Source organism: Erythranthe guttata, chromosome 9, assembly GCF_056151865.1.
Source record: "Erythranthe guttata isolate IM_541 chromosome 9, IM_541, whole genome shotgun sequence".
NCBI lineage: Eukaryota > Viridiplantae > Streptophyta > Magnoliopsida > Lamiales > Phrymaceae > Erythranthe > Erythranthe guttata.
Window position 1 is genome coordinate 12,562,161 of NC_142541.1, and position 141,153 is coordinate 12,703,313.

Here is a 141,153-nt window from a genome sequence, read left to right on the forward strand (position 1 = left end):
ATATAATAATAATAATAATAATAATAATAATAATAATAATAATAATAATAATAATAATAATAATAATAATAATAATAATAATAATAATAATAATAATAATAATAATAATAATAATAATAATAATAATAATAATATTATTATTATTATTATTATTATTATTATTATTATTATTATTATTATTATTATTATTATTATAATAGTAAAATTGATTTGATTAGAATTTACAAACCTAAAGATTCGAAACACAATAGTTAGATTTGATTTAATTACAAAGCGCGTAGTTCTCTACAAGGAAAGGTAACAACGTTAATTAATTAACTCAAGTTCAAAAACTTTCTTCCCTTTCGTAAATCATTGTTCTTTGTATATAAACCCTAATCAATCGGCTCATTGCAAACGACGTAACACAGATTTAGATTTGATTTTCAGAGAGAGAGAGATTTAGAGAGAGAAAGTTTCCATGGCCGCCGAAGTGGTGGCCGCGCCGCCGAAAAGAAAGAATCTGTATGCTTCTATCTATGGTTCCAGAAAACGAGCTGCTTTCAAATCTAAACCGCCTCAAAATATTACTGTCAAGAAACCCAAACTTGACTGCGCTTTTATTCAAACTGACGACGACGACGATGATGAAGACGATGTATCCTCCAAGATTATCGGAAGAAAATATTCCTCCGGTATGCTTAATAATACAGGTTATCAAAGTATTGATATAATCGGATCTGGAACTTACGGCGTCGTACACAAAGCTCGCCACTTGAAAACCGGAGAAATCGTCGCCATCAAACTACAGTTCAACGGAACTTCTATATCTTCCTTCCGAGAAACCGACGTACTCGAGTCCCTTCTTCCTCACCCTTCCATCGTACAATTAAAGGAAGTTCTCGTCGGTAATGATTTTGACGAGGACGAAGAAGAAGACCCCGTTTATGTAGTCATGGAGTATTTCGAACGCGATTTGAATAAGTACATCAAATCCAAGAAGAAAGACGACGAGCCCTTTATTATTGATCCGAGCGAAGTAAAGTGTTTGATGAAGCAATTATTGGAGGGGGTCGAGTTTCTTCATTCGAATAAACTGATGCATAGGGATTTGAAGCCGGGGAATATTCTCGTGAACAAGGACGAAAAAGGGATATTAAATTTGAAGATATGCGATTTTGGGATGTGCCGTTCGTTTGGAAGCAGGTCGGGATTATATACACCGAGTGTAGGCACTAGTTGGTACAAATCTCCAGAAATTCTACTCGGAGCGAAAAAATATTCGAGTGCGGTGGATATGTGGTCGGTTGGTTGTATAATGGCGGAGTTGTTTACGGGAAAAGCGCTTTTTAGAGGGGAATCTGAGTTGGATCAGATTAAGTGTGTGTATAGGGTTTTGGGGACTCCGAACGAGGATATCTGGCCTGGATTTGCGAGTTTGCCGGGGAGTGCAGCTAATTTTGGTCAACTGCCTTGTACTTTGACTCGAGACGAGTTTCCGATGCTTACACGAGTTGGATTCGATCTGCTAAGCAAGCTTTTGAGTTACGATCCGGAGAATAGGATAACGGCTGAAGTTGCGCTTCGTCATGCTTGGTTCGAGGAGGATTAATTAATTAATTAATTCAATTAGTTTGATCATGAATATTGTGAATTGATCATGAATATTTTGGATTAATGTAATTATGAATATTGAATTATGGTTTTGAGGAATTTTGTTTGTAGTTCTGTTTCTACTGTAGAATTAAATATATTATGTTCTTTCAATACAAAATTATGTCTAATGTTGTTTCTTCTTCTGACAAAGGTTTGAGGAAGAAAAATCATAAGCTAATTTCCTTGTCAGTAAAAATAATTAGTGATATTTGTCATGCTGGAATTGTGAAACACACTAGAATCTGAGATTTTATTTCTTAGTTTCTGCCCAGAAAAAAATAAAAAAATCAAATTCAAGGTTTTATGACTGCTTAAGCATACTAGAATCTTGAAATTTGGTAAATTAACTGTTATATTGGGTGAATAATAATAATAATAATCAATCTAAAGAATAATTCACATTATATACTCATAGAACAGATTTTATAGAAAATGAAACTAGTCTACAAAATTGATTCTTTTTACACAATATATTTTGTGTCCAAAGTACACAAATTACAATAATTCAAAACCTTGAGCTTATCTTATAATTCTTGATAAAAATTAAACTTGTTCCGGCTACCTATCATATCAATCCCGGTCGTCGGGTGTGATTTAATCCAGCTCCTCGATTTTCTTTCTCAGCGTCCGGTAAAGCAAGCTGTTTTTTTCCACCCGCCGTAAGATTTTTGCTTTCTTAAGAAAAAGCAGCAAATTGCATTTAGAAATCATTTGGAGGCATTAGATTCTAAATTCAATAGAATATTGTTTACATCCTCGAAATACGGCCAGCTCTTTTGGGTTTTCGTGTCGCCCTTACATTCCTGTTCAAGAAAGCAAATCACGTAAGAATACGGTCATATATAAATAGATATACGTATACATATACACCTTTCACTTATTTTCGATACACACACACACACATACATGCATACACACGAACACGACTCGGTTGATGTGCTACGGGGGTGTTTGCAAAAGCTTATGTAAAAGCACAAGTTAGTATTATGAAGTTGAAAATATATCAACTTTACGCAGTTAACTTATAAGTTGATGTGTTTGCAAAATAAACTTTTAAGTTGCAGCTTATTATGGTGAATTGTCTTGAATGTCCTTCATTTTGAGATATGAATAATAAAAAAAACCTAGTGCTTTTGAAATTACGGCTTAAAGCACTTATTCCGAGCGGGCAAAAAAAGCTCATAATCACTTTTTCATAAGCTTTTGCAAAAGCTACCTACATAAAGCTTATTATAGCAAAGTACACCCGATAAGTATAATGCATGATTTTATCAAAAGAAACATAAATAGAACACGAAAACAAAAAACGAACCTCGTATTTCTGAAGAAGGGAAGTCCAAAGAGATTTACACTGCGCAGGGCTTCTCGTAATTCCGTCCAACAACAAAGTGGACGATATCTCTTCCCAAAGAGCCATTCGCCCTTTGAGAACTTGGAATCTGCTGTGGAGCTCCCCACGCAGCTTAATGAGTTTCTGCACCTCTTCGGGTTTCCATTTGTTCGGCTTTGCAGCCTTGGAAGGTTTTACTTGAGATTTTGCCACCTCAGCAATGACCTCATCGCCGATTTCTTCTTTGGCCTCTTCTTTCTGTTCTTCCGGAAGCAAATCAATGTTGCTGTCTAATTGAATGGGCACCGAAGAGGATGTGAACGGCTTCCAAAAATCGTCGGACTCGTTGATAGCTACTTCCTTAACTTGAACTTTCTCATCGGTTTCTTGAACTGCATCAACAAATAAAAAAATAAAATAATATAAAGTTGTTGGTTGGTAAAACTGAAATGATAAATACACGTCGATTGTTACCAAACACAGAACATTTTTCAAATTTTAACAATCGACCTATAATTCCGCCTCTTTCATTTAAATTTTTACATGTAGTTTGGTTGAAATTCGAAATTTAAATTACGGTTTTAAAGCTTTTAGAATTCAATTAGAGAAAAATCATTTAAATTCGAAATTTGTGCATCGATTTGTCTTGAAATTGAAAAAATGGAGGCTTCTACAAAAAAAAACTACATCACTTTAAACCATATCATGCTCCAAATCCGATAAATTCGTTTTCTTGATGATTAATGACGCGATATTCTCACAAAATAATATCCTCGAGAAACCTAGAGGAAAAAGATTTTTAAATAAAGCATCCTGCATTTAGTAAAAGGTGTCCTGCATTTATCAAGTCCCTCCGTAAAATTAGGCAGTAAAAGAAAAACCATAAAAAAAATCAGTTTGAAAACTAATTATACTGTGTGAACAGAATGCAATTAAATTTAACCTTGTAACTCTGGTTCGGGGGTACTCGTTGCAAGTGGAAGACCATTGCCATCTTCGTCAACTACAGCGACAGGCTGTCTCTTCTTTTCATGCCCGCCAACTGCTCGTCTCAATGCTGCAATCTCGGATCCCGGACGCGATTTCCCGGATAATTTTCCGTTGATTTCATCGGCAAGAACGCCAGCTGGATTCTCGATAGCAATAGCTATCACTTCTGGTCTTTTGCTACTGTACTTCCTCACCATTTTTCTCAGAACTTCAGACACGGTTCTTTCCATGTGGGCCAGGGGGCAACTCACGGGACAGCTGGACAGTGATGCGTGTGCGGCTTTGTGAAGCGCGTCCAATAGTTTACCTTTATCGAGCCATAAGCATCGTGTTGTGATTCTTATTTTCCCTTTCAAGACCTTCTCGACCGAATTATCTGTTGCTTGTGGCCGCATAATTTCCATACTGTTGTTGATGGATACGAAGTTGCAATCGTGTAAGAACCGAAGCGTTTGGTAAGTTTTTTTTCAAAAAGATCTTAAAATCAGAAAAAACAACTTTCAAGATTATTTACCAAACACTTCAAAAATTAATTTCGCAAATACGTAACAGCTTATCATCTCTTAAAACAGCTTATCGGATGTAAGAGCATATCAGTTGTTTAAAATAAACTTAGCCAAACGGGCTCTAAGTGAAGAAAAAGCAAAAGAAAAGAAGAAAAAAAAATAGATTTTCTTGATGGAGTACTTACCTAATGACTATAATACCGTCGGATGCTATTCTCACCCTTTCATCGAGACATAGTTCGGTTGATGTACCGAATGCTTTGTCACCGTCACTATACATCAGCTGAGATATGTTCAAAAATCCCACTCAGGAAAAGAACAAGAAAATACAATATTGTTTTTAGTTGAAACAATGGTAAAAAGGAAGATTGAGTTTCGATTGTAACCTGCAGATTCTCTTTACCGAGGGAAATGAAGCCGTTTGATAGAACTCTTCGATTCCTCAAATGGGACACTCCTAACATTTCCCCATTCTTTATGACCTGTAATCAAAAGGCGCAATAAATGCCGGATACTAAGATCATATACGAAGAATGGGGAATTTAGAACTGAAGCTATCAACTTACTGTAGTATGTCGAATGCCGGTTGACTTTCCAAGCAACTCGTGCTCTTTCAAGAATAAGAGTTCTCCATGAATGGGTAGGAAGTGTTGGGGTTTTACGATTTTCAGCACTTCGTCCTTCAAAAAAGATATATTATAATAATAATAACAATGTGAAATTCCATTCGTAAAGTTCAAACATGAAATCATTTATAAAATGTTGAGAGCAATTAAAAAATATCTTACGAGTTCTTCACGATGGGCATGACCAGATGAATGCAGAAGCTCGTTCTTCCCCATCACTACTGTCGATCCGATTTCCGATATTCGATTCAGCATTTTCATCACTCGAGTCTCGTTACCTGGTATTACCTGTAATTTATTTTGATATAATAAACCCATGGTAAAACAAAATGACCAAATTTAAAGAAAAGGCGAAAATGTGATCTGTTACCTTTGCAGAGTACAAAATCACGTCTTCTTTATTCAACTTGAGGGAATGACTTGTTCCATACGATGCAAGATTCAACGCAGCACGTGGCTCTGCCTGAAAACATTAGCAAATTAAACAACGTGTTAGTCTTTATTAGAAATAATTAATCATTAGCAGAGATGGGTCGATTTACTTACTTGAGAACCAGTTGTGACGATTAGTAAGTCCTTTGGTGCATAAGCTTCAATATCTTCTACTTTCACCTGTACACTAAAAGCTATATATCAGGGAGCGTTAAAAAAAGGTCGATAAAATGGGAATAAAGTGCACAAGAATTCAAATTAACTACATTTGATACACTAAATTACAACAGCATAATATCATTTGCAGATTACGTAAACAGATATTCAAGTAACATGTTACAACAAAATTTAATTAAAGAAAAAAAAATTAAAACCAGCAAAAAAAAAGAGAATATACGCACTACGAATAACAAGAAAGCAACATAAATTTTCAAACATTTAATATTGGCATATGATAAAATAACTATTGCGTCTTCCATTACAAAATAAAAAGTAAAAAATAAAAAAATCTGATACTAAGGGCGTGTTTAGCTCGATTAATTTTCAAATAAAGAAAACAAATAGAAGAATATTCACCTCCTAAACGCATGTTCATGCTCATGCAATATCTGATACTCTCGAGAAAAAATTACGGTCGAGTGTTCTACTAAATTACGGTTGAGTGATCAATGTGATTACCAGCGTTGAAGGATCAATAGGGGCCTTTCCGTCTTTCCACGCGGCTTCTAAGTAAGTCCTTAACGACATACCAACAAATACCTAGAAATGTGGATAGCCATGTTACGTTTACCCATGTCTAAAAAAAATAATTCAATTTTGAAAATCCCGAAATTTCAATTTATGATGTATAGAAAGCATACCAATTTGCGTCCAGTCAAATCAGCGGCAGCTTTTACGCTACCGAGCCGATGAATGTTTGAAGCAAATTGAGTGGTGATAACTCTTCCTTGGATAGCTGAGATATGTCTTAATAACGAATCTGCCACTACAGACTCGCTTAGTGTCCTTCCCGGTGAGAGTACGTTTGTCGAATCGCTCATCATCTACAAAGCAAGATAGAAAAATTCAACGGTAATTAGCATCCATATCGTGTAGTATGATCTAATTCGACATCCGATCGAATTAGATAATGGTTTCATTTCATTAAAAATACATCCGTATTTTCATCGCCCTAAAATAGTGTTTTTACAATTTTCTTAAACAATTACGAAAAACGTGTCCGGTTAAACGCTCACCAAAGTCACTCCTTCTTTTGAAAGTTCTTCTAGAGCCTCACGGTCAAAAACTTTCCCATCCAATGGTGACTCGTCTATCTGTCGGATTGCTCGTAAACGTTAAACGGGGAAAATAAAATAAATAAGTAAATAAGCACAAAAGCGAAAACAGTAAAAAATAAATAAAAAAAGAAAGAAAGATAAGCACGTAAGTACCTTCCAATCTCCTGTGTGAAGAATAGTTCCATCAGAACATCGGAAAACCAACCCGGAACAATCTGGAATAGAGTGCGTAACCCTAATCGGTTCAACGTCAAATGGCCCGGCAACGAATCTCCGCTTAGTCTTAAATATCTTAAGTCTAGACGGAACAAATATCCCAAACTCCTTTAACCGCTTTTTGATAAGCTGTATAAAAGATTAGAAAAAAAAACAATAATAAAAAAAAAAAACCTGCCTCGTGAACTAATCATATGCAAGAACGATGATTGGTAAAGAGAGATGTATGTATATATATATATATATATATATATATATATATATATATATATATATATATATATATATATATATATATACACACACAATAATCACAAACCTCCATTGTGAAGGACGAAGCAAATATTGGTGTGTGAGGATCGAGAGCAGGAATGACCTGTTCAAATGGGGTGAACCAATGAAACTATTAATGCCTGATTCGCCATAAAACGAACATAGTTATGAAATTATTGCAAGAATTGTGAAAAACTAACACTCCGTATATCTCGGATTACTACACATAAACATGGGCAAACGAATATATCTCGGCTTATTTCAACTGCATATATACTTCTCCAGTTATTTTTCCACAAATGAACTAGATACAAATTTCCCACTGCGTCGTGCGTATTCTCGTCTGTTACTAATTAATTTTGTTCGGAGAGAGGAATTAGAAACTTTACCCAAGGCAACGCACCGATGTGGTCTTCATGCCCGTGAGTAATAATAACAGCTTCGATTTTGTGGCTCCATTTCTTTATAAAAGTCGTATCGGGAATAATCTTCTGAACACCAAGATCCTCACAGCTGAAATACATACGTAAAATAATAATCCAACAATCAACCCAAAAAACAAAGATGAAAAAAAAAATCATTAAAAATTAAAACTTACTCTGGGAACATTATACCAGCATCGATTAGAATATATCGATCGTAATTTCCCACAAGCATGCAATTCATCCCGATTTCTCCTAAACCACCGATGGGTAGTATACGTAGAGGAGGTCCGTCGGACCCTTCGTAAAATTGCTCCATCTTGCGCTTAACCGAATCCTCCATACTCTTTCCAGGTCCTTCTGATCTTCCAGACCTTCTATTGGGTATTTTCGAGCTTTGTGTACCTAAACAATAATACGGTTAGGCCTCGTTTGGTCGTCAAGATAAGATCAAATAATCCAATGAAAACTCAATTGTTTTATTGGACAATTCGGGTCGACCCCGAAAATTATTGGGTTTACCAAACATCAAATAACATCCAACTATTTAGTTAATCGTGGCTAATTGCCTCAACCAAACGAGATGTTCACAAATTACCACATATTTGGGATTCAGTAATGAAAAATACAAGTAGAAAGTTATTTGAGAAAGAAATGTAAATAAAGTTTAGCGGTTCGTCAAGTCACCACTAAAACACGAAATTAATCTCGGAACAAATCCCCACTATCTTAATAAGCAACCATAAAATTAGATTAGATAGCAACAAACGGCACAGCCAAGAACACGAACAAGATACCGAACCAATTATATTCTCGAAAAAAGAATTTTACCCGAAGTTCACATTAACAAAAAGGGCACGAAAGTATTCGACTCTCGACGCTGACATATTCATTAATACACCATCCCCATTTTACCTTATAAACTACTACACGGCGAGACGAGCACAAAACACGAGATTTTTTAACTACAAAACAGCATTACATTCCAAATGAAATTTCTTTTACAATGTCTTGTTGATTATCCTTAGCAAGTAAAAAATGGGTCCGTAGAATAAAATAAAAGGCTTGAGTGTGTGTATACACACACACACACACACACACACACACACACACACTGCATACCCTTAACTACTGAAGGGATAGATACACAGCAGGAAACGAAGTTTTTTCTGGGCTTGGGTTGTTGGCACCATAGAAGCTTGTGCGGACACACTGAAATTGCACTTGAAGCAGCCATGTTTGTAACAGTAAATACTAAATTGCGCTAGTTATACATACATATACATATATATGTATGTATGTATAAATATGTGTGTGTGCTGGAAATTGGATTGTTGAAGAAAGATAAATGGGAGATAAAATTGAAAAACCCCTGAATGGAAAATGTGTGCTTTACAGGGTTTAAGAGAGAGAGAGAGAGAGCAGAGGGAAGAGGGGTAAAATATCCTCCGCTTATCAACAAAAATGGAAGAGATTAGATTTTATCAGGGAGGTGTCGTGCTTTACTACAACACGACTCTTCACTGTAATATATAAAATGGTCCAGAAACGCGACTCTTACTATATGTTTATGTGAACTTTTTAAATAGAATGGGTGCCTAATATATTTATTCTTATTCTTTCAAACTCTTTTTTATAAGTCTCCATTAATCACCAAGAACATGGATTTATTGGTTTTGGGGATGGATGATAAGGCTGAACATGAGGTAAACAATTTCATTTCGGTGCGAATTTTTTTTTTTTCCTGTTTTCTGTGCCAAATTTCCCGTTTTCTATTTTATGTGCCAGATTTTATAATATATATTAATTTTGTTACTACTTTGGATCAGCATCATCTCGAGAGGTTTAAATAAGTCGATTATAGTAAATATTTTCCATCGAACAAAATATTTTGTAGTATAAACGAATTTAAAGAGTTTCTTCAGATGTGTTGACACTGGAAATTGTAGATAATAACATAGTTTTATAGACAGTTAATGATAAATATTTGATAGAATTAATTTTTATATTAAAATGTCTATAGCTACTAAAATACATTCTAAAATAAGTATAAAAATTAAAATAAAATAAAATATTCTACATTTACTAAAAGGCGTTTGTACTCGTCATTTCCTTATTTATTTGGGTTTTTTGGATGTAGGAATTTCAAATTTGTATTACACGCTTTTTATTTTTTGCCCCTAAAATTTATTTGGCCTGGTTTTTGACATAATTAAATCTAAAGATTTTTTATACTTTTGAACTATGGTGGGGAAATTACAGTTTTCCTCAAGTTTGCATTGATTTTATATTTGATCCCCGTGTTCATAAAAAAATATATTTGGTCATTTATGTTCCAATAATTTAACAATTTCAGTCATTTCCGTCAATATACTATTAGTCTGTTAGTTAAGGCAGTGATGGGCACACATTTGATTCCGTTAGTTTTTAATGGACATTTGACGGAAATGATTAAAAGTGTTGAATTTGTACAACATAATTGACCAAATGTGTTTTTTGTGAATATGGGGAGCAAATGTGGAATCGGTGCAAACTTGAGAAACAAAAAACTGTATTTTTCTTGAACTATTTTATTAGGCTTATTTGATGCTACACCCGGTGTTTATTTCACCAGGTGATTTTAAAACGTTGATTTGTACATAATTACATACACACACATGTGTATCAGTGTATGTATGTTTAGTGAAAAGTCATTTCACACATCAACAGTGAAAAATCACCCAGAGTACTTCATCGGATGCAGCATCTCAATGACCTATGAGGTTTATTTGATGCTATTATACCTGGTGAAATACACACCATCTCAATGAACCAATGTACAATCTCTCGCATTTTGAAGTATTGTAATATAAGTTTGTTTTCGTGCTAAAAGAATGGTTAAAATCAATCTCGCATTTCAAAAATGTAATTTCGTTTGATAAATTATTTTCGCTATGTGATTAATTAAACCACTTAAGACACCGGATTCTTTGACTTTGAGTAGTGCAGTTCTATTCAGTCAGTGATAAAATAATTATTTCACTTTTTCGAATTCAACAAATACAACTCTACTCTGCACACAATACCAAACATTAGAATATCAAAGATGGACACTACATAAATATGTACATTAAATGAATAAGGATTGACATAGTAGTTTCCAAATAACAATGAGGGGTAATATGCTAGGAGCCCCTTAAAGGAAACTTAATTTAAACTAAATAACAAGTTCAAATCCAATTTTTTAATTAAGTTCTTTATTTGAATTAATATATGAGCCACATCCCTAATTTTATTTATTCTTATATTACCCTTATACCCTAAATTATATAACCTATACATTCACGTTCTTCAATTTCAGATTTATTTCTCTTTGTTTTTATTTCTCTCCCACGTTCTCTAACTCTTCATCTCTCTCCTTCAAGTTTTCTCCCTGTCTCTCTTTCTCTCGCTTTTTTTTCTCTTTCTCTCTCAACCATCTATATCTTCCTCGTTTTCTCCAGTAACAACGAAGGCCGTCGAAGGGTTTCCGAAAGGTAGTAGGTGAGTATAGCTGCGGCGGCTGCGACTAGGGTTTGGCGGCGGCCGCATTGCCTGTAAGGGTTGGCGACGGCTGGGAGTTATTGGCGGTAGGGTTCAGAATAGTACACCATAGTAAATCGTAGTACATCATAGGACACCATAATATACCATAGTATAACCATAAATCTGATGTATTATTTGATAAAAACAAAAATATTTTTCTTTCATAATTTTCAAGAAAATGTTAAAAATAAGAAAAAAAAATATAAGTTGTTTATAATAATTAAAATTTTAGAGTGAAAAATAAAAAAAACAAAGATGACAAAGTGTGCAAAAATAAAATAAAATATGTTAAATGAAAAAATGAAGATATTAAATGCATAATAAAAAATGATAAATGTAGTTTGAATTTTACGTAATGCAAATTTCGAATTTATGAGTGGAGGAGCACTTTTGGAATGAATTCTATAAATGATGTGAAGCAAATGTTTAGTTGGACTTGTCTTTTAAGTTTAATTAGTTTTGTCACTAGGGACCTATATCTTAAGACACCTAACAATTAATAATGCAGTTTCATTTTCTTAGTGATGTGAAACATATATTTTACTTTAACTAATTCAATAGATAAAAAATATGCTAGTACAGTAAATTAAAACAATAACTAATAATTAATTATTTAATTTACTATTGTCAAAATGAAATAATTAAAATTGTGATACGAACTTTTCGAATGGTTAATGAATTTCATCTACACGGTGAACAAATAAACTTATATAATAGTGTTACGTCGATAGATGATATACTCTCCAATATTACTTCCTTTAAAGATCGGTATTTAAAACGGGAAAGACGCTAAAAAGATATTCCTCATTAAGTGCGAGAAAAAAATTCTATGTCGATACGATTCATTCGTTTGTAGAAACTTGAAAAAAATACAAACTCTCGAGCTACTCTATTGGGATTGTATCATACCAAAGTGCCGGGGGTTGTTTTCCAGTAGCAGCTTCTTTTTCCTGGCTGAGTAGTTCTTCAAATTCCGACAAGGGTGGTGGATGGTAATAGATAAGTAAGCATGCGACGAAGTACATTGTTTCAGATGCCGAAAAAATGATATTACCCACCAAAGATGCATACGAATAATCCGATGAATCATTTATTGTCCGGGTCGGAAGCGCCAATTCAAAACATGTAAAAGAATGACTACAATGTTTAAACACATATATATGGGGACTGAACTGTAAATGTATTATTGTCATAGGCATTTAGTTGCAAAAAAAAAAAACATATTCTTTATTTGATTTTTTCAATTGGAAACTATATAATATAAGTATTATGCTAAAGAATATTTTTATTTATTTTAATATTGCCAAGTAAGTATTGTTTAAATATAAAAAATGTACCTCAAAGATCCCAAGCCTTGCATTGATTTTGTGCATGTGTCTTCTCCCTATGTACTTTTCAATGTAGAAACTGAAATCTCTAGTCCTGAAAATGTGGCACATTAAATAAATTCTATTTTGCGACAAGAATAAAAAAACCCGACTAATTAAACACACGGAATTTTCGTAAGACTTACAAGCAAAGACGCGATTTCTTCCATCCGCTCTACATTAATTGAAATCAGACAAAGGAGTCAAGTTTACAAAAGATCCCACCGTCAAGATTTCGACTCAAGTTTCGATGCAACATTTGTTAAACACGCCATCGATCTCACAATACACATAATGGAAATTGAAGGCAGCAAGCATGCGAAACGGGATTTTGTATTAGAAACTACATAACAAGTATATGCCAACCGATATAATATATATCCTCATAAAGGAAAACGATACACAAAAGGTATAACCAAAAAAAACGGACAATAAAACCTAGCTCAAAAGGAATGTACAAGTTCTGCAACTCCGTCATCATTTTCCCCAAATTCACATAGATATATTCTCAATCTTAATCCATCAACGAGCATAATCACTTTCAAGCCAGTCGTATTTTACACCTTGACATACTTGTCGACGTATCCCTGGAACGAGAGCATAAATCAAGAATCAGAAACGAGAAATAATATCATAAAAGACACACAATGTTGTTTTTGAAACAAAGGCATACATGCATACATACCATAACGAGCTTAGTCAACTTTCCTCTTGACGAATCAATGTAGTGATTTATCTTTGTCTGTGATTTAGGTATGTGGTGGCTCCTCATAGCTCCAGATACTTTATCGACAGTTTTCTTGACTATGGTCTTAAACGCCTCCTTGCTCATATTACCCTCGCGCCACGATGGCTTTAGAACCTCCTTCACAAAAGCAGCAATTGAAATCTTAAAACTATTTATCGATCTCGAATCCTTGACCACCTTCTTCTTCTTCCCAGAAACCTTAACCTGATCAATCTCAGTTTCATCTGTATTTAAGACAGCGCCCACCTCTGCATCTGCTGTCTCCCCGTATTCTTCGTTTTCTAGTGAATCACTGACTGATAAAGCTGCTCTTTGATCACCGGTATTTTCGTGTTGTTTATTATGCTCAGGTCTAGTGGACGAATTCGAAGTCGGCTCGATGCTATCAAAGAGCGGATCGTACTGGCCGCCACCTGGCCTTGGTAACAAGGATGAGGAAACCATAGTTTCGGAGCCAACACTTGCAACCTTGTGCTCGGGGACTGAACTAAATTCAACTGGTGCATTGTATTCACTATTCGAACTGAATTTGGTGTTCAGTGGTAGATTGAAGGTAGACGAAGATGCATAAGGATTGAAATGATTCAAAATTTTAGATCCCACAAAGTCGTGCGCATAAGAAGGGCGATTCCCGTCGAGAAAATCTGGCTTACTCACATTTGCAGGCTGGGCAAGTTGTGCAGGTATGAAAGTCTGTTGGTAGTACGGAAGCCCGTGAGAAGAATTACTGTCTGGAGGAAGACCTCCAACTAGAGAACTATGCACTCTCTTCGATGGTGACTGTGACAGTAAAGAATAAGGTTTGACCTGAGCAAATGATTGTGAAGGACCCATACCCTGTACTGTATAGCCAGTTAACTGTTCTCCTCCAATCATATGTCGATTGGTTAGATTGCTCACATGCAAATTACTTGCTCCAAAATTATCTGTGGTATGGACCATTTGATTAGGCGCCCACGTCAAAGGGTACGCCTGATACTGACCATTCTGAGATCGATTAGCCATTTCAGCTGCCTGCAGTAAAGGCTGCTGTATATGCTGCGAAAGAACGCTATGTTCTCTAGTGGTTACCTCATCACCCAAATGACTGTGTGGTGGTGGTGGTGGTGGTGGCAGATGTGGTGGTGGCGGCAGATGTGGTGGTGGTGGTAGTTGTGGTGGTGGTGGTGGTGGAAGAAAAGAGTTTGACGGCACAGAAAATTGGGAATGTTGATAAAATACTGGTGGTTGATGAAGTGAAAAAGTTTCAGAAGCCGATTGGAACCTTGAAAAAGGTAGCATCGTGTTGTAATCTTGTGTAATTGTTTGAGGAAACGGGGCACTTGTCACCTGAGAGACTGGAGGCAAAGGAAGGGCCAACTCCGAAGGATGATTAGCAACTGACGGGGGAAACTCCTTCAAAGACTGGGATGGAACTTGTTCAGTGGCAGAATCAGTGATTAAAGAATCATCTATCCTTGTACCTTGTTGATCAATGATTTGAGGGGTATTATCGTCAGAGTACTGTGATGGAGGTTCTAGAACTACAGAATCTTGTTTTACTGAGGGCGTGTCATGAAAATCACTAACTGCACAATTGGCAAGTAGAGAACCAGGTTTCAGACTACTTGATTTATCAGGAGAATAGGCCGTAGAATCGACTGTAGGTTCCTTCGCATCTTCCACTTCCTTTAAACCGTGAGGAAGTTTTGACCATTTATTTTTCAGTTCATTGTCGGAGAAAACCTTACTCTCCTCGTGAAAATCCGAACTGGATAAAGTATGCTGTTTGCCCCTGTTGTGCCTCGATCTCTCACCCTTGTCAGACTCATGGTGTGAATACCGACACGCAGCTCCACGATGACACTTGCCTCGGAAAAAGTCTAAACATTCTGGAACAAGTTGACCCTTCTCCAGTCTCCGCTTATCTCCACTGAACTCACTATCACGCCTCGAAACAGGTGACCTACTCCTACTTCTTCGTCTCACTGGAGACGAGCTGAAAAAGAATCATCAAAGGTGTGAATAAAATTACAGAAAAAAAAAAAAAATGTATATATATATATATATATATATATATATATATATATATATATATAGAGAGAGAGATATACATAGATATAAATTTGCAACTGTAACCTGCGAGATCGACGGCGCCTCTCTTTTCTCCTCAATGGACTTCTTCTCCTCCTATGAGGAGATCGAGATCGGCTTCTGCTTTGACGGGTATTCCTTTTTATGGCTCTTCGTTCATGTTTCCTTGTATAATGAGGTGAATTACTTGTGTCGCTGTCACTAGCATGTTCTTTAACCAATCTTCCAAACTCGTCTAAATTCGGTTTAGTGGAATTACTCTTCGTATCTGGCTTATGGAAATTAGCACCATCAAGACCAATATTAGCATCACAATTCCTTGACAAACCCTTTGATTGAAATGCCACAAGAGAACCGTCACTGACAGAATCTTTACCTCTATGTCTCTTATCAGAAAATTCGTCAACTATCCTCGTTGATTTCTCAGCTTCCCTCACATTCTTTGGATATTCAGCTGCAGGTTTGGAGAGCCTATGCTTATTTATAGATTCATCATTTATAGATGGAGGGATAACATCTCCGAGAATATTATCAGCATCATTTTTTTCTGAAGTACTGTTGGAAGCAAAGCCCTGAGCAGATTCCTTTACGCTGACATGGAAGGGGTGTTCGTGTCGTCCAGTTTCTCTCATGCCCGAGTCATCAGCTTCAAAAGAAGATTGTCAAAAGACTCAAAACTAAATAACTTTATATATTCTCAATGGTTACTTATGTATTCTATCATCAAGGCGACATACAGCATGGTTAGTTTTATACCTCCTCTTTGGTATTGAAACGCGCTCGCCCTAAAAGGTGCTTGAGGTATTGAAACGCGCTCAACATTTGTATTATTAGATAAGCAACTCTTTCCCGCTTCATCAGGGTGAGTGATATCATCTAGAATACCACCAGAAGCAAAAAATTAAAAATAAATAAATTAAATTAACAAGAAGCAAGACAATATGAAAATGCTTTCAACCCTGTAATTTATGAAATGAACAGCCCTCCAACAAGAATATTTTCAAGTTTATAAAAAGGAAATAAGTACATCAGTATAGAGAGAATGGAGCAATTATCGGATCAAGGGTAGAAACAAAAAAGTAAGTGAATTGAGATGGTTAGATATCTGCATGTAATAAGAAGAGTCTCTTAGTAACAAATTAATCTAACCTTCCATATCAATGTCGGAATCTGCACCAGTTGAGTTCAATTCAGGTTCACTCTTTTCTTTGTGCACTTGAGTTTGAAGAATACTCGTATATTCATCAGATGAATATGTATACTGAAATGAAGGATTATTGGTGTAATTCACTCTCCCAAGCATCTTGAAGCCAGACTAAACTAGCAAAACTCAACAGGCGTGTGCTTCCAAGAAACTCTCTGAAACGAAAAAACAGAAGAGACTAAGTAAAACGGAGCCGAAATATGCTGATAAAATACACGAAGAAATAAATAGAATAAGAGTGATGCAATGTAGCCCTTTTTCAAGCAAAAGAATTGCTCTTGCAAGAGCTGTAAATACCGACTAATCTAAAGCTCGAACCCAACGTCTACAGAGTTAATTACTGCGCAGATAATATCCAATTAGTTCTTCAACATCACATGAACTCTACTCTAATATGCACAAAGATTAAAACACACACATTTATGCCGTTGTCTGCATAGTGGGAAATTAAGAAACAGAATCAAAATCAAATAAACAGTAATTCCATTAAACCCTAAATTGAAAATCCCTAAAAACAAACCTCTCCACCAAAACCCGCGCAATAAGAATCTAAAATCGAAAAGCAAAACCACAAAAAATTCTATCGTCTCTCTCCAAATTAAACAAAACCCCACAAATTGAACGCGGAAAAGGAACGGGATAAGAGAGGTGCAGCATAAAACTCACTTGAATTAGAAAATCAAACGCGAAAACCGATCGCTAGGTCTTCGAAAATTCGATACAGAGAGAGAGGAAAACCCTAACATAAAGAAGTAGCTTGTGTGTATTACAGTTGTGCTGTGCTGTGCTGTGTTTTTTGAGGTTAATTACATTTTTAGCCACACATGTTGTCTTAGTTCTCACTTTCAATCCCCCTTATTTAACACCGTCAACAAATAACAGATTAACGTTACCAACTTTTGACATATTTGAAAGGACAAAAGAAACGGTCAACGATCGAATTAAGACTGAAATTGAAGTTTTCTTTTGAGTAAATTTTGCAGTAAGACCCTTGTATTGTTTCAAATTGTTAAGGAAAATCCTTATATTATAAAGAATTGGCTAAAACCCTTAATAAATATTTGGGTAAATTACATATTCACCTCTAAGGTATGCTAAAATAATTTTAAGGTCCGTGTGGTATTGGTAATTATATCCACACCCATGGAACAATTACTGGAGCCAAGATTTCATGTCCTGGGAACCGTTATAATCTATATTTGTTTCTTGCGGAGCCATTAATGCTACCATGGACGAAAATTTATAAATTTTATATAAAATAATAAAGATTTAAGAAATGTTAAGAGAGTCGTGTCACCCCTAATGCAATGAAAATATAAAATCTTTAATCCCATAAGACTTAACGTAATTTAGATGATGTATTATGCTTCATTTTTTTTCCTACTTTCTATCGCATTATTAAAATCATGAACTCAAGCAAAAATTTAATTACTAAATAAATAAAACACAACGTCTCAATTTATTAACAAATGCTTAGAATGAGACAAGTAATAGAAAGATAGAAAATAAAAATTAGGGTAAAATAATACATATATTATATAAAATGAAGTCATTTTATAATTTCGGTTCGGTTCGTTTTTTCGATTAGGTTATTTGCCTTCCCACCATACCGAACCGAATAATTCGGTATTTCAAAAACAAAAAACCGTACATGCGGTTTGCTATTCGGTACGGTTTGAAACGGCTCGGTTTTTCGGTTTTTTGCATCTCACCCCTAGTCAGTTAAGGTTTCTAACAATATTTCAGGGTTGATTGTAATTACCAATGTTACAAGGGCCTTAAATTTAATTTAACATACATTAGGGATGTATGTGTAATTACAGTTTGGTACTAAATTAGATTACTTATCAAAGCAATTGGGCTTGTAATTAATTATAGAAAAATATAAATAGTTATTAAAAAATAAAATTGAGATAAAAATTCAAAACTATATAATCTAATCAATTATAGATTTTTCTAAAAAAAATGCAAAACATAGATAAAATTATACTAAATAAATTTAAAACTATTATGTTATGAAATATTGCATATAAATTATTCAATATATACAAAAATTATAGGGTAATTATTAAAAAAAAAAAACATTACAAAAGCCACTTGTGTTTTTCTAATTAACATATTTGCTCAGAAAGACATAATCTACATTCAACGAGGAGTCAAAAAACGCGATTTTAGACGGATGAAGAAAACACGACTCTACGAAGATGATGATAAAATTAGAACAGTCCGAATCACATTTCACACATATATATACATACACTAATACATAGAGAGATATAAAGAAGAGACAACAAGTCTACATATATCTATACTTGTATCTATATCTATGGAGATACTAGTGTTTTCCCACTTTTGTTATCGACGTCGTCCGACGTTGCTTGAACTTGAGCGGCGTACTGCAAATTCCAAAGAACATCCTCGAAAGAAGGACGAGTCGAAGACTCGGGTGAGATGCAATTGATCGTTAGCGACACCACTATTGATAGTGATTCTTGCGAGCTTGATGCCAGCACCGTGGGGTCCACTATTCGCCTCTGCCCTTCTGTATTCCCTAAAGAGACCTGTAGTAGTAAATATACAGTTAAACCTCTATAAATTATCAATCAAAATTCTACTGATTTAACGGAATATTAAATTAAAGGGTAAATTATAAACACCCCCCGATGTATGGTCAATTTACAAAAAACCCCTCTTGTTGGATAATTACATCTGCCCCCCTCAACTATGTTTTATTTATTACACCTCCACCCTTATGGTGTCAAATTCAACATAATCATCTAGATTTCGTGGAATGTGCTCTAGTTTGTACTCGTTTTGTGTAAAAATACAGTTTCTGATGCACCACAATCTGATATATATACAAGGCAAAAAACACATATTATGATCATCTTGCTTCAAAATGTAGAGTTCAAATGGGATAAAACGGGTACAAAAGTGATAATATTCCATATAATCTCGAAAATTCCACTAAATTTGAGGAGTTGAGGGGGTGGTTGTAATTATCCAAACAAGAGGGGGATTTTCGTAATTTGACCATACCTCAGGGGTGGTTGTAATTTACCCTAAATTAAACGATAAATTAATAATTTGATATAATTTATGAAATTATTATTATTATATAAATTCATTGGACGGGAGCTCTTAAACAACAAATGGTACCCAATATTGTTTTGACAAAACTACACCGGAAGTTCTTACCATGTTAAACAAGATTGAGGCGTATTTCGTTAAGTCTATTGATGATGCTAGAGTATAGCTCACCTAGGATAGTATATAAAACGAGCTGGGAGAGCAAAGCTGATCTGTAGCTAGTCAACTCGATGTTCCTGAGGTCCCTACAAAATGAGCGCACGTGAACTAAGCCGGGGGTTGATCCGGCGGAAACCCCTCCGACGCTCAAGTCAGATGTACGGATCGTAGAGAAAAGTCGAGAGAATAAACTTGTGGTTGATTATTAATAAAATGAGCACGTACCTTTTCAAATGAATAAAACTTCTATTTATATGTCGTTGATTAAGTTGGGCTTATTTTGTTGGGCCCAAGCCTTACTTTGAAGGTGCTTAGGCTTTCGTGTAATGGGCCCGAATATTCTCGTGTATTGGGCCTAATTATTAAATAAATTGGGGTCCATTGGGTCGGCCCAATTAGGTATATCATTAAGCCCCCCAACTCTCGATTCGAGACGGGGCTTGTGTATAGGGACCCGGGTCGTGTCGAGAGTTAATTGCGTCGTGGAGTGAATTGTTTCCGTTGGTGGTGAATTAATTCCTTAATTTAAATAAGGAATAATTGTATTTATTTGGCAGCGAGGTATATATTTAAGGGTTTTAAATAATATACCAGGGGCCAAATAAATATACTCCTTTTGTGGTGGAAAGAATTAAACTTCAACTCTTGCGTGATAGATATGGGTATGTATCTTTAACCTTAGGTCTTCTTCTGCTTTCGCTTATTTTATTTTATATCGGTAGAGTAGAAATTTTTTGTTTCTTGATTATTTCTTCGGGGAGAAAATCTTCACATGTCGAACTCGGGTAATTCAAAATCTTTGCGAATTAAACTTCGAGATCCGGTTGAAGGGGGCAAGAAAACTTTTGGTATGGTGGGCTTGGACCGCGGGAATCTTGTGGTGTCGAGTGCGAAAAACGGATCTACATCCGGAGGTGTGCGAAATTCCGTGCAGATGGGAGATAGGTCTGCGGCTGAGAAGGAGGGGACCAGCGCACGTGGTCCAATAAGGGGAAGCCACGTGCGCACGGCGGATACCGAGGTAGAGGCACGCGCGCGCGCGTCGGGCGCTGGAGTTGAGAGACGCGCGCGCGCGGTAATTGATGTTCAGCAGGTGGGCGCGCATCCCCAGCGACGCGCGCGCGCGTCGGATAGGCGGATAGATGCGGACGCGCGGGATCCGGCGGTTGGGGAGGCGCCACGTGGGCGGGGAGAGGTTGATGACGCGCGCGCGCGTCGGTAGTGGGGATTGATGCTGACGCGCGGGGTCCGGCGATTGGGGAGGCGCCACGTGGGCGGGGAGAGGTTGATGACGCGCGCGCGCGCGCGATTCAGCCTCTAAGCGACGCGCGCGCGCGTCGGTAGTGGGGATTGATGCTGACGCGCGGGGTCCGGCGATTGGGGAGGCGCCACGTGGCTCTGGGCAGGCAGTTGGTGTGTGCGCGCGTGGATCCGCCCCTTTTGGGGCCACGCGCGCGCGTGAGGGCGCGTGTGATGCCGGTTTTGAGCCCGGTTCGGGCGAAATTAACGGGCAAATTTCCGAGGGTGCTGATTCGCGTGATTGTTTCAATGGGGGAAGTGTTGGTCGGCGAGAAATTATTGAATCGTGGAGTGACGATGTAGAAGTGCGTAACAATATTAATATTTGCCCTACTGTTGATGAAGCGAATTCCAGTGGACGTCGCTATGGGCGTCGAGTCGTGGATTTTGGGAGCGATAGTGATGATTCGAATCAAGCTCCTTTGGCGAGTGATGAAGCGGTGTTAAGTAGTGAAGTTGAGGTGACGGATGAAGAGGAGGAGGAAGATGATATTCCGTCAGGTGATATTGAGATTGATAAGAGGAAGCAAAAGAAAAAGAAGTTAATTAATTTGGACTTAGTTGATTTTGATAGTGTGTTGACGGAAGAGCATCTGCACTCTATTCGTCGTTTATCTGGAGCGCCAAGTAATGTTGAGTTGTTGTTGCCTCAGAAGGGCGATCGCTTGTATTCGCCACCCGATGGGTTTCATACGGTATTTTTGGGGTACTTGACGTGCACATCTCAGATTACACCGCATCCTACCTTGTTGAAGGTTTGCGAGGAATTCAAGATTGGGTACAGTCAGCTAACGCCCACTGCTGTTCTGATGTTCCAGGCCTTTCATTTTAGGGTGGTTCGAGTAGGTCTGCCTGTGTCCGTGAGTTTGTTCAAGGCGTTATTTACGTTACATCGTCCCAATATGACGCCTTTCTTTTGTTTTCATCCTCGCGTTCCTTATCGATTCGTGAAGAGTGTGAAGTTATCTTTGGGGAAATGGAAGACCCATTTTTTTTATGTGAGGGCTCCCACTTTTGAAGTTCCTGTTGTTTGGAATCCTTCGTGCGAGAGTTTCACGATAACTGCGAATATGGCGAAAAGGATTGAAGAGTCGGGATTGTGTGACGTGGAATTTGACCCGAGGGTTTTAATACCAAAGCCGAAGGGTCAGCGCTGTATATCCTTTTGTTGCCTTGACTTGTGTTTTTTTTTTTTTTTTTTTTTTTTTTTTTTTTTTTTTGTAATTCCGTGGTAGTATATACCTCATGTCTCTTATGTGTTTGTTATCTTTTGTAGATGGGGGTATCACCTTTGCGGCGCTTCAAGCTAAGGCGAATGGGACGTCGAAGAAGGCATCGAAGAAGGCATCGAAGAAGGTACCCTCTACCTTGGGAGGTTCTTCAAATGGTTTGCCTCGTGGGGAGGTCCATGTAGAAGCTCCTCGAGTAGTCGCAGATGATCGTAGCAGTGCTGGTGAAGTGGAGGGGCGTCCACCGACGAGGGACCGTGCCAAGGGGAAGAGGGTGGATACCGAGTATGTGGCTGTGCCTAAGCGTCCACGGGTAGATCCAGAGGAGACTTATGCTTTCCATGGCGGAGGAGGTAAACAGCTGTTTACTTATGGAGTAAACCGCGATGGTAAGGAGTCGTACTGGGATGTGTCGGACTATGATTTGCCGATGTTGAGTACCGAGGGTTTCGTTCGAGAGTATGATCGTGCTCGGATGTCTGGTAAGGGTCCTTCTCATATGTTAGAGTTAGCTGGTGGCGACATATGTCGGGTGAGTACTTGCCTATGTAAAAAAAGATTTTATGTTAAATTCTCTCTTGGCTTGCGAATAATATTGTTATTATTATTATATTTTTTTTTTTATAGTTGGTAGCGACTTGGAGATATCTCATGGAGCATGGTAGGAATGTGGAAGCTATGAAGGAAGAGGAGAGGGCTCGAGGTCAAGCGCGTGAGGATGAGCTTGTAAGCCAATTGGAGATAGCGCGGTTCGATCTTGCTCAACGGTCGGAAGAGTTGGCTCGGAGGACAGCGGAGCTTGCCGAGAAGACAGAGGAGCTCGAGGTCATCCGAGGTGATGTGCAGGCGTATAAGGATGATGTTCACAAGTTGAACGAATGCTACGACCAGCTCAAGGAGAAATACGATGTCGAGAAGACGACGGGGAAAAGGTTCCTCACGACACCGGGTGGTGCCGCTTACAAAGAGTCCATTGTGGAGGAGACCAAGGTTAATTTCCGAGGTAGCGATGAGTGTGCTGCTATGGTTGAGGAGCATGCATTGGCCGTGGTTTATAAGCCATTAGTGCGTTCTTGTCGCCAATATCTGCGTGATGCGGGTGGGATCAGCGAGGAAGTGATTCGTGGGATGGAGGCTGGTATATCCGATGAAGAGGAGGATGAGGTAGATGTCGATGTGACGGGCACAGAGCTCGTGGATGACATGGTTGCGGATGACTCCACTGTGGGCACGTCTTCCGCTCGCGGTAGGGGAGTTTAGATTTATTTGCTAGAGTAGTTAACTTTCCCCCCCTTTTTTTTTATTTTTGCTATGGATTTCTTAGTTTGTTTTTATCGCTGATGTAGTTGGGTATGTCCACTACTATGTTATTTGAATTTCTTCCTCGTTTGACTTTGAAGTTTTATATTTCGATTTATTTATCTTGACATTGTCAAGAATTAATGCGTTGCTTCTATGTGTTTACATTAGCATTATACGCGATGTACTTGAGGAGGGGATCAATCTCCCAAGGTTTTTGTTAGGGGTCGTGCCCTTTGTTTGGACCGCTTGGGTCTTAATTATATTTGTCCGTGGCCACGTTTTAAAATTAACACCTCGTGAAACAAGTAAAGGGACTTAGATAATCCAGCTGGCCAGGCTATATGGATCATCTAAATCTCTCTAAGTGTTTATAGGGTGGTATTGAATTAGACTCCTGATGAGAAGTAGTTTATATCGATGTAAAGGCATAGATAGTAAAACGAAAATTGTGATATATTCGATGATAGCAAAGGAGAGTTGTTACAAGCCGATATGAGGCGAATTTAAATAAATCGCTAATGCGATGGGCCTACATGAGGCGGGGGTAACTAACTACCGCTAAAGCAATAAATTGTCTAAAAAATAAAAATGCTTCTGAGTGATTGTGCTACACTTGTTCTTCTTCCACGTCTTCCTTATACTCGTTCGTTTTACTGTGCTGATGGTAGATTGACTTCTTTTGACGTCTTTATGCCTGTCGAGTAGAATTGAGAAAAAAGAGAATTTATTCAATCCCTTGTATTGATGATTTAGTAATTGAAGCTATGGTGATGTGTATTGCTCTTTCACGTACCCTACAACGGGAGTTGATTTTTCTTTCTCGCCCTCCGAGATATGAAATGAACTCGTGAATTGCCGCGGGTTGCTATGCGATCACGCCTGCTAGTGGAATTACTTTTTCATGTTAGTAAAAGTAAATAAGATCATCCGTATGTTAAATTCTAGTGGATGTATAATTATTACCCTTGACGATGTGGTATAGAGTATCTTCGCTCTTTGGGGCATTGATTGAGTAAAGTGCATCCTCCCGTAATAGATTCTCAACCTGTGAGAGGATGATGGGATGTAATTATGAGTCGCTGATGTACGTAAAAATTACTAGCCCCCCAGTTTAGGTGGGACGTTCACGTACCTCGTTATGTGGTGTCAAATTTCCCACCGTGTAAAAGCAGCTTTACAAAACAAGTGACGTGGAAGGTCGTGGAGCCTGCATGGGTGGCAATTCGTAAGTAACTTTCATATAGAAGAAATATGGGTGATGTCTTCAACTTAACTGAAGTAAGGTAGGTGTATACCTCAGGCGTAGAACCGTTTGAGGTTCCCTATATTCCATGTTCTGGGTATAGGGTGTCCGTCAGTGTTCTCGAGGCGGTATGCTCCCGTGTTGACCACTTTGGTGATTTTATACGGTCCTTCCCACTTTGGGTCGAGCTTACCGATGGGGTGAGAGGCTTCAGCTTTCCGGAGGACTAAATCTCCAACTTGAAAAGAGCGGGGACGGACCTTTGAGTTATATGCCTTGGCCATGCGCGATTTGTACATCTGTTGCCGGATGTAGGCGATCTCTCGTAGCTCATCTACAAGGTCTAGGCTTCCTCGCATAGCTTCTTCATTAGCTGTTGGATCGTAGTTGGTGATTCTCCAAGATGGTTCACCTATTTCAACGGGTGCTATAGCTTCTGTTCCGAAAGCTAGGTTGAAAGGTGACTCTCCGGTTGCTGCTCGTGGGGTTGTGCGATAAGCCCATAGTGCGTTAGGCAACTCGTCCACCCACTTTCCTTTGGCACTCCCAAGCCTTGTCTTAAGGTGTTGGAGTATAGTGCGATTCGTGACCTCCGTCTGGCCGTTAGCTTGTGGATTTGCTACGGATGTGAAGAACTGCTTGATGTCTAGGCCGAGGCACCAAGTTTTTACTTTGTCACCGCAGAATTGGGTCCCATTATCCGAGATGATGGAACGTGGGATTCCGAAGCGGCAGACGATGTTCTTCCATAGGAATTGGATGACTTCTTCTTCTCGGATACGTGCTAAGGGTTCCGCCTCCACCCATTTGGTGAAGTAGTCCACTGCTACAATGAGGTACTTACGTCCTCCTGTGGCGGGTGGGAATGGTCCAACTAAGTCCATCCCCCATTGGGCGAAAGGGATGGGACTGTCAATTGGTTGCATTAATGCCGCTGGTAGGTGAGTGATATTTGCGTGCTCTTGGCAGGGTTTACACTTCCGGACTAACTTCTTCGCGTCTTCATGCATCGTTGGCCAATAGTAGCCTTGCCTCAGTAGTTTGAGAGCTAAAGTTCTCCCGCTTAAGTGATTTCCGCAGATGCCTTCGTGTACTTCTCTAAGTACGTAATCCGCTGTGGTCGGGTCGAGGCACTTGAGGTAAGGGAATGAGAACCCTCGTTTGTATAATTCTTCTCCCAGTATGACGAAGCGAGCGGCTCTCGTTTTTAACTTTCGTGCTTCGGTGGATTCCGCTGGAAGTTCTCCCTTCTTGAGATATTTCAGGATTGGAGTGAACCAGCATGGTTCATCCTCCTCGGTGTACTGTACTTCTGTGGGTGAAGTTATCTCTGGCTGAGGTGAGGTGAGGAGCGTCACCTTCCGACTTCCGATGCTGGCCATGGAGCTTCCAAGCCTAGCTAATTTGTCAGCATGGATATTATTGGAGCGAGGTACCTGTCTTATCTCGTAGCTCTCGAATTTAGATAAGAGAGTGTGCGCGAGAGCTAAGTATTTGGCCATGGTGTCTTCTTTAGCCTCGTAAGCTCCAAGTACTTGGTTGACGACGAGCTGAGAGTCGCTTTGGATTAGGAGCTTGCGCGCTCCGGCTGCTAGGGCGAGGCGGATTCCTGCTATCAGCGCTTCATACTCAGCGACGTTGTTCGAGGCTGTGAATTCGAAGCGTTGAGCATACTCGAATTCGTCTCCGTCAGGGTTTGTTAGTACGATGCCCGCTCCACCTCCTGTTGTAGTAGAAGATCCATCGACGCTGACGGACCAAGTAGGTAGAGAGGTGCTTTCTTCTACTGTGGTCATTTCGACTAGAAAGTCAGCCAGTATTTGCGCTTTGATAGCTGGGCGGGGTTTGAATTCTACTCCGTATTCACTTAGCTCTATAGCCCATTTTGCTAATCGTCCGGACGTTTCAGGACTCCTTAGTATTTGCTTCAGTGGATAATTGGTGAGAACCACTACTTGATGTGACTGGAAGTAAGGTCGAAGCTTCCGGGCTGCGTTGATGAGGGCGAGAGCGAGCTTCTCCATATTGGTATAGCGTTGCTCGGCCCCTTGAAGAGCGCGACTTATGTAGTATATGGGTTGGTGACCTCTTCCTCCATCTCGGATGAGGACCGCGCTGATGGCATCAGCCGAGGTAGCTAAGTACAGCATGAGTGTGTCTCCCGGCTGAGGTTTTGTGAGCAAGGGTGGTGAAGCGAGGTATGACTTTAGCTCAGTGAAGGCTTTTTGACATGCCTCATCCCACTCGAACTTTTTTCCTCCCCTTAGAATCTTGAAAAATGGGAGAGCCTTGTCCGCTGATCTTGAAATGAATCTATTCAGGGATGCTAAACAGCCGTTGAGTTGTTGAACTTTCTTGATCGATGTTGGCGGAGCCATGGAGGTGATTGCTTCGATTTTAGCGGGATTAGCTTCGATTCCTCGCTGCGAAATCATATAACCCAAAAATTTGCCTCCCTTAACTCCGAATGAACATTTGAGGGGGTTGAGCTTCATCTTATATTTTCGCAGGGTGGCGAAACACTGATCCAGATCAATTAGGTGGTCCGAGACCTTGACACTTTTGACGAGCATGTCGTCGATATACACCTCCATATTTTTACCGATCTGATCTGCGAACATTTTGTTCACTAGACGCTGGTAGGTGGCTCCTGCGTTTTTTAACCCGAAGGGCATGACTCGATAGCAGTAGATGCCTTGGTCAGTGATGAAACTAGCCTTCTCTTGATCTTCTGGTGCAAGTAAGATCTGGTTATATCCTTGGTATGCATCGAGGAAGCTGAGGAGTTCGCACCCCGAGGTTGAATCGATGAGCTGATCGATTCTGGGTAGAGGAAATGGGTCCTTAGGACAGGCTTTGTTGAGGTCAGTGAAGTCTACGCATAATCTCCATTTTCCTCCGGGTTTAGGAACGAGCACTACGTTCGACAACCATTCAGGATACTGAACTGGTCGTATATGACCTGCCTCTAGAAGTTTAGCCACTTCTGCTTTGATATGCTTGTTGCGTTCGGGTCCAAATGTTCGTTTCCTCTGTTTGACTGGCTTCATCCTCTTGTCGACGTTAAGTCGATGTAGGGCTACCTGAGGGGGAATGCCCGACAAATCTTGGGCTTTCCATGCGAACACATCTCCATTGTGTCGTAGGAAGTTGATTAGTTGCTGCTCCGTCTCAGGATCTAAATCAGATCCGATGCGTAGGAGTTTGGAATTATCTCCAGGTGTGAGCTCTATGAGCTTAAGCTCTTCGACAGCCGCTAGCTTGATGCTATCGTCTGGTACACTGATGAGGATTTCTTTATTGTCCTCAATGATTGCATTGACCCACTTCCGTTTGTCGGATTTTTGGGTATCGTCTCCCTTTCCGGGCGGTTTAGGCTTCTTTGAGGGTTCTCGTAGGGCCCTTGCATAGCATTCTCGAGCGAGACGTCTATCTCCAAGCACTTCTCCCATTCCATAGGGAGTAGGGAACTTCCATTTCTGATGGTAGGAGGAAGGTACTGACTTGAATGTGTGGATGGCTGGCCTCCCCAGAATGATGTTGTAGGGTGATGGCCGGTCGACGACGAGGAACTTGATTAGTTTCGTGATTCGACAGGGGTCTTCCCCTAATGAAACAGGCAGCTCCACTTCTCCCATTGACAAAATGCCTTCTCCTGTGAATCCTTTCAGGGGTGTGGAGATGGGACTAAAACGGGCATTATCTATGCCTAGCTGCTTAAAAGCATGGAGGTACATGATGTCAGCTGAGCTCCCACCATCCACTAATATTTTTTTGACCAAGAAGTTGGCCACCGTTGTTGTTACCACTAATGCGTCGACATGGTCTTCCTCTGGACCTTCAAGGTCGGAGGAGTTGAAGACTATGCTGTGATCAGGTCTTCGTATCTGATATACGCGTTCGGATGGAGAAGCGCGTTCTTGATTCATGCGCGCTGATCGAGCGAGTGTGCGTCTTGCATTATGTGAATCGCCTCCCGCCGGTCCTCCGGAGATGAAGGAGATGATTCCTCGGGTAGGTTGGTTATCATTGTTATCTAGGTCACGTCGATGACCTCCATCCTCTCGTCTTTGCTGCTGCTCTCGATTGTTATCTCGCCGTGGAGGATCATCACGGCGCTTATTTCGCGGCTTATCAATGTATTCGCCTAAATGGCCTTGTTTGATCAGCCTTTCAATCGCCATTTTGAGTTGTGCACATTCTTCCGTAGTATGCCCTCTGTCCTTATGAAATCGGCAATACCGATCCGATTTCTCTCGCTTTGCGTTTGGCTGCATAGGACGTGGAGGTTCTGTTAAACCTTTCTGCTCTATCACGTGAAGGATTTCTGTGAGGCGAGCGTTTAGCGGAGTGAACCTATTGTAGGAGGAAGAGGGTTGGGTTTGAGGTGGAAATGGTGGACGTCGGTCGTCACGTCTCCTATTGTCTTGACGGTCATCTTCTCTTTTCCTTTTAGGAGGAGCGTGGGTAGAGGCTTCCTCTATCCTGACGTATTTTTCGGCTCGATTCAGCAACTCCTCTAAGTTGCCTGGGGGTCTTCCGGCGATAGATTCTTTGAATCTACCAGGTTTCAAGTTCTGCTGCATAATCCCGGAAAGCATGTCTTGCCCCACACTGGGGACTTCGTGGACGGCCTCTACGAAACGCTTAATGTAGTTGCGGAGCGTTTCGTTATCTCTCTGTACTACAGAGAAAAGATGAGCTGGGGTCTTGGCGTATTGTTTGTTGATGGCGAATTGGTTGGTGAATCGGGTCGACAACCGAGCGAAGGTGTCAATGGACCCTATGGGCAGGGAGTTGAACCAATTCATTGCCCTCTTGGAGAGAGTGGTGCGGAACATCTTGCACATCGCCGCATCCGTCGGGCCGTATAAATCCGCCATGGCACTGAATTTCTCAATATGTTCCTGTGGGTCGGTGGTCCCTTCAAATTGAGGTAACCCCGAGATCTTTACCCCTTGAGGTAATACCTCGTTGAGGATCTCTATGGTGAAGGGACTGCGTCTTGCTGGGAGAGGCATCCTCTCACCCATTTGATTATTTGGTTGGGAGAAAAGGTTTTGGCGAGACACTCGGCTGTTTACCTCGCCTTCTCCCTCATTAAAGAGAGGGATTCTTGGTGGCGATGCATTCCCCCGTAGGGGTGAGCGCCGACGTTGTTGTCTAGGTTGTGCTCCTCTGTGATTAGTAGATAGCTGCACTCGGGACCGTGGGTCCGACGTAGAGGAAGAGACGCTTATTTGATTCTGGATCGGCGGTGGGACCACTGGTGGTGCTATAGGTGGAGCTTGTGCTGGTATCGCATTGGGAGCGTTTGCTCCCATCGTGGCGATATATTGAGTTACGGCCTCCGTGGCGGCGCGAGTAGAAGCTTCCGCTATCATACGTTGGAGTGCGTCCTCGGTTATCTGAACCGTTCGAGGAGCAGGGAGTGGTGGATCGGCGAGTGGTGGGTCCCGAGGGGGGATCACCTGAACCTCGCGAGGTGGATCTGCAGTACGTGGGGGAGCTGGCTCCGCGGCACGTGGAGGAAGTTGCTCCGCGGCGCGTGGAGGAGGTGGGATGCCAGATCCTCCACGGGCGGGGAGGTTATTAGCTGTGTCGTTTTCTCTCCGAGCTGATGCCTCAGGAGGATCTTGTTGGCTACGTGATCTGGTTTGCATCGTTCCCACAGACGGCGCCAAAATGATGATGCTAGAGTATAGCTCACCTAGGATAGTATATAAAACGAGCTGGGAGAGCAAAGCTGATCTGTAGCTAGTCAACTCGATGTTCCTGAGGTCCCTACAAAATGAGCGCACGTGAACTAAGCCGGGGGTTGATCCGGCGGAAACCCCTCCGACGCTCAAGTCAGATGTACGGATCGTAGAGAAAAGTCGAGAGAATAAACTTGTGGTTGATTATTAATAAAATGAGCACGTACCTTTTCAAATGAATAAAACTTCTATTTATATGTCGTTGATTAAGTTGGGCTTATTTTGTTGGGCCCAAGCCTTACTTTGAAGGTGCTTGGGCTTTCGTGTAATGGGCCCGAATATTCTCGTGTATTGGGCCTAATTATTAAATAAATTGGGGTCCATTGGGTCGGCCCAATTAGGTATATCATCTATATAGATTAATAGCAAATGTATTGTACTATTATGTATATGTATTTCTATGCATATAAGTTTACATACCATTTCATTGAGAAGAAACGACTCCTTTCTTGAACAAACCGACGGTCCGATAAGCGACTCTAGCAATATGCACCCGAAGCTATAAATATCATCATCTAAGCTCTTCATTTGCCTGCAAATATCGACGAGCAATAAGTTAATTAGTTGCAGATAGCCAAAAAAAAAAAAAAAAGAACAATTCGTACCACAAAAGGAAAGATTCTTTAAATTATTATTTGGGAATATTTCAGTTTACATTCCCTCAAGTTTGCACCAGTTTCACACTTGGTCTCCCAAGTTCACGAAAACTTACATTTGGTCCCTCCAATTTGAAAAAATTCAACACTTTTGGTTTTTTCCATCGATTTACTGGTAGTCTTAAAAATAGTGATGGGCAAGTGCTTGATTTTGTTAGTACTAACGGAAAATTGACGGAAAGGACCAAAAGTGTTAAATTGTTCAAGCATGAGGGACTAAATCTGTTTTTTTTATGAACAAGGGGGACCAAATATGAAATTGAGGTCAACTTGAGGGACGGAAACTGTAATTTTCCCATTATTATTTGTTAGGCCGATTTTCTAAACAAGAGGGCATTCTTACCATGATTTAAGTCCATCTTCTTCCTAGCAGGAAAAAACAAATTTAATTAGTATCATACAATAATGTAATATGTTATATATATATAAAAAAAAAAAATAGACAACGTGTGAAGAAACATGCATACCTTGTCCTTTTCGATTTCTTGAGCAACAACAGACAATCCATAATCGCTCAGCTTTCCCATTCGATGCTCGTTCAACAAGATATTATTCGCCTTCAACCGATTGCTATTAAAACCCGGAATAATCCCGGTGTGTAGAAAATGAACAGCTTTAGCAATACCGATCAGAATCGAGAGTCGATCGGACCATCTCAGCACCTTCTCCGGATTAGTCTCTAAAAAAATCGATGCAAGCAAAATTAAATTAATAAATTGAAATAATCCAAAGTTTCGACTATGGATTAATATTATAATTTTATTTTTTAATTTTTTTTTACGTGACCCTCACCCGAAAGATGAGCTCGATAGTTGCCATTCGGAACGTATTCGTAAACAAGATACACATTGTTAGCACCAACTTCGTCATTTCCTTCATTATCGATGCAGTGCCCTAATAGGCAGGCCAAATGAGGATGCCTAATTCTAGCCAACAAATCGAGCCTCAGTTTCAGATTTCGTATCGTGTATTTTCTTGAAACTGCTAGGCACCGTATCGCTACGTGGGCCCCACTTTCGAGTCTTCCTTTGTATATCTGATGAGTAAATAAACAATGCAAAAAAGTTCGATCATTTACAAGGTAGCCATGCGAAAGCAAAAACTGGATAACGAATTTTTCGATTCGCCAAAGTTTGTACCTTTCCGTTTGAACCTTCGCCCATCGACGCGGATTTGTCGAAGCTGTTGGTAGCTACCTTTAGCTCATCTAGTACAAATAGTCGATAAGGTGGCGAACCCTGCAAACCCAACTTTGATGCCTCGGAAATAAACCCTAGATAGTAAAGAACAAAGCTTTAGACTTAAAAGAAAAATCGTACGAAATTTGATTTTGAATTAATTTATTAAAAAAAAAAAGGATTGTCATTTACGGGCATTTGTTAGAATTTCGGCGGTGAACCCTCCGGCGACAGAGTTATCTTGCACCGACTTGTGAAGTAAGTGCTGCTCGGATGAACCTTGAGAACAAAATTTCCGACATAAAACGAGAAATCCAAATCCAAGAATCAAAATTACGACACCTATTCCACTAATAACACCGATCAATATTCCCAAATTATTCTTCCCACGAGACGATTTCTCGTTGTCCGAATGCTTCTCCGAGCAGTACGTTTCGGAATGCTGATGCTCGATATCGATCGAAAGGCAATTCCCGCCAATCTTGACAACCCTTTTCTTCGTACTAGACCTCAAACAAGACGGCAAATTTCCCGTCAGCCGATTATTAGATATATCAACAAATTCCAACTCATCGCCGCACCTCAAATCCATCGGAACCGATCCACTCAACAAATTCGACCCCAAACTCAACGAACTAATATTCGGCAGCGCGAAAATCCCAGCGGGACCCATCTCCGTAAGCGCATTGAAAGAAAGATCGAGCTGTTGAAGGCGACTCAGTCGACCGTATTGCTCGGGAATCCCCCCCGAGAAAGTGTTGTTCTTAAGCAGAACCACCGTTACAAATTCCGGCATACTAGCAAGCAACGAATCCAATCTATTGTTGCTCAAATCGAGCCAACGCAAGCTCGACAACCGGCCGAGATCGAGCAATTCACCCGAGATTCCATTGCCGGAGAGATTAATATCGACCAACGAGTTAACTCTCTGCAATGAAGACGGCAACGGACCAGTAAACAGATTGTTGCTCAAACTCAAACTAGCGAGTTTCGAAAACGAGTCGAACGAGTCGGGCAGAGTCCCGTTCAAGAAGTTCCCATCAAGCTTAAGGGTTTCGAGATTCGCAATTCTTGAAATAGAACTAGGAATAGATCCGTACATGAAATTCCAGCTCAAATCCAAGTAAACAAGCGACTGTAATCTATGTATTTTATCAGGAAATTTACCCCAAATGCCTAAAGAAACGAGGCTGAGTGATTTCAAACTGTTCAGCCTCGACAAAGTTGCGATCAGTGAATCCATGGAGAAGTTTTCGGACAGGGTTTTGTAAGAGACTGGGAAGCCATTGAAGCTGGTTGGCCTTGTCTGCAAGCTGTCGCCGAAGATTGTGATCTCGGTGACGGAGTTGTCTCGGCACGTGATGTTCACGCGCGGGGAAGAGGAGAAGCAGAGATCGATGGTGGGCCCCCAAATTTGGAGTTGGTTTGGGTACTCGAGTTGTTTTCTTAGCTGTAAGAGGACTTGGGTTTGGGAGGGTTGAAGCTGGTGTGTGTACAAGATCAAGAAACAACACCATTGTAGAGAGAGAAACAAACACATTCTTGAAATTTTCATTTTTGATTTTTTTTTTTTTTTTTATGATGATGATGATTGGTGGTGTTGTTATTACATCGGAGGTTTGTGTGAAAAGAATGAAACTTGGATCAAAAGCCGCCAAAAGGAAATTACTGAATATGAAAATCAAACACTGTTGAAGTGATTGCTTGGTTTAGGAAGAACAGGAAAGAATGTAGTGAATCACACTATACAACGTTAAATAAAAGAAAGTAAATTACGAGCGGAGCAGAGATATTTATATTAAATGATACATTTCACTAACACCTTAATTATTTGGTTGATGTGCTCGTACAGTATGGTACCAAAGTCAGATTCAATGAAAATGTCGTGAAGTCGAATTTTACAGACAATTATTTCAAATATTTCAAGTGCAAGGCTTCAGATGTAAATTTTAAATAATACATTTCACTTGCAATTTAAGCTTTACAATTATCCATCAACTCTGAATATTCTTACATGTTAAATTCAACAAAAAATTCTAGATTAATATTTCCTTGTTTGTATCTTTTTTTTGCAAAAGTGCAAATTTCTAGTGTACCACTGTCAGTCTGATATTTATAAGCTAAGAGACACATTTTATAATCATCTTATTTCAAAATGTAGAGTCCGAATAAAATAAAATAAGTACAAATTGGAGAATATTACCAATAATTTAGATGATTACACTAAATTTAACCGCTCGAAGGCATTAAGAAATTGATTGTAATTAAATAAAAAAAAAAAACACCACAAAAAATACGAAGTGAAGTTTGAGAAGTGAAGAAGAGATAGATGGAGGAATAAAAAAATGGAGGAATATTGTTGGGAATGTGAAAGGGGGGTGAGTAGCACGTGGTGTTTTTTCTTGAAAATTGCAAGGCATTGATAGGCGGTGACGGGGGTGGGGGGGTAGGGGTAGGGGTAGGGGTAGGGGGGGATTTTTCAGTCCGGCAACTAGTTGGAGGAATTGATTCTGATGTAGTAATTTATTGTTGGAGCCATGTTCTTGTCTGAAAGTTTGAGCAGTGTGAGAGAGTGAATGAGTGATCATATATGAATGAGAATCAACTAGTCAGTAGGCAATTATTATTTAAATCCAAACTTTTTTGAATTGTTCAATGCTTTTGGGGTCCTTGGAAATGGGGCTATGACCCTATTTATGACCTCACTATTGGGTAATTTGATTTGTTTTTTTTTTTTGTCAAAAGTCGAAGCGCGTATTTTGTAGTTCTTTGCGTTAGCTTTCTGATGCAATTTGAATCGTCAAGATTGGATATCGAGTATGCATGAATCAGTGAATAATGTCTATAACTCGGATGTTTTGAGGTATCTAAAGTTCAAAATGTAACTAATTCATGCAAAACTTTATTCACTAACATCCAGTATGTCTGATTGAAGTGGACTAGAGCACTAACTCAAGGGACTAGGATTTTCGTGTTTTGAATTTTGCCAAAACACTGAAACATGATTAAAATAGAGGTCAAAATCACGCAGAAGTCAAAACAAGAGTAGTAAAACTGAGACAACATTTAACATTTTAGCAACTGAATCTAAGTTTTATGAAAAATTGACTTTGATATATGAAGTATATTTAAATTTAGACCATCAAGCTAAAGTCAATAGTCAAATTCGTTCAAGATATGAGTATATAATACTCTCTTTGTTCATAATTAATTGTCATTTTTCAACTTCCACAAGTATTAAAATATCAATAAACGTGTCCTAATTTTATGAAAAAATAAATTAAAAAAATTAAAATAACCTTAATTATTTAATGATGTGATAGGATTACTACTTAAAACAGAAAAAAAAAATTGAATTTACTGCAATATTAAAAATCCAAAATAACAAATAATATTAAATAAAAATATATTAAAAAATAAACGATTATTATAAAACAGAGGGAATAATAATTAGCAATTTTAACTTATTATGTATTTTCAACATAAAAAAAAACCTATTAAAATGTAATAATATAAGATATTTAATCACAAACCTTTTTACTTTAATAATTGCATGGTGAGAAAAGGGGGGAGTATGCAGTGACATTGGAAGATGTAAAAGCTTCTTTACAAGAGGAAAGTAAGCTTTATACTATTTCTTGCCAATGCCCATACTCTTTGTTTTTTAGTTGATTAATTAATTTTCTGGTTGGGAATACATATTTTGGATAGGCATATTTAGCCCATAAAAGCTCCAATTTTCGATATAAATGGGTAATTTTCAGTTATTCAATTACATGATATTTTATATATTTGGTCTTATTTGGATGTTATATTATTGAATGGACCATGTGATTTAATTTTTAAATTTAGTGGGGTGAATCATTTGATATTTATATCTTTAATATTTGATTTGAAATTGTTCGATAAAAGCTTGTTTTGTTAGCAAAACAAAATCAAACTTGAACGTGTATTTTTGTTAGATAATTTATGAAGATGACCTCGAACTCGACTATATATATATTGGGTCGATCAAAACTCAGTCGAGCTTGACTTGATTGCTTAACAAATTAAATGTAAAAAAATCATTGGCCACATGAGTTAATTGGTAGTTTATATCAAACTTCAAAGGATGTGTGCATAATTTTATAAATTTGAGGGATCTAGCTATAAATATACCAAACATCAAAGAAGTGTATGTAATTTAACCTTGATTAAATGATCAATCAATTGTGATTGGAAAGTACATGGTCTTCATCAATGAAATGTGATTGGAGTTATCATGAAGTTGAGGAATTTCACCAAACTAAAATTATTACCAATGTGGAAATTTGGAATGTCAATCATATGAATGCAATTTTAGCCCCATGGGACAAGCAATAAAATGATAATTGAGTAGTTAAACAATTATTGCATAGTGCATATATAATTATTCGAAATCGATACCATGGTACATTCATTGTGCAATATAAGTTAACAAACATGATCTAGATATAGTACGAAGGTAGTGTCGTGTTGATTATACTCTATTCGTTTCTTTTTAAGTGTCTCTTCAGTTAAATTTTTTTTTTCTCATATTTAGTGTCACTTTGGAATTTCAACGTAGGGCAATTTTTTCCTCCAATTTTACCTTAGCATTAGTGACAGATTAATGAAGTAATAAAGAGAAGTTAAAAAGCACAAGGGGTAGTTTTGTCAAATAAGAGCTTTTCTGCTAAAATAAAGGCTATTTAATAACTTTCTTAATTGATGTACGTGAAAAATTACAGTTTTGCTCCTTATACTATACACCGAAATCAATTTTAGTTTTTATATAATTGGTGAACTTTGATGCAAATAACAATATATTTCCTCTTGCATATGCCATACTTGAGAGTGAAAGCAAAGACACTTGGATGCGGTTTCTGAAGATGCGGCTTTGAGAATCAACACCAATCGACTTTTCATGTTCGAGAAGCAAAAGGGGAAAAAGAAACGAAACCCCGTTCAACCCTTTTTTTATTATTACCAAACTGCCCTCAACCTGTTTAACCGGTCAAACTAGTCCTTTCGATCCAATTGTGACAACATTGAATTGAAACATACTTTATTCAACATAACAAATTTAACATAGATATAAATTATAATACAGCAAATGCATTGATTGTGCCTGCAGTGATGACTGCGTTGACTAGGAGGACTCAAATATTGTTCACCCAAAACTACATGGACACAATTCAAAAGCTTTGTACCACAATGTTGGCTTCTTAGTAGCAATTGCATTAAAGAATATAGGTGAGCTTCAAGGAAGTACAAGTACTTAATGCATGATGACTTTCATCCTCTTGATTTAAGTGTTTTGTCGAAGAAAACGACAAAAATAGAATTGTGAAATGCGGAGAATCAATTGAGTCATGCTGAAACATTTCTCTTAAGACTATATTTCAGGATGCCGATGGTGCAGTAGTTTCTTTCCAGCAGTCTTCCAACATACAATCAATTATAGAATAGTTGCACTAATTTCCGACCCTCGGCGAACTCTAACAACGAGGAATTTTGATTGAAATTACGGAAGAAGAACACATTGTTTAATACTTTGAAAAATTATCAAGTGAAGAATTAGCCAAACTTTTCAATTTTTTATAGGCAATGAATTATTAGTTTGTGAGGAGTCACGTTTATTAGGAAAAATAACAAATAAAATATGTTTGTCCATTAATGATGATAATTGGTCTTGGCCCAATTATTTTATTTATCTAGATTGGGCCAACTATTTATTTATTTGAATTGGGTAACATAATAAAAATATCAAAAGCCCAAAATCAAATATAAATAATATTTCATTGTCTAAAAAGATTATCTTATATATAAAAAGAAGATATTTTGACATATAACCTAGACCTAAACCTAGGGGTACTTTCGACTATTTCTATTATGTCAATTTTTTTTCTTCTCTTTTTTCGTTCATGCCAGTTTTCCTTTTGTTCCTGATTTTTCGATACACGGTTAACAATTGCAAACACAATCCTATTTTCTGTTTAAAAAAAAAACCACGATCCTATTTCATTGGTAGGTTTTTTTTATAACGTGGAAACGATTTAAAACTTCTGGTCATTCTTCTTTTTTTAATGTTTTAGGCCGTTTTTCTACAATACTTATCTCTGATTCAATTCTCCACGATATCATGCTCCTCTCCACTTCTATTTATATTTAATGATTTTTAATTAGTGAAAGAAGTTAATTAGTGAGTTAGTGGGTGATTTAATTTTAATTAGTCATCACATAGGCGGTTAGTGAAGAAAGTGCACGTTATGCATGTTTTTTGTAGTGGTTTAATTTAGTGGGGTAGTTTATATATTGCTATTAGTTGTAAATTCTATAAATTGAGTATTGCGTAGTTGAAAATGGGGAACAAGTTTTACAGAATCAGTTAATCTTCCTAGCCTCTCTATTTATTCTTTTACATTCCTTATTTCTTATTCTCAAATCTTCTTGCTTAGATTATTTATTCTACTCAAATTACCAGGTAACACAAATCAGATTTCATTGTTCCCTATACAGGTATCTTAAAAATTTCTGAAACTCTCATCTTTACTTTCATCTCTAGGACTTGAAGAACTAAGAAGCGGCCGGGAAAATTCAAGAACTTGAAGCCTCCTTGAAAATGTGCCGCCGAAAGAATAGGACGCAACATGTCTCAAAAGGTTTTTTCTCTATTTTTCTATCAATTATCTTCTTTTTATATATAAGATTTTCGTTATTCATTGTATTGTAATAGAATAACTTAGACGAATTATGGATTTTAACAGGTGGTGATAAAACTAAGAGAGATATGATTGATGAAGCGAAATTATATTTTGTAAACTGGCCGGCGATTTCTATGGCAACGGAACCAGCTCTCAAGTCAATTAAATCATATTCTGGAGAAATGTGCGATGGAAAATATTTTCAAGCTTATAAAATTTGTAACCATTCTCAGATCAGTTTATGAGCTGAAGAATATTTTGAGGTTGGCACATGGAAAACACAAAACGAGTGGATGGAGCTTATTTCCGAGGAAAATGTCATTCAGTTTTTTGGAAGACACTTTTCATTGGCGTAACTTTTTATTTTATCGTACAATATTTCATACACTTTACTTTTTGAGTCACGCAGGTATTAAGTTGCTATAGTTAGTCACTAACTATGTTGAGGATATCGGTGAATGGCTTGACATTCAATTCAAAAGTATGGCACATGAGAGACGTCAATACACCACGTTCTATCAGATTGATTTCCATATCATCGCAGTTTTGTCTCCACTCACACACGTTTTATAAGTTTCCACTCACCATTTCTCGCTTCTTTTCTGTAAAAATTCGAATGGAGAGGAGAAAAGGTAAACAGACAAAAGAGAGTGGAAGACAAGCTGTATCTCTCTTGAGAAGTAAGCCCTCGATGTTTCTCCATATTGTAATTTCTGTATTATCATCATTTTCTTTCTCCATTTAAAATCTTATGTGAAACTAAAACCGTTATTTAAGCCCTCGAAACATATTTGTATTAGGTTGTTAGAAGGCGAGTGAATCTCCGGAAAAAAATGTCAGCAGTCGGCGCCGGCAGGCAATCGCAGAAAGAACCATTGATTGGAAATTGACGGTACAATTCCTAAATTATATCAGGGTCCATGAATGGCCAACGAGAATATTCCTTTGAAGGACTTCGTGTTTCTTCCTGTTCTTGCCACTTCGTCGGCGCATTTCAAACGAACCATTACTTCTTTGAATATATATATATATATATATATATATATATATATATTGTCCATTTTGGTTCTATAAGCTTTCTGACTCAAAATATTTGGGAGATTTGAAATTGCAACTCAAATAATTGTAAATTTCTCTTCTATTTTTTTGTCCTGCATTAGTTGAATCTTTTGGTATTTTCGATTTGTTACTTAATATGTAAATTGCATTTGGGAAAATTGAAATTGGGGATTGGAATATTGCGAGCACAATTTCTCCTCATTTTATTATTGTAGATATATAGAATTATTGATCTGTCTTTGTTGCTGAAATACATTTGATGATTTTGGGTATATCCATATCATTTGATCTTATTTATAAATGTAATGTTTTAATAATGTTAAATTCATTTACCGCTTGCAGCATGGTGCCGAATTCACTTATCTCAACCCATTAGATTGGATGATAAAAGTTCGTGTTTTGCATCTACGAAAATATTCTCAGAAAGTGGAGACTATGGGTACAACATTTTATTGCCCAAATTGAGACATTTAGGACCTTACTGGGATTTCGCAAAAGCATTTCATTGAAGAGAGTATGCAGGTTTTTCAAAGTGTGTTGGGTTAGACACTGAGGAAAAAATTTGTATCTTCAATCATGGCTTTTGTAGACATCCCTTTATTATTCTTGCAACTTTCTTCTGAATAGATATTGTAAAATTCCTTGATGGATGTTTTATATCTTTGGTGACTAAACAATTGAATTTCTGAATTCTCTATGATTTCGATCCAAATTTTACCTATTTTAGAACATATTTTTTATTTCGACTTTTGAAATGCGCTTTTTAAATTTTGTTGAATGAATTTTAAAAAACTATGATTTTAAGAATAATTCAAAAGAGATGTATATTAAAAAATAATATAAAGATATACTTATTTATAAATATTTTATTTATTTAAAACTTTGTATTCACCCGTGCTACTCGAGTCAAAATACACTAAAATACTACCCCGTGCAACGCACGGGTACAAATACTAGTTCTATTTTAAATACAAGCTCTAGTTAAAGGGTAAATTATAACCACCCATGAGGTATGATTCAATTACAAAAACCCCTTTTGTTTGGGTAATTACAACCACCCCTCAACTATAAATCTTGTTACACGTCCACTTTTGTGGTTTCAAATTTAGTGGAATCTTCGACATTATATGGAATATTATCACTTTTATACTCGTTTTATCCCATTCGAACTCCACATTTTGAAGCATCATGATCATAATGTGTTTTTTGGCTTGTATATATTAGATTGTGGTGCATCAGAAACTGTATTTTTACAAAACGAGTACAAACTAGAGCACACCCACAAAATCTAGATAATTATGTTGAATTTGACACCATAAGAGTGGGAATGTAAGAAAAAATAATAGTTGAGGAATAGATGTAATTATCCAAACAAGAGGAGTTTTTTTCATAATAAAAATATCGAAAGCCCAAAATCAAATATAAATAATATTTCATTGTCTAAAAAGATAATTCTATTTTAAATACAAGCTCTAATTCAATTGACCGACCCATATGCGCCGTGTGCAATTTTTCGAACTATGGCATAAACAATTATATTCACTTCATTCATATGGTTTAATCGAAAGTTCCAACGATACATAAGAAGAACGAGCCTGTGAAAATAGTATAGTTGATAGAGTAAGGAGAGTGCAATGTTTAATGACCTGAGTTCGATTGCAATTGTCAATACATTGTAGTCATCAAAAGCAAACCACGGCATATATATAGGTTTCGTCAATACATTTCATAATTATCGACATACTTAGCACGAATTACTTTTGAAGTAAAATTACAAAATAATAACTCCATAAAATAGAATTGCATATCAAAAGACTATAATTAGTTCAACTATTAGTAATAATAATTGATTTTTGTACTTGTAACATGCATACTATCTCTTCTCTTTTATGTAGAAAATAATTATAAAATGATAATCTTATTTATTAGGGAAATTTATCTACTAGATGTGAACAAATAGTACAACAAATGATATTTTTATTTTTTATTTCGATTACACTCAGTATTAAATTTTTATTTGCTAAAAGTCCCTAAAACGCATGTTATTCGACGACCGAAAAATGTTGACTTTTTTAAATCGGGAGTTGCAAATGAAATTATGTTAGGGATTTTTAACAGATTCCTCCTATTTATTATTACTAACATTTCAATTAATATTTCAGAATCGATAAAATTAAAAAGAAAAGAAATAGAAAAGAAAAAGAAAAGAAAATAAAAGAAAATAAAAGAAAAGAAGAAGACTCAGAGAAATTTATTATAGTTTAGTTTTACTTTTTTTTTTTTTTGGAAAAAAAGACACTGGTTCAATTTTTTTAGGGCAAAAAATATGTGCTAGAATTAATAGAGTTGAAAAGTGAAAGGACTAAAATGAAAATATAAAATCCTTTTATTTATCATTTTGGGGGCTGAACAGAGGTACCGAGTTTAAAAACCCTAAACCCTAACTTCACAGCGGAGAACCCCAACCCAGCACCCAACAAAAAAAAATGGCGTTGTACGTGCTATACGAATCGGCGTCGGGATACGGTTTGTTCTTGGCGCACGGGATCGATGAAATCGGGCAGAACACGGAGGCGGTTCGGAGCTCCGTTTCCGATTTGAACCGGTTCGGGAAAGTGGTGAAGCTCGCCGCTTTTACCCCTTACGAGTCTGCTCTTGACGCTCTCAACCAGTGCAACGCCGTCTCCGAAGGTATAAAATGAAGTTTAGTTACCTTTCGTTGTTTTTTTTTTTTTAGTTTTTATGTGGAGTTGTTATTTATTGAAGTTTATGCCGTTCTTCTATATATACATATATATATATATATATAATTTTTTTCTGTTTGAAGAAATTTTTAAGCTTGGCTTGTTGATTTTGTTTAGAAAGAGATGTTCTTTGTGCATTACGAATTGTACCGTCAGTCTGGTGACGTAAAGAATGGGTTTTTAGGGTCTGGTGGGTTCTTCTTCAGTTAATTATGAAGTTGGAATACTTGGAACTAATCAAAATTAATGGTTAAACGAATGAGAAAATGTGGGGCAAATAGATATTATATTTTCTTTAGTCATTGAAACGAATTTAGCTTTGCAGAAGCACTCTAATGTGAATAATACGAGCCGTGGTTTACATTCGATGTAGAAAGTGGTACTTTCTTTGCTCGGAGTTTGAAAGTTCCGGCACATTGTCAAGGATTTTATTAAAAAATGATGGTACGAAAAGATAGAAAAAAATTGCTTTGGATATTCGTCCTGTTTCTTTGGGGGTCGACTAGATGTTCGGGCTAGTATGGTAGAAAATAATGTGGAAAACGTTTGCACGTTTGTCTTGCATTCGTTAATTATTAGAAAGTGAAATTTTGCAAGTTGTTTACCATGTATTTTGTCCATCTTTTTTGCCTGTGGTCTTCATATATATATATATATATATATATATATATATACATATATATATATTTATCGGTGTATATAGATATCTACTTATGACTTCTCTGTGAATGTTTGTGTGTTTATGTATGTATTTTTATTACCATATCGATGCAACTATCGCTCATGGTATATGTAATGACATCGATTGCCTAATGGTGAATTTTGGATTAAGGTCAAATGACTGATGAGCTGAGGAACTTCTTGGAGCTCAGCCTACCAAAGGTCAAAGAAGGCAAGAAGCCAAAGTTCAGTTTAGGACTGGCGGAGCCGAAGCTGGGATCACACATTTTTGAAGTGACTAAAATACCCTGCCAAAGCAATGAGTTTATCCTTGAGCTTCTTCGTGGCGTGCGCTTGCATTTTGATCGGTTCATCGAAAACCTCAAGGTTGGTCGCATTTCAGACTTGTTTAATTCTTAGTGAATCGTACTTGTTTTGTCTGAAGTTGATTAAATGATAAATTTTGTCGACAGCCCGGTGATTTGGAGAAAGCACAACTCGGTCTGGGTCACAGTTACAGCAGAGCGAAAGTGAAGTTCAATGTGAACCGTGTAGACAATATGGTTATTCAAGCTATCTATATTCTCGATACTCTCGACAAAGATGTCAATTCCTTTTCCATGAGAGTGAGGTTAGTGTATACCGTCAACCTCCGTTTGTGATTCTTTATGCACATATTTATGTAACTTAATTTGTTTAAATTGTTTTGCTCAACCCATGTTTCGTGCAGAGAATGGTACTCGTGGCATTTCCCCGAGCTAGCGAAGATTGTTAACGACAACTATCTGTATGCCAAAGTTGCTAAGTATGTGGATGACAAATCCCAGTTGTCTGAGGATAATTTATCAGGCTTGACAGAGATAGTAGGCGATGAAGATAAAGCAAAGGAGATTCTAGAGGCTGCCAAAGCTTCCATGGGTATAAATTACGATTTCCTCACTTCTTGGAATGTGATTATTCTTGTATTAATATGCTGTCCTTTGTGTTTTCAGGACAAGATTTGTCACCAATTGACATGATTAACATTAAACAATTCGCACAAAGAGTGACCGAACTTGCTGAGTATAGGAAGAATGTTTACGATTATCTGGTCTCCAAAATGAGTGACATAGCCCCTAACTTGGCTGCTTTGATCGGTGAAGTTGTTGGTGCACGTTTAATTTCTCATGCTGGTAGTCTCACAAACTTGGCAAAGTGTCCATCTTCGACACTTCAGATTCTTGGCGCCGAGAAGGCTCTCTTTAGGTATATTTTGCTTCAGTCAGTACATATGTTGATATTTCCGATTTATTTGTTAATTGAATTTCTCCTAGTTAGCTGTGTGTGTTTTTGTTCCTCAAATTTATTGCACTTTACTTTTAGGGCACTGAAAACCCGTGGGAACACTCCAAAGTATGGTCTTATTTTCCATTCCTCCTTCATTGGCCGTGCATCTGCTAAGAACAAAGGGCGGATGGCTCGTTATCTTGCAAACAAGTGCTCTATTGCCTCTCGGCTTGACTGTTTCTTAGGTTAGTATGTTTTTTTTTTCAGGTATCAATTGATCTGCATTTGAAAAGTTTTTTGATTTATTATAATTTGTTTTTTTTTTGGCAGACAAAAGTACCACTACTTATGGAGAAAAACTTCGAGAACAAGTTGAGGAGCGTCTAGACTTTTATGATAAAGGGGTTGCTCCACGTAAGAACATTGACGTGATGAAATCTGCTATTGAAACCGCGGACAACAAAGGTAAGCCAAGTCCGCAATCCATTGCATTCTTTTAAAGATTATTTCCAAAAAAGGTTTAGAAAAATCAATTCACTATGAATCGTCCTTTGAATCGACGCACCGCAACAACAGAGATAGACGTCCAGTTACCAATTTTTTTCATTTTTTTCTTGTTGAAAGAGTACGTATATAGATATACATTTATATAATATGCGTTTGCATAAGCACATATATGTATATACATATTGACCTATGGATGACCGTAATATCTCACTTAACATTTGTTTATATACTCACTTCTTCTTATCAAACCATTTATAGAAGACGAGACTATGGTTATTGTGAATGGAGATTCAACTGAGGAGCCGAAAACCGAAAAGAAAAAGAAAAAGGAGAAGAGAAAACATGAGGTCGAAGAAGAAAAACAGGAAAAGATTGATGTGAATGGATCGAACGTGGATGATGGAACTGCTAAAAAGAAGAAGAAGAAGAAGAAGAGCAAAGACGACGAGATTGTCGTTGATGCTCCAGCTCCCACCACTGAAGGCAAAAAGAAGAAGAAAAGCAAAGTCACGGGCTGAGGGCAATTGAGTAAATTTTGTAAGTTGTTCGGTCGAGGAAATTAGTAGTTTAAGATGTCTAGGAAAAACATTTTATTATGTTGGTTGTAATATGAATGCTCGTTCGTTCTAGTGTGGTGTGGCTGAATGTGTGTATGCATCAAGTTTTGCACATTTTTCATTATTAGATACATTTGCTTACATGTTCTATATTATGTTTCACTTGATCCTCTAATATATTGTTTTAATACGTTTTGTTGGTTTTTAAAATATTTACGATCTTTTTACGTTTTAGTGAATGATAGAACGTCTCCGTTTTTTTTTATTAATTATATTGACGATCTTTTTTTTTTTGTTTATGTTTTATTCATTAATTATATCATTGAATATAATCTTTTGAAATAATTTATAATAATTTTATACGAGAGTGATCTTTCGAGTGTCAATTGTTGTTTTTTACAAACTGCATGAGCAAAAATACTCTTGAAAACACAAGCTACAATCGTAGTTGTTGAATATTGGTTAAGAGAGGTTAGATGTGAAACTAGTTTCTTGGTGGAGAGAGTTAATCAATCATTACATAAGATGTGAACCTGAAGTTTAATTACACATGTATATTAAGAAAACTAAAATTAGAAAAAGATATGTAATATAAATTAATGACACTTCCAACTAATTATCTTTTTTTGTTAATTACCCACTCCACTTGTGATAATTAATATTCGATAGAACTTTAAAAAGAATAAAGGAAAAAATGAAAAAAAAAAAATAATGTAACATTGATAGGGCTGAAAGTCGGAAGGATCGGATCGGAATTAGCCTTTTCGGAATATTTCCAAAAAAATTCGGAAGTACAAAATCAATTTCAATTCCAATTCCAAAATTTTCGGAATCTAAAAATTCATTCCAATTCCAAAAGGCCCGGATATTTCGGAATTTCGGAAAATTTTCGGAAATGACATAAGTATTAAAATTTCGAAACTTCGCTGAAAATTTCATAATTCGATAAAAATAAAAATTATGAGTTGTGGATTGTGATTTTTGACTTATGGCAGAAATTATGACTCTTTGACTTTGCACAAGAAATAATAAACGTAAAACTAGGGTTTTACATAAAATAAACTAGGGCTTTTTTAGGTGACATGGCCCATAAAGAATAAATACAACTAAATAATTTAAAATAAGTATAATATATATATATATATATATATATATATATATATATATATATATATATATATATATATATATATATATATACTCAAAGATGTATTTTTTGGAAAAAAATCGGAATTTTTTCGGAATTAATTTCGGAAATAATCGGATCGGAAATCGGAAATTCCAATTTTTTTTATATAATTCCAATTCCAATCCAAAAAAATCGGAAAAAATCGGAAATCGGAATTTCGGAAATCGGAATGAAAAAAGTTGTTCCAAAATCGGAACTTTTCGGATCGGAACCGGCGGAAATCGGAATTTCCGTTCCAACTTGCACCCCTAAACATTGATATTCTTAAGTGACTTGTGAAAAAAGCAACAATTAATTTAAATGGAAATACATTAGAACCTCGATAAATTAATAATCGATAAATTAATAACCTCGCTTAAATAATAAATTTTCCCGGTCCCGACTCGGGGACAACGTGCTAAATTAATAATTCGCTAAATTTATAAGATAATACACATTCGGAAATTTTAAGAAGCCCCATATAATATATAAATTAATAATGCATAAAAAAAAATCTTAAATTACATGGTACAGTGCATATTTTATAGATCTATGAAGACTTAATAAAATATAATTTAATTCTCGCTTGTTTCTTGTAGAAGTTCACATTACCATCAATCTCGTCCCTCACTTTTCTTAACATGGTTAGAACTTTCGGTATAGTTTTCTATAACTCAACATAAATCGTTTTATACCATTAATGTTTTAAGAGCTTCCATTCGTGAAACAGGCTCTATAGTTGTTGGGTGCTAAATACCAACACGCAAGTGTACGTATCGCAAACAAGTAGTAAAGTAGACTCGTGAGAGTCGGATGTCGATCCCACAGGGAATACGCAAATTATTTAATCCTAAGTACCAAATCCTAACAATTGTGATTTTTATCCAGCCTACGCAGGGTTGTCAAATTAATTAACTAAATAAATTAAACTAATTAAGAAAGCAATTAAACACGAGAAAAATATCAATATAAAACGGATTTAGGATTTTATCTTCCCCTATGCGATAATTCTTCACCCAATTAATCTCCTATCATGCAAGTTACGATTTCCGATTATTAACCCAAGACACGAAATTACTCATAACCAGCTGTCGCTGCGTTATAAGCCTATTATTCATAAAAGATTCACTATATGTCTATGCAAACCTAGTATAAATAAAGCATTAAATAACAAGTCTCGTAAACGGCTACCTAAGGTATTATCTGTATGTCTACGATAATACATGCAATTAACACACTCATCCGGTGAGAACTACTCGAAGGCTCTTCTATCCCTGTTCTAATTATTAAAACGATCTGTCAATCAATTCTAACAATAACAAATAGCAACATAAATTAGCTACGTTCATGCGCTAAATAAAATCAAGATAGAAGAAATAATCGAAGAATTAAACTTGCATAAAAGTCGAAAAAGAGGTTCGAATTACCACATAGGGTTCCAATAAAATCCTAGAATAAAAACTTAGCTACTCATGTTCTCTACGAAAAGCATAATAAAAATACGAAGAAACATAAAAACCATGAATAAAAATCAAAGAGTAGAACTATGATGAAGATTCGTCAAGTCTTCGTCTTCGTTTTTGTGCTTCTTGATTCCGTGTAGAAAGATGAAAGATAAAAACTAAAAATAAAGATAAAAGGTCAAAAGATAGATCTAATTGTGTGCTCTTGGCCTTTAAATAGGGTGCAAAAATATAATAGGGCGGGTTTCCTTGTGTAATTAAACTTCCTTCACTGCGCCAACTCGTACACCCGGACGGCCGTGTGAAATATAAGCTTAAAACCCGCACGGCCGCGCGGTCTTCAGTTCTTCAGAATTCTGATTATTTCACTTTTGGCCCACTTTTTCTCCGAATTTGTAGTTTTCACCCCAAAAGTTGACAATTCTTCAATTTGCACCTAAAATACAAATAATAACCATTTTAAGCACCAATTATCATTAAAACACACCAAAAGCTCCAATTAAAAGGTACCATTAAGTGTAAAAATATACACTTAACACACCCCCAAACTTGAACTTTTGCTTGTCCTCAAGTAAAATCAATTTACAAGCACAAACCACGATTATACATCTCATTACATAGATCGATTGGTCAACTTCGCGTTTTCAGAACTTGCAATTATGATGATAATTCCTAGGTATTCGCAAGCTTAACATTCAACGGTACTTAGTCACTCACTATTACCAAAAACCACAAATCATACAATTGCTTCAAGTATCCAATATTTGCAAGTTAAAGATAGAAATAATTTATACTTACATGCATATATTTGACTCCAAATACTCACCAAATTATTCTACTCAACTAATATTGAACAATAAGCTATTGGGATCATTGGGACTTTGTGGCTTTCAATTGTTAGGCTCTTTGGTCCGAGGTAGGTAATATGGGAATGTGTGGCTAATTTTCTTGAATCGAGGTGATTACGCCAAAATTTGAAAGATAGGCGTTTGAAACAATGAATTCACCTCTAGGGACTTAAATAAACTCGATTCTCCAAAATTCACACGTCAACACTTTTGCCTTTTAGGCAATGGCTCGAGTTTTCAACCCAATTTACAACTAGTCCCTATTTCTCCCTTCTAATCTATTCTTCTTCTTCTTCTTTTTTTTTTTTTTTTTTTTTTTTTTTTTTTTAATCGAAGAATTTATATATATATATATATATATATATATATATATATATATATATATATATGAAGATGCACATATATATCTATTATTTTTTTTTATTTTTTTTTATTTTTTATTTTTTTATTTTTTTATCGAAGAAGAAGAAAGATCTTATAAGAATTTTTCGACCGACCTCCAAGGGATAATTATTCAAAAATCTCCACTTTTCTACCTTCTACGTATTGGCTAAAAGAAAGAACACCTTTTCTCCGAGGCTCAAATCAAGGTTCTAAGGATAATTTGACAAAAAGGGTAGGCTTGAAAGGCTCAAACGGTTCAAAGAAGGCCCAAATCATATCCCAAATCACTTACTACCCAACACTTCGTATCATAAATGTTCTAAGGTGAGATTTAAAACCGAACAAAGCATGATTTAGCACAAATAAATTCCAAATTTAAAATGCAAAACATTCAACCAAAGCAATGCACAAGGTGTGATTCCTAGCAATAATTCACTTCTACGTTCCGTTGAATCGAAAGCTAAACAAATATCTACTCCTTAAAAGCATAAAACAAGTAATCTCATCATCAAACATTGACCATCTCTCATCATCATAATTCATCGATGCATCAAACAATTTTTTTTTGTTTTTTTTTTTTTAATAAAAACGGAAATAATAAAACGGCAACTAAAACAAAAACTAAAGCATGCGAAATAAAAAAAAATTAAAACACAAATAAAGCGCACATAAAATAAAGCAAGTAGTTAACCACCCCCAAACTAAAAATTCACATTGCCCTCAATGTGATTCGCCCGGAGTTTAAGGATAGAAAACACCTGTTTAAGCGTTGGGACCATCGTCGAGTTCCTCACCCACCATTGTGAAGATTGGGGTGTGGAATTCCCCTATTTAATCTGCCCGATTTTCCTCTCGGACGGCTGTGCGGGATTTTGGCCTAAAATCCGCACGGCCGCGCCGAATTGCCAAATTGGACAGTAGCTTATTTTAATTTCGGACGGCCGTGCGGGATTTTGTGAAGAAATCCGCACGGCCGCACCGTTTTGCAAATTTGGGCAGTAGCTCCTTTACATTTCGGACGGCCGTGCGGGATTTTAGGCATAAATCCGCACGGCCGCACCAATGTGCGTTTTTGTCCAGTAGCTGCTCCAAAATCTCACACGGCCGTGTGAGATTCTTGTCTTTTTCTTGCACGGCCGTGTGAATAATTGCAATTAGGTCCCTGCAAACTAAAAACTTCTTATTAGTGCCCCTGAAACTTTTTTTTTTTTTTTTTTTTTAAAGCTGAAATAAAATAAGAACGAGCACTAACAAGCTAAATAAATAAAAACAAAAATAATAAAAAAAAATAAAATAAAAGAAAGAAAAACGAAAGCTCGGGTTGCCTCCCGAGAAGCGCTAAGTTTACAGTCTTCAGCCGGACTTTGTCTGCTTCTTTGTTTAAGCTAACGTGACCGAAGTCACTTGGCAATTGGATTCCTCTCCCCGATGACGCTCGTTTGATTTTTTAGGTGGCCACATCCTCCTTGCACGTTCATCACCGTTAGCTCCCCAACTCTTTTGACTATCTCTCGAAGGAGTTGAAATTGAGTTCGCACAATAAAATTGCTCCGTTCGACTACCGTTTCCGCCACCATCTCCTGCACTCAAAGATCCTTTCCCATGGTCTAAGATCAAAACGTCAAAATCGTCATGATTTGTAAAATCCACAAGATCAATAGCATAACAATCATTATCATCACATGGATTTTTATTAGCGCTAAAAACGTTAAATTTGATCGTTTGATCGTGCACCGTCATTGTAAGATCACCACTAGCGCAATCAATTAGAGTTTTCGACGTGGCAAAAAACGGCCTTCCTAGAATAAGAGGTATCTCCCTATCCTCATCTATATCAAGTATAACGAAATCCACAGGGAAAATAAATTTATTCACTTTCACTAGCACGTTCTCTAAAATACCTTTTGGCAATGTTTTGAAAACCGGACCGGACATAGAACCGGATAGCTAACTGGGTCGCGGTTGGACCGGTCCAACCGGGGTCCAACCGGGTTTTGTAATATTTTCTATTTTTAATTATTTGTGAATATTTATAATATATTCTCTTTTAGAAATGTACTTTTAATATTCATCATTAATCTTCTATTCACAGTTATTCATAATTAATTAAACATCTACAATACAACACACCGTAAATAATTTAATTTATATTTAATATTAATATATTATTTTATACTTACTCTTAGATTTTCCATTTTGTATTTTTTTATTTCTCTCTCTACTACTAAATAACAAAAAAAAAAAAAAAAAAAAAAATCAAAAAGAAAAAAGAAAAAAGAAAAAAAACCTTATCCGTCAAATTGAAACATATTGGCCCAACCACCCACCTCACACATCAAACCCTTAATTTTTTTATGTTTCCTACCGTCGTCTGCTGCTTTTTTTCTTCCCCAATCACCACGACCTATCAAGCCACCATTGGAGACCAACCCAACATCTCAAGAGTCATGACTTAGCCTGAAAACTAGCGCTACCCAAGCTGTGTGCCTGATTCAGCGGCAATTTTGACCGAGTTTTCTTCTATTTTCGCCTTTTTTCTTCTTCCTCCTCTATATTACTCAGATCTATTATTGTTTCTCAAAAAACCGGTTTTTAGCCGGGTTCCGGGTCTACGGTTCGATCGGCCAAAAATCCGGGTTTTACCATTTAAACCGGTTTTTTGCAACTTTTGGGTTTATAGTGCCAACCGGACCGGAAAAGGCAGCGGTTCGCGGTTAAACCGGTCGAACCGGCCGGTCCGGTCCGGGTTTCAAAACATTGCCTTTTGGGTAAACTAAAGACCTATCGGCTAATTGAAGGGTTATAGCCGTTGGTTCAATCTCACCTAACCCAAGATTTTTGTAAATGGAATAAGGCATAAGATTAATGCTAGCACCTAAATCAATGAGTGACCTAAAATTTCTATCTCTAATAGTGCAAGGGATAGTCAACTTATCTGGATCGCCGAGTTTTTGTGTAAGGGGTCGTACAAGAATTTCACTGCATTGCTCCGTGAGTTGGATGATCTCGTTCCCTTGCAATTTATTCCTCTTTGTCACGAGCTCCTTGAGGAATTTCACCCACTTTGGCATCTTTTGAATGGCTTCGATAAACGGAATGTTGATGTGGATTTCCTTCAACTTGTCCAAGAATCCTTGGTGCTCGGCATCGAGCTTCTTCTTTTTAAGCTTTTGAGGATATGGGACTTGAGGGATTTGCGAGTTCACTGTGGGTGATGGTGGTTCTTTGCGAGTTGTTTCTTTTTCCCAAATCACATTCGGCTCCTCGATTACCGTATTTTGCTTCTCCTTTCGTGGGGCCTCCTCCAATTGTCTCCCGTTCCTTAAACTTACAGCGTTGCACTGCTCGATGTTGTTCTTCCGAGGATCTTCCGTGTTTGATGGCAGTGCTCCCGATGGCCTCGATGTTAGTTGGGTTGCAAGTTGACCCATCTGTGTTTCCAAATTTCTGATGGAGGCTTGGGTGGTTGTCATGAACTGCGCCAAGATATTTGCGAGATCTCCACCTTGAGGTTGGGCTTGAGGCGGATTTTAAAATCCGGGAGCTGGTCGTGAATAATTAGGCGGTTGACCTTGAGGTGGTGCTTGCCTTTGTCCTTGCTGATTTCCTCCCCACCCAAAGTTAGGGTGATCCTTCCATCCCGGATTATATGTGTTGGAGTACGGGTTCCTCTGTTGTCGGTTGGTGTCATGCACATAATTCAGAGACTCCGTTTCTTCTATGCGTTGGTCGGGAACTTGGACTGCATGGACTTGCTGAGTCTGCAAAGCCGCTACTTGCTTCGATAGCTTCTCCAATTGGGCCGTGATTGCAGTGACTCCGTCTAACTCCAAAATTCCTCCCGTCTTGACTGCTCCGCTATTCGACCGGTCCGATGCTCGCATGTATTTATTTCTAGCGATTCGTTCCAAGAGCTCGTATGCTTCGTCGTAGGTCAAACTCATGAACATACCTCCAGCTGCAGAGTCGAGCACTGTCCTTGAGTTGTCTTGCAGTCCATCGTAAAATATTTGCAGTTGGCGCCACTCTTGTAGTCCGTGATTCGGGCACCTCCTTACTAACTGTTTGAACCGCTCCCACGTCTCGAATAATGCTTCACCGGCTTCTTGTATGAAGTTTTGAATTTCTCGCCGGATTCTCTCAGTTTTTGTTGGGGAGTTGTATGTGTTCATGAAAAGTTGAGCTAGCTGGGCCCACGACGAGATGGAGTGCGGTGCACGAGTTTGCAACCATTCTCGGGCTGCTCCTTGTAGGGAGTGCTTGAACAGGCGGAGTTGCAGTGCTTTGGGTGTTACTCCGTTCATCTTGTGCGAGTCACACGTTTCGAGAAAGTTGACCAAGTGAAGATGTGGATCTTCATGAGCCAATCCGCTGAATAGACCATTGTTTTGGAGCATCGTGAGGAGTCCCGCTCGAATTTCGAAATTGTTGGCTGCAATGGGGGGCTGCTGGATGCTTGATTGGAACCCATTGAGTGTCGGGACGGTGTACTCATGCAGTGCTCGTTGACGAGGCGGTGGATTGATTAGCTGGCGTTGCTCTTGCTCGATAACGACTTCCCCTGCCGCATTCGGTAGGCGCCCTTGGTCACCTCCCCCACGATTATTCTCTTCTTCCATCGTTGCCGGAGTGTTTTGGGCTAACCGTGGATTTCTCCTGGCTTGCCTAAACGTTCGCTCAATTTCGGGATCAAGAGGTAGCAAGTTCGTGTCGTGTCCTTTTCGCATAAAAAGTACCTAAAACAAAATAAAAAAATAATTAAATAAAATAAAAAAAAATTGGCTGAAGTAAGAAAAATTGCTCAAATTTAATATTAGGATAAATAAATAATTTAGCCGTATTCCCCGGCAACGGCGCCAAAAACTTGTTGGGTGCTAAATACCAACACGCAAGTGTACGTATCGCAAACAAGTAGTAAAGTAGACTCGTGAGAGTCGGATGTCGATCCCACAGGGAATACGCAAATTATTTAATCCTAAGTACCAAATCCTAACAATTGTGATTTTTATCCAGCCTACGCAGGGTTGTCAAATTAATTAACTAAATAAATTAAACTAATTAAGAAAGCAATTAAACACGAGAAAAATATCAATATAAAACGGATTTAGGATTTTATCTTCCCCTATGCGATAATTCTTCACCCAATTAATCTCCTATCATGCAAGTTACGATTTCCGATTATTAACCCAAGACACGAAATTACTCATAACCAGCTGTCGCTGCGTTATAAGCCTATTATTCATAAAAGATTCACTATATGTCTATGCAAACCTAGTATAAATAAAGCATTAAATAACAAGTCTCGTAAACGGCTACCTAAGGTATTATCTGTATGTCTACGATAATACATGCAATTAACACACTCATCCGGTGAGAACTACTCGAAGGCTCTTCTATCCCTGTTCTAATTATTAAAACGATCTGTCAATCAATTCTAACAATAACAAATAGCAACATAAATTAGCTACGTTCATGCGCTAAATAAAATCAAGATAGAAGAAATAATCGAAGAATTAAACTTGCATAAAAGTCGAAAAAGAGGTTCGAATTACCACACAGGGTTCCAATAAAATCCTAGAATAAAAACTTAGCTACTCATGTTCTCTACGAAAAGCATAATAAAAATACGAAGAAACATAAAAACTATGAATAAAAATCAAAGAGTAGAACTATGATGAAGATTCGTCAAGTCTTCGTCTTCGTTTTTGTGCTTCTTGATTCCGTGTAGAAAGATGAAAGATAAAAACTAAAAATAAAGATAAAAGGTCAAAAGATAGATCTAATTGTGTGCTCTTGGCCTTTAAATAGGGTGCAAAAATATAATAGGGCGGGTTTCCTTGTGTAATTAAACTTCCTTCACTGCGCCAACTCGTACACCCGGACGGCCGTGTGAAATATAAGCTTAAAACCCGCACGGCCGCGCGGTCTTCAGTTCTTCAGAATTCTGATTATTTCACTTTTGGCCCACTTTTTCTCCGAATTTGTAGTTTTCACCCCAAAAGTTGACAATTCTTCAATTTGCACCTAAAATACAAATAATAACCATTTTAAGCACCAATTATCATTAAAACACACCAAAAGCTCCAATTAAAAGGTACCATTAAGTGTAAAAATATACACTTAACACACCCCCAAACTTGAACTTTTGCTTGTCCTCAAGTAAAATCAATTTACAAGCACAAACCACGATTATACATCTCATTACATAGATCGATTGGTCAACTTCGCGTTTTCAGAACTTGCAATTATGATGATAATTCCTAGGTATTCGCAAGCTTAACATTCAACGGTACTTAGTCACTCACTATTACCAAAAACCACAAATCATACAATTGCTTCAAGTATCCAATATTTGCAAGTTAAAGATAGAAATAATTTATACTTACATGCATATATTTGACTCCAAATACTCACCAAATTATTCTACTCAACTAATATTGAACAATAAGCTATTGGGATCATTGGGACTTTGTGGCTTTCAATTGTTAGGCTCTTTGGTCCGAGGTAGGTAATATGGGAATGTGTGGCTAATTTTCTTGAATCGAGGTGATTACGCCAAAATTTGAAAGATAGGCGTTTGAAACAATGAATTCACCTCTAGGGACTTAAATAAACTCGATTCTCCAAAATTCACACGTCAACACTTTTGCCTTTTAGGCAATGGCTCGAGTTTTCAACCCAATTTACAACTAGTCCCTATTTCTCCCTTCTAATCTATTCTTCTTCTTCTTCTTTTTTTTTTTTTTTTTTTTTTTTTTTTTTTTTTTTTTTTTTTTTTAATCGAAGAATTTAGATATATATATATATATATATATATATATATATATATATATATATATATATATATATATATATATGAAGATGCACATATATATCTATTATTTTTTTTTATTTTTTTTTATTTTTTATTTTTTTATTTTTTTATCGAAGAAGAAGAAAGATCTTATAAGAATTTTTCGACCGACCTCCAAGGGATAATTATTCAAAAATCTCCACTTTTCTACCTTCTACGTATTGGCTAAAAGAAAGAACACCTTTTCTCCGAGGCTCAAATCAAGGTTCTAAGGATAATTTGACAAAAAGGGTAGGCTTGAAAGGCTCAAACGGTTCAAAGAAGGCCCAAATCATATCCCAAATCACTTACTACCCAAATCTTATCCCCACCTTTCGTCCTGATTTTGTTCCAAACTACCCCAGATTTGATCCTTTATCACACCGGCCTGAAGATGAGGATTACCAGGACAGTTTCTTTTTCGATGAAAATGACGAGAACCTACTTCGATTTTTGGAGGAAGAAGAAGGTGGTGGTGGTGGTGATGGTACCATGACTTTCGACAACAACTTATTCGATTATGGTGGGGGTAGTAGTAGTAGTAGTAGTAATAATAATAGTAATAATAATAATAATAATAATAATAATAATAATAATAATAATAATAATAATAATAATAATAATAATAATAATAATAATAATAATAATAATAATAATAATAATAATAATAATAATAATAATAATAATAATAATAATAATGTAAAATAATGAATGAAAAAATAAATAAAATAAAATGAGGGGCAAAAATGTCTTTGGCCAACGAAACCTCAGCCTGCGCCTGCTTAAGTTTGAAGCATTGAAAGGTCCGAATTTCGAAACTCCGAAACACAAGCAAAGAATTTTCACACACTCTCTCACCTTCTTCACACTCACCAAACCGCACCATACGTAGAGAGAGAAAGTAAGTGAGAGAAAATGGCTGCAACGTCGAATCTCGAGGATGTGCCGTCGACGGATCTAATGACTGAGCTCCTCCGTCGCATGAAGTGCGCCACCAAACCCGACAAACGTCTCATCCTCGTCGGTAATTTCTTTCTCCCTTCTTCAATTCTGCCTCCTACTTCTTATTTCCATTCCTCGCTGTTCGTTTTGTTTTTCGTAATTGGGTTTAGGGTTTGTCGAATTGGAATTTAGATGAAACAAGGGGGTGGGTGATTTGGTTAAATTTTGGAGTATTTTTCGACTATTTTAATTTTTAAAGTATACAATTTTTCTTATTAATTTTTTTATTTTATTTATGTACATCTTAAATTTCTATTTGCAAAATTTTCCCAATACTTGCAGGCTGCTACACATACTTTTGAAATTGGATCACAATCATATTTAATAAACCATGATATTATTATCTCTTGTCAGATTATTTATTACCAGAAGTAGTTCGAGAATTTCTTCGAATTATAGAATGTCGAACAAACGGATGAATTTAAGAATGTACTACCGGACAGATATTTCGTGACTAGTTTTTTTTTAAAACTATTTTTCTATAGATAATATTGTGTTTCGGGTTTTTCTGATTCTTTCTATTCGCATTATTATTATTATTTTACAGGTCCACCGGGATCAGGAAAAGGTACCCAATCACCGATAATTAAAGACGAGTATTGCTTATGCCATCTCGCAACCGGTGATATGCTTAGAGCTGCTGTTTCTGCCAAGACCCCCCTCGGAATTAAGGCCAAAGAAGCCATGGAAAAGGTATATTCCACGAATTATGCTAAACACAAATTACAAGTATTTTCTAACCAAAAAATTGTACCGTTATGATTTTTCCAGGGAGAACTTGTTTCGGATGATTTGGTTGTTGGTATAATCGATGAGGCCTTGAAGAAGCCTTCTTGTCAGAAAGGTTTTATTCTTGATGGATTTCCGAGGACAGTTGTCCAAGCCCAAAAGGTCAACTATTTACCGCGTCGCCCTTTTGGTTGGTTTTTATTAAAAAAAATGCGATTTAAATGTATATGTTTCTTGTTATTTAGCTCGATGAGATGCTTGAAAACCGTGGAACTAAGGTGGACAAAGTTCTTAACTTTGCAATAGATGACGCTATTTTGGAGGAGAGAATTACTGGTCGATGGATCCACCCTTCGAGTGGTCGTACATACCATACCAAATTTGCACCTCCGAAAGCTCCTGGTGTTGATGATGTAATGAGTAATAGATTCTTATTTTTTTAATTATTATTTTATTTTATTTTATGTATTAAGAGCTAATTTATTTCATCATTTGTGAAGGTAACGGGGGAGCCTTTAATTCAACGTAAGGATGACACAGCTGCTGTTTTGAAGTCAAGGCTTGAAGCTTTTCATAAGCAGACCGAACCAGTATGTTTTTGTCTTCTCAAACTTTTTACGTTCCGGTTTATATCATCTTACACTTCCTTGATGTGCAAATTATCTTTCATCTGCTTTTGCTATCCAATGTTTTTATGTTGTGGAAAATGTTGATCGCAAATATCTTTTTTCGATTTTGTGTTTGTATGTTCCTTGTCACATGCAGGTTTTTTTTTTTTTACCGCAATGCTTTATTCTAGTGGCTATTTTTTTTTTTTTAAATTATAATGTTAACCATGTCGGTTTGATTAGATAGAGGCGTATCTTTTGTAATAGCGTAGTTAACATATGCATGGGCATATTTGCTAAGCGGAGGATGGTGGGAACAATAAATAAAAGGAAAATATGTGTAGCAAAACGTTGAATTTTGTTGCTGAGTTTGCCGGGATAATAGCCAAACGATAAAATTTTACGAGCTACTATTGAAGGCGTAAAGGTAATAATAATAAAAGTCGTTTTGGTTGTGCAGAAAATCACTTAAAAAACAAAGATTCTTGATTTGAGTTGATTCGTATTTTGTGCCTATTTGATTGTTTTCAAGTTTGGGAAGATTAATTAACTACTATAATTAACTACTTAATTATCTTTAATTAATGATCACCACTGATTTACCTTTATCGAATGCGCAGGTGATTGACTACTATAGCAAGAGGGGCATTGTTGCCAATCTTCAGGCAGATAAGCCTCCTCAAGACGTGAAATCCGAGGTCCAGAAGGCTCTCTCCTGATCAAAGGCTCCCGTTTTTTTTTTCCAACTATACAAATAAATATTTGGTCACTATATGCTTTATGTTTTGCTGAGTCGAGGAACCAATTGAGCGTTAGCTATTGATATTTAAGGCAAGTTACGGAATAATTTTGTTCGACTATTTGGGGAGGCTAACTGTAGTTTTTGTTTGTATTTTCTACTGGTAATGATTGCTTATTTCTCCAAAGCACTGAAGCAGTGTTATAACAATACATGATACCTATCATACCGTAGCCCCGTTTGGTTGCCAAGATAAGCCATGATTAACTAAATAGTTGGACTTAATTTGATGTTTGGTATCCCCAATAAATTGCTGGGTCGACCCGCCAGAATTATATAATCATGGTTTATCTTTCATTCTAATGAGTTTTTTTTGTTGTACGTTGCAAGCTCCAATAAAATAATTGGGTTTTATTAAATTATTTAATTTTATCTTGCCAACCATTGGCAAATGAGACCTGTATGTATATAACTGTACGACTAGAATGTATTGTATTTTGTGTATCGCGACATGCGAGCGATACATGATACACGGTACAGAATTTGGCAGGTCGCACAACTATTTTACGGCTATTTTCCAAAAGAAATACACAATTTTCCACTTATTCTTCAAATTCCTCAAACCCTAAATACAAAATTCAGTCCGAAATCAACATTTTTAGTAGAAAATCTTCAATTTCTTCCAACGAAACCCGATCGAGTTGTGTTGATATTGTAGATGACGTGTTATACATTATTTTTTTAGACTTTATTTTATAAAAAAATTGATGTTATTATTTGATCAAACATCCCCTTTTCGCGCCAAAAAAATAAAACTGAAATTTCTTGCCAACGGTAATTTGACAATCCTACCCCTCCAGATACTTTCTACTTTCCACTTTTGCTGACACGAGCAAGGGCACATCTGTAATTTCAGTGTAAAAAGAAAACGGTTCTGTTACTCCCCGTTCTGCTACTACTCCTCCTTCCCCAAACTGAATTTCCTCATCCTCCATTAATTTCTTCGCTGAAGAATCAGAGAGAAAAAATACACCATTGAAGAATTCTTCTCTGAAATTCGAAGCTCAATCACTACTTCCATGGCGAAAACAGCAAGAAATTTCAGGAGCTCCTGCATAACCCTAAACCCATCCTTCTTCGTTCAGCTCCTCGCAATTTCACCATTTTCGACCCCGAAGAAGAACTCGAGAAATCGATCCCCCCGAAATCTAAACCTACTCTTCTTCCTCTCTCTCTTCATCCTCTGCACTTTCTCTGGAATCTGCATTCTCTCTTTCTACGCAATTTCTCAAACCCCAGCTCCATGCTCCGTAATTTCGCCGATTTCTTCGTTTTCCCCCTTTCTAATGGCTTCTCTCTCTTCAATTCTGAAAGACTACCCTAAAAATTCGGGGCCCACTTTGTCCACAAGTGTGATGGTGCCGTTGCCTGCGCGCGGGGTGCCTTCGAATGCTAATGTTTCTGAAATCGAGAGGGATTTTTGGAATCAGCCGAACGGTGAGGGCTACAGGCCTTGTTTGGATTTCAGCCTCGATTATCGAAAATCGTTGGCGAGGATTTCCAAGGAGAGGAGGAAGTTCTTGGTGGTGGTGGTTTCTGGTGGATTGAATCAGCAGAGGAATCAGATTGTCGATGCGGTTGTTATAGCTCGGATTCTCGAATCGGTTTTGGTTGTGCCCGTTTTGCAGGTTAACCGTATTTGGGGCGACGAAAGGTTCGGAAAATTGGACTTTTTTCGATTTTCTTTTTTTCGATGTTGTGAAAATGCTTTCGTTTTTTGCAGCGAGTTTTCGGATTTATTTGATTTGGAGCATTTCAAGAAGACACTACAAGCCGATGTTCGAATCGTTACTTCCCTTCCTTCAACTCATTTGGTCCCACAGCAATCGATCGAAAATCAGCTTCCCTTTCACGTATCGCCGGCCTGGATTCGTGCAAAATTCCTTCACCAAGTAAGAAACTCGAAATTTCATCCAAGTAATAAAAACCCGATTCTCCGTTTTCTCTGTACTGATATTTTACACTTGTCGATATTTAGCTAAACGAAGAAGGGCTTCTCATACTAAAAGGGCTCGATTCTAGACTCTCCAAGAACCTTCCTCCCGACCTTCAGAAACTCAGATGCAAGGTAATAAATATACACGGTCGATTTTATTTCTTTACAAGGTCGAGATATAAATCAGTAAGTGATTCGATTGGATCCATTTTTATTTATTTTTTAATTATTTTTTGTGTGTGTGTGGATAGGTGGCATTTCACGCTTTGAAATTTGCGACACCAATTCAAGAACTGGGAAATCAAATTGCAAGGAGAATGTGGATTGAAGGTCCTTACATAGCCCTCCACTTAAGAATGGAGAAGGATGTGTGGGTCCGAACCGGATGCCTAACCGGGCTGGGCCCACAATACGACAATATCATATCCAACGAGCGAAACTCAAATCCCGATTTCCTAACCGATAAATTGAATATAACCAAAACTGCAAGAAGGCTTGCAGGACTCTGTCCTCTCAGTGCACTAGAAGTTGCAAGGTGGTTAAAAAAAACAAAAAAAAAAAAGACTTTATATATATATATATATATATATATATATATATATATATATATATATATATATATATATATATATATATATATATATATATATATATATATATATATATATTAAGAGATCTCATTTTTTGTTGATATTTTCAATGCCATGCATGCAGACTTCTCAAGGCATTAGGAGCGCCAAGAAACGCTCATATATACATAGCCGGGGGAGAACCGTTTGGTGGGGCCCACGCATTGCAGCCACTAGTGCACGAGTTTCCAAAAATAGCAACGAAAGAGATATTGGCTCGTGAAGGAGAGCTCGATCCTTATATAAACAGACCTTCGGTTCTTGCAGCAATAGACTACATTGTCTCTTTGAGTAGCGATGTGTTTTTGCCTTCACACGGAGGCAATATGGGCCGAGCTATGCAGGTAAAAATTACGTCTTTTTATAATTTTGACAAAAAGGCCTTAAAAACGAAGATTTTATCGATTGATGTGTTACGAAAATTGATTAATAGGGACATCGAGCGTACGTAGGGCATAGGAAGTACATAAAGCCGAATAAGAGAATGATGCTTCCGTTGATGGAGGATGGTTCGATTACGGAGGGCGAATTTGGAAAGATAATGCAGAAGCTGCATAAGTATTCAAAGGGGCAGCCTTTGTTGAGGAATAAGAAATTGGATAGAGATGTTTTGGCTTACCCTGTGCCTGAGTGTATGTGCAAACAATGAACATGTATTTGATCAATTCATCAGCCAACTACTTGTTGGTTGTTGTTTTCATAATCCATAAATTTGAAAATTGCTGATTTTTTATTTTTTTTTTACCAAAAATATAATAAAATAAATAAAGGAAACTAATCAACTAATTATTTATAACATTTACCAACCTCAACATCAAATATTTTAAAATTAAAACATAATAAACATAACAATCTATTAATTACTGGATCATAAAAATTGAAAAGTAATGAATGAATTTTTATTGTATGATAATGAATGAAAATATATTTTAAGAAATTAATGAACTAAAATAAATTTAAATACTTAAGATTACTATTATATATGTATTGATTTCTTAAAATTTATCGATATGAATATATTCGATTAATTGGTTCAATAACAATTAGACCTTATTTATTAAATATGTACCAAATTGTACAAGATAATATTTTTAAATTTTTAAATATTGCATTTTCAACATATATTTTTAGTTGTATAATTTAATTATTCTTTTAGTTATTATTTTAAATAAAAAAAGAAAATTTTAAGATATTAGGATTTAAAATACAAATTGAATTGAGATTGAGGGGTAAGTGTTACAAATGATACTTTAGGGGGTAAGTGGTACATAGGTATACATTAGGGGTGTAAACTGTATTATTTAATTATTGGGTAAATTACAGCCACCCCGTGATATGAGGTCAAATTATGAAAAAAAAAGTTCATTTTGTTTGAATAATTACAATCATTTCTCAACTATGAATCTTCTTACACGTCCACTCTTATGGTTTCAAATTCAATATTATTTTCTAATTCCGTGTAATGTTCGCTAGTTTGTACTCATTTTGTGTAAAAATGTAGTTGCTGATGCACCACAATATGATATTTACAAGTTAAAAAACATATATTATGATCATTTTATTTCCAAATGTGGAGTTCGAATGAGGTAAAATGAATACAATTGAAGAATATTGCACATAATCTAGAAGATTCTACTAAATTTAACACCGCAAGAATGGATACGTAAGAGTAAGAAGATTCATACTTGATGGGCTGATTGTAATTATCTAAACAAACGGAATTTGACCTTACCTCATAAATTAATTTAGGCTTAATTATTAAGGTGGTTGGGTGACTTATGGTCTAGTCAGCCTACTTATCTTTAATAAATGTATAAATGTATTTAATTATTCATTTATTACTTTTTTTGATAATTCATGTTAGAAGCAAATTCGGTAAATTAATTTTGCAAAATAGGACCCACATATACTTTCCGTGGTCCGACCCGCATACGATACTTTCTTCTTTATCTCAACACATTTCTTTTGACTTCGCAACAATATAAATAATAGCTTCGCCACCACCAAACGACGACGTTTTGTATCAATTCATCCCTCTCTCACACGCTCGGAAATCTTCCCCAAAGGTCAGATCTTTTGCCCCCATCAACACATTTATATACATGTGTGTGTTGTATATATCTTTTGATTTTACAGTGTGATTGAATTTTGCTTTTTATTTTTTTTTTTAATTTTTTTATTTTTAAAATTCAAATCATGAATTAAGACAGTCAGTTTTTCATGGGTTGTTCGAGAATCAAGAAGTGATAGTGAATTAGTTTTGTTTGAATTTAATTGACGCTATTGATTTCTGAATTAGGGGTTTCAATTTGGGGGTATACTCTCTGAATTGCTGTTCATTTTAATTATTATTAAATTCTAAATTTGCTGAACTTTTTGACGTGATTAGTAGATTAATTGTTATTGATTTCTGGATTAGTGTTATTCTTCCATTGCAATCAAAGTCAAACTAAACTACTCGATATTCGATTCGAGGATCGGTTGGTTAAAGCTCGTTTGAGTTATGTTCTCGCTCGAGTTCGACTCGATTGCTTATCAAATATCGAGATCGATAAAATTCAAACAAGCTTATGCAACCATTTATGATAAACATTAGACCATTAATTTTTTACCGATAATCTGATCTTTTTGTTGTTAATTGTTATCACCATTTCATTTGTTTGCTATCATTATCAAGATTCTCTTTCATGTTTCGTTTTTTTTTCAATTAACTTTCTACGATTGTAAATCCGATATATTGCCTTATTATAGGTCTGGTGAAATTGCCGACAACTTTATGGCTTCATTCAAAACATTTTTGAACAGTCCGGTTGGTCCGAAAACCACTCACTTTTGGGGTCCCATAGCTAATTGGGGTTTCGTTATTGCTGTAAGCTTTCTCCACATAAAATCGTAAATACGTAATTAATTAATTAATTAGTCAGTTAAAAGATTTATTCCGTTATGCAGGGGCTAGTGGACATGCAAAAGCCTCCAGAAATGATATCTGGCAACATGACTGCAGGTTCCAAACTCGAATTTCTCAAAAAAAAATGATTTTTTTTTTCAATTATTTTTATATTATGAATAACTCGTCGTTTTTTTAATTTCGAACTGATGTAGCAATGTGCGTATATTCGGGATTGTTCATGAGGTTTGCTTGGATGGTACAGCCTCGTAACTATTTGTTACTAGCCTGTCATGCTTCCAACGAGTCCGTGCAACTCTTCCAACTCTCCCGTTGGGCTAAGGCTCAAGGGTAAGCTCGCTTAGCTGTCATTTAAGAATTATATATATTGAATGTTTTTCGCAATTATGTTAGTCTTCGTTTGGTTGGTGACATAAGTCAACAAGTCATGGTTAATAAAATAATTGGAGCGTTATTTTGGCGTTTGGTTAGTTTATTAACTTTACGTCTCGGTTCACAATTATGGTGAAAATGTGTAGTTTATTGGGAAACTGTGCATTAGACCTCCTCTATTATAATGCTACGGTTGAGTTATAACATAAGAACCAAAAGAGGCCTATGTTGTGTTGAACACTATAATATATAGGGTAAATTACAGTCACTCCTGATGTAAGGTCAAATACAAAAAAAAAACCCTCTTATTTGGGTAATTACAACGACCCATGAATTATGAATCTTCTTACACGTCTACCCTTATGGTATCAAATTTAGTGGAATCTTCTAGATTATGTGGAATATTCTCCAGTTTGTACCCGTTTTATTCCATTCCAGTTCCACATATTGAAACAAGATGATCATAAGATGTGTTTCTTGGCTCGTAAATATCAATATAAACTGTGTTTTTTTTCACAAAACGAGTACAAACTAGAGAACATTCCAGGAATTTGGAAAATTCTGTTGAATTTGACACCATATGGGTGGACGTGTGAAAAGTTTCATAGTTGAGGGGTGGCCGTAATTTACCCTAATATATATTACTCTCGTCATATGTATCAGTCTTTTTATGGAGGGTTTCTAATTGATTTTTTTGTGTTTTTGTTTTTTTTACAATTCTTCTTCAAAGAAATATAAATATAGTATCGCTCCTTTTATAACTATACCCGTATAAATGAAATCATGGCCGTCCAACTAATATTCGTTGATGTTCGTCAGGTACTTGGGAGAGAAGAAAGACGAAGCCTTGTCTCAGTGAAGAGCCAAATTCCTGCTTTTCATTTTCCCCTTGCATAAAAACAAGCCCTCTCAATTTGATACATTTTGTTCTTGATGTAAACTCGAAGACGCACTTTGTCATTCGTATTGGTTGCAATGTTTGATAATTGTCCCAATTCATCACAAGATGTTCATCTATTGTTTGCGTTTTATTTACGACAGAAGATTGAATAATAGAACAAACAGAAATATATCTCATATAAATAAAAAGTCTAAATACTGTCTGTAATCGGCACACATCCTCTTTGCCTTCAAACATACATCTCAACGGGCTTTTTTACTTGTTGCATATCGAAAAAAGAAAACAAAAATGCAGGCCTTAAATATGTCATGAAGTAATTTACTGCTACAACATCAAAAAACGTAAACCAAAGCTTCTTTCATGAAGATATTTGAATCCATACTCGGTCGGGCAACGAACAAGTCTTTTTAATCTTCATCGTCACTTAACCTCTTCTTGCTACTTATCTTCGATTTCTTTTTCTTACTTGTGTGTTCATCTTTAAATCCCTTTTTCCGTTTTGCAGGCGTTTCTATTACTTCAGCTTCCTCTACTGTGTTCGTAACTTCTGGCACAGGAACTGTAATAGTGTAAACACGTCAGCTAAAACAACTTACAGCCACTTATTTAAGTAAACTCGATAAAACTTGAGATGTTCCGTAATTTCTTTGGGGAAAAGAGAACATTGAATTTAGTGTATTGGACCGATCATTTTAGCTAGAGTTATTAAACAGCTATAGTTATCGCAGCTAAAAAAGACGAGAGAATAAAAGAAATTGAACTTAGACCTTCTTTACGGAAGTGGGAATCAAAGACGACACTTGTAAGATGTTGCTTTAAGAAAACCTGCATTCAAATTCAAAATACAATCATCAGTTTAAGAAATAGTGATGATACTGCAGCACGCAATAAAATAAAAAAAATCCGACTACATATCACAAAAAATAATGTACGGATCATGTCATAACATACCGCCGAGAGAAGTTGCCGTGATTGTATGTCCCAAATGCGCAAGTAGCTGTCAAGACCTAATACGAAGAAAAGTTTCAAATCAGCAATTTTTACTCGACAATCTAGCTGAGAATTTGTATGTTAATATTAACGGTAACATAACTTTTTGGGTAAATTACGGATACCCCTAGGGTAAGGTCAAATTACGAAAAGACCCTTCTTTGTTAGGGTAATTACAACCAACCCTTCAACCATGAATCTCCTTACACGTCCACTCTTATGGTGTAAAATTAACATAATCTTCTAGATTCCGTGGAATATTATCTAATTTGTACTCGTTTGGTGCAACAATGCAGTTTCAGATACAAGCCAGAGAGAGACACATCTTGTGTGATCATCTTGTTTCAAAATATGGAGCTTGAATGGGGTAAAACGGGTACAAACTGGAGAATATTCCTTCCAGAAGATTCCACTAAATTTGACATGTTAAGGGTGAACGTGTAAGAAGACTCATACTTGAGGGGTGGTTGTAATTACCCAAACAAGAGGTTTTTTTTCGTAATTTGACCTTACCTCCCAATTTTTTATTAGATCAGTGATCCAAAGTAAAAGTTGAATAATTAAAAAACACGACAGAACAAGAATTACTAGCAAATGAAAGATTCTTTATATACGATTAACTCAGTTAATGTTGATAACACTCACCGCAAGAGGCAATAACAGGGAGTTGAGGGTGCCGGGCTATAGATTTTATACCTCCAGAACATTTTCCGATAAAGCATCCCAACAATTTTCCTACAGTACAAAAGCAGGGAATAGTTTTAAATATAATATTATTAAAAAAAAAAGAAAAAAAAAACATTAGAAAAGAAAAATAGATAACAGCACTAAAAGAAAGAAAACCAAAGTATACCTGTGCGCATGTCAATTGACGCAAGGTCACCCGATCCATTTCCAATATATATTGTATTTCCGTCAATATCTTCACAAACAGCCTTAATTGGGGTTTCTCTAAAATCAACTGAGATCACAGGCCTTCTCTGAGCAGAAATATCATAAAGACGAACCTGACGGATTTACAAAATCAGATAATATTATATTTCGAAATATCGTCTTACTTGTCACGCATACGATATTTACTTATTTCAGTAACAAATTATTTTAAACTAAGTAATACAAAAAGCATTACTAAATTATTTGCAGAAATATTACCTGGTGAGAATTGGTGCCAGCGACAAATTTACGGTGATCGTCTTTACTCAAAAAGGTGGCAGAAGTAAACCAAGTTGGGGTAAATATTCCAAGAGTGTTTTTCGGTGGCTACACAATAGATAAATTCAGCCAATCAGATGCTAAAGAATATATATATATATATATATATATATATATATATATATATATATATATATATATATATATATATATATCAAATAAACAAGAAGAAGGTTAATTACTTACACATTTGGCCGTCCAGATTTTCACACATTTTTGAAGATCCCACACATTGACTTCAACGCCCTTCCTGTGTTAAAGAAAGGATTTTTATGACTACAATTGTCGAGAACTATAGAATTTTATTTTTCAAGACTGAGAATTTTGCGTAAAACTCACCCTCCAAACAAAGCATAATTCTCGTTTCCATCGATTTTTGAACACAAAATATTACCGGACCCACATACATCCCACACTGTTGGAGATGGATCGCGAACAAATTCTGCTACAGTTCCACCGAGCTCAATAGATTCCATACGTGCATGCCCTTTCGTTGTGCAGGTAAACAACTTACACGCCCTAAATTAAAATTGTAGGAAAATAACATATGTCATAATTAGGAAGTGCTAAGATGAGATGTAATCAGATAAGCAACACTTATGGTGTAAAAATAATCTGATGCAAGAATCTTTAATAGAGAAAGTATTGACGTGAAGACATGACATTTATGAATCAAATAAAAGTAGATACATATTTGTATTTCTACTCATTTGACATGGAATTCCAAAAAAAAAAAAAGAATAGAAATTTAGCCTACTTATGTTTCAAAAATATAAAGAACAACTCGACCCGTAAACTTTTTTAGTGAATTACTATAATACCTAGATGATGACTCTGACTGCTGTTTTGAGAACAAATGCAATCCAGTGATGGCATCATCCTCGTCACCATGATTCGGAATTTGAGCACGAAGATCCCCGTTAATGGCACTAATAACCTCAATCTGTGCGAAACGGAAATGCAGAATACTCAGCACGCAACACAAAACAATCGCATACAGCTTTAGTCTTCGATAAGTATAAGAGAATGACTTACCGTACCACATTTCCTTGCAACACTAACAAGCTGCAACGCAACGTTCACGGATTTCCATGCAATACAAGTAAAAAAAAACGTCAAATCACAGTACGAGAAAATACTTCAATATAGCTGAGACTATAATCAAGATTCTTAAGATTATTATATGCCCCGAATATAAGTATCTACATGAAAAAGGAATCTTCTCGAAATTTCTTCGACCCTCTTCGCTAGCAACTAAAAGAGGAGGCGAGTAATCACTACAGCATCTATAAGTTGGAAAGCTATTTTTTTTAAGGTTTATCGAACCCTAACAAATAAAATCGGCATGCTAATTTAACTGTAAATATAAAAAAAGATAACTTCACTTGGTAGCTAACACCCAATAACAAGATAGTGTCCGAAAACCCCCCCATACCGGGTCGGACTCTCGGTCGAGAATGGAGGCGGCGAGCACGCATTTCGACGAATCCGGGTCGCCCCATCTCTCCACCATCTTTACAGCACCTCCATCCTGTCCGTCGTGCGCCTCGATAACTGTTCGATGAAATTACCCAATGAAAAATGAACCCAAAAAAAAGGGGGAAAAAATGAAAGAGGTTTCATTAAACTTTTCAAGTCAAGTGAAGTGATATCTCTGGGCGTGTAAACTGAATACACGATTCTTGATTTTTTTCTTCCATTTTATACTTACCCTTGACAAGGCCGAGAGAATCGAAAGTTAAGGCTCGAAGTGGCGGGCAGCCAGGGCTTTCCACCGTCGTCGTCCGTGGCATAGTTAGTTTGTCGGAAGAACAGCAAAAATACGAAGTAGTAATCTGCTATGAAGAGAGAGAAATAGGAGAGAGAGAGAGAGAGGGGAAGAGGGCGGCGCGGCGGCAGAGGCAAGAGCTAACGACTGCGGTTGATGGTGGGCTTTTTGATATAATGGCCGGAGTGAAGTAAATGGGCTCAATTACGTTTTTATTCATTGGGCTAAGATAATTGACTATGAGATTGAGATATATATATATATATATATATATATATATATATATATATATATATATATATATATATATATAGGGTAATTACAAACACCCCCTGAGGTATGGTCAAATTACAAAAACCCCTCTCTTGTTTGGATAATTACATCTACCCCCCTCAACTATGATTTTTTCTTACACCTCCACCCTTATGGTGCCAAATTCAACATAATCATCTAGATTCCGTGAAATTTGCTCTAGTTTGTACTCGTTTTGTGTAAAAATACAGTTTCCGATGCACCAAAAACTGATATATACAAGCTAAAAATCACATATTATGACCATCTTGCTTCATAATGTAGAGTTTGAATGAGATAAAACGGGTACAAAAGTGATAATATTCCATATAATCTCGAAGATTTCACTAAATTTGAGGAGTTGAGGGGGTGGTTGTAATTATCCAAACAAGAGATGTGTTTTTGTAATTTGACCATACCTCAGGGGGTGTTTGTAATTTACCCTATATATATATATATATATATATATATATATATATATATATATATATATATATATATATATATATATATATATATATATATATATATATATATATATATATATATATATATATTTATATATATATTATTTTTTAATTTTAATATAATTTTTATTGGGATTTGCTTTTTACCGTTTGAAAAAGGCTATTTACCGTTCAAAAAAACTCTCTCTCTCTCTCTCTCTAAAAAAAATTGCTCTCAAGACAATTTCTTCACAAATCATTCTTATTGGTGTGATATACGAACATAAATGAATTTATCGAATGAAGATCGGGATAGCGAACACAACGAGGTAAAAATTCCGTCTTTTCGATCGAAAAAACTGGGCTAAACATTCAAAAGCCCAACTTGGGCACCCGACAGTGCAGTGCACGCCCATGTTGGGCGTGCAGTTGGCTGTTACACGCCCATTATGGGCGTTTGTAGGCCAACTGCACGCCCAACATGGGCGTGCACTGCACTGCCGGGCGCCCGACTTGGGCTTTTGGGTTTTAAACCCTTTTTTTTTTTTTTTTTTTTTAAATCAATTTTTTTACGTTTTTTCCAGGACGATACGTCTACATTTGAAGTTGATCATACCGATTATTTTACCACTACTCAGTTGTTTGACTCGAAGGATGAGGTAGTGGTTTGGGTGAGGTTCGTTGCAAGAGGTCTTTTTGTGAAAATAGTAAAAAGAAGCAGTCCTAAAAAAAAGATTTTTTTGACTTGTGACCTATTCGGGGAAAAACGAGAATGTCCATCAACTAATCCAGACGCGCGCCCGAGAAGGACCGGTAGCAAAAAGATAGGCTGTGGTTTTTATATTGTCGGAGAGCTACGATGGGATGATAAATGGGAGGTCAGAGTAATATACGGGAAGCATAATCATGTTCCGATATACAAGTCCGGGCATGGGATGAGTGCATTGTCTCAGGAGGAGGCGAAGATCATTAGTGATCTGTCACAAAGTCATGTGCCGCCCAAGAAGATTTTGGCTAACTTGAGACAAAATGGTTTGGGTCTCGATGCTTATTCGAAACAAATATACAATGAGAAGGCGAAATTGAAAAGACTATCTAGGGGTGACCGTACAGTGATGCAACATTTGATTGGGTTGCTTGAGGAGCATAACTATTACAAGTGGTTCCGTACTGATGAAACAACACATGCAGTTACTGATTTGATGTGGGCTCACCCTCAATCTGTCGAATTGTTAAGTAAGTTTCCGTACGTATTACTACTTGACAGTACTTACAAAACCAATCAGTACAAATTGCCTTTGTTGGAGATTGTTGGTGTTACTCCTGTCGGGAAAAATTTTACTGTTGCAGTCGCATTTTTGCGCCATGAAAATGAAGACCATTACACATGGGTGTTGCAAAAGCTGAAGAGACTTTTCCCCCCTCAGACTCTACCTAGTGCCATCGTGACGGATCGAGAGTTAGGGCTCATAAAGGCGCTAGAGAATGTATTTCCGACCGTACCTCATCTCTTATGTCTTTGGCACATTAACATGAATGTGGGGCGTCGTGCTTCAAGATGTCTCGGCAATAGTAGGCGTCGCGGCACGGCTTTTGTACTTGGTACGTGGCAAACTTTGGTAAAATCAGTGTCTGAAGAAGATTTCGCCATGAATTACACAGCTTTGTTGGACGAGTACGCGAATTATCCAGATTTGATTGAGTATCTCCAATACACTTGGCTCGTATACAAAGAGAAATTTGTAAAAGCATGGACGGATCTAATTTTCCATTTGGGTAATACATCGACAAGCAGGTATTTATTTATAAGTGGTTAAATATATATACTTAACTTACTGTCATGTAGTTTATTGAAACATAGCATATTCTAAACATATTAGGGTGGAGAGCAACCATAGAGCATTGAAGAGATGGTTGGAATCGTCGACGGGTGGCTTCGACACATTTTGGGCACAGTATCACTCAATGATGAAAGATCAATTTAACGAGATACTAGCCGATTTTGCAAAATCAAAGAGGATTCGGGCCCAGACGATCAACGTGCCCGTATTTAAAATATTGTCCAGTGGAATTGTAACACATAATGCTCTGCAGATATTGGACGATGAGAAGGATGAAGACATAGACGGTTGCGTCTGTTATATGAGGAAATGTCTTGGACTCCCATGCAGACATGAAATTCGTGCAAAGATGAATGCACGACGTGGTGTGTTTTATGCAGAGGATGTCCACATTTTTTGGAGGACATTTATTTCGGGATTCGGGGATTCCCTAGATGAAAGTGTTGGTTCTGTTCCCGACCACAGGTCACAGGCTATTGGCAGGCTAGAAGGGTTAATGAATGATTTGCGTGAGCGGTCAGAAATTGAGATCACGGACGTGACAGATGTCATTTTTGAACGAATGCATCCCGGGGCTATGGAAATGAATGAGCCACCAGTACTAGCCTGCCCGAGAGGTAGACCGCGGACGAACTCTACACAGAGGGATTGGTCAGGGCATGAGTTTCCATTATTTCCGGGAGAAGGTGAAGAGTCTGGACGAGGACGAGGACGAGGACGATCACGAGGCAACAGAGGGCGTGGTTCATCTTCTGAGAGATCTAGCTGTGGTCGTGCTCGTTCATCGACCGTGAGTGGACCCGCAATAGGTCAAATTCCCCGACCCCCTTGGATGCGACACCTTCATTTCTGCCTTGTTCCGGAGGTTGTGACGTGGACGGACGTTCAAGGGGATGGTAATTGTGGTTATCGAAGCGTCGCGTGTGCAGTGAAGAACCACGAGGATGATTGGATGGATGTTAGAATGGATGTTTATAACTGTATTAAAACACACGAAGAGTTCTTCAAGGATTATTTCGGTGGTGGTAATTTAGTGTATCGGGTGTTGGCGAGCGTCGCTTATTGGGACAACGCACCAGCACCCTATGAGAAGTGGATGACTATCACGGACGTGGGCGTGGTTGTGGCAACATATTACAACGCGTTGGTCTTGTCGGCTAGCAGCTTGGGCAATCAGACTTATTTACCACTTTGGGCTCCCGAAGGTGTTTCACAGTTATCTTACGAGATGACTATACTATTTCTTGAATCAGGAAGCCACTTTGTGTATGTGAAGATGAATGACAATTGTCCGCTTCCTCCATTTGATAGACAGTGGGCGAGGTATAGCAATAACAGTGTTGCATATCTACCAGAGGCGTTGCGGAGTCGACGTGAAATGTGGGATATTCTTAATAGTGTTTGATTTAGTTTTGTTTATTTTGTTGGAATGAATGTATTACTATTGACATTGTATGTTATTATTATTATGTTATGATGTTATAATAATAATAATAATAATAATAATAATAATAATAATAATAATAATAATAATAATAATAATAATAATAATAAACGGAAATCAGATTATGGTTACAACATATTTTATTAAACATAAATTTAGCTTAAAAAACGAAAATCAGGTCCTGAACACTAATAAACGGAAATCAGGTTATGGTTACAACATATTTTATTAAACATAAATTTAGCTTAAAAAACGAAAATCAGGTCCTGAACACATGGTTACAACATATTTTATTAAACATAAATTTAGCTTAAAAAACGAAAATCAGGTCCTGAACACCTAAGTATCCCTCGTCCTACGCCTGCGGTGAGAATGTCGCCCTTGAGAGGGTCCTGCATCCCGATCGTCAGCATCAGCACGGTCCAACTGAAGATACTCAGCGAATGGGGCGCACATGTCCTGGATCGTCCTGAAGAAGTCATCGGGGATACGCCGATATCCTGGAATAGTAGAAGGAGGCAAGTTATCGTAGAAGTACGGATGCAACACTCGGGTGAGGTCATATATAGCCGGAACTGCAGATGGTTCCGCTCTCTCAACCGGCTCGGTACTAGGATCTACACGGACGTGGGTGTGGTCTAGATACCACGGCATATACTCCGGATCCGACTCCCAAGCTGGACGCGCCTTCCGACCATAGTAATCTCGACTAAGCATGTGCGTGCGGGGATACTCCACATCTGATCGCCGGGCTCATAGTTAACCTTGTAAGATGCTATTTTTCTCTCCCTCTTAGCACCTTTTAGCGGACGAATTGGGTCCGCCGGTTTAATCTGCCGAAACCCGAACTGACGCAAAACTCTATCGGGCATATAAGGCTCGACCGTATCCATCCATCGAATAGTCCCGTGATGAACCGTCTTTCCAACTTCAGATGCCACTTCCAATCCAAATGGCGTCCAATTCACCTACATTCATTTAATAATACACATATATTAATAAGCATAATTAATATAAAATGATGTATCGAATCGAGACGTCTACGATTATATAATACACATAGATACTTACATCTGACGGACGCATCGAATCGAGACGTCTACGATAATCTACAAGTATATCCTCGTCCTTAGGAATATGATGTATCACCTGCCACCGTTTACACCACGGCTCTCCCGTAACATGTGCGTTAACCATCGGAGGCCGGAAACACGAAAAATACTCATATATCCAACACTACAGTACGGGAAATAATAATACGGCATAATTAATAACAACAACAACAACAACAGCAACAACAACAACAACAACAACAGCAACAACAACAACAACAGCAACAACAACAACAACAGCACCAACAGCAACAACAACAACAACAACAACAACAACAACAGCAACAACAACAACAGCAACAACAACAACAACAAGAGCAACAGCAACAACAACAACACCAACAACAACAACAACAGCAACAGCAACAACAACAACAACAACAACAACAACAACAACAACAACAACAACAACAACAACAACAACAACAACAACAACAACAACAATAATAATAATAATAATAATAATAATAATAATAATAATAATAATAATAATAATAATAATAATAATAATAATACCTCTAATAGTGTCAGACATCCAGCAATCTGCGCCGCCTCAGCTCGCGTAGCCATGCCCAACTGTCGGTACAGATAGGCCAATGTAGCCGAACCCCAAGAATACTAGCGAATCAGATTGATTTCCTCTAACAGTGGGAAAAAATCTGCTCTGACCTTCGATCCACTCTTATCCACGAACAACAACTTTCCGAGCAAGTATGCAATATATGCTCGTACTCGATACGCGGAAGGAAAGGTAGAATTGTCGCCATATTTCACCTCCAAATCATCTAACCGGGGTCCGCCACCATACCACCAATGCTCTATAAGTGCGGGGTCGACTCCGAAAGCTCTCGCACCAAGCTGGATCGCGTCGGCCTTATCCATCCAAACGTTAGGGCGAGTTCCACTAACTCGCAAACCCATGATGAAATGCACTGTTGGGTTTCGGGCACGCATACGCAGCGGAAAACAAAAATTTTGTGCGAATTAAACGACTTTAAAACACACAAGTACATGCCCGATAAATTAAATCAATTAATTGCGTACCTTTGCGCTTCCAGCGAAATTAAAAACAACATACATGCTAATAAATCTAACCGAATTTAAATCAATTAACATGCTCGCGTTTAAACCAAATAACATGCTTGCAACGATTTGATCGATTATACATAATCACATAAAATAATACGAAACAAACATGAATATATAGGTTTAAACAAAACTCAAATCGAAACTAGGGTTTCGCGTGTTTACCTCTTGAAGCGTGAGGTAGGAGCGTTTAGCACGTCGAGATTGCTACGGAAACCAATCCGTACAATCGGGGCAGCAGCGGTGCAGCGGCAGCAGCGGCGCGTGAGGTCACGGCGGCGCGTGAGTTTCACGCGCGAACTTCCGGGCGGCGCGTGGGGCAGCGTGCGGCTTCGGGCTCGTGCGTTGCTCCTCGATTCTTCGATCTACAGTCTTCCTCCTCTCGGATTTCACCTCGTATACTTCGATCTACTAAAACGTGGCACTAGACACGAAGTAGTTAGAATTAACGGAAGAAAGGAAAGAAGAAAAGAATACCGAAAGTGATCGGCCAAGGGATGGCCGATTCCGGCGACGGGGCGGCGTCAACGGCGGAGGTGGCCGCGCGAGAGAGGGAGCGAGAGAGAGAGGTGGACGGCCGCTTTAGGGTTAGGGTTTGTTGTGTATGTGCAAGGCCTATAAATCATGTATTTATAGTCCCTTGCATAAAACCCTAGCGGGCTTAAGTTGGACCGGGCCCAACAGCTTAAGCTTGTCAGTTCCTTTAATCGCTCGTCTCTCTCAATTCAATGTCCGAAAAGTTGCAACGATTACATTTTCGGAATCATTATAATTTCCTCGTCATTACGAGTGCCATATCTCATTTTCCAACTTTCCAAAAGTGGAAACCCTAGTTCAGTGCACTTTCTAAATTTGGAAACTTCCCGATTTAGAAAGTTCACTATCACGTTCGCCTATTCTTTTCCTTTTCTTATTCTCATTCATAATTCCAAATTATGAATGTTGGACTCAATCATATTGACTTCCAATCATGCAAAGATAAACTATTTTATCTCTGACCGTTTATTCAAAGATCTCATGTGCACGAGCAGTGTGACCCTCGATGGTTCAGGTGTAAGCTAGCCGTGGGCCCACAACCCTTTGTGGTCAAAACTCGTCCCCTTCGAGTTACGATTAAGATGAAGCTCGTTTCACCTTAATCACCCAACGAATCAAGATTGGCGTCTAGCAACTACGCGTCATGATTCCCTAGATACAAATGAAGTGCCTGCAAGAACCTTCAGATATAGTTAACGTACAGTACGGTCCCTTCGATTCATATGTCCCGATCGAACTAGAGGCATTGGTTCATCGAGACCTCTTTATATGTTCGATGACGGTGCGATCGTTCCAAGTGTTGTAATCGTCATGTGCATGACTTAGAGAATCGAATTCTCTAATCATCACTTAGTCAGCTCTGGCCAGAGACTTAGAATGATTACAAACTTTCAGAACACACAGGACATCCAAGACTATTCTAGCGATCGAATCCCCGACTACAATGCACAGACCTCCCACTAGATTTCGGACTGCACGAACACTGGCCCTTGGGATGGTCCTCGGTGGAACTCAGGGACAGGTCACGATACAGCTGGTCCTCTAGTGAAGTCACGGTGATGTCTAGGTCATAAGGACTAATGGTGTACAACTATACCATAGATATCTCTACTCGATTATTGGGAACCACTTAGAGATTTCTAGGGTGAGGGAGTTCAGTGAACTCGTCAACTTACGAGCACCCACTTATGCATGCCGATATCACAATACCGTTTACTGATGAGATGCAGTACACATACACTAAGTGCTAGTCTTAATGGGAAAGGCCGATATCCTCATTGGTGGCGTAACCCTTCGACTAGGAACACGTTTAACAGTTATAATACTTAAGTAAATATCTCACGATCCTAACGATCAATTACTAGTACTTGTAATAACTGTAAGGACTATATCTATGCTTGTGACAAAGGGACAAAGATATAGAATGCCAAGGTGTTTTATCATTAATACGAATAAAGGTTCGTTTATTACAATAATAAATACGAAAGACCACAGCCACATGTTGGCTTGTTGGTCACCTACTCTAACATGCACGTCGTGCAGGGTAATTGTCATCTCACCGAATGGCATGTGAAAACTGTTGGTGTCCGGCTGCCACCTCTCAATAAAAGCCTCTATTAATGGGTTATTGTGCTGAGGCAGCGAACAATCACGCAAGTGATACAAGCCGGTACTCTCCAGTAGTGAGACACAATCATCGTCGTCGGGGCCCGGCCAAGTACACTTCGCGTGCGACCGTAATTTAACCATATGTCGACCCTGTTCAAGATATATTCATATATAAGTATACCACAAGCAAGTGTAAATATTATAAACAAAATTTATTAATATTAATAAGTATTACCTTTCCCTCCCAAATGTCGTAGGCAATATGTGCTCCAAAACTTGGAATCAAGTGAGCGTATTTAGGTCCACCGGGTGTCTCACCGGTCAACATCCAAGGTCGAGAAGGAAGTTTTTTTCTCGGAGCGGTGCGGGACCTCGAGACAGGATTAGAACCACCGAAAGTACCACCCATCGGGACAGGAGGCGGAGTCGGAGTCGGAACATCCTCGTAATCGTCATCGGATGGAAAATCCGGCACCGGAAACTGATACTTCTGCTGAAAGCGTAGTTGTGGATCGTACTCGTACTCCTGCGGATGCATATATGCATCCATGGGTGCATCCATCTCCTGCTCGGCCTCTGTCTCTGTCTCCTCCTCAATCATCGTACGTGGGGGTACAAAAGCACCAGTGCGTTCCCCACGACGTTTAGAACTAGTAACATTTCTATTATGTGTCCTTCCCTCCCGTTCCGCAGTAGTCTCCACCACCGGATCTGCAGGAGGACGAATCAGGGGTCCTTTCCCTTTTCCCAGTCCGAATTTTTTCGCCCAATTAGACATCCTGTAAACATAAAATTATTAAATTATTATAATTTCATTGAATTAACTAAATTATATTAAATTTACTAACTTATTTTAATTCAAAAAAAAAATATTTCTTTTAAATCAGAAAAAAAAAAAAAAAAAAAAAATTTAAATCGAACGCCCGATTTGGGCGTTTCCCGGCCGAACCGACGCCTGGACCGGGCGCCGGTTCGCCCGGGAAACGCCCAAACCGGGCGTCCAAGCACTCATTTCACGCCCAAACCGGGCGCTGGCTGCATGAACCGACGCCCAAAGTGGGCGTCGGTTCATGCAGCCAGCGCCCGGTTTGGGCGTTTGGCTATAACTTCCGAAAATTTTAAAAGCCCTACAAATCGATTTGTAGGGCTTTTAAACATGAAATTGGTTGCAAAATCGAGTTACCCATTGCATATAACACATGTATGTGTTGAAATTACCTGAAAAAATCGAAGCCCAAGCCCTGAAATTGGTTGAATTCGATGTTTTTCGAAAAAAAAAAAAAATTCTGAAAATTTTGGAATGGGGTGGTTTTGGAGAGAATTTCGAATTTTAGGGGTTTTAGAGAGATAAACTGTTTTTTGCTTTGAACGGTAAATAGCAATAATTAAACCGTAAAGAGCATTTTCTTTTTTATTTTTATTTATTTTGGCTCAACTACCATTTAAAGCGTGTACTACCATTTCCGTAACACCACCGCGGCCGCCGCTAAGTCCCCCACCAGCCTTCCCTATAAACAATTGCAATCAACAAATACATTAAATTTCATCAACCCTCAAATTTAAGGGGCTAAAGCTAAATTTGTTAAAAGTTCTATACTATTCAGATTTCAGCCCTATTCACCGCCGCTGTCATCGTGAAAAAGTATGTCACACACACATTATCACACACCTAAAATACGTATTCATACGATGTTAGTTACACTTGTTCATCTTCGTTGTAACTTAATAATTACGGAAACGAAACTGAAAAAATATGAAGAATTATTTAATGACGTGAATGTCGATGGTGATGGTAATGTACGCACTAGAGATTTAAATTTTTTTCTTCAGCTTATTTAACTGAGTTGTGTAACTAAACTATGCGAATAAGTTGTCTAAACTGTGTAATTAAGTTATCTGTATAAGTTGTTTATGTTGTGAGAAACATCTATTCTTGTTTTAGTTGTTTCTTTATTGTATTTTAACTAAGCTGCTCCTTATTAATATAATTAAGCTGTGCAATTACCGTGTCACTGTTACTGTTAGTTTTCCTAAGCGATTCCGTTAAAGGGGAGCACACATGAACTTTTAATATAATTACAAAAATGCGCGTGTCCTTAAAACTATAAAGAATATTTTGAGGGACCTCCAGCTATTTTTTCCCAAATTTAAATACTAGTAAATACTTTAACAAATAAAGAAATATGGGCAAATTACGGCCATCCCTGGAGTTATGGTCAAATTGCGAAAACGCCGTTTATGTTTGGATAATTACAACCACCGTCTCAACCATGTATTATCAATTTATCATACCAAAATACCAATCCAAAGAGGGTGACCGTAATTATCCAAACAAGATGGGGTCTTTTCGTAATTTGACCATACCTCAGGGGCAACCGTAATTTTCCCGTAAAGAAATATTAATGAATAGATACATAATTTAGGTGGGCGATACAATACAATACAATACAATTATAAATGCTGCTGAGCACAGACGGAGAGAGAGAGAGAGAAAGAGAAGTTTCACTCCCATGGCGGAAATTCAATCACCACCACCACAAAACACCACCATCGACCCCAACAATGGCTACTGCTCACACACCAAGATTTACCACAGCCTCCGCCCGCCCCTCCCTCTCCCGCCCCCCTCTCAGCCCTTCTCCATTTTTTCATACACTCTTTCCCTACTCCACTCCCCCACCACCCCCACCTCCGCCGCCCTCTCCACCACCGCCTTCCTCATCGACGCCGGCACCGGAGACCGCCTCACCTACTCCGCTTTCCTCCACAAGGTGAATTCCCTATCGTCCTCCCTCAAATCCCTTCTCTCCAAAAACGACGTCGCATTCGTCCTCTCTCCGCCTTCCCTCCATATCCCGATCCTCTACTTCTCCCTCCTCTCCCTCGGCGCCGCCGTCTCTCCGTCGAACCCGCTCTCTTCTCCGACCGAGTTGGCCCACCAAATCCAACTCAGCAAACCCGCCGTCGCCTTCTCAACCTCCGCCCTCGCCCACAAACTCCCGCCAAATCTCCCCGTCGTCCTCCTCGACTCCCCCGAGTTCCTCTCCATGCTCGAGCCAACACTTGCTTCGAGCGGCGGCGGCGGCGGCGGCGGCGGCAACCCACACAGCGCCGCCGTGGACCAGTCGGATTCGGTCGCGATCCTCTATTCCTCCGGCACCACGGGGAAAGTGAAGGGCGTTGTCCTAACCCACCGCAACCTGGTGGCCGTGATTGGGGGTTTCTACCACCACAAATTTTCCGGCGACGGCGGGAAAGCGGCGGCGGAGGAGGAGGTTTATATCCACCCGGTGTCCCTTTTCACGCTGCCGTTGTTTCACGTCTTCGGCTTCTTCATGCTGATCAAGGCGGCGGCTATGGGCGAAACCGTAGTGCTGATGGAGAAATTCGATTTTGTGAAAATGCTGGAGGCGGTGGAGAGGCACAGAGTGACGTACATTCCGGTGGCGCCGCCACTCGTGGTGGCGTTGGCCAAGTCGGACTTGGTGGACAAGTACGACCTGAGCTCGCTGCAGATACTCGGCTGCGGCGGAGCTCCGCTAGGAAAAGAGGTTTCCGAGCGATTCAAGGCTAAATTCCCTAACGTCGAGATTTATCAGGTACATTGACTTCTTAGTTACATACATCTTTTTATGTTAGCACTATTTGTACTTTTTCCGGGATTTGTCGAAACATTTCTCGTTCTAGTATATAGTAATTTATAGAAGATTGAAGCGTATAAATCCAAAACATTCTTGTAGTAGCACTAAAAAATAAAGAAAGTGTTCGATATGGAACGACGAGATGGCATTGGTCTTTGTAAGAAAATGTACGAGGCTAAATTAGAGCATAACAACAAATTTGTCGATATTCATTGTGCAACGGGAATTTAAATTATATTCTTTTTTGAGTAATGGAATTTTCTTGGTAAAAAAGAATCAAGTCTTGAAATATTCCCAACTAGTGTCGAATCTGGTTTGATTTCACATAATCGAGACCACGTACTTGTCTTGTCTTAATTATCTCAAAATTTAATTCTCACGACGTAAAAAAGTTGTGCGTATTTCTTTTTCCCCGTAGTTAAGTTGAGCTAATGCAATTTATGTTTATTACTAATTCGTGATTTGTTTAGGGGTACGGTTTGACGGAGAGTGCAGGAGGGGTTGCGCGAATGGTGGGCCCCGAAGAGGCGAAGGTACATGGATCTGCGGGTCCTTTGTCTGAAAACATGGAAGCAAAGATAGTCGATCCTGCGAGCGGAGAGTCATTGCCACCTGGACAACGTGGAGAATTATGGCTACGAGGCCCTGCAATTATGAAAGGTTCGTATGTTGTATTAATCATTTTTTTATTTGCTCGTCAGTGTTTGCATGCCATGATTAATGAGGCGGAAATCGGATGGATCTGATCCGTGTTAGCAGTTTCGAAAATTTCCAAAAAATTTCACAAGTGAAAAACAATAAAATCAGGATTTCAGAAATTGGAATGAAAAATATTATTCCAAAACCGGAAATTTTTGGAACGGAAATCGGCAGAATTCCGAATTTCTAATTTTTATGTCACCTATAATATAAAATACATGACAATAATGATACTTCAAGTGCAATTTTCGTAATTGTGTCTATTTTTGGAAATTAAAACCGGAGCAAAAATTGGAATCGAATGTGTATTCCAATTCCATTCCAAAATAAAATTGAAAATCCGAACTTTCGGAATTCGGAATGAAAAATATTTTTCCAAATTCAGAAATATTCGGATCGGAATCAGCGGGATTCGAAATTTTTTGTTCCAATTTCCACTTCCAATCCTAGTCATCTATGTGCGGAATTTCCATGCCGGTATTGAACAATTTACGTCAAAAGAAGAATATATATATATATATATATATATATATATATATATATATATATATATATATATATATATGAAGAGCGAAAATGTGGAAATCGTAGCGAATATAATATTCATGTTTGATCGAAAACAGTTATAATCATAGTAAGATAAATGGTGGGCCCACCGTATCAGGTTATGCTGGAGACAGTGCTGCAACAGCTGCAACTTTGGATTCGGAAGGGTGGCTAAAAACGGGAGATCTCTGTTATTTCGACTCGAATGGGTTTCTATTTATTGTCGATCGGTTGAAAGAATTGATTAAATACAAGGGATATCAGGTCAGTCGTCTTTTTTTCTTTCTTCTGGGAATCTTCCTTTTATGAATTTTGCATCAATAATCGAGAAAATAATTAACGTCTAACGAGAAAATGAGACGGCATTGCAGGTTCCTCCGGCTGAGCTGGAACATTTACTTCAGTCGATGCCTGAAATTGCAGATGCGGCAGTGATTCCGTAAGCATTCTTGTAATTTAAATTAATTATGGAATGAAATGTCGGAAAACTGAAGAACGAATTGTTTTCCCGATGATGCTTTTGACGAGAGCAGATATCCCGATGAAGAAGCAGGTCAGATTCCCATGGCCTATATAGTGAGAAAACCTGGTAGCACCATTTCTGCAACTCAAATTATGGATTTCATCGCAAAACAGGTGTGTATATATATATATATATATATATATATATATATATATATATATATGTATACACACCTGTTTCTTGATAATATTCTCATTTAATTTCTATTTATTAAGTTGCTGCAGCCTTTTATAGTTTGTTCTGCATAGATTTTACCCTTTTTTTTATTCGTCGTGTTTTTTGCAGGTTGCTCCATATAAGAAGATCCGGCGTCTTGCATTTGTTGAGTCGATTCCGAAATCGCCAGCAGGGAAGATCTTGCGCCGTGAGTTGGTTAATATTGCTCTTTCGACAACTACTTCATCTAAACTGTGAATCCAAATATATATATATATATATATATATATATATATATATATATATATATATATATATATATATATATATATATATATATATATATATAATTCTTCATATTTGTTACTCACACCTAAAGCTTTTCTATTTTTACAAGGGCTCGTTTGATAGAAATGATGTGATTATATGTAATTTGGTTGCATTTGGATATATTATGTTCATGTGTTATATATGCTTAGTAGCATCTAGGGTTGTATTTGTCATTTTATTTAAAATGCAAGAAACATTATTATTAGTATATATATACCAAACCTAGTTAGGAGAGTTGATATCTAGTCTCTACTATTCGAATAGAGGTGTATAGGGTTCGAATCTTGGCACTTCCCCTACTTGAATCACTAAAATTCGTTTTCATTTGAAAACATTACGTTCAAAACATTTTACTTTAATGTGAAATTGACGAAAAGGAAATTGTAAAAAGATTTAATTTTATAGATATTTATTGTTCTAACGACTTATTCACCGTCGAATTTTAGTTTATGTGTTGAGAATAATTTTTTGAATTTTAATGAGCTCGGGCTCGACTCGGCAGAAATAAAATACATCTTAAATTTTTTATCACCAAAAAAAAATTTCGAAAAGAAAACCCTTCATCTATTTCGATTTGACGTTGTCTAAAAAACATATTTTCTTCCAAGTATTTTCTACCTGATATTTCCACCAATTACAGTAAAAAATACATCAATCGAATAATTTAGTAATAAAATTTATTTTATTTTATTTTGTAAGAAAATATAGTTTTATGATACTACAGTGTGATTTTTATTTTTTGGCACTTATGTGCTCGAATTTAGTTTAGAGGTTGAAGAAAATAACAATTCAATTTATTATTTTTTACCATAGAAAAAAAATGAAATTGGCTTCATTATTCAATTTATGGTGACTTTGTGAATGATTTAAAGTATTTTGGAGTGCAAAGTGCTATTATCGTTTTTCAAGAATGCAAAGTGCCAAAAGACTCTATTTTAAGGATGCAAAGTGGGATTAAACATCTGAAACACTATTTAATTGAAGAGCAAAAGAGATTTAGATAGGTGCATTAGATGTAATAAATTTATTATATTAGTTCATAGGGGGTGTAAATGAGCCAAGCCGGCTCGACAAAAGCTCAAACTCAATTTTTTCGAGCTTGACCTCGAGGTTCATGATGTTGTCGAGTCCGAGCTCATTTTTAGTTGTTCGTGCGCAAGCCGGTTAGCGAGCTTTTTTTTTTTTTTTCAATTTTTATTTTATTTTAAATATCGTTAATATAAAATAATTAATAAATTCATATAAATAAATAAATTATAGGTTTTTTAGTTAGAATTTTTTTATTATAATTTATAATAATAAATTTCTAATAATATTAATAAAAAAAATATATGCACAAGATGGTTCAAGCTCGAGCTAAAAAAAAATAATACTCGAAGAGCTCGAGATCGAGCTCGAGCTCGCCAAAACTGCCAAGCTCGGCTTGTTTACGCTCGTATTAGTTCATGAAAAAAACTAGTGATAACATCCATTGCAATCTCGATTAGCTTCGTTAAGTTCTATAACCAATCCAAGGAATACGTTAAGTTATGTTTCACAATTACCAAAAGTGTTGTCATCCTTTCCGAAACATGAGCTATTCTTTTATTATTTTTGGGGCAATTTGTTAAACTTCGTTGGGCACTAACATTCTTTTAGATTAGGATAACCGAATTTTTGCAATTTGTTAAAGTCTTATGTTCTTCAGTTTTACTTTCATTTCGTCTAACTAACTGCACTCCGTCAGATCTGTCCAATCCCGTTGTACTTTAAATCTGCTACATCCCTACATACTCCCAGTCGCTACCATCGTCGAAACTCTTCCACAATCACACACAAGGACGTATACGCAACCATACAAACGCACATACATACGATTTTGGTTGCACTTCTCCTCATAGTTGTAACCTAATAATCATGTAAACAGAAAAGGAAAAATATGAATAATTGTTTGGTGATGAAAAATGGTAATATTGGTGGTGATGCATGCACCAGAGATGGTAATGTTGGTGGTGATGCATGCACTAGAGATTTATGTAATTTTTTTTAGTTTATTTTAACTAAGATGTGTAACTAAACTATACAAATAAGCTCGCTAAGCTATCTAATTAATCCAAACTTTACAGTAAAGTTATATGAAATACATGTGTTTTTGCTAAACATTTGCTCATTAATAACGTAACTAAGCTATGTAAATGAGTTTTATAAGTTGTATGTGTAAGTTGTGTATGTGTTGTGAGATGTATCTATTCTTGTTTTAATTTTTCTTCGGTGTATTTTAACTAAGATGTTGCTTATCAATATTACTAAGTTGTGCAAATTACCGTCATCATAATTGTTGGTTTCATTTTAACTAAGTTGTTGCTTATTAATATGACTAAGCAGTACAAATCACCGTCACCATTACTTTTAGTTTCTGTAAGCAATTTCGTTAGAGAAACTCCACATCTAGTGACAGTCAGATCTAGGGCGAGATAGGTCACAAGGACCTTTAGCAAAAAGACAAATTCACTTGTTCTTAAGGCGAAGTTTTTAAGGACTTTCAGCTAATTTTCCTATTATTTTATATATCGATATTGTTTTGGATAGGTTGTTCGTACTTTGCAGTGCAGAGTTAGTGCCAAGACGGTCGATTATTGTCCCATATTACGTATAAGATACTAATGTTTTTTTTTTTAATAATCACTTATTATACTATTGATTGAAGTACAACAAGGGAAAATTCTATGATGTTAAGTCAAAATGATCAAGGAGTCCATTAAGTTTAGCAAATTATCACACATTCTTTGCTGTGTAGCACAAAAACTTCAATTTTTTTTAATGTTTTTGCGTTTCGAACATGAAAGGAGAACACCTTTTAGACATTTTAGGGTCATGTTGCAATTTCTGAAGAGTTAGAAATATATTGAATAACAAATTTTTAAATATTTTTTTTTTTGATTTCCTAATTAATTATACGATGCAACGATCAATTGCAAATCGATTGTTGATAATAGTATTTATTTTGGACATATTGGAAAAAAAAAGGGGTAAATTACAACCACCCCTGCGATATGGTCAATTTACGGAAAAACCCTTCTTGTTTTGATAATTACATCTACCTCTAAACTATGATTTTTTCTTACATATCCACTTTTATGGTGTCAAATTCAACAGTCATCTAAATTTCGTGGAATGCGCTCTAGTTTGTACTCGTTTTGTGTAAAAAAAAAGTTTCTGGTGCACCACAATATGTTATATACAAGCTAAAAAACACATATTATGATCATCTTGCTTCAAAGTTTGAATGAGATAAAACGTGTACAAAAGTGATAATATTCCATATAATTTCGAAAATTCCACTAAATTTGAAACCGCAAGTGTGAGCGTGTAAGAATATTTATAGTTGAGGGGTTGTTGTAATTACCCAAATATGAGGGGAATTTTCCTAATTTGACAAATCCTCAGGGGTGGATGTAATTTACACTTGTTACTTTTACGACATAAATTAATCCTTTTACTTACACGTGCCATCAAATTAAACTCACACGTGGCACCAATGGGCCTCATATCATTGACGCTTTTATACTCGTTCTGACTTGTCAATCAATATCGGGCAACGCTTCCTTATTCACTCCTGCATCACCAGCTGGTACCTCGCGAATCACGCAGCTTGTACTTTCATGGCGTCGCCTGAGCTCCCGCTCGTCGGAGACTCCGATTCGGAGCTCGACCGATCCTTAACCACTCTGGAAAACTTCCTCGGCATCCTAGGGTTCTGCCACTACACTTTCCTCCGTGGCACGCTCTCCTGGCTCGCCTTCCTCGTACTCGCCGTCGCCGTGCCTCTCTCCGTGCACGAGTTCTCGAGGTGCGCCGCCGGCTGCGAGCGGTTCGAAATCGACACCTTCGAGCTCGAAATCCTCGTTTCCCGGGCGGTGGTCGCCGCCGTCTCTCTCCTCTGCGTGTCCCGGAATCTCCGCCGCTACGGCGTCCGGCAGGCGCTCTTCGTCGATCGCCGCCACGGCCACACCACGCAGTTCTGCACACAGTACATTCGGAAATTTCGTGTAAGAATTTGAATATATGCATAAAATTTATTTACTTATTTTTTGTGCCCAATCAGTTTTTAATTAGTGGTCAGATGATGAATTAAATATACATAAGAACCTCGAATAAATTAATACTCGATAAATTAATAATCTCGATTAAATAATAATTAATCTCGGGTCCCGACTCGGTGAAAACGTGTTAAATTACTAACTCGATAATTTAATAATTTGCTAAATTAATAGAATTTCCCTAGTCCCGACTGTAGAAGTTTAACTATATCGAGCAAGTCCTTGTTAGGGGAACACAAACAATTTGCTGTCTGAATTTGTATTGGAAAATGTTGGATTATTAATTCACATATCCAAATGTTTTTTTTATCCAGACATTTTACTGCTTGTTAGCTTCATGGTTCGGAATTTGCTTTCTATTGAAAGCGGCACGCGAGGCTGCTCGTTTGATTTACCTACATCACGACGGTTCGTGGTGGTTATCGGTTGTTTTGTTATTTATTTGTCTCTTTTCATGGTCGTATACAACGCTCGTGTTTCTGTCTGGATGTGCTTTATTCCATTTGGTCGGAAATCTGCAAATAATACACTTCGAAAACTACGGGAAAGTTCTTGAAATAGATTCCGATGTTTCGGTTTACATTGAGGAGCACATGGCTCTAGCCTACGCTTTATCGAAAATAAGCCACAGGTTCCGGATCTTTCTTCTCCTCGAGTTCTTGGTTATTACAGCTAGTCAGTTTGTTACATTATTACAGACAACAGAGAATCAAGGTGTCATCAATTTGATCAACGGAGGTGATTTTGCAGTAAGTCGATCTCCTAATATTAGAGTTTATTGCAATTAGTACACGTGTGGTATATCGAATGGTTACAAAATTACCTCATATCATTTTATTGGCAAAAAAACCCCTTATGATTTTTTTTAGTAAATAGTGCCCTTATTTAGGGGGTTCCCGATAAAATAACATGGGGTAGTTTTGTAATAATTCGATACTTCACTGGGGTACTAATTGCAATTAACCCCCCATCAAATATCGTATTGAATTAAGCAAGAAGTTATGATTAGTTGGTTGACCGGTTAATTTACTACCGTATTAATGCAGGTGCTCTCGATTGTTCAGTTAGTTGGAATAGTTCTGTGCTTAAATGCGGCAGCAAAGATTTCGCATAGAGCACAGAGTCTCGGTTCAATTGCTAGCAGATGGCATGCATTGGTTACTTGCAATTCAAGTAACGTTTCAGCGTCCGAAATTCTACAAAACGGTGGTAATGAAGAAACCTTGTCTGTAAATTATTCCGAACCCGATTTGGAATCTGCTGATTACATTCCCTTGCCCACAAACGGACAACCGATTTCTTCTACTTCCTCGTACGAGAGGAGGCAGGCCTTTGGTACGAATATTTATATCATAAGTATTTTTTAATCTGCGTATATATTAAATGTTTCTCACTTTTATTTTATTTTGTTTTGCAGTTACGTATGTGCAGTCGAATACTGGTGGATTCACAATATTCGGATGGATAGTCGACCGGATGCTGATTAATACGATATTCTTCATAGAGCTATCGCTGGTTTTCTTTGTGCTCGGGAAAACCATTACAGTCACTGTCCGGTAACACGAGCAAGAAGCTGGAATTAACGCATAGGTACGTTTTTTTCGTCGTCTAATTTTCGCACAGCTTCTCGCTCCGTAAAAGACCCGATTGCCCCTTTTCAATTGGTTCTCGGGAAATAGTTACTAACATGTCAAAAGTTGATAGTGAAACTTTTTTTGCAATATGTTTGTTTGAAACTATATAAAAAGAATTTGTATGTATATAAAAACTTATATATAATATTTATAAATATAACTGTATCTCTATTTTTGGGATATATGCCGTTTCCCATGTCTGTTTTCAGTCGAACAAATAACATAAAAGTTTCTATATAATATTGAAAAATATTTAACTAGAAGATCAGAAATTTAATATATTGAATGTACTATAGCCTAATAAAACATTGGTAAAAACCTAATTATTTATTGAAAACATAGATCAACTGATCAATTTTAAAACTTCAAATAGAAAATAGCATAAAGAAAATAAAATAAAAATATGCAACAGAAGTTTTTTGAATGAAAAAATCAAAATAGTCCAAAAATTCTTATGATACAACACTATTCAAATAGTAATTAAGAAACCCTAATAATAACGATCGATCGACGACTGCGCCTGTTGATGGATTACTGCTTGAACCAAGGGTGATTAAGAGCATCTTTTGCAGTAATTCTGTCCTTTGGATCGTACGCCAACATCTTCAAAACCAGATCAATTCCACATTCCGTAATTTTCGGAGCTCCCGTAAAAATATACGCAACATCAAACCTTATCCCCAGTTCGTAACTCGCCGGCCGGCCCGGTGTATGAAGAAACTCGTTAATTTTCCAGAGCTGATCGATTTCGGTAACCCCTTTGAAAAGAGCGTCCTTGATAATAAGTTCCGCCATAATACATCCCACCGACCACATATCGACCGCAGACGAATAATTACCCGAACCGATAAGCAATTCCGGTGCTTTGTACCATCGACTTCCCACACCTTCACTAGTGTAAATTCCTTCTCTACTTCTTCTTCGCGACAAACCGAAATCGCAGATCTTCACTTGCAACCGTTCTTTAATTAGAATATTCGACGGCTTCAAATCCCGATGCATCAGCCCATTCTCATGCAGAAACCGAACCCCCTCCAATATCCGCTTCATCAAGAATTGAACTTGCCATACGCACGTGATCCTGTAATTATCCGCGATGTATGCTTTGAGATCTTTCTGCACGTACTCCATCACGACGAAGACACAGTTGTTTCGATCAACAAAGACGCCTTTGAACTCGACTATGGAGGGGTGCGGAGGGAGCGATTTGAGGATGTCGATCTCCCTCAACGTTGAGTTACTGAGCCCTAGAAACTCGTGCTTCATCGCCACGACTTCTTGAGTTTTCTTGTCGAGAGCCTCGTAAACCCTGCCGTAAGAACCTGTGCTGATCACGCCGAGTAACTCGTACCGGTCGAAATCCGTGTCGTCGTTCGAACCGAAGTAAGCGTTGACTGCTTGTCGAACAGAGTAATTGTTCCCGGCTGCTTGGAGAACCGCCATTGATGATATAATTGCATGCAGATCGATTTCTTGTAATTCTTTAATTCTTTTTTTAATTTCTGATTTAATTTTGGTAAATTGTTAATTAAAAAGGGTTAGTTATGAGGGGGGTTAGGCTTCTTAAATATAATGCCGTAAAGAGTTCTAATTCACCAGGACTCAAGCTGATTGGGCATCCGAGAATCTTTTATTTATTTATTTTATTTATTTATATTTATATTATCAGAAAATAGGTCTCCACATATAAAAGGAAAACCGTAAATAAAAGGAAAACAATGTCTACGGTAATCTATTTTTTTTAATTTACAATTAATGAAATTGCTCTTTTCTATTGAAATAACAAGATTATTTTAGGCAAAGTTTTCTATGTTCCCACACATAAGTCTCTTTTGTTTTCACCCGATGTAGTATAAAATAAAGTTATAAATCCTAATAGTGATCTTGCGCCATTGAAATATTATTTATTAGTTTGCAAAGCTCTCGTTTCTTTTCAAATTTAATTAACTGTCCATTTTTTTAGGCGGGTATGTGATATTTGTTGCAGATAAATAATGAAGAAGATGAGACAATAATATCGATTGAAAATGTCTCTCAATAAGTTACCCATAATGTAAAGGTATTATTGTTCTAATAACTCGATATGATCAAGCTAAAGATACTATATATTAGTACATTATTGTAAAATGAGTGCATATATAAATATTTTTGTTCATGAAAAATATGTAATATTCAATCCCACTTCTCAGAATTGTGATATTTGAAGGGTATCCTATTTGGTTGTCCCTGAGGGACACCTGGTGGTGTTTGAGAAATGTTTAATTATAGCTATTATTTCGTAATTTTTTTGTATAAGGAATGTAAGGAAGATACACTCGACTCCAAGAAAGTGAAGAGCAAAATAGTGGTATGTTTAAGGGGGAACAAGCGAGAGTCATGAATTGCAGGAGGCTCTTCGTGCGGGTGCAACGGCAATCCCCATGGACCAATTACAATGTCGTGCCCACATGTTTCTCTTTATGAAAAAATAGTTAGAACAAGAGATTTGTATTCTTAATTTTTGTTTGAAGACCAAAGCATGTGAAGACGGAGCTTTTTTTTCTTTTCTTTTTTGCTCTTTACTATCGATAGAATTTAAATTTAAACAGTTCCAATTTTAAAAACTCAATATTATGATTTAAATTAAAAATATATTTTGCAATAATTTTATTCCACTCTCGTGCATTGCAAGGGTTAAGTTACTAGTTTTAGTTATATTTCTCATTTTATAAAAAAATACATTAAGCTTTTCATTTTATAGAACAATTATTTTTAAATTAAAACAATAATTTTTGACATGATAGGGGTAATTTAGTCTTTTCCAGTTTTCTATTCAAGGGGATATGTGCTAATTTCATACCATAAGGGGGTTATGTGCAAAATTTCAAAACCACAAGGGGGTTATGTGCCTAATTTCATACCATAAGGGGTCATGTGCAAATTGTCAAAACCACAAGGGGGTTATGTGCCTAAATTCATACCATAAGGGGGTCATGTGCAAAATATCCAAACCACAAGAGGGTTAAGTGCTATTTACCCTTTTTTTTTTTGGTTCTTTCTTGTCTCAATGAAACAGTTTTCCAGTTTATTTGTTATTCCGCTTTATTCGTCAAGGAAAAATTAGCAAGACCTCCTTCATTTGAAAAAAAAAAATCATTTGAGGTAGAACCTGTTCAAATAAATAGTTTGAAAAAACCCATTTCCCTTAAAAACAACTCTCCTCACAAATTTAAATTGTCCATTTTCAAAACCTTAATTTTATTTTTCATTTCTCTTTTTTCCGTTGCTTTCTTCTCGATCTCTTCTCTGCGTTTTTCACCTTTCTCCGGTAACACATATTTTAGTCGAATTCCGATGGGTTGCGCCACCTCCAAGATCGACGACTTACCCGTCGTCGCTCTATGCCGCGACCATTGCTCTTTTCATGCATGTTAATCGACTACGTTCAATAGTCAATTAAGGTCTCCTCGACTATGTATTCAAGAGAGAGGAAGAAAGAGTGGTATTTGCTGATTCTACCCCTACTAAAACATGTGTGAATTGCCGCGCACAATTAATTCCGGCGAGGATTTGGACAAAAAATGGCCAATTTCGTGATTGGTGCTCCAAATCATAGTAGTTAAACTCGCGAGATACTGCGATATTTATCGCGAGACGGTACGGTTCCAATCAAAACGATAGAACTCATAATATGTATCGGCTATGCATAAATACCGTTAAATATCGCGAGATATCATATCGTATCGCCATATCACGATACAATACGATATTTACGATATGAGTCAAAATATTAAAAACAAAAAAAATTAAAAAATTAAAAATAAAGAAGGAAACGAAATATTCACATTATCATGGCCTAAAAACGAATTTCAATATTATTTAATGTTTTTCATACATATATTAGATACACAAAATTTACACGCCAAGTTTGACATTGATAAGAGAAAATAGGAAAAATGCAAAGTTGAAGTTGATGAAGTTGAAGAGATTGATAAACATGAGGATGAAGACACTCGTTTGAAATTGGTGGATAAAAAAAACTTTAAGTGACATTGATTTTGAAGATTATGAGTGACAGATTATTTTTTTAACAAATTAGTGATCAAAATTTGAACTTTGTTGATGTTATTTTTATGAGCAGTCATGACTATTGTGACTTTGTCCTTTTTATGATCTATTTTATGATAGATTAGTTTTTTTTAAGAAATTAGGAATTAGTGGTTTGACTTTAAATTATAAACTTTTACATTTTTATAGTATTTTTATAATATATATATATATATATATATATATATATATATATATATATATATATATATATATATATATATATATATATATATATATATATATATATATATATATATATATATATTGTATTATTTTTAATAGTTGGTTAAATATCTTACGATAACGATAATATACGATATACGGAAGAAAACGATACGCCGATATTTTCCGATTCGATAACTATGCTCCAAATAACAGAGTCTAGGGGGCATCATGCAGTTTGTTTTAGTTTAGGGGGTAACATGTAAAACACATCAAAGTTTGGGGGCAAAATGTCATAATACTTTAATTATTATTATTATTAATTGTTATCATCAAATGATGTTAATACTTTAATTATATTAATTTTTCAATATATATATAAAAGTCTAAAGAAATTTTAATACTTTAAAGTTGTTTGGGTTATTTGAATTTTTATTAACAATATGTGATGTATAGTTTACTTGTAAATGTAATAGTAGTTTGTCAGTATTGTAGAATGCAAGTTATTTCTCATTTACTTTTAATGAAACAATGCATGTTATTAATAAATAAAACATAAATGAATAAAAATACTTCCTTTAAAAATTGTCTATATAAATCTGGAGAATGGGGTTGGTAACAGCTGTTTAATTAGTGGCGCAAGTGAATTAGTTAAGTTTGCCCAGAGTTTCGTCCCACATTGGAAAAATACGAAATAAAGAACATATATTTATACAGCTAACGCAGCACTTATCATCACGACCTTACTTGAACAGGATCTGTTCTATAGGCTCGTACATTTGTATCCTTGATTTCTAAGGAGACAGGAAACTAAGTCTGGTGGATGAACCATGGCTGCTCGACCAGAGCGTGATTAACAGATTCACTGGCTCAGGCCAGCTGACTCAGTAGAGGATCGTTCTTGGTTAGCTTCGGCTGGCTGGGGTGGTCGAGCAGCTGTCTGACAGACTCTAAACCTTTTTTTTTTTTTTTTTTTAATTATTATTTCCATTTTATCTTTAAAACACAAAAACAATTAACTAATTTGATACATAACATTTAGTTAATTATTTACTTCAATAAAAAGAGTTTTTTTGTTGTTTATTAAATATTATTTTGTATTTTCTTTTTTTTGAAAAAAATGTGTATGAGGAGTATTTTTATTTTCTTCACTTTTTAGTTTCGAAAAGGATAAATACATATAAATTAATTGATTTGGCATTTAGTATTCTAAAAAAATACCACCGAAAATATTAATTTATTATCATTAGTTTTAAAAATTCATTGGGGAGTCATTTTGCATAATTTATTATGTTCAAAGGTACAAAGTGCTATTAATTTTTTTGAAGGATGCAAAGTGTCAAAAACCTATATTTCAAGAATGTAAAATGGAATTTAAATCGAATGTTATTATCCTCTATAAGGTGACTAATTTAGTTTTATAAAGTGGTGACAATAGGTGTTCTTCAATATTAGGGTGTCACTCTTCCATTTAATTTAATTTGAGGACGAAAAATATAATTTTCCCTATCTTTTATATTTTGAGTGATAAATGTCATCATCGATTTTGAGTGTATCTTGTATCCGTATCATGAAAACTTAAATATATAAAACATTTAATTTTTAACTTACTTGGACGGGCTTAGGTTGGGTTGATCCATAATAAGCTTAAACTGGACTCATAAATTAATCGAATTTAATAAAATAAATCAAGACTCACTAAATTAATGGCAATTTTGTAACAAATTCTGTTTTTTTTTTTTTTTTTCTTTATGATTTTCTATTTTTTGTTTCTTTCTTATCTCAATGAAATAGTTTTCCGCTTTATTTGTTAATGACATCTTTGAAATTGTTACTATTATTAGCGTGGAGAATTGTTGAGCTGACAGACTAGAGAACAAGGAAGGGGAATGTCTAACCGAATATCTAATAGAAAGAATCCAAGTGAAAAGAATTGATATGGTCGATCTTTTAATTAAGTACCGTTTTTATTGAGTTTTTTTTTTTTTTTTTTAATAATTCCACCTATTAAATTATCGAGTTTATTGTGTATCTCAATCTAGCTAGTTATCTCACTTTATTTATCAACAAACAATAATTTTAATTGTGTAAGCATGATATTTCATCGATTAAATGAAATCAATTGGGCCTTTTGGGGTTTTTTAATTTTTATTGGATACCCCCCTCCTTATTTCCAAATAAGATTGTATAAATAATAAATAATAAATAATAAATAGTAGTCGTTGGTTATGAGAAATTTCTATGTATACAAATATTTTGATCCGCCGTGTTTTAAAATTAACCCTACCTTGTGCACAAAGTAACTTAACTAAATAAATACCACCCCTCATTGCTTCAGAAACTAAATAAATCATACAGTAAAAAAAAATATCGAGAGAGAGAAAACAAAAATAAAAAGAATTCATAGACAAGCTGCCATGGGCGCCGCCACAGAGGATTCCTGCAGCAAGAAGAATGGTTATTTTCATCTATACGGGTCGTCTTTTTACGGGGCGGTTATGAGAAAACGGGTTTCCAAGAATTCCTTCAACAAGAAGATTAATAATAATAATGGTATTTATTCTCTCAACGGTGTTCGGACAAAACGTGGTTGCAAACATAGAGGCATTATTAGTACTACTATCAAGAAACGTGATGACGTCATCAGTTTTCAGACAGGCGAATTCAAAAAGATCACAAGGGAAGAAGATGATGATATGATGATGATGAATGTTGTCAAAGAATCAAGTAGTGGTCAATATAATGTTGTACCTGCAGTTGACCAAGTCAACCATCTGAGGTTTTGGACAAAGCCGCGTTGCAGGGTATTATTACCCACGGAGAAGTTCAGATTCACCATTGATATGGATCAAGATTTGTCTGACTCTGACCTCTACTTTGGAGATAATGAGGATCAAGATTCTAATTGGTAGATGCTGACTTTTTTTTTTTTTTTTTGCTTTCGATTTTATTATTAATGATGCAAATATTGTAATATATAGATCGGCAATTGTTGTGTGGAACTCCAAATATATAAATGAGTATTTTCTTTTAGCAAATTGAATTCATCTCTTTTTATATTGTCAATATTTATGTTTATGTTCTATCGATTTTTACTCTGCTTTTTCTTCTTCTGAGTTGTAGTACAATAGCTTACGAACATTAATTAAAGTGTAGATTACACTTCTTAGGGAAGGTCAAATTACGAAGAAAAAAATACTAATACTCATGTTTGGGTAATTACAAATTTAGTGGAATTTTCTAAATTGTGTGAATATTATGAAACAAGATGTGTCTATTCGTTTGTAAATATACATAAAGGGACGTAAGAATATTCATAGTTGAGGGATTATTGCAATTATCTAAACATGAGGGGAATTCTCATAATTTGACATTAGATGTGGGCGTATTTTATTCGTGAATTATAAATTGTATAGTTTGTAAGAATAAAATACAACGTAAAATCGTCATTGAAACATATGTTATACAAGACCTAGACAAAAGCATCATTTGGTATACAAAAAATCTGTACTTTTTTTATTGGATCAAATTTGAACATATGATTCAATGAAGCTTTAGGAAGAAAATAAAAAGAAAAAGAAAAATAGGATTGACATCTACTAATGTGTTCTGCATATCTTTAGTGAGGGGTTAGTTCATGTAATTCTTTTATTTTTGTCAATAAATTATTAATTATTAATTATTTTAAAACCTGAAATATTCATCACAAAAAATTGATAGTAATAAATCAAGGTTCTGCATTACCAAAGATAACAGAGTAATAAATTAGTTGATAACATAATGTCAAAACCCTAAAAACGAAATGAAACGATAACAAAAACATAATCATAGAAGAACTTCGTTGCAAAAATCTCGACTGCGTAGCCGATGAACAAACCAGGTGCTCTCTGCAAGAAAAAAAGAACAAAAAAGGCCACCAATAAGAAACGTAAAAACAGTCGATGCAAATCGAAAGTCGAACGAAACAAAAGTTTTGAACTAGGCTAAAACTTACATATCTTGTTGAAGGCTGCAATGTCACAACTCTGGACATATTCGTTTATGGGTTCAACTGTGAGAACCTCTTCGATCAGAGTATCAACAGATACCAAATCATCGATGATGGTCATCATAATTTGCAGCTTCTTGATTCCATATCCAACCGGGACAAGTTTGGCTGCAATTAACAAAAAAAATCACGATTAAAGCTCAATAATACAATAATTTGCTTGTCGACAAACAACAGAAAATTAAATTTGAATAACGGTGACAAGGGATAAATACGTACATGCACCCCAAAATAGACCTTCCATCTCGACTGCTCTAACAATTTCTTCGAGCTTCTTCATGTCAGTCTCGTCATCCCATGGTTTTATGTCCAACAGAACTGATGACTTTCCAGCTGTAATTACAAATATAATGCAAATTATTACAACAAAATTAAAACCAAGTTTTAGGTATGTATATCTCGATATTAGTTACACGTATAAATATATTAAAGGACTTACACTCTTTCTTCTTTCCTGATGCCTTTGCGGCAGCTGCACGTGCTTCTGAGGCCGCCTTCTCTTCCTCAGTCTCCTCACCAAACAAATCCACATCACTATCATCATCTTCATCCTCAGCAACTGAGGCCTGAAAGTTAAATTTTCGATCCAACGATAGCATTATGAATACAGTGGTCCAAGTTTAGATATTCATTCTAGAAAAAACGTAAAAGGAGTACAAGTTGACAAAATTCCAGATATCAAAAACTTCTGATTTCTTGCCTTAGTGTCTGCAACTGGTGGAGTGGCAATAGCCTCGGAAACTGGAGCGGAGCCCTCAATGGTCACACCAGATCCTTCGCCGGAAACTCCACTGCAAAAAAGCGGAATAAAAATTAAGTAATCAATACATCACAATCGGGAAATTTAGGCGAGACAAAAAGAACATTTGAAAATGGGATAATGTAATAAATGTTAGGAAAGGACATACGAAATCCTCAACAAGGCCTCGATATGGTTGTACCATCGCGACACATTCACGTAGTCAGACGATGGAGCCTTTGGGAGTGCAGCAAGCACGGTGAGATCATCCTTCGAAGCTAGATAGCTGAGAAAAGACATACGATACATTAGTATAACATATAAATTACACGACTTCTCTCAACCTATAACCCGCATCGAAAAAAGACAATACAAGCACATTATCAGCCAATTAGAATTTGGATTTTGTATCTATTAACGATGAAGTACCTTCAACCACTGAATTTCCAATAAAACATAACAGCTGTAAGAACCGAACCAACGATGAAAACGGCAGAAAATTATCATTAGTCTACTGAGCGTAGACCAATCAAATTGAAGTGACTGCACAATCATTTAAATATAAGGTTTCGATTGTCAAAATCAATTTCTCTAATTAATTGCAAATAGACACTAAAAAACCCCCCCTTTTTTTTTGCGAACATGCAAAAAAATCAAATCTTGCACAAAATAACAGGTTTAAAAGAACAAATCACTGCATAAAACAGCATAGAAACGTCAGATTCTTAAATTAGAAACTTAGATCCAATAGAAATACATCAATTGGGGCAGAATTAAACATACCCAGATATGTAACTGCGGGACAAAAGGTAGTCATCGAGCTTCTTCAGGCCAGCAGCTGAGCCGAGATCGTGAAAAGCGACAGCCATTGCTCAGAGATAACCGAATTCAAAAGCTGATCTGTCCGATTTATGCCTTCAATTAAACAATTACAAAAAATAAGATCCAAAATCTAAAAGAGAAACCCACAATCTCGTGCAGAACCACGGAAAAAATATATATTCAGAGATATACGTATATGCGTATGCAATAAAACATGTAGAGAGAAAAGAGAGAGAGAGAGAGAGAGATGAAGATGAAAACTCACAGAGAGCGGCGGCCGGTTGTACAATTGGAGTGGGGGAGGAGAAGTGGCAGACTGACTAGGGTTTTATTTGCGAGTTGCGAGTGTTGGAAAGTTGCTACTTATTTCTATTTAGGCCCTTCACTTTTTGTGTTCACTGATATTTACCCCCCTAAGTTTTCAGAATTAATCCAAGGCTAAAAATCATTTTGCACCCCAAAATATAACAATAGTAGGAATATGCACCCTCACAAATAAAAAAAGACAATGTGCACCCTCAAATTAAGATTAATTTAACAAATTGCACCCTATAATTAAAAATTAACGTTTTCGCATTTTTTACGACAAAATTCAGATTAGCAACGAAGGGTATATCAGCCATTTCAAATTTAATTTCAGTCACGTGCTGGACACATGAATTTGAAAGGGATAAGAGTGTCATTGACTTAAAACCTATTTTACAATGTTTTCTTCTCTTAGTATTTTTGTACCCAAGCGGCCAAGCCACCAGACTACGGAAGATCATTCCTTCACAGTAAAAGATTAAAGATTAAGGTAAATAAATTTCATCCAACTCATTTTCTTCTCCTAATTGTTTCTGAAATGATATTGAACCAGAACTATTATAATATATTTTGTGTTGTAGTATTCTAACAACAATGACAGAACAATTGCAAAACAGAGATGATCCGAGTGAACCGATGTGTGCCCAATCCCCAAACTACGGTGAGATGATAGTGCCAATTATATATCTAAATGCAAACCTTTCTACATACGCCTATATGTATATGAATATATTTAATAGTTATTATTTTGATTTATTTATCATTGGGTGGTGGATTATATTGCAGTAAGTTAAAGAAATACTTGTATATTATTTACACACAAGTTACAGAGGGTAAAAGTCATATTATCAATTATCAATGAAACAGTTGGGTATTGATCAAATCATATGATTTTTAAGTAGATTTATTTATTATTTTCGCATTTGTCTTTGTCCACAAGGATTTGTTTATAATTTGTCTACATCTTCTCATGGATACATAATAGGCATATTAAAGATATTGTAGTGGGAATCTAATGGAGCACGCATACAGTCTGAGTATATGAATGATAAATAATTGTAATGCAATGAAACTAGTGACTATTTTTTCGACTATTAATGGATCCTAATTTTTTATTGACAGAAGAACGACACGTGCTTCAGGCTGGGGAAATTAAATTTGAAATGGCTGATATACCCTTAGTTGCTAATCTGGATTTTATCGTAAAAAATGTGAAAAGTTAATTTTTAACTGTAGGGTGCAATTTGTTAAATTAATCTTAATTTGAGGGTGCACATTGTCTTTTTTCATTTGTGAGGGTGCATATTGCTACTATTGTTATATTTTGGGGTGCAAAATGATTTTTAGCCTTAATCCAATGAACTTTTTCCATATATTTATTTTTTAATTTGCTTAAGATTTAGGGAGAAGTACCAAAAGGTCCTTTATTACAAGCTCTTGCATTAAAAAAATATAAAAAATCATTAAAATATATATATATATATATATATATATATATATATATATATATATATATATATATATATATATATATATATATATATATTATTTATAAAATTTAAAAATATCCATACTTATTAATTGTCCAAGCATCAATTTTAATTCAACGCCATTAAAATCTTTCTTAGACCTCGTTTGATTCAGGGTCGGTTTTGACTATAGGCGAAAGATGCAGTCGCCTCGGGCCCTCGAATTTTAGAAAAAATTAGGGGCCCCCAATAATATTTTATACTCTTTATATAATAGGGGCCCCATAAAAAAATTTACTTATTATTGCATTTGATGTGAATGGAATGTCTTATATCAATTGTAATTAAATATACATTGGATTCTTCTATCAATCTATTTCAAGATTTTAAACTTTGTTTTTCAACAATATTTGCATTTTCTTAATATATTCTACGTTGTCTAACTCTAATTTCAAAGTGTTTCGGCAAAGTGAAATATACCAATTTTTTTTTTTTTTTAAATTACATATATTTAGTTGTTCAATGATATTTTTATGAATATTTTCAAAAAAAGTTTGAGGTTCTGTAAACTTCCAGTTTACTTTAACTTCTAAAAATCTTAGCTGCTAATCAAAAAAATTTGTCCACTCGTGCTCCAATGAATTAATGTGTACATTATATAATACAAAACATGGTCTACTTTTACAAATTCTTAAAACTCGCCTACGACCCTCATTTTCTCAGAAACGGCCCAGTTCGATTACATATATAAGAATTAACTCACTTACATCGGATTAGACTACAGTTATGTTTGATGGCATAATATAATGTGATTAATGTTGAATGACAGGATAATACATGAATATGAATGTTAAAAAAGTTAAGTTTGCCTGAGGAGGGGAATGGCATGGTAAAAATCAGTGTTCTAAAAATCGGTCGAGGCGGCCGATTAATCGGTCTCCAAGGCGGAGGCGGTCCAAAACCTTTACGATTTTAGTGTAAATGTTTGAAAAATCGGTTTTTCGTCTGTGAGGCGGTTTTAGGCGGTCAAACCTTTAAGGCGGGTCAAACTCGGTGGCAAAAATCGGTTGAAAATCGGGTTTTTTCTTCTTCTTTTTATAATTCAAAATAAAAGTTGGATTTTAATAAAAGAAAATATGAGTTTATGCCTTATTTTGTTTATGTTAATTGTTATTGTTAAAGAACTAATGATGTATGCCAGAATGTTCAAGAATAAATTTAAATTAAAAAAATTGTATTTTTATTTATATTTTATAAGGATATTTATATATTATGATCTTATAATTATTAAACTTTTATTATATTATTAGGATATATACATGATGGAGATATAACTATGTTTAAATATCTTTTTATATATGTTTGGCGTATTTATAAATAATATTTAGAAATATATTATATTAAATTTTAAAAACCGATTTATTTCCGATTTATCATCGATTAATCACCGCCGCGCTGATTAATCGTGAGTCGGTGCCTGACCGACTCGGAACCGATTACCGCTTTCTACAACCTTGGTAAAAATAAGAGAGCACGGTATCAAACTCATACCGTATATTACATTCCAACATTTTACAGTAACTTTTCCAATTTGTGCTAAAAAAATCCAAATCCTTGTTCAAATACAACTTTCATTGTATTCAACATGTTAGCTTCTTGGTCGATAAAGGTCAGTGCATAACATGGATAGTAATGGGTACGGGTTTGTCGGGTCTTAGACCCGGAACAAACCCGTTTGGAGTGGTTCTGGTCAGATAATGAATTTTAGTTTCTAGAATCGGATGGTTATGGATCGGGTTACGGGTGTTGTCGGAATCACCCCAAAACTGACCCATACAAATAAATATACATAAATTTTCAATTTCATGTATCCGAATTTCAGATTCGATCGTGTCTATTCTCATTTATTTATATATCAGAATTTCAGATCCCATTGTGTTTATTCTCATTTAATCTTTTTTTTTTTATACCGCGAGCGGTATTGACTTTTGAACATTATTTGTCATAGAAGTTAAAAATATAATTAACTATAAGCTTATTACTTACTTTCTACCACTTGTAAAACATTGCATTTCAATTTTGATATTCTTTTGTTAAAATATACAAGTAAAATATTATGAAAGTTAAAAAATGTTAAACTTTTTGTTTGATGTTAAAGAATCTAGCGGGTAACGGATCAAAACCGTTTAATTCGAGTATGAGTCGGGCAAGCCTGGGTTTTATATGTTGGTCAGATCTTGGGTTTAGGCGATCCGGACCCAGAACCGACCCGTTGCCAACCCTAGTGCGTAACATAATTATTTCGAATAAAAGAACACTTAATTTAACATTTGAAATATCTTGCTTTAAGTTGCAGTTTCCTCAATCCCAACCGCCATTTAGTCTACACGAAAACCATATTCAAACAATGAAATACGATAGACATAGACGAGATCTACGTAAAACCACGATTGAAGTTCACAAAATGAAACAAAAGTAGCCAGTACATTTGGAGTAATCCAAAGATTTGTTCTACAAAATTAAAACAAAAAGATTAACTAATCGTTTTGATAATTGTCTCTCCTTTCTGATTGTCTATCATGGTTTCTCGTACTAGCGAAAGCCTGCAAATTTAACATAATTGTTTCCGTTAGCACACTGATTACATCGACAGCCCAAAAATATTACCAAAGCAGAGTAGACATTAATTTCTGGTTCTGGCAAGTACACAAGAAATTGAAGCAAACGTGTATGCGGAGTTGAATTCTGCAGTGCAACGAATAGCAACTAAAATCATTAGAAAACCAGATTCTACTCGAATAAAAAAAATCAATTTTCTTTCGACATCGAATCACTTGAACCGAAGACTTGGTGTAATAATATATAGGGATCTTAAATTTGAGTGAGGGAAATACCAAGAAAAATGTGTTCCTGCATCAAACGACACCCACTCTTAATTCAAAGAATAAGACAGTTTCTTTCGTTATTTTTCCCTCCTTATAAAGTTCAAGAATCAAACAGAGCATCAACCAAAGCAAGGAAAAACAAAGAGATAAGAAAATTTATGAATTTAATCACAATTAAATACAACAATTTGTCCTAACGCACCTAAGTTTTTCAAGGTTCCTCACTGACTCATACTGTACACTGTCATTGTAAATCAAGCAACGGATAATATTAAGGCTCGTTACCCGTTCAGTTTTTCTTTCCCTTTTGGATTCATTTCTTGAAAACATACACTGTAACGGAGTGCAAACAACTCAGTCCTCACTAATTAACTGATGCCAACTCATACATATGCAAACCTTAAACAAACAGATAAACTCAACGTTTGATACATGTATATGACTTATAATGCAAATGTCGTCTGAGTTATAAATGAGAAGAATGAATATCTTTCAAGTTCCTTCAATACATGCTACATTTCGATTTCGATTTCCAGTCTTAATACAAAAATATGGCTGGAAAAGCAAAAAACGCCTCATACTTGTAAACTATGTGACACAACGCAAATTTGCCGGCATAACTCGATTCCATCTAAAATTCCCCATTTTATACCAAACACCAAGAGCTCGACAAAACTAACATCTCTCTGCCACAGGTACACTAAAAAGTCTTTGCTCGCATTCGTTAGATATTCCAAACTGAATATACTTGAACAATATTCAGATTATATATTAAAAACAACATGAAATTGATTTGATTATAACTTTGATTTCAGAAAAAAAAAAAACATCCTTTATAATTTTTGGGGGCGCATTCTACCTTTATACACACACATGCAAATCCACAGAGACACATAAACAAAGACCCACAAACAACACACATCAAATTTTGATCAGACACAATCCAATTCCGCTAAGCATAATAAACAAATACATAAGTTAAATCAACACACATCAACCACAGAACGAAAAATCGAAAATTCGAAAAATTGAAAAAACAATTAACATCGGATCGCTAGAAAATAAGGATTGTGTACCTGCGAAATGATCATGTAGCACCGACGATAATATTGTTGATGGGAATGAATATCAACTTAACGAAGAAACCCACAAACCCCATCACCACGAACCCGATCGCCGTCCGTGTAGCAACCTTCGTGAACTCTGAATTCATAAATCAAATCAAAAACATCAGAATTCATTCAAATTACCGCCATTGTTGTACATCGGGCTAGAAAAAAAGATTGTACCTTTGCGATCGGGCTTGTGGCATCGCTTGACGAGGCGAACGCTGTCCTTGGCGAAATCTCTCAGCGGATCGAAAACGGAATCCAGAGCATCCATGTTTTTTTTTTCTTATTCAGCTGATTTGAATTCTTTTTACTTGGTTGCTAGATCTGAAATTTCAGAGCGTGGATAAAATTGATGGAAAATTAGGGCAGAGAATTGAGGATTTTATATCGTGTATTAAATTGATGGAAATTAAACGTGTGGGGTTTGCAGATTGGTTGAAGTCAAAGAAGGATGACGCTATGTGAAATGCCCTAAATACCCCTCATAGACATCGGATTTTGCTGCGTGTGCCCTCGTTCTAATTGCAGAAATTTTAAGAACTTATTATAGAAGAGATTTATCATGAATGAATTTTAAATCGTAACTCGTATCAAAAGTTATTTTGCTAAATCAACAAAGCATAAATTGTAACCAATTGTAAATGGTAAGAATTTTATGTTTTTTTTTTCTTTTTCCAAAATTACTAGATATATAAATATTTATGAATATTTAATGGTATAATAAATATATTAACATTTCAAGAAATTTTATATTTTGAGTTTTTAACTGAGAGTTGGACCGAATTATGGACAAAGTTGAGTTTAGCACGGACACGTACGGATACGGGGAAACAGGGAAACGAACACGGGGAAACTTCGTTTTCCAAAAAGTTGGATATGGGAACTTGATGAAACGTGTAAATAATAAAAATATAAGGGTGCATTTATAATTTCTAAAAAATATTATAATGTTTAATATTTCATTCCACAATTTACATTCGGGGCATATCAATTTATTTTCATATGGAATTAACATCTATAAAAATATTAAAACACCACTAGAATTGAAAATGTTACATAATATTTAACAATTTTTTAGGAGTATGCAATTCGGAGTTTTTATTAAAATGAAATTTGGATTTATTTTGTGAGGAAAACGCGTTATCAATTTTTCATTATTATCAGAAACATCCCAAAACTTTTAAATATTTATAGAAACAGCCTCAAAATATTTCCGACAGGTGTCATGGAGTTTCGGTTTCCAAAAGGTGGAAACGCGTGTGTGTTGAAGTTTCCGTACATCGTAGAGTTTAGTAAAGTAGAAAATAAGTCTAGTAAGTTTTTAAATTGTGAGTTTGGTGACAATGTATGTTATGTCGCCCATGCACTCTTTTATTTTCAAATGCATGCATTGTGCTTCACACTGCATTCGAAAGCTAACAAAAAGATCTACAATGTTCGTATCTCTAATTGTTTTTGAGATTTAGGTTGAATCATGGACAAAACGACTCAATTAGTAAAGTAAAACTTCATTTAATTAATTTAGCTATTAAAATGTCATTTACTTATTTCAGTGATAATGCATGTTCTTCATAACTCTCTCAACTAAAATCCAAGTTCGTATATTGAATTGCATTCAAAATCCAATAAAAAGGATCTTCGGCTCAAGAGCTTTGAATTTTTTGAGATTTAGATTGAATCATGGATGAATTGGGTTATTTTAGTTATGTAAAAAATCGATCTAGTAAGATTTTATATGCCGGTTTAGTAAAGTTAAGCTTCACAAAATTAAGATCGCGCGTGGGGTCTTTTGAAAACATGGCTTACTTCTTACGAAAAATAATGTTACCTCTTTATCTGACGGAAAATAATACATTATCTAAATCCATCTCAATAACTATATTTGAAATAAATTTTCAATTTTTCGTTTAAATAATTATGAATTACGGATATTATAAGACTTGAGAGTCGACGTGGTCAAGAAATGAGTATAACTCCATTAAAAAAAATAGTATAAGTGATCTACGTCAAATCTTCTCCAAAAATAATCACGATGCTCTTCAAATATAAGCGGGGATCGTTATATATCATCGTAAACAAGCATTAGGACGCCGGAACTTGGTCCCGGCACAAACCTCCGACGGGCGCTCAAGTCTGCCCTTGAATATCGCATAATAAAGTGTGAAGTTTTAAGATTATAATTAGTGTAAACATGAAGATTACCTAAGCATTAATTACTTATGTACCTGCAATTAAGTCTATAAATTCTGGTTCCGATCCTTAGATTTTAATGCTACAAATTGGAAGAATGCATCTGAATGGAAGGGTTTGAGATTAATACTTTCATATCCACAATAAATACTCCATTAAATTTTATTTGGATGATTTCGCCTTCAATGGATTTTAAAATTAACTCTAGTTTTTAAATTGCGATCAGTTCGAAATCCGAATCTTTTTAATTAAAAACTATTTTAAATCCTTCAATTTCATCTGTTTCAACTCAATTGAAACCTAAAACAGGACTGGTAAAAAAATACTAGTCATATAACAATGGATCAAAGACAAATTAGACCAACAATAACAATAATAAATCTTTCTTGTCTGAACTTCCACACAATCAATTCATACAAATCGGCACACAACAAAAATCCATAAATCAAGAAACTCGAAAATAAAAATAAAAATAAAAATAATCAATAACCATGTTTAATTTCTTGAATTTAATCGAAAACGAGGGCCTTGGATTTGCACATGGGGCACTCGTTCTTCCTCAAAAGCCAATTCTTGATGCACTCGACATGAAAAACATGGCCACATCCGAGGGTTGCGATAACCTTGTCGGTTTCTCCAAACAAACCGTCGAGGCAGACAACACACACTTCTTGTTCATAATCTACGGCATTACTTTCCATGGAAGAAACCCTCGTTCTCAGATTCTTGACAATCGTTTCCTCTGACAGCTCATCAGCAATGTTATTACCACCACCTTCTTCTTCGTCCAAAAATCGTATTAGGTTCCCGTCGTTTTCATCGAAAAAGAAACTGTCTTGGTAATAATCATCATCTTCAATCTGGTGTGATAAAGAAGATGGATCAAATCTGGGGTAATTTGGAATAAAACCAGGACGATCGACGGGGATAAGAACCACCGGCACCATATGGGCGTGTAGACGCCGCCTCATGATTTCTTGAAGCTGATCCGGTGTTTGAGGAACATCGCCGGCGGCAAAAGGAGGTGGTGGTGGTGGTGGCTGGGGACGGCGGACGGTGTTTGAGGGATAAAAAGGGGCGGCGAAGGGTTGGAGATGGGGTGGACAGCGGTTGTATGAAGGACCGGACATAATTGGCGGCTTGCTTTTTCTTTTTTTCTTTTTTCTATTTTTTGTGTCTGGTTTTTTTTTAATTCAGAAACCTAGGATGTTTATATAAAGCTGTAGTAAGAACTTTCCAACGGTCCTTTTATCTCTCCTAATTGTTTTAGAGAAAACCCTATTTCAAAAAAAAAAAAAAAAGAATAAAAACCCTAATTGTTTGTACAAGGTCAGTGTTGGAATTAGCTGTCCAAATTTCAAATATGAGATCCCCACTTCTAGATTTTATTCCTTATACATATTCCCTTTTTTTTTTTTTTTTTTTTTTTATGAGAAGAGTTATACATATTTCAAATATATACAAATTTTATCAAAAAACCAATTCTTGTCCCTGTCGAAATCTTCTTTTTTTTTTTTTTTTTTATTTTTTATTATTACATTCCAAAATATAGTTCAAAAAGCTCGGAGTATTGTCATAGAAAAAAAAACATGGCGTTCTTCTGCGGACGAAAGAAAAAAAAAAAAAATCTCATTTTAGCTGGGGTACCAGTGGTTGCGTTGATTTTCCTGTACCCAGACTAGACCGTGACTGTGTCGATATTAATTAATCAACAAGAGAGTTAGTTTCAATAAGCAATAGTTTTATTTCAAAGGTGGTGTTTGCAAAATCTTATTTAAATATAGAAGTTATGGATTGTGAGTTAAGTTGATTTTAATTGTTTATTTTTAAAAGTTGGGGGTGTTTGCAAATTAACTGGAAAATCAACTTAAACAGAAAAAAGCCGGGTCGTAAGTGCTTAATAAATTATAGCTTAAAGTTGATTATTTTAAGAGAAACAAAAGCAAAAGTTCATATTACGAACACTTAAAAATAGATTATGAGTAAAAAAAAAGCTCATAATCTATTTGTAAAAGTTTTTGCAAACACCACTAAAGTCTTTAGCTAAGTTGATTATATGCCATCCTGTAACGCCCGTAATTCAAGCTATTGTAGGATGTAATTCCAATAGTTCTAGTAAAAGTAGCCACAAATTTGACGTTATAATCGTGAATGATTCCTACAATGCCAGCTTGTCCTAGTCTGACCGTGAAGCATTGTCAATTGTACGTTGAATGTATACCAATTAGGGTTCCATTAGTTGTAGATTTTGATAATTCGGACCGTTGCTCTTTATTACAGATTCCTTCCTTGGCCGAGTTCCGGATTCGTTCGAAGCAAATTCGTTTAATTTCAGATATAGCTTCGTTTATCGCTTTCCGAATTAGCCAAAATAAAGCGGCAACTTATTCTTGCATGTTGTTGATGCTTTTAAGAATTATAAAGGTAACTAAAGAAATCTAATTTTTGAACAACACAATATACGTCTTAAAAACCGTTAATTAGTTTTAGATTCCGATAATCTAATTAATGTAGTTATTCTCCTCGCACTTTCATCGCCGTTAACACCCCAACTCTATCTACTATCGCTCGGAGGAGTAGAGATCTAGTTCACAAAATAAACTTGCTCCTTCCGACTCCCGCTTCCGCCATCATCTCCTGCACTCAAAGATGCTTTCCCATGGTCCAAGATCAAAACATCAAAGTTTTTATGATTTGTATCATCCATAAGATCAATAGTAAAACACTCATTATTATCACATGAATTTTTATTAGCACTAAAAACATTAAATTTGATCGTTTGATCATGCACCTTCATTGTAAGATCACCACTAGCACAATAAATTAGAGTTTTCGATGTGGCTAAAAACGGTCTCCCTAAAATAAGAGGTATCTCCATGTCTTCATCTATATCAAGTATAACGAAATCAACAGGGAAGATAAATTTGTTCACTTTTACTCGCACATTCTCTAAAATACCTTTTGGGTAAACTAAAACCTATCGGCTAATTGAAGAGTTATAGCCGTTGGTCCAATCTCACCTAACCCAAGATTTTTATAAGTGGAATAAGACATGAGATTAATGCTAGCGCCTAAATCAATGAGCGATTTACAATTTTTACCTCCTATAGTACAAGGAATAGTGAATTAACTTACCTGGATCGCCGAGTTTTTGTGGAAAGGGGCATGTAAGAATTGCACTGCATTGCTCTGTGAGTTGGATCATCTCGTTCCCTTGGAATTTCTTCCTCTTTGTCACGAGATCCTTGAAGAATTTCACCCACTTTGGCATCTTTTGAAGGGCTTCGATAAAAGGGATATTTATGTGAATTTCCTTCAACTTGTCCAAAAATCCTTGGTATTCGGCATCGAGCTTCTTCTTTAGAAACATTTGAGGGTATGGAATTGGAGGGGCTTGTGAAATCACTGTTGATGATAGTGGTTCTTCGTTAGTATTTATTAAGTGTATTTATACCTACAATTAAGTGTATTTATACCTACAATTAATATCGTCAACCGTGCATAGTAAAGTCATGGAAAAATACGCATACACATGCCCAAATGAATACATGAACAATTCACAATAATTAGACACGAAATTTAATTCAATCCCAACAACAACAATAATAATTAATAAATCTTTTCTAAATGAACTTTCAGACACCAAATTCATACAAAACCTCACAACACAAAAACTCAAGAAAATAGAAACTACAATTAAAAATTAAACGACTCTAAAATCCAAAAAACGAAACAAAAACAAAAACAATAACAAAAACACCCATGTTTCTTCAATTGAAATTCAGCGCCCTGGCTTTGCAAATCGGACACTCGTTCTTCGTCCGAAGCCAATTCTTGATGCACTCCACATGATAAACATGGCCGCAATTAAGGGTAGCGATAATATTCTCGTGTTCTCCGAACAAATCATCCTGGCATATAACACAAACTTCTTGCTCATAATTATCTACATTAGCTTCCAAAGAAGACCTTGTCCTCAGATTCTGGAAAATAGTTCGCTCAGACAGCCCACCGTTATTATTATTATTATTACTATTACCACCACCACCACCACCGGTGAAGTTGTTGTCGTCGGGAACTACTACTACTACATCGTCGTCGTCCGATAACTCTAAAATTAGGGCCACCTCTTCTTCGTCGAAAAAGTACCTGTCATCGTATAAGTACTGATCTTGATACCGGAGCAGCGATGCTGCTGCATTAGACATGCGGTTATTCGGATTAATACGATTAGGAGGACGACTGACGATGGGGGTAAAGTTCACCGGCGGCGGCGCTGAACGGTGCTGCATGGTTTCACGGCCGTGCGCATATGGGGCGGCGGCGGCGGGAGGTGGTGGTTGGGGAGGGCGGACGGTGTTTGAGGCAGAAGGGGCGGCGGCGCGGCGATGGCTGAAATGGTCTGCGTGCGGCGGCGGAGATGACGACATTGGCGGCTGCTTTTTGCTTTTTGTTTAGTGGACTTCTCTTTTCTCTCTGTTAGGTTTTTATTGAGAGTATCGCGCGAAGGGTTTCTTGAGGTTCGTGCAAATACCTAACGGTGTTTATATAAAGCTAGCTGTAATAACTCTGTAAATGAATGAACTTCTTTTGCCAAAAAAAAAATAACAAATTCGAAATGGCATCCATTCACAATTAGCTCAAGCAACAATCTTGAATCTTGAGTCTGATAATTTAACCTAAGTCATGTCTTTATCAAAGGAGAAGGAAAGATGGTCTAATAAACTCTACCAACTGCTCTCTTCTTCGATCGACCGTCTCGACGTTTCTATTGAAGGTCCTTACGGACCCATTTCAACCGATTTCCTGAGGTACATATATATTTGATTTTTCACCAGCTTAAACACTAAGATAATTAAATATTTGATATCTTCAATCTGGATTTTTATGTCTGATAAAATGCTTCAAATTATGCACTAATTGACATAAAAATCATCGTATACATGAATTAAACAGTTCACAATAAATACTTAGTCACGGAATTTATTAATCAACATCAAAAGACAAATTAAACAAAACCAACAACAACAATAAATCTTGCTTTAATTTGTCTGAACTTCCATACAATAAATCCATACAAATCCGCACACAACAAAAGCCAAAAAATTCAAGAAAATAACAATAAATAAATAAGCATGTTTACTTTCTTGAATCGAAAACGAGGGCCTTGGATTTGCAGATGGGGCACTCGTTTTTCCTGAAAAGCCAATTGGTGATGCACTCGACATGAAAAACATGGCCACAACCGAGGGTTACGTTAACTTTCTCGGTTTCTCCAAACAAACCGTCGAGACAAACAACGCACACTTCTTGCGCATAATCTACGACATTAATTTCCATGGAAGAAGCACTCGTTCTCAGATTCTTGACAATACTTTCCTTCAACAGCTGAGCGACAATCCTTCCCCCCGACAGCTGAGCGACAATCCTTCCCTCCGACAGCTCAGCACTGTTGTTATTATTATTATTATTATTATTATTATTATTATTATTATTATTATTATTATTATTATTATTATTATTATTATTATTATTATTATTATTATTATTATTATTATTATTATTATTATTATTATTATTATTATTATTATTATTATTATTATTATTATTATTATTATTATTATTATTATTATTATTATTATTATTATTATTATTATTATTATTATTATTATTATTATTATTATTATTATTATTATTATTATTATTATTATTATTATTATTATTATTATTACTACTACTACCCCCACCATAATCGAATAAGTTGTTGTCGAAAGTCATGGTACCATCACCACCACCACCACCACCTTCTTCTTCCTCCAAAAATCGAAGTAGGTTCTCGTCATTTTCATCGAAAAAGAAACTGTCCTGGTAATCCTCATCTTCAGGCCGGTGTGATAACGGATCAAATCTCGGGTAATTCGGAACAAAATCAGGACGAAAGGTGGGGATAAGAACCACCGGCACCATATGGGCGTGCAGACGCCGCCTCATGAATGCTTGACGCTCATCCGGTGTTTGAGGAACGTCTTCGGCGGCAAAAGGAGGTGGTGGTGGTGGTGGTGGTGGCTGGATGGTACTGTTTGAGGGATCAAAAGGGGCGGCGGAGAAGGGTTGGAGATGGGGTGGACACCGGTTGTATGAACCATCAGACATTTTTTTTCTATTATTTTTTGTTTCTGTGTGGTTTAATTTTTTATGGAGAATATCGAAGGATTTGTTGAGGTTTATATAAAGCTGTAGTAAGAGCACTCTCTAACGGTCATTTTATCTCTCCTAATTGTTTTAGAGAAAACCCTATTTCAAAAAAAAAAAAAAAGAATAAAAACCCTAATTGTTTGTACAAGGTAAGTGTTGAAATTAGCTGTCCAAATTTAAAAAATGAGATCCCCACTTCTAGATTCTTGTACATATGTCAAATACTATATATATGCAAATTTTATCCGAAACTTTAATTTGTAATTATGAGTTAGGTTTTAATTTGTTTCCAAAAAACAATTATAGTCCCTGTCCATTAAATCTTCTCTCTCTCTCTCTCTTTTTTATTATTTTTTTTATAATTTAAAAAATAAAAATTTAACTTAAAACAAATATTAGATTACTACTTCGAAACAACAGTTTTCGTTCATGGATTACGACATTTACGGAGATAAGTTTAGATACATATATTACATTCCAAAATATTGTTCAAAAAAGCTCGAGTGTTGTTATAAAACAAAAAAACTTGGCATTTTTCTGGGACGCAAAAAAGATCCCATTTTAGCCGGAGTATCAGCGGTTGCGTTGATTTTCCTGTACCCGACTAGACCGTTTCTGTGTCGAAATTAATTAGTCAAAAAGAGAATTAGTTTCAATAAGCAATCATTTTATTTCAAATTGTCTTAGCTAATTAGTTGATTCAGTTATATCGTGTAAAATCCATAAGTTAGGCTATTGTAAGAAGCAATTCCAATAATTTTTGTAAAAGCAGATACAAATCTGACGTTTTAATCACGAATGTAATGATTCCTCCAATGCCAGCTTGCCCTGGATTGATCGGGAAGCACCGTCAATTGTTGAATGTATACTAATTAGGGTTCCATTGAAGTTGTAGAGTTTGATTATTCGGTTTTTTCGTTTTCTCTTTATTACAAATTCCTTCCTTGGCTAAATTCCAGATACGTTCCGAGCAAATTCGTTATTTTTCGAATATAGCTTCATTTGGCGCTTCCGGAACTAGCCAAAACAATGTCGCCACGTGTTCTTGCATGCTTTTACGATTATAAAGGTAATTAAAGTAATCTAACTTTTGAACAACATAATATACGTCTTAAAAACCGTTAGTTCTAGATTCCAATAATCTAAACCCGGTGAAATTTATTTTATGTAATTATGTGGATTTTTTCCGGCAAGATTCAGGCGTTGAATTTTTTTTTGAAACTTTTTTTTTTTCTAAAATACTTTTTCCAGCCGGTGAGCCAACGTTCTCTTTTTTTTTTTTTTTTTTTTTTGTCTCCCTACTGTCTTAACTACAACATTACTGTCCAAGACAGAGTACTATTGAATACCAAAATAGTAATATTACTAATATTGCTGTCCCAAACAATAATATTACGGATGGAGACAGTAATATTACGGTCGGAGACAACAATATTACAGGAAAAAACGATAAAATTAATTAATACATTAATATTACCGTGTTAACAATAGTTTTACTGGATTATGAGACAGTAATATTAGTGTCTTTTGACAATAATATTATTGTCTTTGACTGCAATATTACTGTCTGAGACAGTATTATTACACACCAATACAGTAATATTAACGAGAAATATATTTTTTTTTAAAAGTCAACGCCAGAGACCGGCGGTTGACCTGCATGGAAAAAAAATGCAGAAAAAAAAAGTAAAAAAGAAAAAGTTAACATCGAAAACCGACAGTCAAAGACGGTGGTAGTCAAAATTGGACTAAATTGAGGTGTAAATCATGAAATTAGACATACATACATAAGTTATTTTCATCATCTTAAACTTTTAGATGACATGATCAATCTTGAAAATATTATATAAAACTCAAAACACCCAAAATTCTACTAATCACCTCATTCAAGAACTCAAACGACTTAACCATACTCGATTTAATCCTCCCTCTCTGCGGTGCTCCATCGGAGTTCCCATATTTGGATTTAAAAATCGAGGCATACATAACGAGAGAGAAACAAACCCCATCCACCGAAGAACAAAACACGACCACAGCTCGAACCGTGTGGCTCAAGCCTAACCCGTCCGATGCACCAATATCTCCGATTTTAGGCCCAAACAGCTATTTATGGCTCGGTGCTATAATCTCGTCATCCTTTGTAATTTACCTTATTTTCATTGGTATTTTGACGAGATACGTTATATATCCTATTGATCATAACACTAATAAGATATACTCAATCGCTTCAAGAGCTTTGCTCCACATGCTACTCTTATGCATCGGCATATTTATTGCTGCAACTTCGGCTTTTTTGATGAACACATGGAGGGGGCCACCCCTCACGCCTCGCCGAATTCGTTGTTTTATAATGCTGATAGAGAATTGGAGAGCTTGCCTCAACAGTCGATATCGCAGTTTATTAATTTGCATTACGGTGAAAGGCCGAACCTTAAGAGTAAGTAACTAAAAATCATGATTGACTATAATTTGCATGCATGTACATTTTTTTTTCTTTTCTCAATATTTATTGCTCGTATTTTTTTTTTTTTTTTTTTTTTTTTTTTTTGTAGACGTTTTGTTCGAGCAAAAAGAGACGAGCGTTGGGGTACTTGTTTGTGGCCCGAAGAAAATGAGACACGAGGTGGCGAATATATGTTCATCTGGTTTGGCTGCTAATCTGCATTTTGAAGCCATTAGCTTTGTCATCATTTTATTACTACAAAAATTGTGATCAAGTTTGGGATTGCTTCTTCTTTTCCTTTTCCTTTTTTTTTTTGCTTGTTTAATTTGCACTTCCTTTTGGTTGATTAAGCTATGTAAATGTAAATTGTAAATGAGCAAATAAATGCTTCCTTTTTCTTTTTTCTTTTTTGTAAAAAATAAAGAAAAGAAAAGAATGAAAAATATCCTTTTTTTTTTTTTTTGTTTTCTTTGGAATTTATCTTTCAAAAATACAATTTCCGATTCGATTTCCACCCCGAATTGAGACATACATAAGATTTTAGCTAATTGAAACAGGGGGTTTTGCTGCCAATAAATAATACATGCATTCTTCAGTTAAAAGTAAAGAATTCCTTTAAGAATAAAAAAAAAATTTAATCATATATTGATGGTTTACTGAGTTCAACTTGCATCCCCTGGTGATAATGTATGGACAAAATGGCTTAATTAGTAAAGTAAAACTAAGTTCCATTTAGCTAATAAAATGGTATTTACTTATAGCTCTCTCATCTAAAATCCAAGTTCGTATATTCAATTGCATTCAAAATCCAATAAAAAGATCTTCAATTCTTATGCATTGATTTTTTTGCTTTTGAAGATTTAGATTGAACCATGGATCATGAATTTGGTTATTTTAGTTATGTACAAAATCGACCTAGTAAAACTTTATCTATTGGTTTAGTAAAGTTAAGCTTCATAAATTAAAGTCGATCTCTACCTGTAACCAGTCTAGTTAAACTTACATCAGGAGTTAATTGTACAGAACTTCATGTGTAATTTCAAGAATCCGCATATGTTATTTCTTTACGGAGCACACTGTCCCTTATTTTGTTTTTGCCGGTTGACTGAGAATAAATGACAAAACTATTCTTACTTCAAAATTGATATGCCTAATTACACCCAATAGACCTACAATTTATTTACCTGCTGGGCCATGGGCCCTGATAAGTGTTCGTTTTGCACGATTTTTACTTATCAAATCTTCGAGTTTTGGTCTTCGTTCGTCCGAGTTTCGGCTTTATTTGTATATATTATTGCGTTTCTTGTTTTATTTCCATTTCAGGGTTTTATTAGGTATTTTTGCCGAGTCGAAGCCATTTGAAAACGAAACCAAATTTTCAAGCCAATTTTGGGGCCAAGAAGACCCAGATCGCGATCTGACATCTCTGGATCGCGATTTGGGGGTTGTTACAGAGCCGAAATTGATCAAGACCCAGATCGCGATCCAGGCCCAATATTGAAGGCCAATACCACCGAGACCCAATCACCTTCAAATGAGGTTTGGGCCCAACAATCTCAACTAAGGTATAAATAACGATTTAATTCATTGTTTAAAGGTACGCCCCATTATCAGAATAATACTATGAACCATATACTCTCAACTATTTCCACAATCCGCACGCCTGACTTGAGCGTCGGCGGGGTTTCCGCCGGATCAACCCCTGCCCTAGTTCACGTGTTCTCTATTCGCAGGTATTTCATAGCCATCTAGCACGTGAATGGTGATCCACTTTGCTCTCCCAACTCCCTCTATCTCAACTACTTGAGGCGATCTATTTATAACAATACTCAAAGCAAATTATAAAAAATTATAAACAAAATCCTAAAAAAGATAATTAAAAAAAAAGAAAAGGAAAAAGTAAAGAGAGCTTCACCTTCCCCACATCACCTCCCGCATCCAACCTAAAACCAAACAACTCAATATCGAAGGGGATTTACTTTTTACCGTTTGAAAATTGCTATTTACCGTTCAAAGACTCTCTCTCTCTCTCTCTCTCTCTCTCTCTATAAAAAAAATCGCTCTCAAGACGTTTTCATCACAAATCATACTTATTGGTGTGATATACGAACATAAATGAGTTCATCGGATGAAGATCTGGATAGCGGACACAACGAGGTAAAAATTCCGTCTTTTGGATCGAAAAAAATGGGCTAAACGTTTAAAAGCCCAACTCGGGCGCCCGACGGTGCAGTGCACGCCCATGTTGGGCGTGCAGTTGGCTCTTGCACGCCCATTACGGCGTTTGTAGGCCAACTGCACGCCCAACATGGGCGTGCACTGCACCGTTGGGCGCCCGAGTTGGGCTTTTGGCTTTGAAACGTTTTTTTTTTTTTTTTTTTTAAATCAATTTTTTTACGTTTTTTTCAGGACGATACGTCTACAATTGAAGTTGATCATACCGATTATTTTACCACTACTCAGTTGTTTGACTCGAAGGATGAGGTAGTGGTTTGGGTGAGGTTCGTTGCAAGAGGTCTTTTTGTGAAAATAGTAAAAAGAAGCTGTCCTAAAAAAAAGATTTTTCTGACTTGTGACCTATACGGGGAGAAACGAGAATGTCCATCAACTAACCCAGACGCGCGCCCGAGAAGGACCGGTAGCAAAAAAATAAACTGTGGTTTTCAAATTGTCGGAGAGCTACGATGGGATGATAGATGGGAGGTCAGAGTAGTATACGGGAAGCATAATCATGTTCCGATATACAAGTCCGGGCATGGGATGAGTGCATTGTCTCAGGACGAGGCGAAGATCATTAGTGATCTGTCACAAAGTCATGTGCCGCCCAAGAAGATTTTGGCTAACTTGAGACAAAATGGTTTGGGTCTCGATGCTTATTCGAAACAAATATACAATGAGAAGGCGAAATTGAAAAGACTATCTAGGGGTGACCGTACAGTGATGCAACATTTGATTGGGTTGCTTGAGGAGCATAACTATTACAAGTGGTTCCGTACTGATGAAACAACACATGCAGTTACTGATTTGATGTGAGTTCACCCTCAATCTGTCGAATTGTTAAGTAAGTTTCCGTACGTTATACTACTTGACAGTACTTACAAAACCAATCAGTACAAATTGCCTTTATTGGAGATTGTTGGTGTTACTCATGTCGGGACAAATTGCCTTTATTGGAGATTGTTGGTGTTACTCCAATCAGTATCACCTGCCACCGTTTACACCATGGCTCTCCCGTAACATGTGCGTTAACCACCGGAAACACGGAAAATACTCATATATCCAACACTACAGTACGGGAAATAATAAAATAATTAATAACAACAACAACAACAACAACAACAACAACAACAACAACAACAACAACAACAACAACAACAACAACAACAACAACAACAACAACAACAACAACAACAACAACAACAACAACAACAACAACAACAACAACAACAACAACAACAACAACAACAACAACAACAACAACAACAACAACAACAACAACAACAACAACAACAACAACAACAACAACAACAACAACAACAACAACAACAACAACAACAACAACAACAACAACAACAACAACAACAACAACAACAACAACAACAACAACAACAACAACAACAACAACAACAACAACAACAACAACAACAACAACAACAACAACAACAACAACAACAACAACAACAACAACAACAACAACAACAACAACAACAACAACAACAACAACAACAACAACAACAACAACAACAACAACAACAACAACAACAACAACAACAACAACAACAACAACAACAACAACAACAACAACAACAACAACAACAACAACAACAACAACAACAACAACAACAACAACAACAACAACAACAACAACAACAACAACAACAACAACAACAACAACAACAACAACAACAACAACAACAACAACAACAACAACAACAACAACAACAACAACAACAACAACAACAACAACAACAACAACAACAACAACAACAACAACAACAACAACAACAACAACAACAACAACAACAACAACAACAACAACAACAACAACAACAACAACAACAACAACAACAACAACAACAACAACAACAACAACAACAACAACAACAACAACAACAACAACAACAACAACAACAACAACAACAACAACAACAACAACAACAACAACAACAACAACAACAGTAATAATAATAATAATAATAATAATAACAATAATATTAATATTAATAATAATAATAATAATACCTCTAATAGTGTCAGACATCCAGCAATCTGCGCCGCCTCAGCTCGCGTAGCCATGCCCAACTGTCGGTACAGATAGGCCAATGTAGCCGAACCCCAAGAATACTCGCAAATCAGATTGATTTCCTCTAACAGTGGAAAAAAATCTGCTCTGACCTTCGATCCACTCTTATCCACGAACAACAACTTTCCGAGCAAGTATGCAATATATGCTCGTACCCGATACGCGGAAGGAAATGTAGAATTGTCGCCATACTTCACCTCCAAATCATCTAACCGGGGTCCGCCACCATACCACCACTGCTCCATAAGTGCGGGGTCGACCCCGAAAGCTCTCGCACCAAGCTAGATCGCGTCGGCCTTATCCATCCAAACGTTAGGGCGAATTCCACTAACTCGCAAACCCATGATGAAATGCACGTCGTGGAGGGTAATTGTCATCTCACCGAATGGCATGTGAAAACTGTTGGTGTCTGGCTGCCACCTCTCAATAAAAGCCTCTATTAGTGGGTTATTGTGCTGAGGCAGCGAACAATCACGCAAGTGATACAAGCCAGTACTCTCCAGTAGTGAGACACAATCATCGTCGTCGGGGCCCGGCCAAGTACACTTCGCGTGCGACCGTAATTTAACCATATGTCGACCCTGTTAAAGATATATTCATATATAAGTATACCACAATCAAGTGTAAATATTATAAACAAAATTTATTAATATTAATAAGTATTACATTTCCCTCCCAAATGTCGTAGGCAATATGTGCTCCAAAACTCGGAATCAAGTGAGCGTATTTAGGTCCACCGGGTGTCTCACCAGTCAACATCCAAGGTCGAGAAGGAAGTTTTTTTCTCGGAGCGGTGCGGGACCTCGAGACAGGATTAGAACCACCGAAAGTACCACCCATCGGGACAGGAGGCGGAGTCGGAGTCGGAGTCGGAACATGCTCGTAATCGTCATCGGATGGAAAATCCGGCACCGGAAACTGATTTTTCTGCTGAAAGCGTAGTTGTGGATCGTACTCGTACTCCTGCGGATGCATATATGCATCCATGGGTGCATCCATCTCCTGCTCGGCCTCTGTCTCTGTCTCCTCCTCAATCATCGTACATGGGGGTACAAAAGCACCAGCGCGTTCCCCACGACGTTTAGAACTGGTAACATTTCTATTATGTGTCCTTCCCTCCCGTTCCGCAGTAGTCTCCTCCACCGGATCTGCAGGAGGACGAATCAGGGGTCCTTTCCCTTTTCCCAGTCCGAATTTTTTCGCCCAATTAGACATCCTGTAAACATAAAATTATTATAATTTCATTGAATTAACTAAATTATATTAAATTTACTAACTTATTTTAATTCAGGAAAAAAAATATTTATTTTAAATCAGAAAAAAAAAAAAAAAAAATTAAATCGAACGCCCGGTTTGGGCTTTTCCCGGCCGAACCGACGCCTGGACCGGGCGCCGGTTCGCCCGGGAAAAGCCCAAACCGAGCGTCCAAAAAGTGAGTACACGCCCAAATCGGGCGCCGGTCGCCTGAACGGACGCCCACTTTGGGCGTCTATTCAGGCAGCCGGCGCCCGACTAGGGCGTTCGTGCATTATTTTCGAAAATTTTAAAAGCCCTACAAATCGATTTGTAGGGCTTTTAAACATGAAATTGGTTGCAAAATCGAGTTACCCATTGCATATAACACATGTAGGTGTTGAAATTACCTGAAAAATCGAAGCCCAAGTCCTGAAATTTGTTGAATTCGATGTTTTTCGAAAAAAAAAAAATAATTCTGAAAATTTTGGAATGGGGTGGTTTTGGAGAGATTTTCGAATTTTAGGGGTTTTAGAGAGATAAACTGTTTTTTGCTTTGAACGGTAAATAGCAATTGTTAAACCGTAAAGAGCATTTTCTATATCGAAGACCTTAAATGATACATCCACCGCCGGACACGTGGGAGAGCCACCGTTTACGAGTAACTGAAATCGTCTCCTACTGCGACCGCAAATATGGGCATCGTTAGGGAGGTGGTTATGGCAGCGGCCATGGTGGAGGCGGTTACGGTGGTGATTGTGGCTTCTCTTCCCGTGGTGGTGGCGGTTCTGAAGGAAACTTCAAACTTTGTTGCATTTTTTTAGTAATTTCGTGTTCAAGTTTTCAGATCCCGTTTTTGGTTTGGTTTTCATGGCCACCCTATTTTTAATCGTTTGTTTTGAAGATGTTCATGTAACGATAGTGTTTACAGGGTTCAAGATCAATGAAAGAAGTCCTTAGCACTTCCGTAAAAGCACATGTTATTACGGTGGGGGCTTTTAAGAGTTTTTAGCATTTAGTATCAGTGTTTAATATGTCTAATGGCTAAAACAATCCTATATTAAAACAATTAGCATGACGAAAAAGGTTTGTTGACTATAATGAAATGACTATATTACCCTTACGAAGATATATAATATATACTGCTAATAAAAAATCTTTCCCCAAATTGTGAAACAAACCCACTAAAAAAATACTACATCACCCTTTATTTTACTAATTATTAAAAATAGAAAATATAAAAAATATATAAAACATATGAAAAAAAAATATATAAAAAATAGAACTAAACATTTATTTAAACAAAACATAATCCCAAAAATATTTACTAAATATAAAAAAATTAAAAAGAAAAAAGAAATAAAAAGAAGTCATCTTCTTCCCCACCCAAACAACCCGTCCACCCTCCCACCCACAAGCCCCACCAACCCATCATGCTCCTCCTCCACGTCCGCTCGCACAAGGCGGTGGCGGTGCCACTACCTCGAACATTAATGGCCGACGACAAGAAAGCAATCAGGCAATCCAGATTCTCCTTCTCAATCTCATGATCTTGCCCGAAATGAGTAGATGAAGATGATTTGTGGTAATGGATTTTGGATGGTTTGGAGAAGAGGGCTTTCTTAAATTGTTAAGGACTAAATTGGAAGAGGGCTCTTTTTTGGGGTGAATTTGTAATTTTTAAAAAATAATAATTTAAAGGGCATTTGGGTCTTTTCAAGTCAAAACATACACTCTTAGTCGCATAATCGACGAATGTAGCTCACGAGCAACTCACATGGACTTCATGGCTTTGACTTCTCACCATAGGAGGTATGTGCTAATTGTATTAACATATGAGCTTTTAGCGCCACCGAACACTAAAAACTCGAGCTTTTAAACAGAGGGAGGGGCTTTTGAAACATGGCTTACTTCTAATAAAAAAATAATGTTACCTTTTTATCTTATGAAAAATACATTATCTAAATAATCCATCTCAATACCTATATTTGAATTAAGTTTTCAATTTTTACTTGAAATAATTTTGAATTATGGATATAATAGTACTTGAGAGTTGAGAGTCGACGTGGTCAAGATATAACTCCATTAAAAAATAGTATATACGTATAAGCGGGGATCGTTATATATCGTCATAAACAAGCATTAGGACGCCAGAACTTGGTCCCGGCACAAACCTCCGACGACGCTCAAGTCTGCCCTTGAATATCACATAATAAAGTTTGAAGTTTTAGGAATATATATAATTAGTGTAAACATGAAGATTACCTAAGCATTAATTACTTATGTACCTGCAATTAAGTCTATAAATTCTGGTTTCGATCCTTAGATTTTAATGCTACAAATTGGAAGAATGCATCTGAATGGAAGGGTTTGAGATTAATACTTTCATATCCACAATAAATACTCCATTAAATTTTATTTGGATGATTTCGCCTTCAATGGATTTTAAAATTAACTCTAGTTTTTAAATTGCGATCAGTTTGAAATCCGAATCTTTTTAATTAGAAAGTATCTTAAATCCTTCAATTTCAAATCTTTCAACTCCAATTGAAACCTAAAACAGAAAAAATAAATAAAAATAAAATAAAATACAAGTCTGATAACAATAGAACAAATTAAACAAGACCTACAACAACAATAAATCTTGCTTGTCTGAATTTCCATACAATAAATCCATACAAATCGGCACACAACAAAAATCCATAAATCAAGAAACTCAAAAATAAAAATAAAAATAAAAATAATAAACAACCATGTTTGATTTCTTGAATTTAATCGAAAACGAGGGCCTTGGATTTGCACATGGGGCACTCGTTCTTCCTCAGAAGCCAATTCTTGATGCACTCGACATGAAAAACATGGCCACATCCGAGGGTTGCGATAACTTTCTCGGTTTCTCCAAACAAATCATCTAGGCAAACAACACACATTTCTTGTTCATAATCTACGGCATTACTTTCCATGGAAGAAGCCCTTGTTTTCAGATTCTTGACAATCGTCTCCTCCGACAGCTCAACGACAATCGTTCCCTCCGACAGCTCAGCACTGTTATTACCACCGAAAGTCAGGGTACTACCACCATCTTCTTCTTCGTCCAAAAATCGTATTAGGTTTTCGTCGTTTTCATCGAAAAAGAAACTGTCTTGGTAATAATCATCATCTTCAATCTGGTGTGATAAAGAAGATGGATCAAATCTGGGGTAATTTGGAATAAAACCAGGACGATCGACGGGGATAAGAACCACCGGCACCATATGGGCGTGTAGACGCCGCCTCATGATTTCTTGAAGCTGATCCGGTGTTTGAGGAACATCGCCGGCGGCAAAAGGAGGTGGTGGTGGTGGTGGCTGGGGACGGCGGACGGTGTTTGAGGGATAAAAAGGGGCGGCGAAGGGTTGGAGATGGGGTGGACAGCGGTTGTATGAAGGACCGGACATAATTGGCGGCTTGCTTTTTCTTTTTTTCTTTTTTCTATTTTTTGTGTCTGGTTTTTTTTTAATTCAGAAACCTAGGATGTTTATATAAAGCTGTAGTAAGAACTTTCCAACGGTCCTTTTATATCTCCTAATTGTTTTAGAAAACCGTATTTCCAAAAAAAAAAAGAATAATAAACCCTATTTGTTTGTACAAGGTAAGTGTTGGAATTAGCTGTCCAAATTTTAAATATGAGATCCCCACTTCTAGATTTTATTCCTTATACATATTCCTTCTTTTTTTCTTCTTTTTTTTTTGATAAGAGTTATACACATTTCAAATAGGACTTTGCTAAATAGCCAGAATCTGGATGGCCAAAATAGCATTTATTTCACTTTTTTTGTTTTCTTTATATATTTAATACCATTTATGCCCTTAATTGTTTTGTTTCTAAAATCTCTTCCTAATTTCTCTCCCTATTTTCCCTCCTAAAAAATAGAACCACTCAATTCTACATTTTTTAGTTTTTACACGGTAATAATGAATACATTACATCAATTCTACGAGTTTCAATAATAATAATAATAATAATAATAATAATAATAATAATAATAATAATAATAATAATAATAATAATAATAATAATAATAATAATAATAATAATAATCTTATATATAAAAGAAAGAAACGCTGAGAAAACCCTAATAATATTTCTATAATTATTTATTTTTAATATTTTTTTTCTACTAATTTCTAACTATATTTTTTAACAATTATCAAAATTAAAACTAAACAGTGAAGAATCCTACCTTAATGGTACTTCAGTAATTATTTATTTTTAATTTTTTTTCTCTAATTTAGATTATAAATCTTAATATGTAAAATTTAAAAAAAAAATGTTAAATATAATATTACATTATTAAATTTTACTATTTTAGTGTACTATATTTTCTTATTAAGTATTAAATTGATTATTTTTTACTTTTAAAATAAGATCCCATGCATCGCACGGGGGGAAAAATGCTAGTAATAATAATAACAACAACAAAAAAAAGGACGAATTATTATTAGTATTATTATTATTATTATTATTATTATTATTATTATTTATTATTATTATTATAATTATTATTATTATAATTATTAATTATTATTATTATTATATAAGTGAGTTGGAAAATTTAAAAAATAAAAAATTCCATCGAACAATCAACAATTCAAAACTAATATAGATTGAATACATTAACTATAAACTTATCTAACAAACTTATGAATACTTTTTGTAACGCATGCACAAATTCTATAATATTTTACTAATCCACTTCTATTAGTATTGAATATTGATTATTTATCAAACTGAGATTTTAGAACTATATATGTAGTTTTAAGTGTAGGTTAAGTATATTTTTAAAAATTCTAAGCATTTTATATATGCAAATTTATTAGTAGACATGTAATTTCACGATGAATCATAAAAAATATTCCGTAGAAATTCAAAGATACAATATAGTACAATCATATCATATTGAAATACGATTGAGTAAAGTATATAAAGTTATATTATTATTATTATATACTTTTTTGTTTGCAGATTAATGTTATAAATTATTTATGTTATTATTAATTTGTAAATCATGATAAGGATAATATTTTACATTATTAGAATTGTCTACTATAGATATTTTTTTTAATAAAACTATATGAAATTTCTAATTTATGTTAGACATTAAGATTATCATTTAAGTTAGTATTCCAATTAATTAGAAAATAGACAATTTCTTAGAGAATTAATTTTAGAATAAACATTATAGGAATTTAATTCTATTAGAAGTATAATAAATCGGAAAAATTCATATGATCAATTTCTGAACTAATTTAAGTAATTATGTGTCTAATTGATAATTGAAGTAGTTAATTTCATGATTCTAATGCCAATTTTGAAATTAGGAATGAAATTAAGCATAATCCGATTTATTTAGCAAATTTGAAATTGAATTAAAGACTTTTGTTTTATATTTATTTTGTAATTTCTCTTTCTCTCTCCACCGTGTCAGTTATCACTCCTTTCAGCTTCTTCACTCTCTCCACCCACCCACTTCCTCTCTCTCCTCCACATTCCTACCTGCTTTCTCTCTCTTTTAGTTTTCTCCATATTCTCCATTTTTTTTTTCATTACGGCGGCCCACCAGCAGATCCGCCCATTAACGCCTTTCGCCGCCGACATCTGGCCTCCACCGACCTCAACCGATAACACACAGACTGTTTTAGACTAAAACCTGGTTTACAACCGGTTTCCGGGCTCATGGGGCCGGGTTTTACATGAAATTAATATTCAAATATAAATAAAGAAAAATTAATGGAAGAAGACATCGAATCTGATAACCATAAACTAAAGAAGAAGATGAAATGAATTGACGTTATTTTATTGAAAGTTGTAATCTGACATTTAATGTTAATACATTGAAATATGGATTCATGGTAATCATATTATACAGAGAGAAACAAAAATAAAATTCAAAATTAAATTCAAATGTAAATATTATAACTCAAGGATAGATCAGTAATTGAACATAATATTTTTTTTGTAAAATTACAACACTGCCCTTTCTGGCCAGCCAGATTCTGGCCACATAGCTTTATTGTTTCAAATATATGCAAATTTTATCCGAAACTTTGTAATTATTAGTTAGGTTTTATTTCCAAAAAACAATTCTTTGTCTCTGTCCAATTTCATTTTTTTTCTTTTTTTTTTCTTTTAAGTTTTTTAAATTTAAAAAAAAAATTTAACTTAAAACAAACATTAGAATACTACTTCGAAACAACAGTTTTGATATATGGATTACGACAGTTACAGAGATAAGTTTAGGATATATTACATTCCAAAATATAGTTCAAAATATAGTTATAAAAAAAATATGGCGTTCTTCTATGACGCAAAAAAAAAAAAAAAAAAAATTCCCATTTTAACTGGAGTATCAGTGGTTGCGTTGATTTTCCAGTACCCAGACCAGACCGTGACTGTGTCGATATTAATTAGTCAACAAGAGAGTCAGTTTTAATAAGCAATTGTTTTATTTCAAAGGTGGTGTTTGCAAAAACTTATTTAAAAGTAGAAGTTATGGATTGTAAGTTAAGTTAATTTTAAGTGTTTATTTATAAAAGTTGGGAGTGTTTGCAAATTTACTGGAAAATTAACTTAAACAGAAAAAGCAAGGTCATAGGTGCTAAACAAATTATAGCTTAAAATTGATTATTTTAAGAGAAGTAAAAGCAAAAGTTCATTATATTTTGCAAAACACTTAAAAATAGATTATGAGTAAAAAAAAGCTCATAATCTAGGGTAAATAGCATAAAACCCGGAAAATCTGCGCTAAATCCCCATGTATTTTTTTACTTGCGTAAAACCCCTTGTGTTTTATTTTACTTTGCACGAAATCCCCTTTTTCCGTTAAAAGTTAACACCGTTAACTATAGAGGGGATTTTGTGCAAGTTTGTTGTAACATAGGAGGATTTGGTGCGTATGTTCTACAATGCTAGGGGATTTTATGCAAAAAATAATTTATTTTTTTAAATTTCATATTATTTTCTGAAATTAAAGGGAACACATTTATTCAGTTACAATTAATATGAAAAATGAAAATTTAATAGATGTGGTGAATGTATTTAAAAAAAAATCAATTTTTATATGAAGTTTGATTTTTTAATTATATAATTATTGTATTAGAATTGTTATTTTAATTTTATAATTTGTTCGTGATTAATTACATGTGAAAAGAACATAAATAATTTGAGAATCTGTTCCAACGTCCATCTCGAGTATTATTTTAATTTCTTAGTTTCATATTTTAAATTTATAGATATATTAAACTTGATTTAAGAAAATAATTTAAACTTTAAATGAATAAATTAATTTTGCGTAGACCCCTCTTGTGTTGCAAATTAATCATGCACCAAATCCCCCGATGTTACAAAAAACGTGCACAAAATCTCCTCTATAGTTAACTTTTAACGAAGAAAGGAATTTTTTACAAAGTAATATAAAACACAAGTGGGTTTTACGCAAGAAAAAACAGACATGAGGATTTGGCGCATATTTTCATAAACACATGGGGGTTTTATGCTGTATACCCTCATAATATCTGTAAAAGTTTTTGCAAACACCACTCAAAGTGTATTTATACCTACAATTAATATCGTCAACCGTGCATAATAAAGTCATGGAAAAATACGCATACACATGCCCAAATGAATACATGAACAATTCATAATAATTAGACAGGAAATTAATTCAATCCCAACAACAATAATAAATCTTTTCTAAATAAACTTTCAGACAACAAATTCATACAAAACCTCACAACACAAAAACTCAAGAAAATAGAAACTACAATTAAAAATTAAACGACTCTAAAATCCAAAAACAAAATCAAAAACAAAAAAAAAACACCCATGTTTCTTCAATTGAAATTCAGCGCCCTGGCTTTGCAAATCGGGCACTCGTTCTTCGTCCGAAGCCATTAGCTTCCAAAGAAGACCTTGTCCTCAGATTCTGGGAAATAGTTCGCTCCGACAGCCCACCGTTATTATTATTATTACTATTACCACCACCACCACCACCACCCGTGAAGTTGTTGTCGTCGAGAACTACTACGTTGTCGTCGTCGTCGTCGTCCGATAACTCTAAAATTAGGGCCACCTCTTCTTCATCGAAAAAGTACCTGTCATCGTACAAGTACTGATCTTGATACCGGAGCAGTGATGCTGCTGCATTAGACATGCGGTTATTCGGATTAATACGATTAGGAGGACGACTGACGATGGGGGTAAAGTTCACCGGCGGCGGGGCTGAACGGGGCTGCATGGTTTCACCGCGGTGCGCATATGGGGGGGCGGCGGCGGGGTGGTGGTTGGGGGTAAACTCCACCAACTGCTCTCTTCTTCGATCGACCGTCTCGATGTTTCTATTGAAGGTCCTTACGGGCCCATTTCAACCGATTTCCTAAGGTACATATATATTTGATTTTTCACCAGCTTAAACACTAAGATAATTAAATATTTGATATCTTCAATATGGATTTTAAGTATGATAAAATGCTTCAAATTATGCACTAATTGACATAAAAATCACCGTATACATGAATTAAACAGTTCACAAGAAATACTTAGTCACCGAATTTATTAATCAACATCAAAAGACAAATTAAACAAAACCAACAACAACAATAAATCTTACTTTGTCTGAACTTCCATACAATAAATCCATACAAATCCGCACACAACAAAAAGCAAAAAAATTCAAGAAAATAACAATAAATAAATAAGCATGTTTAATTTCTTGAATCGAAAACGAGGGCCTTGGATTTGCAGATGGGGCACTCGTTTTTCCTGAAAAGCCAATTGGTGATGCACTCGACATGAAAAACATGGCCACATCCGAGGGTTATGTTAATTTTCTCGGTTTCTCCAAACAAACCGTCGAGACAAACAACGCACACTTCTTGCGCATAATCTACGACATTAATTTCCATGGAAGAAGCACTCGTTCTCAGATTCTTGACTATACTTTCCTTCAACAGCTGAGCGACAATCCTTCCCCCGACAGCTGAGCGACAATCCTTCCCTCCGACACCTCAGCACTATTATTATTATTATTATTATTATTATTATTATTATTATTATTATTATTATTATTATTATTATTATTATTATTATTATTATTATTATTATTATTATTATTATTATTATTATTATTATTATTATTATTATTATTATTATTATTATTATTATTATTATTATTATTATTATTATTATTATTATTATTATTATTATTATTATTATTATTATTATTATTATTATTATTATTATTATTATTATTATTATTATTATTATTATTATTATTATTATTATTATTATTATTATTATTATTATTATTATTATTATTATTATTATTATTATTATTATTATTATTATTATTATTATTATTATTATTATTATTATTATTATTATTATTATTATTATTATTATTATTATTATTATTATTATTATTATTATTATTATTATTATTATTATTATTATTATTATTATTATTATTATTATTATTATTATTATTATTATTATTATTATTATTATTATTATTATTATTATTATTATTATTATTATTATTATTATTATTATTATTATTATTATTATTATTATTATTATTATTATTATTATTATTATTATTATTATTATTATTATTATTATTATTATTATTATTATTATTATTATTATTATTATTATTATTATTATTATTATTATTATTATTATTATTATTATTATTATTATTATTATTATTATTATTATTATTATTATTATTATTATTATTATTATTATTATTATTATTATTATTATTATTATTATTATTATTATTATTATTATTATTATTATTATTATTATTATTATTATTATTATTATTATTATTATTATTATTATTATTATTATTATTATTATTATTATTATTATTATTATTATTATTATTATTATTATTATTATTATTATTATTATTATTATTATTATTATTATTATTATTATTATTATTATTATTATTATTATTATTATTATTATTATTATTATTATTATTATTATTATTATTATTATTATTATTATTATTATTATTATTATTATTATTATTATTATTATTATTATTATTATTATTATTATTATTATTATTATTATTATTATTATTATTATTATTATTATTATTATTATTATTATTATTATTATTATTATTATTATTATTATTATTATTATTATTATTATTATTATTATTATTATTATTATTATTATTATTATTATTATTATTATTATTATTATTATTATTATTATTATTATTATTATTACTATTACTACTACTACTACTACCATAATCGAATAAGTTATTGTCGAAAGTCATGGTACCATCACCACCACCACCACCTTCTTCTTCGTCCAAAAACCGAAGTAGGTTCTCGTCGTTTTCATCGAAAAAGAAACTGTCCTGGTAATCCTCATCTTCAGGCCGGTGTGATAACGGATCAAATCTGGGGTAATTCGGAACAAAATCAGGACGAAAGGTGGGGATAAGAACCACCGGCACCATATGGGCGTGTAGACGCCGCCTCATGAATTCTTGACGCTCATCCGGTGTTTCAGGAACGTCTTCGGCGACAAAAGGAGGTGGTGGTGGTGGTGGTGGTGGCGGGACGGTGTTTGAGGGATCAATAGGGGCCGCGGAGAAGGGTTGGAGATGGGGTGGACACCGGTTGTATGAACCATCAGACATTTTAATATATATATATTTTTTTTTTGTTTCTGTGTGGTTTAATTTTTTATGGAGAATATCGAAGGATTTGTTGAGGTTTATATAAAGCAGTAGTAAGAGCACTCTCTAACGGTCATTTTATCTGTCTTAATTGTTTTAGAGAAAACCCTATTTCAAAAAAGAAAAAAAAGAATAAAAACCCTAATTGTTTGTATAAGGTAAGTGTTGAAATTAGCTGTCCAAATTTCCCAAATGAGATCCCCACTTCTAGATTCTTCTATATATTTCACATACTATATATATGCAAATTTTATCCGAAACTTTAATTTGTAATTATGAGTTAGGTTTTAATTTGTTTCCGAAAACAATTATAGTCCATGTCCATATATATATATATATATATATATATATATATATATATATATATATATATATATATATATATATATATATATATATTTTAACATAAATGATAAAAAACAAACATTAGATTGCTACTTCGAAACAACGGTTTTCGTACATAGATTACGGCATTTACGGAGATAAGTTTTAGACATATTACATTCCAAAATATAATTTTGTTCAAAACGCTTGGAGTGTTATAAAATAAACATGGCGTTCTTCTGCAGACGCAAACAAAGATCCCATTTTAGCCAGAGACTAGATCGTGACTGTGTCCAAATTAGTCAACAGGGGAGTCGGTTTCAATAAGCAATCGTTTTATTACAAAGTCTTTAGCTAATTAAGTTGATTATATTCCGTCGTGTAAATTAAGCCCATATTTTAGGCTATTATTAGAAGCAGTTCCAATATTTTTAGTAAAAGAAGCCACAAATTTGACGTTTTAATCACGGATGATTCTTCCAATGCCAGCTTGCCCTAGTTTGATCGTGAAGCACCGTCAATTGTTCATTGTATACCAATTAGGGTTCCATTGAAGTTGGAGAATTTGATAATTCGGTTTTTTACGTTGCTCTTTATTACAGATTCCTTCCTTGTTGGCCAAGTTCCACATACGTTCCGAGCAAATTATTCGTTTCTTTTCTAATATAACTTCATTTGGCGCTTTCGGAGTTCGCCAAAATAAAGTCACCACGTGTTCTGGCGATGTTATTGATGCTTTTAATAAGATTATAAAGGTAACTGAAGAAATCTAATATTTGAACAACACAATATACGTCTTAAAAACCGTCTGTTCTAGATTCCAATAATATCTAAACCCGGTGAAATTTATTTTATGTATACTTATGTGAATTTAAATTTTTAAAAATCCATATGAAAATAATTTACTATTATATTGATACCCTAATTAAAAAAAAAGAAAAAAAAAACTAGTAAAGTTTAATATTCATCACAAACAAGCATTAGGACGCTGTAGTTTGGTCCCGACAAAACCCTCCGACGCTCGTGTCTGCCCTTGCATATCACATAGTAAAGTTTGAAGTTTTAAGAATATAAATGGTGTAAACATAAAGATAATTACCTAATTAAGTAGTATTTATACCTACAATTAATACCATCAACCTTGCATAATAAAGTCATGGAAAAATACGCATACACATGCCCAAATGAATACATGAACAATTCACAACAATTAGACACGAAATTAATTCAATCCCAACAACAATAATAAATCTTTTCTAAATGAACTTTCAGACAACAAATTCATACAAAACCTCACAACACAAAAAACTCAAGAAAATAGAAACTACAATTAAAAATTAAAAGACTCTAAAATCCAAAAAAAAAAAAAAAACAAAAACGCCCATGTTTCTTCAATTGAAATTCAGCGCCCTGGCTTTGCAAATCGGGCACTCGTTCTTCGTCCGAAGCCAATTCTTGATGCACTCCACATGATAAACATGGCCGCAATTAAGGGTGGCGATAATATTCTCGTGTTCTCCGAACAAATCGTCCTGGCAAATCACACAAACTTCTTGCTCATAATTATCTGCATGAGCTTCCAAAGAAGACCTTGTCCTCAGATTCTGGGAAATAGTTCGCTCCGACAGCCCACCGTTATTATTATTATTATTATTATTATTATTATTACTATTACCACCACCACCACCACCGGTGAAGTTGTTGCCGTCGTCGAGAACTACTACATCGTCGTCGTCGTCGTCGTCCGACAACTCTAAAATTAGGGCCACCTCTTCTTCATCGAAAAAGTACCTGTCATCGTACAAGTACTGATCTTGATACCGGAGCAGCGATGCTGCTGCATTAGACATGCGGTTATTCGGATTAATACGATTAGGAGGACGACTGACGATGGGGGTAAAGTTCACCGGCGGCGGCGGCGCTGAACGGGGCTGCATGGTTTCACCGCCGTGCGCATACGGGGCGGCGGCGGGAGGTGGTGGTTGGGGAGGGCGGCGGACGGTGTTTGAGGCAGAAGGGGCTGCGGCACGGCGGCGGCTGAAATGGTCTGCGTGCGGCGGCGGAGATGACGACATATTTGGCGGCTGCTTTTTGCTTTTTTTTTGGTGATTTCTCTTTTCTCTCTGTTAGGTTTTTATTGAGAGTATCGAAGGGTTTCTTGAGGTTCGTGCAAATACCTATGGGTGTTTATATAAAGCTAGCTTAGCTGTAATAATTCTGTAACGGTCGTTTTATCTCTCCTAGCTTTTTTTTTGAAAACCCTAATTCAAAAAATGGAATAAAAACTCACTTGTATACAAGGAAAGTGGAAACTAGTGTAGGAATTAGCTGTCCAAATTAATTTTATTTATCCAAATTTTATCCGAAACTTTGTAATTAATTTCAAGTTTTGTTTCAAAAAACAATTCTAGACCGTGTCCAATTTTTTTTTTTTTTTTTTATATTTAAAATAAAAATACAAAACGAACATTAGATTACGTACTATTTCGAAACAACAATTTTGGTACAACACTTACGAAGATAAGATTTAGAGATATACATTCCAAAATATTGTTAATAAAACTCGGAGTGTTATAAAAAAACATATGCATGGCATTCTTCGGCGGACGCAAAAAAAAATCCCATTTTCGCTAGAGTAGTATCAACGGCTGCATTGATTTTTGTGTAACCGAATTGGACCGTGATTGCGTCGGAATTAGTCAACATCTCCGGAGAGTGAGGAATTCCCGATCCATTATTATTGCATTTGTCGTGGAAAGAAATTAATAGTTATTTTGTCTATATGATTAATTCATAGAAATTAATTCTTTTTCACGTTTCCGTTCTGCATGATCAATACCAAAACAAGAGAGTCAGTTTCAATAAGGAATCATTTTATTTCAATTTCTTTAGCTAAGTTGATTCCATCGTGTAGAGCGCTCGTAATTCAGGCTATTATTAGATGCAATTCCAATATTTTTAGTATAAGCAACCACAAATTTGCCGTTGTAATCACGAATGATTCCTCCAATGTCGTGAAGCACAGCCAATTGTAAGGTTTATACCAATTAGGGTTCCGTTGAAGTTGGAGATTTTGATTATTCGGTTATTTCTGTTGCTCTTTATGTACATATTCCTTCCTTGGCCGCCACGTTCCATATCCGTTCCAAGCAAATTCCGTTAGTTTGAAATATAGCTTTGTTTCTCGCTTTCGAAATTAGCCAAAATAAAGTGGACACGTGTTCTTACATGTTTCGTTATTGATGCTTCTAAGATTACAAATTAATAAAGGCACGTAACGAATGAAATCTGATTATTGAACAACACAATATACGTCTTAAAAACCGTCAGTTCTAGATTCCGATAATCTAAATATGGTGAAATTTGTTTTATGCAGTTATATGGATTTATTTTTTAAAAATTCCACATGAAAATAATTTACCATAAATATCGATACCCTATAACCTTTTTATAAAACTAGTAACTTGACCTTGCGATGCACGTCTTTCTTTTGTTGATTTGTGAGACACTTTTCTATAATAATTGCTCGGGAGTGTTTGAAAATATCGTTAACAAATCGGTTCTAAACTACCAATTTGCAAGTTCATGAGTTTGCAAAAAAAAAAAATTTATTTTTTGAGTTACTTCATGAAATGTTTTAAATGTCACAATAAAATGTTCTATATTACTTTTAATATTTATAAAAATATTTTTAGACGACAAAACTGATACGGATGTTCTTGAGTTAATATTTTTAGACTCTCCGTTTTTCTACAAAAATCGGATCCCACTAAATTTGTGACAAGTGTCCAAATTTGACATTTATCATTTTAGGTTGTTTATTTTTTAATTTAAGCACATAATTACTATTAAAAAAACTATCAAGAAAAACCGGAGTAACAAAAACAAACTGAAATTATTTCCAAATAACAGACGGTAAATATTATTTGGAAAAAGAAGACTTTAAATTTTTATTTACTCTTCAAACCTACACTAAATTTATTAATATATCTTTTCATTTTAAAGTTCAAAATTTATTTTAAATAATATATTTGTGTTAAATAAAGAACATGCCAAGTTAGATATTCACATGAAAATTTTACTTTTAAATTTAAATTTTATATCATAATTGAGAATATAAAGATATATCTCAATGAATTCCTCTACTCGCGAGACCAGAATTGAAGCTGAGGGTCGTCGACTAAAAGCGGTTCGGGGGTAGCACCACCGATTTGTTTTAGGTATTATTAATCCCTACATTTTATATTTGTACTCTTAAATTTGTTATGCGAGAGAAAATGTTAATCTTGAAAAATAAAGAAATCCTGATCGACTTCGACGAGACTCCATCGTCTAAAATTTGGTTTATTTTATATTAAATGTACTTGTAATAAGTATTTTCATGGACTTCAATAAAGATTAAATATGAAATGACTGAAATATATAAATTTGATGGGCTAAATACATTACTTATTATATATATAGTAAAAAGCAAAATTGGACTAGGGTGCAGTGGCACGTCCATAAATATATTTATTACATAGTGGGACTTAAATTTCGGGGGTTTAGGGGAAAAATTGGTTTTAGGACTTTTTGCATTAATATGATATTTGGGTAGATTAAATGATAAAAATTGGGTGGGCTAAATATAATACTGCCCCGAAAAGCAAAATTAGGAATTTTATTTTACAAAAGCAGAACATAGGAAAGAGTAAAAAGAAAGAAAAATGTTAAATCGTTTTTTTTTTTTTTTTTTTTTAATTTGGGATTTAGGTGGGTTGAATAATAAATTATGGGTGTACTAAATAAAAATATATAGCTACTGTATCGGATTTTTTTTTTTTTAAATTGAGGGAGAGCTTGAGTCCACATTTGTACAAGGATGGATTCGCCACTGTTGGGGTAGGCTTGAGCCCACTCTAGTCATGATGACCTGAACTCGCCCCTGCCTCCGCTCCGCACCACCCAACCACAACCCCTCTCCTTTGTCTCTAATGTTCGCGACGCCTTCGATCCTTCCTCGAATCTTCTCGACCATGACGGGGATTTGCCAGAAAACCTCGCATAGACAACGGTGACTGAGTGAAGTGAGGGAGAAACTAATTAATAATGCTTCACTTTGTTCAGGTGATCGATGCTGGTTCAGAATTTATAAAATTCTATTGGGGAAATTATAGTTTTCATCCCTCAAGTTTGCACCAATTTTACATTTGGTCCTACATGTTAACAAAAAACACATTTGGTCCCTCATGTTCCAATAATTTAACATCTTTGGTCATTTTTTTCAATTTACCGTTAGTCCGTTAGTTAAGGCAGTGATGAGCACACACTTGATTCCGTTAGTTTTAACGGAAAATTAACGGAAATGACGAAAAGTGTTGAATTTATGAATCGGAACATAAGGGACCAAATGTGTTTTTCGGTGAACACGAAGATCAAATATGAAATCAATGCAAACTTACGAGATGATAACTGTATTTTTCCCATTATGTTTATTATGCAATCTTTGAATGGATGCCCAATAGTGGTATCAGCTTACTATTTTCGATAATATCCATTCAAAGCGGATTTCAAAACCTTAGTTTTGCAAAGGTACCATATCTCTTTTCTCAACTTTTATTTTCCTGTTCATACCTATGGTGTTAGGGGCTTTGTGTGGCGTGGAGGCCACGTGTGGTATTACTTGGCCCTGTGTCGCTATATTTGAACTTTGTATGCTTTAAATACAACAAACATATTTAAACTTGGGTTAATAGCATTTTGCCACCTGTACTTTGCCCGTTTTTGCGCTTTGCCACCTTAACTAAAAAAAGTTGCATGGGCACACCCAAACTTGTTTTTTTGACGCACATAACCACCTAGAGGGAATATTCCGGCGAATCTTGAAAGATTCCGTCACACGCGCGATGCACATGACTAAATACATGGGTTTTTTTGTCTTTTAATCTGAAGATATCATGTGGGTAAAATTGAAAATTTTAAGGACTCAATTGAACTTTATTTGAAACTTACCCAAATTCTAAATTTATTGAAATAGAGTTGTGTGTCTGCTTCTTCCATGGGAGTGGGTCTTCTTCTTATATAAGAGTTTTTCCCCATTAATATTTTTCAAAGAAATCATTTCCAATGCTTCGAATGCTCCACTATGTTGGCAATTCTCTCTCTTTCTTTCTAATTCTCAATATGTTTTTGTGGTCTACAATATATGTTGAAATTAATTGCACTGTAGATATATGTCTGTGTGAGAAAATTCAACTATGAAAACAAAAGTGGGATGCAGTGCAGATGAAGCAGTAGAAGAAAAGCAGCAACAGGTGTATAGGAGAAATAGATTTGGAGAAAAGAGAGAGTGAATGTCTCTCACGTATATTAATCATATATATAGTTACATGTAGGAAACCCTAACCTACTACACAAGGTAACCTATTATACAAGGTAACTATAATAAATAAGAATAATAATAATATACGTAATATATATATAATATATACGCTAATACACCCCCGCAGTCGAAACGGGAAAGGAGAGGACGTGGAGACTGGAGACAAACTGTTGGAACAGTTGAGTAGGGAGTCCTTTCGTGAAGATATCGGCAAACTGGTAGGCGGATGGGACGTGAAGAACTCGAACGTGTCCCAAAACAACTTTGTCTCGGACAAAGTGGATATCGATCTCCACATGTTTCGTACGAGAATGTTGAATCGGATTGCTGGATAGGTAGACGGCACTGACGTTGTCACAGTAGACAATAGTGGCTTTCGAAAGTGGGCAGAACAACTCAGAAAGTAGGTTGCGTAACCAAGTCGTTTCGGCGACAGCATTTGCGACAGCTCGATATTCGGCCTCCGCACTCGATCGAGAAGTAGTGACCTGTCGTTTGGAGGACCAAGAGATGAGGTTGTTGCCGAGGAAAACACAATAGCCCGATGTCGAACGACGAGTGTCAGGGCAGCCACCCCAATCGGCGTCGGAGTAAGCGATAAGGGAGAGGTCCGGATTGGGGGAGAGCTGAAGGCCGTGATCGAGAGTGCCACGAATGAAGCGAAGGATACGCTTGAGAGCAGCCATATGAGGTTCCCTCGGATCATGCATGAATAGACATATTTGTTGCACAGCATAGCAGATGTCGGGACGAGTAAACGTGAGGTATTGCAGTGCACCGGCAAGGCTGCGATAAAGAGTAGGGTCAGCAACGGGGGGTCCAGTGGTCGAAGACAACTTGCTCTTTGTGTCAGCCGGCGTAAGACAAGGGTTGCAGGAAGCCATGTGTGCACGCTCTAGTATCTCGTCGGCGTACTTGCGTTGAGAGAGAAATAGCCCATTCGACGAGCGAGTAACTGAGATGCCGAGAAAGTAGTGAAGATCGCCAAGATCCTTCATTGCGAACTCTTGATTGAGGGCAGCGATGATAGAGCGGAGTAATTCAGGTGTGGAGGCCGTAAGTACAATGTCATCGACATACAGCAGAAGGTAGGCGCATGAACTGTTGCGACAGTCGCGTGAGTT

General features: G+C 35.9%; 16 protein-coding genes, 1 long non-coding RNA gene, 1 other non-coding gene and 1 pseudogene across 22 annotated transcripts; 11 read left to right on the forward strand and 8 right to left on the reverse strand.

Annotated features, from left to right (window-relative positions):
* The first annotated feature begins 460 nt into the window (after positions 1-460).
* On the forward strand, positions 461-1,591 carry LOC105974000 (uncharacterized). The gene has a single exon (XM_012999044.2). It carries the CDS (start codon positions 461-463, stop codon positions 1,589-1,591), a length of 1,131 nt encoding a protein of 376 aa, XP_012854498.2.
* Positions 1,592-2,041: 450 nt separating this feature from the next.
* EMB2746 (RNA-metabolising metallo-beta-lactamase family protein) lies at positions 2,042-9,271 on the reverse strand. Its single transcript, XM_012999122.2, has 17 exons — positions 8,830-9,271; positions 7,884-8,112; positions 7,675-7,798; positions 7,332-7,388; positions 6,950-7,141; positions 6,755-6,832; positions 6,380-6,562; positions 6,198-6,278; positions 5,634-5,699; positions 5,458-5,550; positions 5,250-5,375; positions 5,028-5,141; positions 4,848-4,943; positions 4,647-4,744; positions 3,909-4,360; positions 2,948-3,357; positions 2,042-2,438 (listed from the first exon to the last, which is right to left on the reverse strand). Exons 1-17 carry the CDS (start codon positions 8,942-8,944, stop codon positions 2,343-2,345), a joined length of 2,610 nt encoding a protein of 869 aa, XP_012854576.1. The 5' UTR covers positions 8,945-9,271; the 3' UTR covers positions 2,042-2,342.
* Positions 9,272-12,955: 3,684 nt separating this feature from the next.
* On the reverse strand, positions 12,956-17,536 carry LOC105974072 (uncharacterized). 3 transcript variants are annotated; one of them, XM_012999130.2, is made up of 7 exons: positions 17,330-17,536; positions 16,609-16,818; positions 16,216-16,335; positions 15,836-16,105; positions 15,505-15,727; positions 13,324-15,364; positions 12,956-13,225 (listed from the first exon to the last, which is right to left on the reverse strand). In XM_012999130.2, exons 2-7 carry the CDS (start codon positions 16,760-16,762, stop codon positions 13,196-13,198), a joined length of 2,838 nt encoding a protein of 945 aa, XP_012854584.2. In that variant the 5' UTR covers positions 16,763-16,818; positions 17,330-17,536; the 3' UTR covers positions 12,956-13,195. The 3 variants fall into 3 exon arrangements, with proteins under 3 accessions (XP_012854584.2, XP_012854582.2, XP_088679043.1); XM_012999128.2 differs by having other exon boundaries at positions 15,505-16,105; XM_088822917.1 differs by lacking the exon at positions 16,216-16,335 and having other exon boundaries at positions 15,505-16,105; positions 17,330-17,477.
* A 1,184-nt stretch (positions 17,537-18,720) lies between these two features.
* LOC105974105 (Leucine-rich repeat protein kinase family protein) lies at positions 18,721-34,520 on the reverse strand. The gene is made up of 7 exons (XM_012999166.2): positions 32,768-34,520; positions 32,537-32,670; positions 32,190-32,433; positions 31,865-32,076; positions 31,741-31,763; positions 31,162-31,273; positions 18,721-19,224 (listed from the first exon to the last, which is right to left on the reverse strand). Exons 1-7 carry the CDS (start codon positions 34,128-34,130, stop codon positions 18,988-18,990), a joined length of 2,325 nt encoding a protein of 774 aa, XP_012854620.2. The 5' UTR covers positions 34,131-34,520; the 3' UTR covers positions 18,721-18,987.
* A 3,876-nt stretch (positions 34,521-38,396) lies between these two features.
* On the forward strand, positions 38,397-41,057 carry LOC148768125 (uncharacterized). 2 transcript variants are annotated; one of them, XR_016033458.1, is made up of 5 exons: positions 38,397-39,059; positions 39,141-39,237; positions 39,343-39,959; positions 40,080-40,171; positions 40,681-41,057. It is a non-coding gene; the product is annotated as an uncharacterized LOC148768125 (long non-coding RNA). The 2 variants fall into 2 exon arrangements; XR_016033457.1 differs by having other exon boundaries at positions 38,397-39,237.
* Positions 41,058-42,749: 1,692 nt separating this feature from the next.
* Positions 42,750-46,282, forward strand: LOC105974086 (nucleolar protein 56). The gene is made up of 8 exons (XM_012999145.2): positions 42,750-43,029; positions 43,915-44,129; positions 44,216-44,373; positions 44,473-44,660; positions 44,735-44,987; positions 45,105-45,253; positions 45,339-45,473; positions 45,774-46,282. Exons 1-8 carry the CDS (start codon positions 42,825-42,827, stop codon positions 46,031-46,033), a joined length of 1,563 nt encoding a protein of 520 aa, XP_012854599.2. The 5' UTR covers positions 42,750-42,824; the 3' UTR covers positions 46,034-46,282.
* An 11,220-nt stretch (positions 46,283-57,502) lies between these two features.
* ADK1 (adenylate kinase 1) lies at positions 57,503-60,032 on the forward strand. The gene is made up of 6 exons (XM_012999192.2): positions 57,503-57,791; positions 58,317-58,462; positions 58,541-58,660; positions 58,744-58,911; positions 58,999-59,088; positions 59,727-60,032. The coding sequence occupies exons 1-6, from the start codon at positions 57,683-57,685 to the stop codon at positions 59,823-59,825; spliced, it is 732 nt and encodes a 243-aa protein (XP_012854646.1). The 5' UTR covers positions 57,503-57,682; the 3' UTR covers positions 59,826-60,032.
* Positions 60,033-60,808: 776 nt separating this feature from the next.
* LOC105974093 (O-fucosyltransferase family protein) lies at positions 60,809-63,189 on the forward strand. The gene is made up of 6 exons (XM_012999153.2): positions 60,809-61,559; positions 61,629-61,797; positions 61,884-61,973; positions 62,093-62,376; positions 62,556-62,814; positions 62,904-63,189. Exons 1-6 carry the CDS (start codon positions 60,925-60,927, stop codon positions 63,117-63,119), a joined length of 1,653 nt encoding a protein of 550 aa, XP_012854607.2. The 5' UTR covers positions 60,809-60,924; the 3' UTR covers positions 63,120-63,189.
* A 1,203-nt stretch (positions 63,190-64,392) lies between these two features.
* Positions 64,393-66,755, forward strand: LOC105974092 (mitochondrial pyruvate carrier 1). Its single transcript, XM_012999151.2, has 5 exons — positions 64,393-64,536; positions 65,222-65,339; positions 65,420-65,474; positions 65,573-65,708; positions 66,570-66,755. Exons 2-5 carry the CDS (start codon positions 65,247-65,249, stop codon positions 66,607-66,609), a joined length of 324 nt encoding a protein of 107 aa, XP_012854605.1. The 5' UTR covers positions 64,393-64,536; positions 65,222-65,246; the 3' UTR covers positions 66,610-66,755.
* A 40-nt stretch (positions 66,756-66,795) lies between these two features.
* Positions 66,796-70,852, reverse strand: LOC105974091 (Transducin/WD40 repeat-like superfamily protein). Its single transcript, XM_012999150.2, has 12 exons — positions 70,565-70,852; positions 70,289-70,407; positions 69,889-69,918; positions 69,675-69,796; positions 69,193-69,372; positions 69,040-69,103; positions 68,794-68,901; positions 68,495-68,648; positions 68,287-68,376; positions 67,603-67,658; positions 67,419-67,476; positions 66,796-67,210 (listed from the first exon to the last, which is right to left on the reverse strand). Exons 1-12 carry the CDS (start codon positions 70,644-70,646, stop codon positions 67,059-67,061), a joined length of 1,215 nt encoding a protein of 404 aa, XP_012854604.2. The 5' UTR covers positions 70,647-70,852; the 3' UTR covers positions 66,796-67,058.
* A 793-nt stretch (positions 70,853-71,645) lies between these two features.
* On the forward strand, positions 71,646-74,604 carry LOC105949290 (protein FAR-RED IMPAIRED RESPONSE 1-like). The gene is made up of 3 exons (XM_088822776.1): positions 71,646-71,687; positions 71,943-73,153; positions 73,239-74,604. The coding sequence occupies exons 1-3, from the start codon at positions 71,646-71,648 to the stop codon at positions 74,602-74,604; spliced, it is 2,619 nt and encodes an 872-aa protein (XP_088678902.1).
* A 378-nt stretch (positions 74,605-74,982) lies between these two features.
* Positions 74,983-76,682, reverse strand: LOC148768126 (uncharacterized). Its single transcript, XM_088822777.1, has 4 exons — positions 76,272-76,682; positions 75,715-75,879; positions 75,302-75,611; positions 74,983-75,260 (listed from the first exon to the last, which is right to left on the reverse strand). Exons 1-4 carry the CDS (start codon positions 76,323-76,325, stop codon positions 74,983-74,985), a joined length of 807 nt encoding a protein of 268 aa, XP_088678903.1. The 5' UTR covers positions 76,326-76,682.
* Positions 76,683-81,434: 4,752 nt separating this feature from the next.
* On the forward strand, positions 81,435-84,851 carry LOC105974121 (4-coumarate--CoA ligase-like 9). The gene is made up of 6 exons (XM_012999184.2): positions 81,435-82,585; positions 83,098-83,287; positions 83,991-84,136; positions 84,244-84,311; positions 84,406-84,508; positions 84,681-84,851. Exons 1-6 carry the CDS (start codon positions 81,497-81,499, stop codon positions 84,807-84,809), a joined length of 1,725 nt encoding a protein of 574 aa, XP_012854638.2. The 5' UTR covers positions 81,435-81,496; the 3' UTR covers positions 84,810-84,851.
* Positions 84,852-88,459: 3,608 nt separating this feature from the next.
* Positions 88,460-90,790, forward strand: LOC105974144 (uncharacterized). Its single transcript, XM_012999215.2, has 4 exons — positions 88,460-88,909; positions 89,275-89,709; positions 90,007-90,295; positions 90,378-90,790. Exons 1-4 carry the CDS (start codon positions 88,523-88,525, stop codon positions 90,518-90,520), a joined length of 1,254 nt encoding a protein of 417 aa, XP_012854669.2. The 5' UTR covers positions 88,460-88,522; the 3' UTR covers positions 90,521-90,790.
* A 335-nt stretch (positions 90,791-91,125) lies between these two features.
* Positions 91,126-92,037, reverse strand: LOC105973999 (cyclin-dependent kinase G-1). The gene has a single exon (XM_012999042.2). It carries the CDS (start codon positions 92,035-92,037, stop codon positions 91,126-91,128), a length of 912 nt encoding a protein of 303 aa, XP_012854496.2.
* Positions 92,038-95,582: 3,545 nt separating this feature from the next.
* On the forward strand, positions 95,583-95,795 carry LOC148768127 (small nucleolar RNA U3). The gene has a single exon (XR_016033697.1). It is a non-coding gene; the product is annotated as a small nucleolar RNA U3 (small nucleolar RNA).
* A 2,770-nt stretch (positions 95,796-98,565) lies between these two features.
* Positions 98,566-100,890, reverse strand: LOC105974096 (elongation factor 1-delta). Of its 2 annotated transcripts, XM_012999156.2 has the most exons (8): positions 100,720-100,890; positions 100,416-100,547; positions 99,802-99,918; positions 99,594-99,684; positions 99,333-99,459; positions 99,113-99,226; positions 98,840-99,001; positions 98,566-98,732 (listed from the first exon to the last, which is right to left on the reverse strand). In XM_012999156.2, coding segments are annotated over exons 2-8 (699 nt in total). In that variant the 5' UTR covers positions 100,502-100,547; positions 100,720-100,890; the 3' UTR covers positions 98,566-98,730. The 2 variants fall into 2 exon arrangements, with proteins under 2 accessions (XP_012854610.1, XP_088679045.1); XM_088822919.1 differs by lacking the exon at positions 98,566-98,732 and having other exon boundaries at positions 98,829-99,001; positions 100,720-100,815.
* A 3,774-nt stretch (positions 100,891-104,664) lies between these two features.
* On the reverse strand, positions 104,665-106,613 carry LOC105974127 (secE/sec61-gamma protein transport protein). The gene is made up of 3 exons (XM_012999194.2): positions 106,404-106,613; positions 106,191-106,317; positions 104,665-104,832 (listed from the first exon to the last, which is right to left on the reverse strand). Exons 1-2 carry the CDS (start codon positions 106,495-106,497, stop codon positions 106,202-106,204), a joined length of 210 nt encoding a protein of 69 aa, XP_012854648.1. The 5' UTR covers positions 106,498-106,613; the 3' UTR covers positions 104,665-104,832; positions 106,191-106,201.
* Positions 106,614-116,460: 9,847 nt separating this feature from the next.
* On the forward strand, positions 116,461-117,324 carry LOC148768128 (ferric reduction oxidase 5 pseudogene; annotated as a pseudogene).
* Positions 117,325-141,153: the final 23,829 nt, after the last annotated feature.

What these genes read in the sequence shown, in the direction of transcription:
- LOC105974093 (XM_012999153.2), top strand. Translation starts at nt 60,925, where the DNA reads ATGGCGAAAACAGCAAGAAATTTCAGGAGCTCCTGCATAACCCTAAAC. An exon ending in GTGCAAAATTCCTTCACCAA is followed by an intron (nt 61,798 to 61,883) that starts GTAAGAAACTCG and finishes GTCGATATTTAG; the next exon opens with CTAAACGAAGAAGGGCTTCT. An exon ending in AGTGCACTAGAAGTTGCAAG is followed by an intron (nt 62,377 to 62,555) that starts GTGGTTAAAAAA and finishes CCATGCATGCAG; the next exon opens with ACTTCTCAAGGCATTAGGAG.
- LOC105974096 (XM_088822919.1), bottom strand. Translation starts at nt 100,501, where the DNA reads ATGGCTGTCGCTTTTCACGATCTCGGCTCAGCTGCTGGCCTGAAGAAG. An exon ending in CACCAGTTGCAGACACTAAG is followed by an intron (nt 99,460 to 99,593) that starts GCAAGAAATCAG and finishes TTTAACTTTCAG; the next exon opens with GCCTCAGTTGCTGAGGATGA. An exon ending in AGGTCTATTTTGGGGTGCAT is followed by an intron (nt 99,002 to 99,112) that starts GTACGTATTTAT and finishes TGTTAATTGCAG; the next exon opens with CCAAACTTGTCCCGGTTGGA.
- LOC105974086 (XM_012999145.2), top strand. Translation starts at nt 42,825, where the DNA reads ATGGCGTTGTACGTGCTATACGAATCGGCGTCGGGATACGGTTTGTTC. An exon ending in TCCTTTTCCATGAGAGTGAG is followed by an intron (nt 44,374 to 44,472) that starts GTTAGTGTATAC and finishes TGTTTCGTGCAG; the next exon opens with AGAATGGTACTCGTGGCATT. An exon ending in TCGGCTTGACTGTTTCTTAG is followed by an intron (nt 45,254 to 45,338) that starts GTTAGTATGTTT and finishes TTTTTTTGGCAG; the next exon opens with ACAAAAGTACCACTACTTAT.
- LOC105949290 (XM_088822776.1), top strand. Translation starts at nt 71,646, where the DNA reads ATGAATTTATCGAATGAAGATCGGGATAGCGAACACAACGAG. An exon ending in GGGATAGCGAACACAACGAG is followed by an intron (nt 71,688 to 71,942) that starts GTAAAAATTCCG and finishes CGTTTTTTCCAG; the next exon opens with GACGATACGTCTACATTTGA. An exon ending in GGTAATACATCGACAAGCAG is followed by an intron (nt 73,154 to 73,238) that starts GTATTTATTTAT and finishes TAAACATATTAG; the next exon opens with GGTGGAGAGCAACCATAGAG.
- EMB2746 (XM_012999122.2), bottom strand. Translation starts at nt 8,944, where the DNA reads ATGGCTGCTTCAAGTGCAATTTCAGTGTGTCCGCACAAGCTTCTATGG. An exon ending in TCGTCACAACTGGTTCTCAA is followed by an intron (nt 5,551 to 5,633) that starts GTAAGTAAATCG and finishes TAATGTTTTCAG; the next exon opens with GCAGAGCCACGTGCTGCGTT. An exon ending in CCCTTCTTCAGAAATACGAG is followed by an intron (nt 2,439 to 2,947) that starts GTTCGTTTTTTG and finishes TTTCTTGAACAG; the next exon opens with GAATGTAAGGGCGACACGAA.
- LOC105974121 (XM_012999184.2), top strand. Translation starts at nt 81,497, where the DNA reads ATGGCGGAAATTCAATCACCACCACCACAAAACACCACCATCGACCCC. An exon ending in CTAACGTCGAGATTTATCAG is followed by an intron (nt 82,586 to 83,097) that starts GTACATTGACTT and finishes TGATTTGTTTAG; the next exon opens with GGGTACGGTTTGACGGAGAG. An exon ending in GCAGATGCGGCAGTGATTCC is followed by an intron (nt 84,312 to 84,405) that starts GTAAGCATTCTT and finishes TGACGAGAGCAG; the next exon opens with ATATCCCGATGAAGAAGCAG.
- LOC105974072 (XM_012999128.2), bottom strand. Translation starts at nt 16,762, where the DNA reads ATGCTTGGGAGAGTGAATTACACCAATAATCCTTCATTTCAGTATACA. An exon ending in GTTTCAATACCAAAGAGGAG is followed by an intron (nt 16,106 to 16,215) that starts GTATAAAACTAA and finishes CTTCTTTTGAAG; the next exon opens with CTGATGACTCGGGCATGAGA. An exon ending in AGTTGACTAAGCTCGTTATG is followed by an intron (nt 13,226 to 13,323) that starts GTATGTATGCAT and finishes CTCTCGTTCCAG; the next exon opens with GGATACGTCGACAAGTATGT.
- LOC105974092 (XM_012999151.2), top strand. Translation starts at nt 65,247, where the DNA reads ATGGCTTCATTCAAAACATTTTTGAACAGTCCGGTTGGTCCGAAAACC. An exon ending in ATTGGGGTTTCGTTATTGCT is followed by an intron (nt 65,340 to 65,419) that starts GTAAGCTTTCTC and finishes TCCGTTATGCAG; the next exon opens with GGGCTAGTGGACATGCAAAA. An exon ending in CGTTGGGCTAAGGCTCAAGG is followed by an intron (nt 65,709 to 66,569) that starts GTAAGCTCGCTT and finishes GATGTTCGTCAG; the next exon opens with GTACTTGGGAGAGAAGAAAG.
- ADK1 (XM_012999192.2), top strand. Translation starts at nt 57,683, where the DNA reads ATGGCTGCAACGTCGAATCTCGAGGATGTGCCGTCGACGGATCTAATG. An exon ending in CAAACGTCTCATCCTCGTCG is followed by an intron (nt 57,792 to 58,316) that starts GTAATTTCTTTC and finishes ATTATTTTACAG; the next exon opens with GTCCACCGGGATCAGGAAAA. An exon ending in TTCATAAGCAGACCGAACCA is followed by an intron (nt 59,089 to 59,726) that starts GTATGTTTTTGT and finishes TCGAATGCGCAG; the next exon opens with GTGATTGACTACTATAGCAA.
- LOC105974127 (XM_012999194.2), bottom strand. Translation starts at nt 106,497, where the DNA reads ATGGATGCTCTGGATTCCGTTTTCGATCCGCTGAGAGATTTCGCCAAG. An exon ending in CCACAAGCCCGATCGCAAAG is followed by an intron (nt 106,318 to 106,403) that starts GTACAATCTTTT and finishes TTATGAATTCAG; the next exon opens with AGTTCACGAAGGTTGCTACA.
- LOC105973999 (XM_012999042.2), bottom strand. Translation starts at nt 92,037, where the DNA reads ATGGCGGTTCTCCAAGCAGCCGGGAACAATTACTCTGTTCGACAAGCA.
- LOC105974091 (XM_012999150.2), bottom strand. Translation starts at nt 70,646, where the DNA reads ATGCCACGGACGACGACGGTGGAAAGCCCTGGCTGCCCGCCACTTCGA. An exon ending in AAATCTGGACGGCCAAATGT is followed by an intron (nt 68,902 to 69,039) that starts GTAAGTAATTAA and finishes TCTATTGTGTAG; the next exon opens with CCACCGAAAAACACTCTTGG. An exon ending in CTGGCACCAATTCTCACCAG is followed by an intron (nt 68,649 to 68,793) that starts GTAATATTTCTG and finishes TAAATCCGTCAG; the next exon opens with GTTCGTCTTTATGATATTTC.
- LOC105974000 (XM_012999044.2), top strand. Translation starts at nt 461, where the DNA reads ATGGCCGCCGAAGTGGTGGCCGCGCCGCCGAAAAGAAAGAATCTGTAT.
- LOC105974144 (XM_012999215.2), top strand. Translation starts at nt 88,523, where the DNA reads ATGGCGTCGCCTGAGCTCCCGCTCGTCGGAGACTCCGATTCGGAGCTC. An exon ending in TCAACGGAGGTGATTTTGCA is followed by an intron (nt 89,710 to 90,006) that starts GTAAGTCGATCT and finishes GTATTAATGCAG; the next exon opens with GTGCTCTCGATTGTTCAGTT. An exon ending in CGAGAGGAGGCAGGCCTTTG is followed by an intron (nt 90,296 to 90,377) that starts GTACGAATATTT and finishes TTTGTTTTGCAG; the next exon opens with TTACGTATGTGCAGTCGAAT.
- LOC148768126 (XM_088822777.1), bottom strand. Translation starts at nt 76,325, where the DNA reads ATGGCTACGCGAGCTGAGGCGGCGCAGATTGCTGGATGTCTGACACTA. An exon ending in GATGTCTGACACTATTAGAG is followed by an intron (nt 75,880 to 76,271) that starts GTATTATTATTA and finishes CCCGTACTGTAG; the next exon opens with TGTTGGATATATGAGTATTT. An exon ending in GCTTGGGAGTCGGATCCGGA is followed by an intron (nt 75,261 to 75,301) that starts GTATATGCCGTG and finishes ACGTCCGTGTAG; the next exon opens with ATCCTAGTACCGAGCCGGTT.
- LOC105974105 (XM_012999166.2), bottom strand. Translation starts at nt 34,130, where the DNA reads ATGAAAATTTCAAGAATGTGTTTGTTTCTCTCTCTACAATGGTGTTGT. An exon ending in GAAGATGGACTTAAATCATG is followed by an intron (nt 31,274 to 31,740) that starts GTAAGAATGCCC and finishes CGATATTTGCAG; the next exon opens with GCAAATGAAGAGCTTAGATG. An exon ending in CGTTTCTTCTCAATGAAATG is followed by an intron (nt 19,225 to 31,161) that starts GTATGTAAACTT and finishes TTACTACTACAG; the next exon opens with GTCTCTTTAGGGAATACAGA.